The sequence below is a fragment of the Platalea leucorodia genome (genome assembly GCF_965183815.1).
Source record: "Platalea leucorodia genome assembly, chromosome: 2".
NCBI lineage: Eukaryota > Metazoa > Chordata > Aves > Pelecaniformes > Threskiornithidae > Platalea > Platalea leucorodia.
In genome coordinates, this window is record NC_138824.1 from 68,232,498 (window position 1) to 68,376,676 (window position 144,179).

Consider the following 144,179-nt stretch of genomic DNA (forward strand, 5'->3'; position numbering starts at 1 on the left):
CAGAAGCACACACGTCATCACCACCAAACACGAAATTCTCTCATGGTCAAAGTACTACTGATTTTTCTTTCTGTAACTATGAAAAAAACCCTCAGTCTCAGGAGAATACAAAATATAGTAGGAGCAATTACGTATTCAGTGTTCAAGCATACTCTCAGAGACACTCAAGCTCTGGATACAGTGACTCCCTAGTTGTTCCATGTGCCATGTTTACTCATCCTGGCTCCTTTACCTTGATTGCATATGTATTGACCAGAAAGGGTTGACCAGAAAGGTTTGACCAGAAAGTGATCCCTACCAGTACCTGTGACACTTTGCAGGTTTACACATCTTCTCTGGCTTTTTTTTCCTATTGCTGAGAAAGTAAGGTACATATTATTAAACTCCTTGGTTTTTTGTTTGTCTATAGTCCTTCCTTCACTGAATTTCCCATCTTTGGAATTAGTGTAGTTTGAAGAACTGTCATGTACTAATCCAGTACCAACTTCTGCTCTTGTGAATTGTCTTTCTGTACTTCAAATAGAGGTAGTTGACAATGATCCTATGAACACAAGCCAGCATAATTTCTAGAGGGGAGGGTTAAATTACAGTGAGGTTGATGATCTGAAAGACTTCCTCTGGGAAGAAAAAAAGGATTTTAGTTTTAAATATTTGGGTTGTAAAAAAGAAACACTTTCAGGGCTTGTTTTCCCTAGAGTCTCCATGGAGAGCTAGAGAAATGGCAGGGCTATAATATGACACATACCAAGGAACTCAGAGCGATCAGGCAAAGAAAATGAGCCCATTCTTCACTGTTTGAAACACCTCAGTGGTGCAATTTGTTGTTGTCTGATTAGAGTTAGTTTACATTCATTTAACTAAACTAAATACTGTCTGTGTGAATCACTCAACACTTCAGCTCTTTTAACTAAATGCTGAATAAATTTTTCGGCAATGGTATAAGAGACAAGATTTCTGTTCCTGATATTTCCAACATTAGAAAGTGAAGCAGGAAAAAAGTCCGGGAAGTGCTGCTCATTCTCCAAACATGAGGCCTTTTATGGTTCTGCACTTTGTTCTCTTGGTTTTATTAAAGAGAGCTGATAAACATTATTCTTCTTTGCATATCACCTGTAGTGAAATAGTAGGTACATGCTGACTTGCTGACCCAAAGCCAGCTGAATCTGGACCGAGACCAGAGTGCTACATTATTTTCTCTCTGTACAGCCACAGAGGAGAGTATTTGGCATGCCAAGACTCAGAGCCACATGCCAATTTTGTTGATTAACCTTTCCAAAGTAATTGATACATCAAGTCTTTCCAGCCATTTGATAAAAAAGTTTTACTGTGTCCTGGTCAAGTTAAAGCCACGGGGTTTTAAAAGTTACTTAGTTCCCTTATTCTTGAACATGTTTCATCTCTGTGACACTGAATAAGTGTGAGTAAAGGAAATATCGGGAGTTTTCGCTGGGGATCAGGCTTATTGGCTCTTCTTTGCCACCTGTTAATACTCTGCAAAGCACCTACACAAGTAACGGCCTCTGTTTGCAAATACATTCAATGAATATGCAGGGAAACTAAATGTTGATACTGCTGGTCCTCCAGTTCCAAGCCCTGTATTACTGGGCTTGTACTTCTTTGCTGTATTTCTCCTGTGTTCTGCATTTTTCATTTATTTCTGTTCCATCTCCGTGACACCATCAGAGAATACAGATTGCCAGCAGCTGACATCAATCTTCTGGTAAGCTGTGGTATGGTACCAGTAAAATACATCAAGAGGGAAAAATATACTTACAATGACATTTTTCTGTTTAGCAGCCAAAAAAAAAGAGGCAAAGAGGCAGGGAAGTCAGCTCACTGCACTACAAAGCACTTGCTGGTTGGCAGACTGAATTCCTTAATGACATTCTTATTAAGTTCTTGCTGCCAAATGCTGTTTGCTTTTGCCGTCAGAACTGTCTGCATTAATAATGAGTAACTGCTTGGAAGTTACTTACATAAAGCATTGTTTCCATGTCACTGCCACAGACAGCACCTCTGGGCAGATGAGAGAGCACCTTGTGAATGAGTTCATTGAACAGTCCTTTCTAAAGCACTCAGGCTGGGACACATTTCTATGGACGCGGTCACATGGGTCTGGACTACAGCATCTCGAGGGTGAAGACCTCTAGACCTAACGTACGTACTCTTCATCTGAGTGCTCGGATATCGTACTTTCACTATGTTTACAACTGAGTTAACTCTGCTGTGAAGACAGGCTATTAGCAGTAGTTATGAGAGCAGTGAGCTGAGGAAGTCGTGGGAGATCCTCCAGACAGACGAATGTAAACACACTGAGCAAGCCAATGCCCTAGTGTAATATGGTCCCAGAGGGTAGAAGCCTCTTGGCAGATGGGGAAGGGTTGCAACACATAAGTGAGCTTTCTGGGTAGTCTTGTAAAATCTTGCAAAAATTACACTGTTTTCAGAACAAATAAACCCAAGGAAGACGTCTCTTTCCTTTCACACACTGCAGTTTCTATCTTTCTGCTTTTGTCTCAAATGTATTGATGCTTTTATTTCCCCCTGGTCGACACCAGCTCTGTATGCAGAACACATAAAGAATACATAACTTAAAGTGAATGTCTGACAGCAAAATTTCTACCGCAGAGCTGATTTGCTTGCAGTAATTTGTTACTGTGATGATGTGGTCTGTGTGAGTTCTGGATATTGCTGGGAAGTTGCTATCAGTAAAATGTTCTCTTTGTGAATAATCTTGTGTGTAAGTGTAATCCAGTAACTGTTGATGGATCACTAATATGTCTTTTCCAGATAAGGTCAGGTGCAGATTTAGTCCTAGGTGGCTAAATTGTTTTTGAAAACAGCAATCTACGCTTTTAAGAGTGAGCAGTACATAGGCATGTGTTATAGTCCTTCTCAGCTGTAACAAGGTATTACCAAGAACAAGTTTTAAAGGGTGGAAAAAACATGTAGTGGTAATGAGAAAGGGGAGAAAAGCTATAGGAGAAACCTACAAACCTCTAAAAGGTGAAAATGTCAATCCCAACGTGCAGTAGTCAAGGTCATACAGAAGTTGTGCAAAAAGGTAGAAAAGAGCCTTGCTGGTTGAAGTAAAGCCAGAATTATTTACTGATCCCCAGATACGTAACCCACATTTGCTCCCCCTGGCACATTGGCTCCCATGTGATTGTATCACCTGCTTGTTAGGTAGAGGTATTCATGGAGCGCAAAGACAAGCATGACTGAAAACTGCTTAGAGAGAGAGAGAGAAGAAGAGATCCTGCATGTGCCTCCAAACATCCTTGCACGGTGTATATAGGACAAACTTTCACACCTCCCAGGATTTGACTTTACTGGAAAGGAACACAATAACATTGCTTTGGTAACTCAAATAGCAGCAAAACTACACCAAAATTACAAATTGGACCCTAACGTACATTTAAAGTTTTACCACTTTTAACTATGGTGGAGAGAGGGCATATGATTTTTTTGCCAGCTTAGTTACAGGTGCCATGTGTTTCATGCAGTCCAGAATACATCCCTCAGCTTTTCATAATAAGCCAAATAGTAACATCACTGTACCACTGTGAGGATACCTCAGTGGGTGGGTGACCAGGGGAGATAGCAACTTTATTTCTGGCACAATTACAAAAGGAAAAATTGTCAGGTATAGACAAGGTCTTAGCATGACTATTCTTTATCCTGCGAGGGGGCCCTCTTCACCTCTCAAACAGCTTTTCTCCCTTCAGGCAGTCGTTGCACAGTATGATACCCAGGCTACTGCTAACAAACCGTGCCTGATGCCATGAATCTCCCTGTTAGGGACCAGCAAGGTCCAGCTGCTCCATAAGGAAAAGGCAGCAGGGAGCCAAGCATGATGAAGCATCTGGCAGACAGAGGGGACATGCCAGCAAGGACCAAGTCCCACAGTACCTGAGTGAGGTGACCAGAGAAGGTCCAGTGACAGCAGTCAGCTTAGGCTGAGAGTCCAGATCACCAGGCAAGACCATAGAGACAAAGCAGGACTGAGATCAAGCCATGGAGTCAAGCCAATGAGTCAGGATCAGGGTCTGGATCAACAGTGCCCATGGCTGGGGATGGGCATGACTGTGGCACAACTGCAAGGTACCTCAGGTGGGGATGAGGGCGAGAGGCACAGCTTAAAAGCAACTCTGAAGGGAAGGAGTGGGGACCCTTAGGCAAGGCATCTTCCAGGTCTTTCTTCACAAGAGCTCTTCTCAATGAGCTGGCCTTGAACGCAGCCAGCTAAGCTCTTGGCTCTAAGGCCAGGCAAGCAAACTCCCAGGAGGGGAGGGAGGATGTGCTGATACCCTCTGGACTTCCAACATCAGGACTCCACACAATGATGATGGTGATGAGCTCTTGGAAGAAATGAGAACAGAGCTGTACTTACAAGGGGAATTATGTATTTTCAGGAAGGCTGTAATACACTTTAAGAGCAATGACGAATATGAGTGTTTTCTTTGCTCTATGGTCAAAAAAGGCATGTAGCTGTAAGGAGTCTTGTAAACCACATAGGATACTCCATCTAAGAAAAATGGGAAAATAAACTGCCATCTGGTTGTGTTTAAAAATGGATAGAGATTGTTGCAGTTTAGGTGACATCCATCCTATTTCTCAGTGACAGATGGAAAGAGAATATCCATTCACATAATCAAAACCAGACAAGCCTTTATTCTTGGTGTTGAAACCAAACAGACTCCTTGTCAATGAAAAACGTTGAATGCGAGATACAGCTAGCTAGTGAGCTAGATATGCTTTGCGGAAATACAGAATAACAGCTGAACTACCAAATTAATTTAGATAGAAAAATTAGTGAAAGACCGAGATAAGAGCCTTGTTATGAAGTTCTTTATAAAATCTCTATGAACCTATAAAGTAGTCGTTCCTCCAAGCTTACAGAGACCACCTTTGTTATTTAAATAATGTAATACTGATTTTGCTAGCTATTCTGCAACCGCTCCAACCTGCAACCCCAGGGTATTTTAGGTTGCTCCACTGTTTTCCTCTTTTTCATTAAACAAGGAGGAAAATAGTTTTGATCTAGTCCCATGATGATAACTGGTGCAAGAGAGGGAAGGGCCAGCCAGAATGAAGGACGTTCAGAAAAGAACAAGGTCCTCTGGGAATCCGGCAGGCATTTTGAGCTAGAGCTGATAAAGGACTTAATCTCCTAAAAACTGAAACCCAGAGCATCTAATACTTAGACGTCTGACCCCGAAGTTGAAGCTATACCCCTGTGCTTTGAGTTCTTTACATAATATATGAGGAGAATCAGCTAGCTCAGGGTAAAACCCATCTGAACAATGAACTATAAAGTGTCTCCTGTGGTCCTGGCATCAGGTAAGTCATGTTCCCAGTAGATTCAGAACTTTCAAGGGGTCTCCCTATATCATACTAACTGTTTTGCTATAATGCTGTAGGGTGGGTGAAGATTCCGCTCACATTTTTGAACTTATTATATGCCACTTCATCCTGCAACACAAACAGTTATAGCTAAAGTGGGGTCACAGAGAATAGAACACGATTTTTAAGATGCGCTTACATATGAATTGCAGATACAGCTTTTAGCAAATAGGATACAACTAGCCTTCAGCAAATGTATTTTTCAGTGGAAAGTGCAGAAGACTAGGGGTTTCTGGAATTCATGTTTGGTAGTGGGATTAGTGTCTGGAATTAGTGTTTTAATGTTTATTTTAAACAATAGGAAAAGGTCTGCACAGAAGTGATGAAGTTTCCATTAGAACAGCCAGACAAGATTCTGCTTCAGCACCATGGAGCCTTCATTCTCAACCCCCAATCCAGTTTAGTTTGGGACCCACACCAGTTCATCTGATCATTAAACATGTGGCTTAACACTGTGTTTATAACAAATCACTCTTAGTGATTCACTCTTTTGAAATTTACTTTCCTTACTTTCCTTGCTTTAAACCTGTACCTTAAGGAATTCACCTGATTTCTTGTAGGAAGTTCTTTACTGACTTGTCAGTGACCCACATTCATAAAAGGCACGTTTTGTATGTGCAGTTCCCATTAAATTCAGAGGGAGTAGAAAGACTGTTAAGAAGCGTATTATGGAAGAGGGGCAACGTATTAAATATTGAAATGTCTGACTGAATAGTAACCCCTTAGCTCCTGTCTTCCCTCTCCCTGAGTTACCTTGCTCCTGCAGGACTGGAGTGAGACAGTGCTAACATAAATAAAAAGTTATTTCTCTATCCAAATGAAGTAGTGAGTAGGTAGATTTATAAATAGACCTTTCTTAATTTTATCAGATTGAAGTAGAATTATATAAACTATACGATCACTTCTGCTGATGGAAGAGATTTTAAATAACATTTCTCTGGGTCTTATTTGGAAAACTGGATGGCCAGATGATAATTACCCTATTTCCATTTCTAAGTTATTGCCAGAGGAGGCTCAGCTATTGCAATCTAGCAGAGATCAACACCTCATCAGGCTCAAGAGGCAATTAAACTACTGAAGTCTAAAAAAAATGCAGGCATGAACACTTTTTCAGTGACTTGCATTAATTGTTCTAAAGGCTTTACTTACCTTCTTGAAATTCTCTGATCTGTAAACTGGGAAGATCTTCTTTTGCATGATGCTAATGGAAGTACTATATACATCAAAAGGATGAAAAAATTCCCCTAACTGCCTCACCTCTAGTGATTGATTTCAAATAATAAACCTGAGCAGGTTCAAGGCAAAGTATTTCAAAGGGTAAATCGAAGTTCTGAGCTGTAGAGTGAGTGCTTTGCTCTGGATTTACTGCAGGGATGCATAAATTCTGCACTGGTTACTTCACTATATTCAGAGCTCTACCTTTCCACGCTGTCCAGGGGTATAAAAAGGAAAGGCGTTTGAGGAAGGAAATGTCTGTGTGTTTGGGGGAAAATTAACTCTTGAAAAGCTGAAGAGTAAAAAAATAAAAATCATCTCAAGCAGAAGCAATACCCAGGGACAGGCTCAAAAGAAAACTCTATCATTCCATGATCACTATGCCCAAGACAGCCTCCAGCTGTCACATCACCCCCCAGTCCTTCCCTGTTCGCAAACAAGAGGTCCAGCGGGGCGCCTTCCCTGGTTGGGTCCCTCACCAGCTGTGTCAGGAAGTTATCCTCCACACACTCCAGGAGCCTCCTAGACTGTTTCCTCTCTGCTGTATTGTATTTCCAGCAGACATCTGGTAAGTTGAAGAGAACAAGGGCTAGCACTTGTGAGACTTCTCCCAGCTGCTTACAGAATATTTCATCTGCCTCTTCATCTTGGTTGGGTGGTCTATGACAGACTCCCACCATGATATCTGCCTTGTTGGCCTTTCCCCTAATTCTTACCCATAAACACTCGAACCTATCGTCACCATTGTTAAGCTCTAGACAATCAAAACAGTCCCTAACATACAAGGCTACCCCACCACCTCTCCTTCTTTGCCTATCCCTTCTGAAGAGTTTATAGCTGTCCATTGCAGCACTCCAGTTGTGCGAGTCATCCCACCATGTTTCTGTGATGGCAACTATGTCAGAGTTTTCCTGTTGCACAATGGCTTCCAGCTCCTCCAGTTTGTTGCCCATGCTGCATGCATTGGCATAGATGCACTTCAGCTGGGCCACTGTTCCTGCCACCTTTTTGGGGGGAGAAGCCCTAGTTTCTACGTGAACATTCTCAGGCACTTCTGTGGTTTCTAACACATCCATAACCCTTGCGTCTTTGCTGCTGCATGGCTCTTTATCCCGTGCCTCCACTGAGATGGCAGACTGAAGGACCTTGCTAGCATATCGTCCCTCAAATATTGGTGTGCTGCACCCAGGCTCATCCCTAGCAAGCCTGGTTTTATCACTTTTCCCCTTCAAATCTAGTTTAAAGCTCTTTCAATGAGCCCTGCTAACTCCTGTGCTAGGATCCTTTTCCCCCTTTGAGAGAGGTGTACCCCATCTGTTGCCACCAGGCCTGGTGTTGTGTAAACTGACCCATGATCAAAAAACTCAAAATCTTGCTGCAGACACCAGGCTCGGCGCCAGGTATTGATCTTCTGGCTCTTCCTGTGTCTTCCCTCATCCTTCCCTGCAACTGGAAGGATAGAGGAGAACAGTACTTGTGCTCCTGACCCCTTAACCAGTCGTCCCAAGGCCCTGAAGTCTCTCTTGCACTTGGCAGCCCCCAGCTGGAGCTGTGAGTTCTTGAACACATAGAAAGTCATCAAGACTGGCAGTGGGACACACTAGATGGCACGTGAAAGCTGGGAAATACAAAGATTTTTGTGCTGTTCTACCAGCTGTTGCACTCTGATGATGCTTTTGTGTGTGGTCTCAGACCTAAACAGTAAGGAACATCAGGAATTTGGTATTAGGGTGTCCTTCAGCTCCCTGTGAAGGACAACGGTCCTATAGATAGCATCTTAACTAATTGCAGGATGCAATATAGACAGCAACTACTGCTAAAAAGAGAGGTTTCTTTGTCCCTGGTAGTAAATTATAACTATTTCCGAAAGTGCACGACCATGTTGAAGAGCATCATTTAGAGGTTCTTAATAGCTGAGGTTTTAATACAGTTTTTGTTCAGCCATAGCTATTTCTATTTAGCAACCACACAAAATACCTTAGCCCACAAACGTATGAGCATAGCCTTTACTAAAGTTAGATGAAAATGAAGGGTGCCACCTGTAAGAGTATTACAGATTTTACAGACTCACAAGATTAATCTAGGTGCTACAAACCCTAAGTCTACATGGCTGTAAACACTGAAATAAATACTAAAGGCAGTCAGGAATTTCTTGTTGGAATTTCTGTAGAAGAGCACACTAATCTCTAGACAAAGCCTGCTGATGTAGTCTTTCAGTATGGTCATTTTCTTTGAAAATGAAAATGGAAAATAATGCCTTTCAAATGCATTTTCTTTTGAAATGTCCATTGACATGTGACAAAACCATACAGAAGACAAATGACTGGCCTGACAGATGGAGCACAAAACTGGTTTTACTTGCACTTGCTCTCCAGTTGGCTGGATTTAGTAAATGAAGGCTGCATGGCATGCATGAGTAATCGGAGTCTCTGCAGCCAAGTTCATTTGGGGTGAGAGTGGGTGGGCTGAGCCAAAGTGCACCACCAAAGTGCCGTTCACGTGGATGACACCCTTCCTTCTTCTCTCCTCATACAAACAACCTCTTCTTTTTGTAAATGCTATGGAGTACTGGGTGTGGGGAGAAAAAGGGTTCAGAAACCTACTTTAGATCTTTATCACCTGGCATTGTTCTCAAACTTTTTTGAGAGAAACATGGATAATTAAAGCTTCTGCTTCAAGATTTTGTGCACAGCTTCTTAGTTTCAACAGACTGCTTTCTTTTCCTTTCCCCTTTCCACATTACTCTCCATCTTCTCCTGTAGATTTCTCTCCTTCTGGAGCCACATTCATTTCTCCCAGGAAGCTGGCACTGTGGGTTTTGCTCTCAAGTTTTGCTACAACAACAACTCCAGGAACAGAAGAGCTAATGAAACCTAGTTTCCAAGGAATTTGTGTCTTGTGGTTGGACTGTTTTATATTTAATAAACTCTGAGCTCTGACTGAAATTCTCATAGTCACAGTGTTCATATGTCTTTCTCATGCATGGGCTTTTTGCTGCTCAATAAGACTTAAGCATAACCTGTACCTTTTCCATCTGCCTACCACCAATAAATGTAGAGAGAAATTAACATCTCTGAGACCGGTGATATTTCAAATGAAACAAGCTGGTGATTAAAAAATTACTGAGGGACCAGAGAGACAGAAGAGCAGGGAAAGAGACACAGAGAGACACAGGAATGTGTACATACATTTATACAGGTATGTACCCAGGCTAAAAAAATCAGAGCCATCACCAGCACAGACATTGGGGCAAAATGTCTAGTAACAACTGATCTTACTGCTATTGCTTGATTCTTTTCAGGGTACTAGTTTAAGCTATCCTAGCAAGAGACTAATTTTTCCAATATAATCTATGTGGGCACATTTGTGCTATCTGGAAGTGAATCCAGCACATGGGAAATGCTTCTGTATGTACAGTAGACAAGATCCTGAGCCACATATTCATTGAAATTACCAATAACTTGAATCAACATAATGATTTTCCTTTTCACAGGCAGTAGAGTTTGAGATCCTGTTCCTACCTAGTCAGCCTATCACATGTGCACAGAAGAAAGGTTCCCAAACCTTTTTGATCTCCTCTAGACTTCAGATGTAAGTCTCCTGATAATAGGATTACTTTTTTTTCAGAACCTTTTGCAGAATGCTTCAAAGTAGTCCATGTGTTGAAACTTCGGGATCTAGGAATACTTCCCAGATGTAGTTCAGTTCCAGCTTTGTCTTCATTGCATTCCTTCCTCACTTCACCATTCACCTTGCAGTATTGTTTCCATAGCTAAGAGGAGAAGGTTGCATGAGCCAGTAAGGTCATATGATATTGTCCAGGCCTGGCCTAATCAACTTAGCTTAACTGCCTAGTGTGAAGCTCATGATATACGTACACTTGCTCATTTATAAAAACTTCCCATGGAAGCACCGGCATAACATGAGAAGATAAATTTCTGATAATTATTTTTGATCTAATAATGCAAATGGTGTATGCATTAGACCTTCACTGTCTTTTGTTGGTTGCTTTTAATAACCACTGCAACAATAAGCCGTCAGTGTCAATGAGAGGCACAAGGTAAAAGTGTGCACATAAGAATTGTCACTTTTTTTTCTACGGGTAAGTTTCATACTCAAGAGTTCACATTGCTTTTACATGATTTGGAAACCTATGGGGTATTGCTTTCACCAGCAGTGAATTTATACTCTGTATAACAAGAAAATTCAAGGGTTCTTTTGTTAGGTTTGGTTGGCTGCTTGTTGGGCTGCAACACAATTTCCACATTCATTTAACAGGTATTCACCGGGGGAATTTACTGTTTATGTAAGACCATAATTTAACTTTGGAAGGCAGCAATGAAAGTTTATTTGGTTAAATCTCATTAGCTACTGGAAAACTTATCTGGAAATTCTTAATCCTCCTTACTTCAAAACAGAAATTTGATACTGTAAATTACCTCCACCATAGGCTATAATTCTAAAGCCTGTAATTGCAAAAGAGAGTAAGGTTACACAGAAGGCTGTTCATTAGTGTCTTTACTTACATGAATATTTCTATTGAGGTAACTAAAGCCAATTTATACAAAGGTACTTGCACTCGCCTGGTTTTGTATCTATTCAGCTATATCCAGGAAAAGAACAAAAGCCCACATCTAAGTAAAATATGTGGATGTGTGCTTTTGTTTGCTTTGTAAACACAGAATCACAGAATGGTTGAGGTTGGCAGGCACCTCTGGAGGTCATCTGGTCCGACCCTCCTGCTCAAGCAGGGCCACCTAGAGCCAGTTGCCCAGAACCATGTCCAGGCAGCTTTTGAACATCTCCAGGGAAGGAGACTCCACAACCTCCTTGGGCAACCTGTGCCAGTGCTGGGTCACCCTCACAGTAAAAATGTTTTTCCTGATGTTCAGAGGGATCTTCCTGTGTTTCAGGTTGTGCCCACTGCCGCTGGTCCGGTCACTGGGCACCACTGAAAAAAGGCTGGCTCCATCTTCTTCACAGCCCCTCTTCAAGTATTTATACACATGGATGAGATCCGTCCTGAAACTTCTCTTCTCCAGGCTGAACAGTCCCAGCTCTTCCAGCCTGTCCTCATAGGAGAGATGCTCCAGTCCCTTCATCATCTCAGCAGCCATTCACTGTACTCTCTGCAGTGTGTCCATGTCTCTCTTGTACTGGGGAGCCCAGAACTGGACCCAGCCCTCCAGGTGTGGCCTCACCAGTGCTGACTAGAGTGGAAGAATCACCTCCCTTGACCTGCTGGCAGCACTCTTCCTAATACAGCCCAAGATACCATTAGCTTTCTTTGCCACAAGGGTGCATGGCTGGCTTTTGTTCAGCTTGGTGTCCAGGACCTCCAAGTCCTTCCCAGCTGGTTGGCACCCAGTATGTACTGGTGCCCGGGGCTGTTCCTCCCCAGGTGCAGTGCTTTGCTCTTCTCCTTGTTGAACTTCATGAGGTTCCTGTCAGCCCATTTCTCCAGCCTGTCAAGGTCCCTCTGGATGGCAGCACAGCCCTCTGGCGTATCAGCCACTCCTCCCAGTTTTGCGTCACCTGCAAACCTGCTGAGGGTACCCTCTGCCCCATCATTCAGATGAGCCTGCTACATGAGGCTCTTCTGTTTGCAGCTGTCCCTCTTCCTAAGGCCATGGACCATCATAGCTAAGGACCACATAAACTAATTAATGCTTCTATGTTACACTTCCAGAAATGTGCGAGTGTATGTGTTCTCTCTGTCATTCATCTAACCTCTCTGACACTACAGCTAAGGAAATTTGTGGAAGAGGAATAATATCAAACATAAGTTGTGCACTCCGAATACATTTCAACTGGGCCGTGATACAGACTCTTCTCAGCAGTGTCTTTCTATAAATTCAACCGTACAATTTCTCTAACACCTTTAATTACCTTGTTTACTTTCTGCTTTATTGACAGTATTAGAGTAGTTGAACAGCACTAAGAATCTCTTCTGCCTCAGAGAAAAAAACACCAATAGATATATCTACACTGCAGAGCAGATGTGCTCTCCAGCACCTTGCAGTCCTGCTCCTCCAGTTACTCAGAGCATCAGTCCCTCATTGGCAATTAAGCTGATAATCCTCACATTGGTGTAACACAGAAACGCTATCACTGAGGTGGCTTGTAAACCATCTGCCTGAGGCTTGCATTAGGAAAGGAGAAGCAGACCTTTCATACAGCATACCGCTAAGATGGCTGAAGTCACATGCAGCTAGCACTACTGCAGAAGAAAAACAACTTCCCTGTTCCTAGTGCTGCAGTGGCCAGCACAGACTTCCAGCATAAGCCCCAGGTGGGTTTTCTTAACAAAGAACCGTCCTCAGCCACGACATCACATGCATATTACATGCACATACATCCTTGGCCCACCCCAAGATAGGTTTATTCTTGTTCACTTTCTGGGGCAGTGCTGTACTGGGAAACAGAGGCATATAGTTACAACTGCTCTGTACCATCATACGAAGAAGCCATGGGCTTCTTTGGTACTAATTGCAGCATGATCTGGACTGAATCCAACCCAAAATAAATCCATTAAAAGTCACTACTTCCCAAGTGCTGTAGGGTAGAACAATGCCAATTAAAAAGCTCCAAAGGGCTTGGGGAAATTATGAAATGTAAAACAGCAGTGAACAAATAACTTACTTGCTGACCTAGCCTAATAAAGTAGCTTCTTTGATGGATGATGAAAGAACTTTGAGGAATAGTGGTTTTAACTGCTCACAAGTTTTTACAATAATCAGTAATTTAGCCACTATCTCTGCTATTTCATTCTGACCCAATTACCAGAGAATCTTGCACATGGCCTTCTGCACTTTCAGAATAGATATAGCACCTTAAAATCTTTGAAAATGTACAGGGCTGTCTTCAGTTACCTCAGGGGAAAAATGCGTCATGAAGAACAAGCACTTTATGTAGGTAATGCTGCCAGTCAATTTAGGAATGTTGTTTGACTTTTTTTTAATCTAGTCAGTACATCAATTTCAAGCCTGGAGCCTGAAGCAACTTTTCTGAGTAGTGCTGTGTGTTGGGTTTCTACATGCTTGATGTAAAAAGGAGCCTCAGCTTTTACAGAATGAAATCTTGGGACTACTCCCACATGACACCTAATGAAACTGGTTAACAAAATAGATGGACTGCACTGTAGTTTGAAACACAATTATTTCCTTATATGTTATAATTTGTTCTTTGCAAATAGCTGTCTAAATCATTAAATGATTCACCTAATTTCTGCAAATCTGTATTTAAGTAGTCATTTTCATATTATGCTTTGACACCTGCTTGTTTGTTTGTTTGCTTGTATTCACTGAATGATCTGTCTCTTAATTCGTATGTTTTCAAGCTCTGGGATTGTCTCAATTCTGCATTCATGTAATACTTAGGACAGTTATGATCCAGTTGTATTTGAAACTGTTTATTGCCATCACCATCCAACTAATAAATAATAACTGTCTGAAGCATTTAGCAGCTTTCTTTTTCTTTTGAGATGTTAATATTAAAAGCATTGACTCGGTTCCCAGAACTGCGTGTTCTCTTTTCATTAGTCTTATAAAAAGCACACAAACCCTCAAACTTCTAACTTTCCCTGAAAAGAGACGCTGCTAGTTTTAACTCTTTTTTTTTGGTCTGAGTTCCCGTCCCCACTATGATCTGCTGTCAAAAGTAGAGTTCACTGAAAAAAAGATGCACGTTCCAGTCTTTTTTGAAAAAACCTATTTTCACATTTTTACTATCTGCACATACATGAATGCCATTAGTTTTTCAAGATTATCTAGGGCTTTGTACGACTGAGTCGGTGCGCCTATGCAGTACAACAGTGTTACTCCACAGAATCATCTCTAGATTTATTAGTGGAGGATTGAGGCACCAGAACGATTCCTCCCCGGTAGGTACCACTAGCTGTAGGTTGCAGCTGAATGGTGAGGAAGGACGCATGTAGCTGTGCAACTCAGTGTTACTTTCTTGGCTACGTTCAGCCTTAACTAACTTAGAGACCAAAGTTACAAGAGACGATAGTAGTGTGGTGGTAATGGCTTGGTTTTATTTTTGCATTTTTTCAGTGCTTTGCAACTCATTTCCTTATCTCATACACACCAGTTCTCTCTGCTCAGGTCTCAGTGCCCAGGGTCCACTTCTGTCTCCCAGATCATACGGTGGAATGTCATCTCTTGCAGAAACATGACTGGGACAGAAAGACAAGATCTTCCCTGGATTTCTACATGGCAGAAGAGTCTCCCTCGCGCGGCATCATGTGGAAATCATGCAAATTGTGGCAGTTGCTTTTTTTTTTCCTGATTCTGGAACAATAGCTGGGTAATTGGACAGTTCTGATCTGGAATCAAGGAAAAGTACATTGCTGTGAATTCTAAGTTCATACTGGTCATTCAGGTAGATACACCTGCTCATTCACATTTTTAATCATTAAAAAAAAGTCATTAAAAAGAATTCCATCATTTAAAAACCCCCATAATATTACAGGCTGTGGTTTAGTGAAAAAAAAAAATTAAAATGCTCTCATAAAGCACTTTGAGAAGTAATGCTGAAAATTGCAGTACGAGAGACAGAGTGTATTGCCTGCAAACCAGCCCAGAGAGGATCGCCCTTAGCTGAGGTCACGTTATCAGCCTGATTAAGACAATGACCTAAAGGCAGATGGATGCCTGCTTCCTGATCTATAGTGCACTCCTAAGGGTCAGCACTCAAAACTGCATCATCCCCGAGTCTTTCTCTTGGCACATTTAGCAGCCACTATATACCAGAACCTCTGCTATTGGTGGCAGTCCTTGGCACAAGGTTGTGAATGTGACCAGCTGTATCCTGAAATAAGTGTACCTGCTGTTGGCTATCACGTGCCTGGAGAACTTCATAGTACTTATACGGTACATGCATATAGCTATAGCTGAGATATGACAGACTTACGCTCACCCTCCTGCAGTTAAGTTAGACATGCTCTGGCTCACCTGGAGAATGACATGGACACAGCTGGCCCTGGTGTCACGCGTGACAAACAGCTGGGCCTGTAGAGAGCACGGTCAGGCTGCCTCCCACGGGGTTCAAGTCTCCTCCACCATGAAGTTCCATAAATCACCCTGCTCCTTTGCTCTCCTTTTCCGATCCTCACGGATTGCAGCCTGCCTTAACATGTTTCTGCAGCAAAAATTAGCCTGAACACTGAGTGTGGTGCCAAGCAAGGTGCCGTACGCAGGCAGCTTGATCGAGTCACGGATTGTGCGGCTTAGCTTAGGGCAGGCCAACTGTTAAAAGCGTCTTGCCTACCCCTGAAGGCTTGTGGAATCAGTATCGTGCATGTGGATACCACTATGGAAAATCCTGGCTGAAAACAATGGGAGTTGGAGGTGCAGGGAGGGAATAATACTCCTGTAATATTCTCTAGCTTTCATGCAGCACTGTTCAACTATAGCTTTTTGATGGCCAAATTTACTCCTGGTATAAAACTGTTACTATTTGAGTGATTACGCCGCAGACAAATTTAGTGCTAGATTGTGTTTTAAATGGTGATATTTTTATTCCTTTTTCTCCACATAGCTACAAGCAGTGGAATTAACAGGCAAGTAAAGTATATCAAATACAAATCAAAGGAAACAAAAGTCAAGAGGAAAGGAGTGGCCTTATAATCAAAGCACAAAGTTAGGAATTAGGAAATTTCAATTCTCAAGGCTTCCTGAATAAAGTCATTTCGGCTCTCCAGGCCGCAGGGGGATATTCTTAAGCACTCTGAACAGCATCTTACTGCACTTACCCTTCGGAGACTCACACATTTGATGGACTTTACTCCTCGTAATAAGGAGGGGTTAACTCTTGCTAACTGTGTGGGTCTCTGTTTGACTGAGGTCATAGTTTCTCTGGTCTAAACTAGCTCTATTTCTATACTGAGATTAAATGATCGAATCTAGTAATTTAATTCAAGAACACTTGTTCTCGCAGTCTTCCCCTGTGGGAGACGAGTGTGAGAAAAATAATCCCTCAGAAATTGTGTGAAGGCCAGACTAGGGGAAGGTTGGGTTGTGGAGGGAGATTTCTCTTCAGATTAAGTGGGTGTATTTTACTGGCAGGAGAACATGTTTCGACACGTGAGGAAGGTGCCTGCCGCTCCAGGCACTTTGCAACACGCCACCAGGACTTTTGATGGAAGCCGCAGTTGAAACGTAAACCATTTTAAAGTTACTGCAATCTCGTTATCCTAAACAGAGGCAAATTCATCAACTATTACTTTAGGGGGAAAAAAAAAATCCCCAAATTTTTCCTTTTCCATGGCAAAGAGATGCGTGCAGATATGGAAGGCACACTTGGGATGAGGCAAATTTTGAAGTATTTTGAAAAATACCGGGCACTGAAGGAGACAGCGTGACACACGTTCTGTCTATGTGTCTGCCCGTGCCCGTCCGTCTGTCTGTCCCGGCAGGTCACCGCCCAAGGGCCACCACGGCGGGAGGCGACAGCTGACCAAGGCCGCCGACACTGGAGCACGCTGAAAGACCAGGCCAGGGGCACGGAGAGGCGGCGGGCGCCCCTCCTCTCCTCAGGCGCGCTCTGGGGGAGGCGGGCCCCCTCCAGGCAGCCGCCAACCAACACCCCGCCGCTTGTTACGAAGGAAGGACGGACAGACGGACGCACGGGCCGCGCAGCAACACCACCGGGCGCGGGCGGGGGGAGGGACCTGCGCATGCGCCGCCCCCGCTCCGGCCGGCGGCCGCATCCACAGCGGGGGAAGGGGCGGGAGAGCCAGCGGGCGCCGCTGCGCCTGCGCGGGCGGTTCCGGGCGGGGGGAGCCGAGCCCAGCCGAGCCGAGCGGTGGGTGGCCGCGCGCGCGGGAGCCCGCTGGCGTGGCCGGCCGTGCAGGCGCCCGGCGCTGCGTGCCGCCGCCGCTGGGCATGGTGAGCAAGGGGCCGCTGCTGCGCCTGCTGACCGCCATCAACCGGAGGAGGATGAAGCTGCTCATGGGGCTCGCCTTCGTCGCCTATGTCGCCTGTGAGTGAGCGGGGGTGGGGGCGGGTCTGGCCCGGCCATTCATTGCCCGCTGGCCGGGCGCCCCCGGCCCCCCGTGCTCTCCGCCGCCCCGGGGGCAGGAGGAGGTGGCGGCTCCTCCCGCGCCCCGTTGCGCTGCCTGGTTGCGCGGCGCCGCAGCGCGGCTGCTCCGGCCCCGGCGGGGAGGGGGCGTCCCCGCGGCCCCCCGCGTCTCCGGGCGGCGGGGCTGAGCGCTTCCTCCCTTCCCTCGGCCCCCCCCCGCCCCGCTGAAACTTCCCCAAGTCCGGCGGGCAGCCGGCCGGGCCGTGGCGGAGGGCGCCCGGGGGTCCCCGTCAGGCATCTTCCCCCTGCCCCGTCCCGAGGGCCTGCGCCGGGAGGAGCCCCCCGCGCCCCCTCGGCGGCCGTCGGGGGCGACGGCCGCGGGTGGCGTTGGCACGGCGGGCGGCTCCCTCCGGGGGCGGGCGGCCTCGGTGCCCCGCGGGAGGGGGCCCTGCCGTGCGGCAGGCAGCCGGCCGGCCTTCGGGCCGAGCCCCAGCCGTGAGGTGAGGTGGGGCGGGCGGGCGGGCGGGCGTGCTGCGGGGCGGGCTGGGCTGGGCTGGGCTGGGCTGGGCTGCCCGGGCTGAGAGGGAGCGGTGCGAGCGGGACGTGGCTGAAGGAGTAAGTATTTCCGCAGCCGCTCCTCAGACCGCGCTTTGTTGGTCTGCACCTGGTCTGGGAGCGGTGTGAGGTGAGGCTGCCAGGAAGTTTTCCAGGGCAGGCCTCGTGTCTGGTTTTTGTAAAATCCTCCGATGTCCTTTGGGGGGGCTAAATAAATGTTTGTTTGTTTGTTAGCTCGGCACGTAGCTGGAGCCTTAAGAGCCTGAAGAGAGGCACAAAGGTATTTAGGAAAATCTTAGAATAAACACTGACAGGGTATTTATGACTTCAGTTATTAGGCGTGACTCAGATAGTCTCAGATTTATAACGCTGTCCTGTCAGCTCTCTTCCCTTTCTTGTTCTGTTGCATGCTTTGTATTCAGTTTATTTGACGTTAGCCTGTTCTGTTTTTAGAGTTAGGTAGATTTTTGTAGATGGAACACCATGAGAAAGGATCTTGGAGTCTTGTCAGCTTAGCTAGGGACGAGTGATTCTCTTGATGCTCCAGAACACACATAGGTGAACTACCTTCAGGGATGGGTGTGTGCATCAGATTTAGGATCCTCCCTTTGCATTTGGGAGGGTGGAGAGGTACCACTCAAGTATTTTGGCAGAAGTGGTGTTTCCTACCCCAGAAACACAACATTGGAATTCCCTTTACTACCATATGTTACTGTGTTTGCAGGACCTCATTATTTAGATACTGCTGCAACCGTAGAAGTTATGTGCCAGCGCTGACTCTTAGGACAGTTTGTTTGTCCAAGTGACTTCAGGTTCCATGCATACTGAAGCAGGGACAGCTTAATGCCTGTTCTTATTTGGAAAGGGCTTGGTGTTTTGCCAAAAATGATACTTATTTTTGAAAACAAAGTTACTAGGCTGCTGTTAAAATACTGGAATTGAGTGGCAATTGACATGGTCATTGGGACCTGGCTATTGATTGGATTCTATGGACAGTAGTTGGTGTTTGCTGTCTAGCTCTGTGGGTAAAAGTCAGCCTTAAGGAAGGGAAAAAATGCCATGTGATTTTTGCTATCTGGGCTGTAAGTCACATAAATCTTCTCACTGCTTTTTCTGGTCGTTCTTTGGGATTCAGAAAAAATGGAGGAGCAGAGGGACTGGCGATCAATGTGGCAAAAAGTAGCTTAAAAAGGGAATAGGTTGGTGTCTGATGGGAATATGTTTTGAATCTAATGTGTCAGGTTGCTATGCTTTTCAGTCTTTTGACTAGTTGTCAAAAGTAGTGGAATCATTAGTTATGGCTCTGGTGTCTTCAATATAGTGTGATATGCTAGCAGATGCCACTGGTCTAATAGATTCTAGAGAGACTATTTTTTGTTTTATTTTCTATGGAAGTGGTTATGATCCCATCCCCCTATCTTAAAAGTGCACTCCTTGCAATATTACTGAATCATCACTGTGCTCTGGTTGCAGTCAGATAATGCCAGACTAAAATAGCATAGAATCTGAGAAAACTGATCTGCTGGTGTAGGTGTATGTGCTGGCACTTCTTACATTCCTTCTTTCTCAAGTGCTCTCCAAATGACTAAGTGTTTTCAGGCCGTGCACCTCCTTTCCATGAATTTCCATTCAGTGTTAGTACACAGGGAATCAGATTTGGAGCACATTATGTTACAGGGAATGAAATACTTGGCAAGTACATTATTTTTTTATGAACTAGGAGATGGGACTTTTTTGATAGTGCCATTTCGTCAGTTTGTGTGTGAAACCCTGAGAGAATGTTTAGGGAGTATCTTTTCTAAAAGTGTCTTATTTCATAAAAAGCTTCTGCCTTTGAATGCAAATTTGTTACAAACATGCCTGAAGAACTTCTTTATGAGAGTTTGCAAACTAGAGGAAGAGCTTATTGCAGGCGGTTGAAAGGCTCTCAGCTATCTTGCCCTGAAGAGTCATTGAGTGGCTCTCTTGGTAGTTTCACAGTGCAAGGTGTTGGATGGCTAGGCTGGCTTAGGTATCCCTGCTCCACATCTCCCATTTCCCACCAGCACCCACCACGTACAAGAACTTAAGTTTCTGTGCTGTGCACCAGGTAAAGGAACTGGGCTGGACTAAGGTCACCTTTTCAGGCTACAACCATTTGGCAGCGGGGGTATTCAGACTGCTCTTTTGGCCCAACTGAGGAGGTTGTGCAGTGCTGACATGGGCAGCTGGGAGTGCTGTGGGTGGCATTGCCATCACACGCTTTGCAGGTCTATAGTTAGTGTCTCACCTAAGGAGTCTTGTTGACATCGGTTAAAGTACCACCGTGACAGGAGGTGCACAGTCAGGCTCACATTAAAAGATACTTAGAACTCTTTTTATGGACTTCACTGGTTTCTCTAGTGGCAGTTAGAGTAAGAAGGATCCTTACTTTACATCTGGGTTTGAATTAAAGTAATATTTGATGTCTCGTTTCTGTAAGTCTAATTTCTATTGATTTAAAAAAAATAGTTATTCACTTGAAACAGTGTGCTATGCATAGTTTGTGTATATAAGAATAGAACCCCAAAGGAGCATTTCTATGCAGCAGGCAATTAAAAGCTGTTGTAACTTAAGCAACTGTTCCCTGGCAAAACTGAAGTGAACAGAGTTTAACTAACAGTTACATTTACCTTATCTGTAGGCCCTAGGTGAAAGGGGTGATTTTGTTCCCCATCGCCCAAGTGATGAATCTGGAGATAGTGCAGCTAGTGAGCTGTCAAAATCACTCTGTAATCTGGTAGAATGCTACTCAATGGGCTTAGTTGACTGACTCACTTGCAGTGCTATCTCCTTCTGTGATCACCGCATGGCTATTCTGTGCTACATATAATGGGAAGCCTTGCCCAAAGGATGAATTTTCATTGCCCTTTCAAAGGGACAAAGTCATCTGCTACAGCTTTTCTCTGATTTAACCCCCAGCAAGATACTGTGGGAGTGCTAGTGCTAACCAAAGTGGGGCGGGGGGCATGTGGAGGTGGACCCAAACAAATCCTTTCAGCCATGGGCTGCACTTGTATCATCTTGAAGCTGTTGTGAAACCACAGCTTAAGTACATGAGGTGATTATAAACACAAGTGAAGTGGATTTAATTGTTTTTTGTTGTCTGTAGTGAGAAATGTAGATGGATCATAAAAGAGCAACCAATTAAATAGATATTGTTAAAAAAAACCAAAACAGTATCACTACAATATGAGTAACTTACATGCAGGCCGAGAGTTCTGTTTTGTTTTGAAAAAGCCCACCTGTTTGTGGGTTGGCGTGTCAATACATAGACACTTTAAACTCATTCCCTTTGAAGTTTTAAATGCTTATGCAGCTTTATATGGACATACTGAGATGCTACAGTGAGGCTGTATTTGTAGAATCAGGACCTTATTTAAGTTGTTGGAAATATACTGTAAAATCTTGTAGCCAGGATTTAAAACCCAGAGCTCGTCCATCTGCATGGTTTGCTTTAATCTTGATGCTACAGTAAATAATCCACTGATGTCTTATTATAACAAGGGAATTGCATGTTCTTAATGAAAATAAAGTTAAGAGCTCTGTTTCTGGTAAAGTAGAGCAGTTGTCTTTGCTTATTTGTAGATCAAATAGTTCTCAGGAAGTATGTCAGTAGCCTTGTTCCTTTTCCAAGGGAAAAAAGAAGGAACAGTAGACTGCTGTCAGGAGATCCAAGCTTCAGACCTCGTTACCTTTATAGGATAAATTATAGCACAGCTACTGAAACAACTTAAAAACAAAATGTCAAAATAATGTGAGGGAAGTACATCCTGCAGTGTAGTGGCTTGACTTTTCCCAGCATTGTTAGTTTCCATGGTTGTCATCCTTTGTTTTACAAGGTTAGCCATTTGTTTTTGTCAGATTTCCATCAGCTAGGACGAGGGTAATGTGCTCTTCTCAGGATAACAAGGTGTGAGTAAACTTTTTGGTTTGAATCTTACCAGCCCCTTGCGTGTTGCTTGTCTTGCCTGTGTTCAAAACAAAGGTTAAATGCTACTTAATGTTGTGTTCTGATAAGCTTTTACTTTCACTTTTCATAATAGAAAAGTAGCTGTGAATTTGGTCCTGTCCTGTTGCTTCAGGCTAGCTGTCTGAAAGTTATTCAGCACTGCTTTGGAGAATACCAGAAATCTTCCTTCTCCAGCTGTGTTGCAACTAGACAGCAGGATTGACTGGCCATGGAAGAGTTAGAAATGGTCTGATGTGGCATCAGGCTCGCCTGTTTTTTGAGACAGCATGCCATGGATTCTCCACCAGAAAACCAAACCAAAAACATTTGCTTGCTGGCTTCATGTCCTGCAGAGCTGCCTTTCATCTGTGGGTTTATGCAAATAAGTTTACTGTCTTCAACAGCTTCCAGTTCCCTGCTCATCAGGCTTCCAACTAGCTGTAGCCACGTAGCGTATGAAAATATGTTCACGCTTCAGTTGGGTTTGTCAGGAATGGATGGACTCCAACTCTGCTTTGCTAGCTGTGATGCTTTAAACCAATTTTTTGGCATCCTGGACAAATTCACCCATACAGTTCCCAGCTTATCTCCATTTAATATTTGTCTTCAGTATTTGTCTTTAATATTTTATCTCCACTTAGTATTTGTCTTTTCTGTGTGCAGGAGGTGGTGCTGTCATCATTCTACTCAAGGACAAACACTCTTAGAGCTTTCATCTTCTTTCCTCTCTGTGTTTTTTCAAAGGGGAAATGTTTCCCTGTCATTTGTATTGCTTGTTTCTTTTCTGTAAGGTTGGTTGACCAAAGCAGAGTTTAGTTGAAACTGGTAGTTTTCAACTTCTCGTTCGTGGACCCTAGGGAAGGAGAGGTGGGGGTTACTGCACAAACTTGCCTGAAGGGGTTTGTAAAAGATAACTGGGAAAAGTGACTTTGTTTCAGTTACAGTGCTGACCATTGGAGCATGCTGTGAGTCTGCTGAAAACAATTGTAGCAGTCAACAAACTTAAAATAAAATGCTGAAAATAATCAATTTGAGTCATGACTCCTCATTTGATTGCCACCCTGATTTGAGTCATGTTACCTTGGGTGGCTGCTCAGTTTCTGGGGTTTGATGTGCATGCTGATGTATCATTGTTATCTTGGGAGTGTGGAATATTTTCTGCCTCTTTGAGTTTCTTGAAAAATGTCCCACAGTTCTGCTAGCCGTGTCTGGGAAACAAAGAGAAGGTCAAGGGCTAAATTAAAGAAGACAGTACCCCTCCCCCCACTTTTTTTTAAGGCATTTGAAAAATGAGGGCTGCTGTCTAGATTGAGGAAAGCATGATTTGTGTAAAACTGCATATGATATATGCCAGTTGTTGAGATAATAGTTCTGCTGCTTTCTCTTTCCTTCACTTGAAACAGGGAGATGTGTGGCCCTAACAGCAGCATGTACTGGTCTGTTGGCTTAGAAGGTTTCTGTTGGTTCCTTTAATCTGCTGTGTTGCTTTAAAGCAAAGGGAGAAAATGCTTTTCTCAACAAATTTCATGCATTTGAATTGTGCAGATCAGATTTATCTGGAGACAGATGTTATTTCATAGTTTTTTCATCACCTGCTGCTGTTTAAGGAAAGACATGTAGGGTTTTCAGTTCTTTCTCTATTTTTAAGTGAAAAGGGGACACAGGGATGTTAGCAATTTAGATTGCTTAGCTTTCACATTGCCAAAATAATTTTGGCCTGATTCAGAATGTAATTATTACATAGTACTCCAGTTAGGTATAGGTCAAAGTCCTTCTGTTGTCTCCCTTGGGAATTCAAACCTTTTGTAGGTAGTCAACGTATTTGCAAAACACTTTGTTTTTTCAAGCCAGTAAATTCAAAGCTAGAAAGTTTTATGATGTCCAGGCACACTCAAGTATATGTGGGGATGAAAATCGAAGATCCTATTCGGAACTTCATAACTGTGGTGAGTTATATGCATTATGGCTTTTTGTTGTAAATATTCGATTTTTTTTTTACTGTTTGTAGTAACTAATAATTGGAGTGCATTACCTTACTTGTGGCAAAATACAAAGGGTAGACAAAAATGAATGAGTAAAGAATGATATTCTAAAGATATGAGGTAGGAAGGAGTAGAAACACTGACGAGAGAACTGGAAAAAAGACTTAACAGAAGAGTTGGAAAGAATTTGCCATCTGGGAAATGAAGAAGAGAATTCAGTCATAAAGTGATGATGCTAACTGAAGTGTTAGAATAAGTATTCATGGTTAGCTTCCTATCCAGTATGAAGCTCCATTAACCCTTGTAAAGAAAGAAAATTTGCATAATGTTCTATCTCACAGCTGTAGGAGTGTATCAGTTTGCCAAAGCTTAAGTATTTGTTCTTAAGAGAAGGTACAAAAACTTTGTCCTGGTGGCTATGTTGCCTTTGTTTTGCTAGGTGATGACTAGCTGAGGGATTGACATAGAGGGGTGGTGTTATCCAAGTTGAAGAGAGAGCATCTTCCCCTTCAGAAAACCTTATATCCTGCTGTCTAGGGTACTTCCCATGTGAGAAAAGCTACAGTTCCTATCTGCTGTCTTTGATTTCGGGCAGGAACTTCACTGTTGAACAAGATGTCAGTTCAGGAATTGTAACAAGAAGAACTACTTGCTGTACAGAAATCTGTATAGACATACCAGAGGAGTAGATTTTTTAAATTTTTTTTTAATATTCAAATTATTGTACGTTCCCCAAAGGAATAATCTTAAACTTCACCCAGGAAAGTGACATTCTGTGATACAAAGTTATGGTTAGCAATTGTATATTGTTATCTCCACTAATATTGCAACATACTCTCATCAGTATAATAATTTTCTAAAGCAAATTAACAAACTATTGGAATTAGGATACAATTGAGGGGTTTTTTGTTGTTATGGAATCTAGACTATAAAATGCAGTTTGAAATGCATTGGCCAAATCATAGAATGGTTTGTGTTGGAAGGGACCTTTAAAGATCATCTAGTCCAGCCCCCCTGCCATGAGCAGGGACATCTTTCACTAGACCAGGTTGCTCAGAGCCCTGTCCAACCTGACCTTGAACACTTCCAGGGATGGGGCATCCACAACTTCTCTGTGCAATCTGTTCCAGTGTCTCACCACCCTCACAGTAAAGAATTGCTTCTGTGTATCAAACTTACTCTCAGGTTAACACCATTGCCCCTTGTCCTGTTACAAGGGGCCCTGGTAAAAAGTTTCTCTTCATCATTGTTATAAGCCCCCTTTAAGTACTGAAAGGCTGCAATAAGGTCTCCCTGCAGCCTTCTTTTCTCCAGGCTGAACAACTCCAACTCTCTCAGCCTTTCTTCATAGGAGAGGTGCTCTGATCATTTTTGTGGCCCTCCTCTGGACCCGCTCCAGCAGGTCTGTGTCTTTCCTGCGCTGAGGGCCCCAGAGCTGGACGCAGCACTCCAGGTGGGGTCTCACCAGAGCAGAGTAGAGGGGCAGAATCACCTCCCTCTACCTGCTGGCCACCCTGCTTTTGATGCAGCCCAGGATACAGTTGGCTTTCTGGGCTGCAAGCACACATTGCTGGCTCATGTCCAATTTTTCCTCCACCAGTACCCCCAAGTCTTTCTCAGCAGGGCTGCTATTGACCCTGTCATCCCCCAGCGTGTATTGATACTGGTGATTGCCCCGACCCATGTGCAGGACTTTGCACTTGGCCTAGTTGAACATGATGAGGTTCATATTTGCCCACTCCTTAAGCCTGTCAGGGTCCTTCTGGATGGCCTCCCTTCCCTCGGTGGCACTACTCAGCTCGGTATCATCTGCAAACTCCCTGAGCGCGCGCTCAATCCCACTGTCTGTGTCATTAATAAAGATACTGAACAGTACCTGTCACAATACAGACGGCTGAGGGACACCGCTTGTTACTGATCTCCCTTTGGACATTGAGCCATTGACTGCAACTCTTCGGATGTGGCCACCCAGCCAATTCCTTATCCATTGAGTAGTCCATCCGTCAAACCTGCATCTCTCCATTTTAGCTACAAGGGTGTTGTGTGGGAAATAATAGTTTCCTAAAGGAAATAATAGTTTTCTTTACATTATTACATATCTAATTGAGATCTGCAAAAGAATTAAATCAAGACTTTAATGCATCTGTAATAATAAGCATTTTATGAGCAAGCCTGCTTTTCCTTTTTGTCAAGTTTTCCTCTGGAGACAAAAAGCTCATTCCTACCAGGAGACTGCACCTGCTGAGTGACTATGAAGAGACAGATTGAAGGAAAAAAACCCTCTTTTGAATACATTGCATCTCTCTGAAATAGAAAGTTTGGCTGAAGCAATTCACTCTGGACATTCAGAGCTTATGATTTTGCTCTAGAAATTCAGGTTACAACCATATATCAATTCATATTGTTCCTGCATGCTGTTTCTGTTGATAGTGAGCTCTGTTTGAAATGAACATCATCTTGTACTCTTTTTATTCTGAGGAGTCAAGGTTGTAAGGAGGGTGATACAGGGAAAAATTCCTGTGTTTTCAGGTAAATCTACTTAGACAAAAGTTTGTGTAAAAGTTTCTTTAACTGAGTGTCTTGAAAATGCAAACAACAAAGCCATTGGGCAAGAAAATGGTTTTAAAAGAGATTGCATCTTTTTTGGTACAGTTGGATCTCTATGGGCATCATGGTCTCGCTTTTTCAAACATCTGTTTTAAAATGTATGTGAAACTGATATTGTCACTAATAACTTCAGATCATGAGTGTTTATTACTGTCGGTGCATTGTGGTAGTCTATGACTTGATTTTAATATCATTCAAAGAGACTCAGAGAAGAGGGATCGTCCTGGGGCAAGGGCACAGGCTTCCTTTGAGATTCTGTTTTTTCCCACCTTCAGGTTGTGATAGTGTTATTTTTCTGGTTCTCCAGCCTATTGCGAATGAGTTAAGGCATGCGAGGCGCTCAGAGTAATAATCTGTGTTTTATAGAAACCTATCCGGTAAGTATTATTGCAGATGACAGACTCAAAGGACATTCAGGTGAAGACATACATCCTGTTCCTATATTCTGAGGCTCTAGAAGAATAACTCCTGCTTGCTACAAAGTCCGGCTGGTCAGAGCTAAAAGTCTGACTGATAGATAGGGAAGTGTCCTTTTAATAGTGGATGCTCAATAGCAAATTGCCTGTACTTTTTTGAGTGTGACTTAACAGAGTTTGTGTGTGTTTTTTTTTTTTTTTTTACTTCATGCAGGCAGAGTTGGCTCGTATCCAAAGGATAGCTTTTGGAATATTCCCTTGCTGAAAGAAGCCCAGTCATCCTACAGCTCTGCATCTGGCATAATTTCAGACAGGGTCTTCTCTAGAAAAAATAAACAAACCTTTAAATTTACAGGAATATAAATGCATTCAGTAGAAAGAAAACCATACTTTACTCCTCTGTGACTGATTGGCTTTCATTTAAGGTAGTTTTGAGAAGTCTTGGAAATCTACAATGATTTTACCATATGGCTGTGCTTGCCAAATAGTTATAGCTTTATCTCTCAGAGGCCGGGGCGGGGGGGGGAACGAACAACAAACCAAACAAAAAAGAGGGTCAGGGTTTTCTGAAAACCATGAGTGATTAATGTTTAGTTGGCAGAAATGTAAATACCTCTTTAATAACAATACTGTGATTAAGGCTTTAAGAAACAAATCTCTCTTCTAAAAGTACAGCTCTTTATCACTTCATCTAAGGCATGTCATCCTTCTTCTCTGGAAGCTGTCACTTTAAAGTGTAGCGCCTGTGGGAGTGATTAATGCCTCTGATGTATTTTTAATCTTCATGGCACTTAAAATTAATCCTTGCAAAAACGCTACAATAAAAATTATTGTTCTCATTATTTTATGGAAGGGATGTAGAGGGGAAAAAACATCCCAGAACAGGTAGAGTCAAAATAGGACTACACCTTTCTCCTACAGGCCATTAAACCAGGCTTTCATGTGCCTCAGAACAATCCAGATATTCTAATTTCTTCCCTAGTGGTAACTTATTATTACCGTAATCAGTCATTGGGTGAGCCTTACAAATAGTCTTTGAGACAATAAGCAGAACCTGTATTTCTTCTCTCTTGTAGGTGAGCATCTCAGTTTGGTTACAAGCCATGCTTCTGTCTGTCTAGTCCAATTCATCATGAATTCTTCCCTTGCACAGAGTTTCAGTAGATGGCAGGAAGAGTCTCTGTCCATGAATGCTCTTTAGCTGGATGAATAGGAAGTTCTTTGTAGAGTACTACTGTGTGTGGCTGTGGGGGGTGAGCGTGTTAAATCTCAAAGGTTTAAGAATTGGCATAGGAATATTATCCTGAAAGAATACCTCTTGGCTTAAAAGATTTGGCTTTAGAGTTAGGATTTTTTTTAGTTGAATTTTTTTAAGACTGGCTTTTACAGTGAGGTGCTCAGCTATGTTAGTGTTTGCTCAAATTGGGTCCATTAGGAGTATGATGCTTTTGAAAACTGGGTTGTAGTGCCTGATTCATGACCTTGCTGGTATGGAAGCTTTTTTAACTATCTGCATTTCTGCAGCTTTTGGTGCCTGAACTTGGTGCACCTGTCGGGGGGCTTTGGTACCTGTGAGGGTTTTTGTCTTGGATTTAGGCTTGCAATTCTGCATCATTCTCTGGATTTGGGCCCACTTGCCTTAATATGTTTCCATCATTCTTGCCCGAATGTCAGACTGGCCTTGGCATAACCTTTAGGGCAAGGAAGGGACAAGTCAAGTAAATCCCCTGTAAGCCATAGTCATACTGCTGGTTCTGGAGCTGTGTAAGCCATTCTATAAACAATTGTGGTGTGCATTTAGAAAAAAACCAACAGAACCTTAATTCCACTGTAGTGCAAAACCTTACCTCTGATCCCTGCAACCTTGATGTAAGCTGTATGTGAACATGGAGTAGCCAAAGAGGAGATCCTTAGCATTGTGCATTCAGAATCCTTTCTGAGGGCAGTATGTTCAAGCAAGTTTCTGCAGCACCTCTCTGCATGCGAGAGAGACTTCAGGGTTCTTCAGATCCCTGCATATGGTATTTCCTATGTGGTTCGTTTTACAGTTTCATTCTCTTTTTGCAATGGTACAAAAATACGCTTCCTAGAAGTTTAATGGCAGGTCGTGTACTCCTCCAGAACTGGAATATCGAGCATAGTGTTTCTGGAAGTACACGAATGCCTTTCTGAGCTCCCCTTCCCTGCTGTGGACACTGAGCACACACAATTAATGTGTTTGCTTTAGGAAGCCAGTTTCTTGTATGCAATGTAGCTGCACTGTCTTTGCAACAGAACTGGCAGGGTGGTATTTGTGGTGCAGCTGGCGACTCACTTTTTTCATCAATTCCTGCTTCACCAACTGAGCCCAGATGTTTCCTGCCACTGCGTAAACAATACATTACGTTATTTGTGCAGGTTTCTGTAGCTCAGAAAATTATCTGATTGTAAGTATAGCTGAGTAATGTATAACTTGAGAATTCTGTACCTATAGTTCCCAGATGGTCATCATTCACTGCAAAAAAAAAAAAAAAAAAAAAAAAGTTTTTCCATTAATGTTATCATAAATAATTCTAAAATCCTAGCCAGACGGTAAATAACTTGAATTTAACTTAGTGCTCGACACTGTATCCCTTTTTCCCACAGAGATTTTATTTTGTCTAATTAACATAAAATCCACAGTGGTTTTTAAGTTCAGTTGGATTTTATTGATCATCTGTTCTAATATAAAGCTTCCTTACTTTTCCCCAGGAGACGACAGAGGTTTTATGATACCACCACAGATATCACAGTGCCCTCCTGCAGTTTGTTTGATAGTCTGTCATGGATTCATTTGAGTTACTCTGAGTTACTCAGCAGCGCTCAGTAGTGAAAAACAGTTCAGTAGCGTTGTCCTCGCCTAAAGGGTGGAACAGCGAGTGCATTACTGCATCCTCACTCGTGTCCTCCCCGCTCCTCTTTCCTGGGTGTGTTTCCTTTCTTCTCTTGCCTAGAAAGTGCCTGTGACTGTAGCAGCACTTTTTGTTTCCTTGTTTCTGTAACACCTCATCGTCTGCTTGAGATCAATAAGTAATAATCATGAAAATGGATGTGCAAAGCCTGAATCTAGGCAAAATACTTCATTAGCTGCTAGGTGAGACCTGAAGTGCAAAAACTTACAAAACTGAGGACAGCTTACAAAAACTGAGGAGACTTCAGAAGCTTTCTATACGTATGTTAATACTGTATATAGGCTACTCCTCATTCTTGAGACGTAGTGTAATTTGGATCCTTAGGTTGTGCCTTGTCTCTTAAAGAGCAATTGCAGGATGATTTTCTGGTGATATTCTGGGTATATTTCCGGTGTTGCTTATCGTTGCAGCGTCCCTTGCGTAACTGTCCCGTATTAACCTTGTGTGTCTTGACGATCTGAAATTGTCAACTCTGTGGTGTAGCCTGGTTTATGGCTTCTCATTTTTTCACTTTAAACTACATTCTGTGTCTTAGTTGAAAGTTAAAATGAAAATCAGTGTTCTGATAGTCTTTGTGTAATCACTTATCTTCTGAAACTGTTCAGGGTTTTTTTTTCCTAGTAGAAAATAAATGGGGCAGATGACTCTTTTGTGAACACAGAGAAACAGCTGATACATGTTTGCTGTGCTGTTTCATATTGCGGTTTGTCTTCCTTAAAACATTTTTCCATACAAAGAGTGTAATAAATGATCTTTGTTTGCTTAGTGAGGCATTTGGTTACGTTGCTTAGGTACCTTTTGTGTCTGCATCGCAATATATGCATATCAAGAGAGAGAATTTACATGCACACAAGCACCTGCTACCTTTAATGCAGGACTCTTGTGACACCCCTTTGGACTGGTTCAGCTATCGCCTGTAGTGGCCAGTCTTTTTACTCTTGTCAGTCTGCAGTTTCTAGTTCATGTGGTTCAGGTCTACAGGACTCCTTTCTTGCTCTTGCCATTTTTTTCAATATCCCTAATAAACAAGTCCAGAGCTCTGGTTTGTTTAATCTGTGTGCAGTGTCAAATTATAGTTCAGAGAATTCTTGTATATTTAGTTTATGTAATATAATGTGGGTATAATGATCAGGTAAATATATCTGCTGATATACTGGTCAGATAATTCCAGGTGTACACTGGAATAGTCTAGTCCTTTTTTATTGAATTACTGTATTTTTCTACTTTTTTTTTTATAGTCTCATGTAATTTCATCAGAATTCCTCCCATACTCTTAAACTGTGTTCTAGTCACTTGGGGAGGGGGGGTGTATATTATGTAACTTATTTAGATAATTTGTGATTAACATACTTAATATTGTTTTAAATTCCTTCTGAAGATGATAAAGAAAAATGATCTCATGTACTGTTACATGACAATAATGTTCTCTCTTGTCTTATTTTTCAGCTGTATGGGGAAACTTTGTCAATATGAGGTAACGTATATAATTTTTGTATTGAATGCCCTTATCTGAAATAAAATTAACTTACCTTTCCTATCAACATGTCTCACTGTATATCAAGTAGGGAGAAAATAGAACAGCAGCTCACACTGTTGTTTAGATGGTTGCTAAGCAGCTGATACCATTTTTTAAGTACAAGGTAGAATAGAACAGAATCATTTAGGTTGGAAAAGACCTTTAAGATCATCAAGTCCAACCGTTAACCTAGCACTGCCAAGTCCACCACTAAACCATATCCTTAAGCACCACATCTACATGTCTTTTAAATACCTCCAGGGATGGGGACTCAGCCACTTCCCTGGGCAGTCAGGCGTTGAGTCTCAAACAGGGTTGTATGTCTGCTGCAAATCTCACTCAGGATCTTACTCTCACTTCAACATCTGCCTTTTTTTTTTTTTTTTTTTTTACACAAATTCATCTACTGATTTTGGAGATGTTTTCAGGCAAGTTGGTTGGCATAGCTGGGCACATAAGCTTGGATTCTGCTTTTCCTCAGCACAGATCTGACCATATCTTAGCGACAATACAGGCTTAAACATTGAAGAGCAGCAGATCCTTCACTGCTTGCCATAATTATGTTTCCATACCTAGAATTACAAATATGGTTTTGAGGGTTTTTTCTCCTTCACAATTAATTGGGAGAGAATCTGATGGTTTAACTGCTGAAAAGCAAAAAAATCCTGCACTGTCCCCCAGAATTTTTGCCCTTAGAAATAGGAAGGCGTAGCATACGCATGCAAAACACACAGATTTTCACAACATTTCTGGTTGCATGTGAGTGTTTGTCCTCTGGGAAAATTCCCCAGGAAGACACAACTGAAGAAGAAGAGAATATGGGGCAGTCTGTTCCCTACAACAAAGTCTTTGTGCATAGAGGACAAAATATTTCACCACGTTGTTTTGCTAGTAAAGGGGTTTGGTACTCTGTTGCTATGCTTAGCAGCGCAGAGTAAAGAAAGTTTGAGTCAAAGTAAGAAAATTAATGAATTTTCTGTGGGCTCTGGTTCACCCAGGGCAGCTTACCCTGGGATCTGTTCCTGTCCCAAGCTGTCCACTTTTCTTCTCTTGGAGTTTCCCACCCTTGCTGCAAAGTGTTCAGCTGTTAGGCAAACAGCTGCTGAGCTGCTGCGGCTTGCAGGTGGAGACATCATTTAGATTACCATGTTATCGTGACCAGCACACTATGGTAGCTTAGCAGCTGTTACATGAGCAGCTGAGCATTTCCAAAGGAAGGACAAGAACCTCAGAGAGGGATTCGAGGAGGGTAGGTGGGCGTGGGATCCAGTGTGTTCATTCCCTGATAAGCTGTCCTTACAAATTCTACCATTAGCTGCATCTGACTTCTTATCTGAGGTGTCCATTATAGAGCTGTCGAGGGGGAGAACTTTATTTCTGAAAGTCTGATGTTGGTCCTCAGCCAATAAGATTGTCTTTGTTAGGAGAAAGAGCTCATTAAAAAACTAAACTGCAGAGTGCCAGTCCTTAAGTTCCAGGATTTGTGAATAAACAATATTAGGAACAATTTTTGAGGGAACCTTTTTATATTCTGAGAGGTTTTCCAAATTTTCCTCGCTCATTTAGCAGAGACGAAAGGCTATGTATTCCACAGATTGTTTGCATAGCTTTTTGTAGATTTCTGTTATTTGGGAAAACATTTGAAAAATTCACAAGAATTATTTAATATTGCTTCTTTGTAGTAAATTCATACTATGCTAACTGGAGGGTTTTTGTCTGCCACTATTACAATAAATTACAATTTGTTTTGAAAAGATGGTTGAGGGTCTGTGCGTCTTAGTCTAGGAATTTAGTGCACTCTCTACTGCTACAAAAAAAATGAATCTGTTCAGTAAGATTTTTGCCTCGGTAATAGACTGAACTGACTTTTTAGTAAGAGAGTTTTACAGAAAAGAATCACTGCTCTAACTTCTAACAGTGTGGCATATGTATATCTGCTTAACAAAGGACCTTCTGTTTCCCTAGGTGTAATGACTTCATGTCCAAAGTAAAGGAGCTCTGTTTTATTTGAAAGAACTCCATTTTATGTTGGATACCCATGAATCCTCTAGTATGCAAAAACTTACTACTGTAAGATAAATAATTCCCCTTTCAGAAGGTTTAATTGAGAAAAAAAAAAAAGAATTATGCAAACTTAAGGAAAATTGCATAGAGTAGATATAAAAGGTAAAATTTAAAAATACATATTCTACGCTTGTAGAAGTTTACTCAAAGAATGAACACAACTGATTGAGATGCTTTACAGAATTAGATGCTAAATAAGACCACACAGATTTGTGCAAGGCACCAACTTCTTAGACAGTACTCTCTTTTCACAAGTTACCTTGACACCCTTCAGTATATAAGCTTGGCTTCATTTCAAACAAGTAGCATTTGTGTGCTAAGTCAGTGTTGCACATCAGATGGTCACTTACAACAAGTTTTGGTATACCTTTCTTTTTTTTCTCCCTTGTTTCTGTAAAAGTTCAAAGTCAAAGCTAGACATGTTTCCCCTTCTCTCTTTTTGAATGAAATTATGGTTATAGTTGTGGCATTAAAAGGAAATGTTTTGGTAACGTACAGTAAACAGAGACCCTCAAAAAAACATCTTAAGCATTTGCATAGTAAAGCTACACTCAGAAACATTTCTGCTGACCCTACCTTACTGCAGTGATTAGACACTTTTCTACAATGAAGTTAATTTTCTCTGTAAAATGAATGTCATCTTTATTGTTATTACTCTTTCCTGTGGGCTTGGTTCAGTGTCTGCCAAACTTGGTGACAAGACTAGCAGATTTCAATGGGAATTGGACCATCCACTTTCATTTGCTCTGAGTATGTCTTTGAAATAATACTAACTTGGGGTGCTTTGAAGATACTGTTTTAACAGGCAAAGCATGATGCAGGTGCAGTGGAGCAACTATTGCTTAGGTATGGATTATGTTTTTTCTTTTCTTGCCAACAGGTCTCTTCAAGAATATGGAGATCAGAAGGTGGAAAGTAAAATAGAGGAGGTTAGTTTGCTAATAGTTGTAGTCTGTTTTGTTTTGAGGGCTCCATTTCACTCATTTGATATTGAAAAGGTGTATTTAGTTCTCATTTCTCTTTGTTCCACTAAAACCATTCAAAGGATTGGATTTGTGTCTGTACATAAGTTTTTGAACTGTTCTTCACTGTAGTGGAGTTTCCAACATAGATCTGTGACTCTCTATTTTTTTCCTCTAAACCTTTCTTGAAAGTGATAGCTCTGCTGTCTCATTTGCTGCAGAGGCTGTGGTAGAGTCCTCCTGAGAACAGCTTTTTATTACTGAATGAAGGATGTACACAAATTCTTTCCTCTGTTGCCCTTACAAAATGTTAAGTACATATAAGTTTCATTAGAAATTTGAAACCTCCCAAAAATGTTTTTGCTTTGTTCTTAACTAATGAACAAAGGTAGCGGTGTTTTTGGTCAGGGATGGTGTGTAGTACCACAGCTTTAAGCACAAGTCCTGGCAGTTTCTGGAGTAGACACGGGTATTGAACACACCGGTGGTTCTGACCTTCTGTACCAATACCTCTGGATTTCCATTTCAACCTCAGTTTGTTGTGAAATATTAAGAATGTGTGCAACACATCTTTCTCTGGGTGTTTTTAGACTTCCAGTCTAATAGCAATAAAACAAAGAATTTCATAGATACAAAAGTCTTTGAGGTCAATACATCCTACCCCTTGTGTGGGTGTGTGTGACTGTACCAGTGTAGTCTGGTCTGCCTAGTGTCTTGTATTCCAACAGGTTTATATAGCAATTGTTCCTCTGGACACAGCGAGAAGCCCACTGAAATTGCTTAAAATCAATGGAAAGATTGTGTTCTTAGTTTGTCTTTTTCATTCCTCTCTCTCTTTTTTTTTTTTTTTTTTTCTTTTTTTTTAAAGTCCTGGTAAACATTGCAACAAGCATTCTGAAAATCCCAGTTGTTTAAGAATGGTCAAATGCTTGAAATTCAATGGGTAGATCAGAGTTACTGTAAGGTCTAAGAAGTTGAGCAATTCTGGATCTTTTTTTTAAAGATTTACTTATCTGGAACCATCAGAATAAGTATAACTGTTTCAAGAACTATTTGCTGCTCCATGGAGCTAGATATTTAATGCATATAAATGACAATACTGTATCTCCTCTTAACATGAATATGTAGCTTATTTCAGTTCATGAAGTTCCTGAATTGTTTAGCTCTAACCAGCAATATTTGTACAAAACAAATTAATGGTGGTTGGTGATGCGTTGCTATATAGTACCATTTCAAGCGATAACTCTCTGATAGCTTTCAACTTACGTATGGTCCTAGATGGTAAATTTTGTGACAAGGTTTTAGTAAACTTAAAAACAAGAGTTCAGGGACTTCTTGAAATTTGGCAGGACTGTTAGAAATTTGGGTCCTGTAATAAACAACCTGGAACTGATGCTGATTTAAGTGATTCTGTCTTTCAAAGCAGTGAAAATGCAAACAGAAGTCTTGGTAGGTGACCTGTATTTTCTAACAAATTTCCTTTTAATATTTTTTAAAAGCCTAGATATACCCTCAAATCATGATGTAAAACATCTTAGATTTTTAAACATGATGTTTCTTTAAATTTACTTACTATGTTCTGAGAAAATTACAGCCTTTGCACTGGAGCTGATGCTTCTGTGTCTTCGTACTCTTAAGTATTTGTATCTGCTGTCCGTTTAAATAGTTGAGGTTTTACTGACTGTCCTATTGTGCTGTTGCTCAATATAGATTGCCTTTGACAACCTCAGACAAGTCACTTGTGACTTCACTTTGCCAATCAGGAATCATAACATTGGATGTTCTTATCCACAAGGCTATGGTACTCAGAGCCTTGAGGTGTTTTGTTTTCAGTGGTAAGCTAAGGGATTTCACACTGTACTAAGTGGTTTGATTTCTGGAGAAAAAGGTTCAAGGATTTTTTGACATAAAGAATGCTTTAAGGTGCAAGTTTCTTGGAGGGTCTTCAGTGAAGCTCTTAATAGGAGACTGTTTGGCATGATTTATGCTCTAAAGTAACTTCCTACATACAGGTTTTGTGATGTGAATCTTGTTCTAATCTTCAAAGATTAAATAGTATTCCTTTATTTTAGGCTATTGCACCTCTAAGGGAGAAAATCAAAGACCTAGAAAAAAGGTATGTCTCTTTTGCTAAATTTGGGAAGCAGTTAAAAAGCACAGTTTCTGTTCTGTAGCTGTGAATTTTGTAGTTGTAGGCTTGAGATAAATGTTTTGTGTATACCCTCAGTACCTTTGCATTTTTATCATATCTAAGTGAGGATGGGGCCTTGAATGCTGGAAGACATTAATGCTTAATGTATTCAGGTTGATTAATCCCACTGAAGTAAACTAGGAGCGCTGGATTTTTGTAAAGTTCAAATCCTGTGGAGGAATTTGCTGGTTTGAGGCCAGCTGGTGAATGGATTACCATGGTTTAGTAAGTTCAACCCAGGTGTGTGCTAAAATATATTGGTTTCAACTTCAAGATACTGAAAATCTGTTTTACCTCACATTTCCCACACTTGTGATCAGTTACCGTGGTTCAGCTAACGTACAGTGATCTGCTTGTGAATCTTAGTCTGTGCGTGTGCTTTGGATGAGCCCGACTGACTTGCTTCCCTCAGGATTTGTAAGGGAATGTGATATCTTGGATTAAACTGGATGATGCAATTGAGGAAAAGCAGACAAGCTTTTTGATGAGCTGCAGATATTAAATATATGCTGTGGTGCCGCAAGCACCTTAAATTGACATAGTTGTTAAAAAAAAAAAAAAAAATCCAAGCCTGATCCATTTCTTCCTGGCTGCTTGCGTCCACACTGCAATGTCATTTCCTTACTCTTGTGCCAGCAGGACCACTTGAGTGCTGATAGTAAGCTGGATGGGAAAACCAGGCATTTCAGTCTCTCTTTGCAAAATTACTCCCTCGCTCCCCAGCCTGGTTGGCTTTCCACTAGATCAGTTCTTCTGTCTGAGTGCCCTCATGGGCAGATGCTTTTCATCACAAAATAAAGTCTGGAATATGTGTGGGAATTGTCAGCTCTGACCGGGACAGTGCTGCTTTCGACAGTAATACTGTTTCACAGGTGGCACTGTCGATGTCCCAAGCAAACAGCTAGCTGAGAATGCTGCATTATAGCGGGTCAAGTCTGGACTTACCCAAGCAGTACCAGTAAGCCTGGATGGTTATATACGGCATACTGGTGGTTGTGTGCTGTTCCTCTGGAGAGGGGGCAGAATCCCATTGCTCTTGGCCAGAGGTATGCTTGACACCTGCGGTGTTTTGTCAGTTCTATTTTTTTACAATTGATTTGAAAGATTCAGTGACCTGCCACATGCAATTTATTTCAGTGAGAATACTGATCTGATTGCTCATCTCTTAATATAAGTGTGAACTTCATGGATCAAACTAGGCGATGTATTGGCAACATGAAACAAATTGCAGACTGCATCACCTGTAGCAGTTGTATGTGATACTACCATACCAATTATAATGGTCAAATTATAGAGTAAAGATTTTATGTTCAGATGAAATTTTTTATGTCCTGCCTCTGTTCAATGGACTTATTCAATCTTTATTGGTAGCCCAGTATATCTTCAGCTTCAGTTGTTGGCAGTTCAGGTATTTCCTTCTGCCATTCACAGAGGACCTGTGTGGGAGGGTATCCTGATTGGCTCTTTTTTTTTTTTTATAATTGTTATATTTTTTCCAAATGAGCAATGAGTTGTTGGGTGGAGCCATTAAGTTAAAACTTCTCACAGGGGGCATCTAAATGCTCTTTTCTTTTTGAGTAGTGTTTGCAGTGTATTGGTGAGTCTTGTTTCAAATATTTAGCAATGAGGAGAAAGAATCAAAATATGTATTTTACCTCTGTATGAGCCAATCTGGGAATTATACTTTCACAAAATGTGGGCTTATGGGCTCTTATGGCCCATATCAAAATATGGGCTCTTGCAGTTGTTGGGTTTTTCAAATATTGTAGCCATTTACCTCTGCTGGTTCAACTGCATGTGGGTTGTTGCACTTAATAATTTTTTAATTTTATATCTATGTGAAGTGACAGTAAAGAACTACTCACTGTCAGATGCCTGAAGGCTGATCCTGCTTGCAAAGCTTACTCTCTAGTGCCGATGTTTTTTTTTTTTTTACCTCATAAGCTGATAAAACCTGAAAGCAAGCCATCGTCATGCTTTTGGGAAGCAGGAAAGACAAGAATTCCTTAATGCTAGTCTCATGACAAGAGATTGTTTAACTGAAGCTAAAGTTGGAAAGTTTTTGTTACTAATTTGCACAGCAAAAGCATTGCCATGTAGTCATCAAAGCAAGCATTAGGTCAAGATAAACTCAACGTTGTTGCCAAAAGATGAACATTCAGCTGGATCAGTTCCAGACTCCTGCCCACGGCCTGTAAGCTAGTACTGGTGTAATGGAAGGAGGAAAAATTGTTGGGAGGTCCCTTTGGCAGCAGTATTACTCCATGCTGGATTAAAGTGACCTTAAAATAGTGGTCTTAAAAATGGAGGAGACTGACTTTTACCTTGCATCAAGTTATTTGGCACTTCACTTTTTTTTAAACTCCATAAGCCTTTTGTTGTTACTGGGGGATTTGCCTTTCTTTCACAGGAAGGCTGTGTTTTACGTGTCTGTGTTATACTTAAGTACTGCTGTTTCTCATTGCTTCTCAGCTTAAATCAAAGAAATAGCGTTACTGTTAGTGACCCATGTGGTGATATATGGCAAGGGTAGGTAGCTTCTTATTTCAGGCTTCCTGTATGGGTAACATTGGGATATTCCACTGCCATATTTCCCCTATCCAGGAAACTGAAAATGGCTTTCACTCTGGGATGAAAAGTTGACACAAGTACAGAAGCATCTGTGTTTTGCCTCTGAAGAATTCCTGTTGAGCCAGTACTGCAGGTTAGAAGCAGAGGGGATGCTTCAGGATCAGAGGTGTAGGGTCAGGTCAGTTAGAGTGTATTTGTGAGTAGATGAAAATGTAGTCTCAGCGTGAAGTTTTGGCATATATACCTCCTGCGTGGTACATCCAATTGCATCTCTAGCACGTGCACTTACTGGAGGAGAAGAGTAACCATAGTTTGATTTCTGTCCAGCGTCACACTGATATTTAGTTAAGAAAAACCTGAGCTATTAAAATACTGCCAAGACTACAATGCTAATTGCTGAAATAAATCAATAAAAAAATTCACACTTTCTTTCACACCTTCCTTTGGAGGAACTTTTTGCTGTATGCAGAATGCATGCCAGTGGGGGGAGAAAGAAGTGGTATAATTCCATGTCCATGACATCATCTAAGGTTCTGAGCATCAATTTTAAGCTTGAGAGAGACCTAAGATTCGTATGTCACACAGTTTTATTTTAGGATGTTTTAGTTTTGATTAAGTTCCTGTAAAGAAGAAGGTGCAAAAAAAATTAAAGTGGATGTAGCTTGAAGACCATCAAAACAGTGGCAGTCTAGCTATTTCTGAGAAGAAAATTAGAATTAGCTTTCATACTGAATAAGCTCTTTGGTAAATATTGTTGAAGAGTCTTAAAAAGAGTTTCTTCAGCATTCTGATTGTAAACTTTGCATTGATTATTGTGAAACTTTAAGGAGAATTAAAACTTTATATTGTAAACATCACATTGAAACTTCAAGGAGAAATGTTTTAAGTCAATGCGGTAAGTCAAAACAACTTGCTTTCTTTTCCAGAACTTTTAAGAAGGTTGTTTGCTTTTTAAAACTTTTTTTTTTTAAAAAAAGTCCAATTACTCCTTGTGTTTTATTGTTTTATTCTCTTGTGATGCCGTGCCTGACACCGGTTCTGGTCTCAAAAGACAGAAGTCAAGTGATTCATTCTAGAAAATCAGTTAAGCAGAAATATTAAAAGCCTGTTTTGCAGATCAATTTTGATATTTCTTACTGTGCTTTTACAAAGCATAGGCATTTTCTCATGTTGGCCCAGATCCTTCTTTAGAAAAAAGGACTAAGCATACCTGTAGCAGAACTTTAAGAATGGGAGGTTATCAGAGTAGTTTTTCGTATTTCAAAGTCAGATATGTGAAAGAAGAAGCAAGGCTGAAACTTACATATTTTTTCTTCTTTGTTTTGAAATATTCATAGTTTCACGCAGAAATACCCACCAGTGAAATTTTTATCAGAAAAGGATCGTAAAAGAATCCTGGTAAGTTGGTATTTACTATGGGGTTGTTTTGGGGAAATTAAAAAAAAAAAAAAAAAATCTGTGGAATTTAATCAGTCTTGTAGGATTAATTAAAGACATGAGCAGGAATAAAGTAAATTACCTTGTATGTCATATGTGCTGCACAGGGTTTAGAGTAGTACTTCACTTACTCTGTGTTGATGTTCTCAAACTCAACATATGGATAATACACTTGGGCTCTGGTTTGGAGGTTTGACTTGCCAGTTGAGCTGCTGTTCTCTGTAACATCTCAGGACTGCGTTGCCAAAGGGTCTTTCATCTTGTGCTCCCAGATGGCTTAAAATAGCAGAGACTGGGAAACTTTTTAGGCACATCTTGACAGAAAGCTTGTGTGACTGAATTGGACAAAATCTAGTCATAAGGCTAGGAAAGTAGCTGCTCTGCAGCACTGTTAAGAAGGACCAGTTAATTAGACTGAGGGAACATTCATCTCTCTCATCTTCTGTGTCGTTTCTGATATTTTGAAGCATTGCAGGTGTTTTAGGATGGAAGAGGAAAGCAGGTTAAGTCAGGGCAAGTAGTCATCCAAGGCATTCTTAAACTCAGCAAACTATGCTGCAACAGCAGTTTTGTCTACAAACATTTTTGAAGTTAGCTGTGTCCAAATTTTTTTTCTTGTTTGTCTGTCCTGGGGAAAAAAAAACTGTCACCACATTTTGAAGAGGCAGAGAAAATACAGCTACTTAAGATGTGTAAATATAGAAGTATGAATTTCTGCCTTTGTAGTAGAGAGCAGTGTCTGTCCCAGATCCCTGTTAAAGTGCCTAACTTATCTGATGTTCTCCTTTGCTTTGACTTTTCAAAATTTTGAAGAAAAACACTGAAAAGATGCAATTAAAAACAAATTTTGTTTTTACTGCTTTATTAGACAGTAGTCTTTACTGCTATTGCAAAACTTCGTAAAGAATAAGTGTTACCAAATTAGTTTAGTTCTTCAGTGTTATTCTGTCATTTTTATGACAGTCTGAAGGAGATAGACCTGTAGGCTCCCTGTTCCCTTGTTGAATGTGGAAGGTACACTGAGGAAAACATCAGAGAAAGGCTTAATTCTGAAAATTCAGAAGTCTTGCTCATATATCTAAGTGTAATAAAGATACCTTAATGTCATGTTTTTTGTGTAAGTAAGAAGGTACTTTCAAGAAAAGTATCAGTGCAAGCTGTTAATAGGCTATGGAGCTCTTAATATTAACTTTTAAACTTTGCCTCTTAAAGATATTGGATATTTTGAAGTCATCTGTTGCTTCAACAGTGATGGCATGTAGTTGGAATAGGAGTGTTTTCTGGTGACCTGGAGATGAATAGCTTTTTGGTGTCCACATATTTTGTAGAGTTTAAATTACTAAAGAGAAAGCTGGCCAAAAGGATCAATGAGTTGTTCAGTCGTTTATTCTCTTGTGGCTGGGGACTAGTTCAGTGGGAACTCAGATGGGCTTTCACAAGCCTCCTGGCCACGTGGGCAGTTTCGTTCTGTTAGAATGTCGCTGTCATAATCCTACAGGAAAAAATGTTCTGAGCAGCTAAGTCAGCTTATTGAGGACTCGTGTAGACCTTGCATGACACTTGGAAGTTTCACAGGAGTAAACACAAGAATTGGCAAGCCAATTGAACTTTGGTAGACGATTTGCTTCATATTTTGTTGATACTGCACCTTTTCCTGGAATCCATTCTAAATTCTGGTTGTTCTCTGAATGCAGTCTCCACAGAGCTGACCTGATCAGACAACAGTTCTAGCAGTTATTTTTTGTTATACTGCATCTATTTGGAGATGATCGCTAGTAGCGGTGGTATTTCAGCTGAGACTAGATACTCTGGCACTTTCATTCAAAAGACAAGTCTTTGTTCTGTTGTGCAGGATTTATCTACTTGCTCAGCTCTCTGAATTGACTGTGCCACAGGCTTTTGTATGCAAGAGAAGGAGTTCTGTTAATATTGTGGATGATAGTGTTGACATTGGTTCAATCTGTTGTGTGGGGCTTTTTCTGAATTGAATGTGGTAGATCCATTAAAGCATAAAATAAATAAATTAAAAAAAATAATTTCCAGATGGGACATTAGTTGTTTTGAGTCTACAGACAGCAGAAATTAACCCATCTAGCAAATACACAAACTTTTAAGTGCCTCTAGTTGAGGAAATTATCAGTAATATTTGTGCCTTTTGCTGAAGTTACCAAGCATATTGGCACTGCTAAGTAATTAAATATTTTTATTAATGATGTCTTATTAAAGAATGTTTATTTAAGCCCCAGGTGCTGGTGCTTAAATTCTGATGTGGAAGTGATTCACATACACTATATGATTTTGTAGATTAATATGTCATTGTGATTTGCAGGAAGTCATATTTAGAAATGACGTATATTGACCTTGCTTTTATGAGTGATTACAGAAAGGTTATACAGAGAGCTTCAGTGATAAATCATCTTTTCTTTTTTAATGTAGCCTCAAGTAATGATAAAAAAATTAATTTATACAGTTGTTTACTTTTCCAGGGGAAATTCAGCTCCTTTTCCAAGTAGTTCTTTATCTAATACCTATGGAAGTGATATGTTAATAAAACTAACATAGATTTAATAGAAAAACTACTTAGAGATTTAAGGTAATTGGAAACTTCTTTCCAGACAAAATTGGTTTGTGCTTTTTTTTTTTTTTTTTTTGCTTGCATATAGCATAGAAGAGTGCTGTAAGCAGTGCTTGGTTTGGTTTATGTTTTTTCTAAAAGGGAGATGGGGAAGAAGACACCTTTTACTGCATCAAAGGCACATTGTGAGCATTGAGTTTGTCTTCTCTGGAATCCTGGAAATAGAAGTAGCAGCAGGGGATTTCCTTGGGCCTCAGTTGAATGAGTAGGTTCAGGTCGTCTTTTGTCTTGCTCACCACAAAAAGGCAAACCCCTTGGAATATTCAGCAAGGCTGCAGCTCGCTTCCAAGTCAGGATAAGCTTATGGCAGTAGGTTTTCCATGCATATTATTTTTCCCTTGGTAAGTGGTGGCACTTTGCAGTGGGCTGTTCTCCCTCAGTTACTACCCTTCCGTCCTTGTTCACAGCATTCTGCCAGAAGCCTGTTCTTCCCTCTTGTCTGTTCTGGGATAGTGGGAGCCCTGAGATTATTTCTTCTTTTCAAAGAGGGCTTCTTCTAAATCACCTTTCTCCTTCAGATTTGTCAAGGAACTGAATCACATACTGAATCTGCTACAAGGAAGCCCTGATAAACTCAGAAGAATGCTAGATAGACCAACTAAATGATTCTTTTATTAACTGGTATTCACAATGTCTTTGACGCACTGGCCCTGAATTTTTAAGAAAAACAAGTGTGAGAATACAAGAAATGGATATTCAAGTTGTTACAGACGAGAACAGATGTAGTTATCTTTTTTTCCTTTTCAGTTTTTGATAGCTTTCTATTTGCCTTTGTGTCTTTCCTGTTTAAAAAAAAAAAAAAAAATTCTGCCAATCTGGCTTTTTTCAATAGTGGATGGGGAGGGAGTGGGCGGGGTAAATGTTTAGGCTTTGACTAGCCCAAAGGGAAAGAACTTCAGGCATCTACATCCTTCTCCACACAGCGCTTGATCATTGTAACACATCATTCATTCATTAGATTCCTGCTTGACAATTTCACCGTGTCCTTTTGTTGTGTGGTTAGTTGTCACTGCTGCTGAAGAATGGAGATCAACAGCTGAATTACTTTCAAAATGTGAATTTGATCATGCAGTCACATAATACAGCTGATGCCACACAGGGCTTTTACAAGTCCCTTCATTCTTTGAGAATGGTGATCTGTCATACCTTTGTGTGTTCGTGAAAACAGCTTATGAAGTGCAGAGAAAATAATTGTTTCTATAGACATATATGTCTGGATGTGTCACACAGCTTGCAGTTCTACTATTTACTGTGTTGACTGCTTCAATACTGAGTTAGTGATTTGTTTGTTTGTTTACTCTTAAAGACTGAGGTGCAGAAAGGGAAAAAATAAAGAACTTCCTTGCTGCTTCTACATCTGCAATGGAACAAGAGTGCAAGGTTTTTTTATTTCTGCTTATTTCTCTGCAGTAAAACATCATAAAGTTCCAAGCCAGGCAAATGCTGGATGTTGGAGCTAATGGTATGAGAGGCTGAGAACAGAGTGATAGGATGTGGACTATGGATGCATTAAAACAGAAAAGGAATAATTTGGGTTTTAGCAGATATTTTAAATGAGAGGTCTCCAAAGACTTGCTTTTGGTCTAAGAATATGCTTCCTTCCTTCCTTCTATGAAAGGTGAAAGAATTTTTAGTACTTACTTGGAACATCTAACGTCTTCCATTTAAACCAGACAAAAGCTGGATTTGGCATTTCTGATACTAGAAATCTTCCACAAAAATAACCTGGCATTCTGTCATCTCTTTTCTGAGAAATGAGAATCACAGAGAATTACAGAATCGCAGACTTCTCGTCTTACCTTTTGGGGTCTTTTTAGGCTTTGCTGTTGCATAAAAGGGCACAATCCAATTTGAAGTAAAAAAAGAAAAAAATCTAATCTGAAAAAGAGATTTCGTTGATGTGAATAGTTAGCTGAACTTCTAGCCTGACAGTGATGAAACATGTCAATCATCTTTCTTGAAATTTTAAATGCTGTAAATATTGGATAAAAAAAAATAAGCATGGAAATGGAGTTGTTTCCCCTGGAGTAAGCAAAGATCTGAAAGCTACTGTTCTTCTGTCTTCATGTTTGTAGACTTTGTCTGGTGTTTCTGTAAAAAGAAAAAGAAATTTATACCAACTGTCCTAACGCAGATAACTGGAGGAGCAGGGTTTGTGGGTTCTCATCTTACTGACAAACTAATGATGGATGGCCATGAGGTTACAGTTGTGGACAACTTCTTTACGGGCAGGAAAAGAAATGTGGAGCACTGGATTGGTCATGAGAACTTCGAACTGATAAATCACGATGTCGTTGAGCCCCTGTACATTGAAGGTGAGTAATCTCTGCTTCGGTATCTGCACTTTGTGCTTTACCCTCGTGAGTATGTATGTCTGTGAAGAAATAAAATTTATGCACTGACTTCTGGATTGGTCCATCTAATACCTGTATTCTTTATTTATTAATAGCCTAATTTCTTTGACCAGTGTGGGGCAAGAGGTTCAGAGCGCTTTTGTCTTTGAAATGAGTTCTTCCATTCTGAGTGGACAGGAGGAGGGAAATCTTAAAAACTTCCTGATGTTACTGATCTTGTGAGAAGGCAGAGTGGCAATGGGTCAGTCTGTCTGTCCCATCCGTTGTCCCACATGCCTGTGCCTGCACAGGCTTATGCACACAGAGCCTGTGATCATGAACAGAGAAGTTTAATTCAGGGCTGCAGTTACACTAGATGGCATACATCCTGCAACTGTGTACGGTCAGCTGAAAAGAGAATGAGCTCTTTCAAAGGGCAAGTCAGCTCACTGTCCCTAGTTGCCTCATGTGTCATCTGTGGAAAACATTCCTCCTACTTCAGGTACAAGCATTCCACAGCCTGTAGAATAGGAAAATGGCAGCAGTGTATTTCCCCAGTTTTCAACAACAACAACCCAAACCAAAAAAACTAAACAAAGAAAGAAAAAAAAAAAATTACACTTTGAAGAAGCTGAAGTAACTCAATGTCTAAACTATCATAAACATCAAACTATTATGCCAAATTGTAAGACAGCATTAACATATCCATATTTGAGAGATATGCATTTATAAACTTCTTTGGGAGTACATAATGATATAGTGAATCAATGAAAACGTTACTCAAATTACACTGCAGTTCTGGTGGGTTTGCTCCATCCCTTTAAAACTTTGTAGCAATGTAGTTCTTTCATTTTTTTTAAACAAAAGAAAATTAATCTGAGGTTGTATTTTTTTGTTCTTGCTGAATTCTAATGGATGGAATTTCATGGGGAAAATCTCCAGCAATTGCATCTCTTTTATTATTGCTTGTGATGAATTCCTGACAACACTACTGAAACAGTCCTGCAAACACATGCTCCTTCTCTGGACTGACAATGCACTGGTTCAGTTACTGCCTGTTATTTTACTTCAACCTTCTGCTTCCACTGACAGGATAATGGGACTAGGATCTTATTAATTGACTCCAGGTGCTGGTAGCTTATACCTCAGCCAGTTCAGTTTGTCAGCTTTCCTAATCTTTCCCCTGTGCTACCTTCTTTCTGACTGATTATGCTTGAGACCTTCTCAGAGAGTTATCATCATTGCTAATACTGTTGCCCAGTTACTAGGCACTAATGAATGGGAATTCTGAGATCCTTTAGCTGCCTCTCCCATGTTCGATGTAATTAAGTCACCAATTCCCCATTTTGTACTGACAACAAATTACAACACGTCATTCAGTGGGCATTTTATTGAATGTCTTCTCATCCTCCAACTGCATGAATTAAAGCTGGCATGGCTAAATGTTAAAATAAAATTAACTTTGATATACTGGTATGGAAACATGATAAAATTTAATGTCAGTGCAGAGTTTATATTCCAACATAGGAAAGGGGGGGGGAAGATGAGACAATAAGGGGTAGTTATTGTAACAGATTAACAAGTTGATATATGGATTAATACTTGTTTTCTTAGTCCCGGTTTGTCCTTTTTACTTGTAAATAGAAATTGGAATGACTGTGAAGTCATGACAAAAGAAGGTTCATATCTAAAGCATTCGTTTATTTGCTGTCCTGTTTAAACGAGGTCATATAAGGATGTTTGACACAAATTCCAGAGAGAGTAATCAGTACTTTGTTTCTGAAGAAGACCTCATTTCTGATCTAGAAAGAACGTTTGCACTTCTGATATGGAAAGTTAGTTTAGTCTCAAGATGCATAGCTTCATTAAATCTTTTGATGCTTTTTTTTGTGCGTAGGCATCACTGTGAAGCTAAAATCTGCTTTGTCTAAGTCACTATCTTTGAACCATGACATGAAGTGGCACTCAGCTTTCTTGGATCTTGATCTGGATTGGCCAGAAACAGGAATAAATCCCCTAAACACACACATTATTTCTCAGCTCCAGGATACCTATAGTTAACTGTAGTGCTGAATGACTTTCTCCTCCTCCACTAGGATTTCTTTTGCTTTAGAATTTGGAGAAGATGTCAGTAGAAAACTCACAAGAACATAGCTTTCACTTAGGCTTTTTCAAGAAGAAAAGCAAAGGCCCTGAATTCTTTAATGGAATGAAAGCTTAGGAATCTTGAAAGACAGAAAATAGTAAAAAAAAAAAAAAAAAAAAAAAAAGTCTGAAAAGAAAATTTTCAAACTTTGCATAATAGTTCTTTTTATTGTAGTTGAGTTCTGATAAAGAATCTCATACTACTCTTTTCTGTATTAGTGGCAAAAAAGTATAGAAATCCACCTTTGCTTATTTTCTGCCTCTCATCCTCTACATTCTTTAAGATTACAAGCACCCTAAGATGGTTACTTGAGAGCGCTGCGGCTCATGTTCCTGCAAACCTTAGTGTAAAGACACACAGGTATTAGTTGGAGAACAAATGAGAATGAATGCTTGATCTGGTGTTACTGTGATCTACCCCACTTCATGGTAATAGATAGAATTGCATTAAAAACCACCAAATGAAATTTTAGATTAAATAAACATAGGACAGAAGTAATGCACTTAGTTTGCATAGTGACTTGATGATTCATGCTGTCTTGTTTATACCCACCTTTGCATTGGAGTTGACTGTGTGTTTGTGGAAAAAAAATTTTTAAACACTTCTAAGCCACCAAAGTGTATTTATGCTGTGAATTATTGTTATACTTGAATATGAGGTGGGGGAACCAACAAAAACAAACAAACTAAAAAATCCCCTCAAAAACCCCTAAAAAAATCCCAAACCATACGCTCCACCAGAACCCCAAAAAAACACACACAAATATAAACCAATTTCAAGGTGACAGCATAAGATGGCAGTCATACCACAAACTGGATTCCTAAAAAGCAAGTTATACCTCTCAGTTGTGAGGTCTGGTTATCAACTGCGATTAGGTGCACACACCTTCTTGTCCACAGTAGCTACAGCAGTTGAATAAAACTGGAAGAAAATGTCAGACTGGTGTGCACAGTCCCTGTCCTTCTCCCACTGCTGTTTCTTCTTCCTACTTCTTCAGCAACCTGTGGAAGCCTTAAAACAATTTTTTATAAGGCGATATATGCACATTCCCTTTACTCCCAGCCATCTTTTGGATCTGAAAGATGTCGTCCTCATCTGAACTGTTTCCCAGTCTGCATAAAAACATATAGGCTTTTGGTTTCTTTTTGGTTGTTTGTAGGGGTTTTTGGTGGGTTGGGGTTTTTTTGTTTTTACCACTCCTTTCACAAATTTGAAACAAAAGCAGGCCTGAAAATGCCATGAATTTCCAATGCTTTATCAACAGTGATTCAGTTGAACTGATTTCATTTCCCTAATCACAAATGCACAATAGGTTTTGAATGCTTTATCATTATATCAAAAAATGACATAGCTTAAAGATCCCCTTCCCTTGGAAAGAAGTTTGCAGTAGTCCTCAAGGGTTATGCTTTTTAGAGATTTTTCTCTTTCTTTGCAACTTAATTAGATCGCACTGCCCACTTTGGTTTTGAACCGTAGGAGCACAGTTGCAGAGTAGGAATTCTGCTGATGGCCTCCAATGCTTCGCTGCTTAAACAGGAGCTCTTGGTAAAATATTCATACAATACTTCTAAAATCACTGTCTGTGGCAGCTGAAGGTGAAATAGGTTATTTCTTTTTGCAAAGTCAGGGTAGTGAAGAGTAGTTCCATTCTGATGCTCAAAGACAGACTTTTAAAACAAATGCAAGCGTACTGCCTAACTAATGTAATATGAAGTAAGTGAGAAGAAAAGAGTTCATAAGTGGTAGGTAAGAAAGAACTATTTCATCACCTGCTTCCTGAGATGAATTGAAATAAATGATGTGAAGATCTGTTAAATAAAGCTGATTTTTTTTTTAAAATTATTCTTGATACCAGCAATCTGATTCCTAGCAAAACATTTCTTAAATGTTGGTTCTGTTTTCAGTGACTGTTGTGAATGCAAAGGTAGTTTGGGTTCTATATTGGGTTCTTCTGACTTTCATTGAAGAGCTTTCAAAATGATAGAATAAAAACACGTTTTTCAAGTTGAGACAAGTGCTGTAAGCATGTGATGTACATAGTGACAGGGAGATTGGCTTTCAGAGTTTTCAGAAGGTATGAAGTTGTTAGTAACATGCACATAGGAATATAAAATAACAGTATTTATAGAACTTCAATAGATCATTGGCTTGACTGGGACTAAAAATGCTTTTGTTCTTAAGGACTTTGCTGGCTTGTGGGTCTGAGTTGACTTTAAGGCCAAAACCAACAGTCTCACAAAATCGGCCAAAAGAATAGGCTATAGCCTTCTTGTGAATAACAGCCTTCCAGAAGTCAAGATGATAACATTTTACTAAATGCAGCTCTGCCAGAATTGTTCCATCTCCAAGTCATTTCACAAATAACTTAAGGCACATACAAATACAGCTTCTAATTTTTTATGTGAGTGCCTTCAATACATTGCCTTTTTTTTTTTTTTTTCCTTCAGGACTTCCATCTCAGATTTTTCTCCCCTAGTCTTCATTCCATCTTCCAGATACTTAATACATTCAACTTGATGGTTTTAAATTGAACAATTACGGAAAGTCATGACAAGGCAGAAGATAACATATGCTACTTAATTTTGTTTGTCCAGAACCAAGTGCAATGGTGCCTGGGTCTCCGGTGAAGCTCTCCAAAACTGCTCCAGTACGAGCAATGTGCTAAACCTTTATAAAGTTATTCTAGTTTGCCTTAAGTTACAGGCAACATTTTTAACATTAGGAAGATGAATTTGTATTTGTAGTCCTTTTTAGTTCAGTGCAATAGAAATGTCTCGCTTCACTGTGTCAGCTTTTCTGGCCTGACCTACAGTAATGGAATTGGCGTAGCTGTTCTTTACAAGAGAAGTCCATACGTTTAAGCTGTAGATGCTTGTTTGTACGCTTGTGATCAAAGCTTTTCTGCTTAGTGCTTCCTGACTAGCAAGTACAGTGATGGATGCAGGTGCTTAGTAGAGTTAGTGACCCGTTTAGTCCTTTCGAGTACCGTGACACACGGTGAAGGCAGCAATCGAAGATGAAGGTCATTCCTTCAGGGGAAGGAATGTTGTTTCCTGTCCTGGGAAAGCTGGTAGATTCTGCCCTTACTATTCACTCAGGAAGCACGCAGAACACGTGCAGTGATACGGCTGGAAAGTAAAGATAGATGATATGAAGGAAGGTAGTTTTATTGCAATATTTTGTAAACGTCAGTGGTTATATTGATCATACTTGTTTAGCATTAGGGAAAACGCAAGACTAAAAGTTTGTGTCTGGATTTAGGTATTACAGAGTGCATGTATACTACATTATAGGGGTTTTTTTGAGCTTTCCGCATAGAAAAGGGCACAACTGACAAATTTTAGTGGCTGTTGACGTTGCAATATGTTACTAAAACTTTATTTATGTTGATCGTAGATTTCTATATTTGTCACTGGGTACCTGATGGCTTGAATGTTTATGCCAGCTTCTATGTGCTGTTTTGAAATGGATTTAATTTTTTGCCTTTTTTTGGCAAAATTGTAATATGAAAATTTTGTTTAATGTTTCTTTATTTTATCACTGGTCTACCATCCTGTGGTAAACTACTTCTTGCTGCTATGTTCACAGTGGCTTACAGAGTTCTAGCCCCTGATGTGAGTTATGTACAAAGCTTGCAGAACTTGTTATCATTTGTTCTTCTTTTATGGTCCTCACCTATCTACGTAAAGCTTTGCACAACCTTTCACACAGTCATTTTCAATTAATTGCACTATGGCTTAATTGCAAAGCTAGCTCAAGGCTTCTTAGCAGGCATGATTAAATGTTGTAAAACTTGCTTTCTTTACGTCATACAAAAGGAAGATGTGTGGAGGTCAATTGTAAGATGCATTTGTTCCTATCCTCCAGTAGATGCTGTCCCAGTCACCCAAACAGTTCATCCTCTAGGGTAGCTTTCCAGGGTTCTGGCTTGAGGAGAGATTAAGTTGCCTGCTGTATTAAATAACTGCCAACTTTGTGCTAGAGCACACAAGGTTGTCAGCCAAGCTAGGTAGGTGGCTTTGTCTGGCATGTCTGGCTGGTCTGCTGAAATTCTGAGATAAAAAAGTATGTGTTTTTTAGACTTGACAGTTAAAAGAGAGAAGGTGGAAGAAGAAATACTGTACTTGACTCAACATCCTCAGCTTGATGCCTCCAATGTGACCAGTTTGGGGAAGAAACTTGCCTTTCCACCTTTCTGAAATGTCCAACACTCTCTAAATGTTTTTGAAAACGAGCAATGTTTTGAATTGGTCTAAAGCCAATACTCTAAAGATTCCTTCCTAGGGAAGGGGGAAACCTCCTGGAGCTGCCTGGCTGTCTGTCCCTTTGATGTAGAAGATGGTCATCTGACACTTGGCAAATGCCCCATCTTCCATCCGTCTGCTAGTTCTGCTCTTGCTAAACCTTTTCATCATGGGGATCTGTTTTTGCCTTTGTGCATACGGGAGGAAGTATGTTGAGGCAAACCAGACTCAGACAAGGCAAGACCGTGTCTCTGGCAAGGAAAACCTCCTTTGTCTCCCAGCTTCTTCCTTTGTCACCTTTAAAGTAATTGCCAGCTGGGAGACAAAGTGAGGACGAAGGACCAGGGGAAGAAGAGTGCTTTCTCTTTTTTCTTTTCTTTTTTCTTTTTTCTTTTTTTTTTTTTTTAGCACTGTCCATTACACTTAGCTTCTTGTTTAAAAATAAGTAAATAAATTTGAAGACTATAAGGAACCTTTGGGGTTTTGTATTTTGTTTGCATTTGTTTCTAGCTAACAATTACATGGCCACTTGGATAATCACAGGCCTAGCTGTATCCTGACACAGCAAAAGGAAAGGCAGTTTTTGGCCCTGTTATCTGAATTGCCATGTCCTGTTAAAGGAACCATTCCTGTAGGAGCTGCTGGGTGTCAAAAAATTCAGCAGGTATTTAAAAAACAACAAAAATAAAGTGGATGGAGGTGGGGAGGCAGGAAAGTGTTCACTTCTGCTTTGACAGACTAGGATTGGGCAGTAAGTTACTGATGGACCACAATGTTTTTGAAGTGACATTTTCACTCCGCAAAAATTCCACCACAGCCCCTTGAAAACTAGATTTAGAAAGGGCTGTGAAGGAATGAGTAGAGAGAAACAGCATAAAACTGAGGTCAGAGTTCAACTCTGCATTGGCTGCAGGTGGCTTTAGCTATTACTTTGTTCATTTTTCTGAGCCACGGTGCTTGAATTACCTGCTGCCTGCAGGCAGCAGTCAGCGGCTTCTCTGAACGTTTCTTTCGTTGGCTTCCAGTCCACCCCTTTTCTTTGGTTTCATGACAGTACCATGCTGTGGGAAGGGGATGCTTACGTTCAGAGGCATAACTTGAGGCAGTCATGTATTTCATTCATATTCATGGCTCATCTGTAGGAGGCATGTCAAAGTTCAACAGACCAATTAAACTTTACCCCATGCTACATGTTTGCATTATTGCGCCAACACAAGAAATCCTGCAAAATAATTTGATTGAGTTTTATTCATTACTGAAGCTTACAATGTCAACAGTGACCAAAATAAGGAGAAATTATTGCACGTCACACTTCTTCACACAGAACAATTAACTGTTTTCATGTTGCAGACAGAATCCTAAAAGTTTCAGTTGCATTAGCAATGGGGGCAGGGCTTTGAATTGAGTCTGAGCTGGGAGCTCGCTTCCTCCAGCACTCACTGTGTCAGATCATCTTTGGATACTAAATGTTTTGCTACTATACGTTGCCTTTTGTGAAAAGCTCTCTTTTGATACTGCGCTGGAGTTGATAGTGAATGGAAATACCAGTTTCTGTTGATCTGAGAGCAAATAACAGAGCAGTCTGCTACATGAAATTGTATTTCTCTGCACTTTTTTTATGTGAGAATAAATCCTCACCAATGTCAGACATGTGCCAAAATTGTATCTCTAGCTTTTGGGGCTGTTTTGACGTCTTGTAGGTAGCTGGTCATCTCCGCTCTAGAGATTAACCACAGCAGACCAAAGAGAGCATGGCAACATACAAGAAGTAGATATATTTTGTCACATCTGCTTGAGCATACTGACTGCCAAATATCATTACTCTGTCAAGACGGTAAAACTTGAGGGTGATGGAGTCATGCACATTGCCTTAGAAGCTGATCTCATATTTATGCTGATAGTTAATTGTTCTGTGTGATGAGGTTTGACTTTAAATAATTTCTCCTTATTTTGGTCACTATTGACATTGTAAACTTAAGCAGTGAATAAAATTTAATCATAAATTATTTTGCAGGGTTTCTTGTGTTGGGGCAATAATGCAAAGAAGCAGCACAGGGTAAACTTTGACATTCCTCCTACAGATGGGCCAGTATGCACTCACAGGAGCTGTGAGCTTGCCCAGTAGACTTAAAAACAGCAGTTAATCTAGAAAAATGCAACTGTATGTGCAAGTACAATTCACTAAGGACTCAGAAAGTAAGTAGGTTAAATATTTTACCGTGACAATTTTGCCAGTATTTTTAAAGCTTTATTATTATAACACATGCTTATCTTAAAAAGGATGTAATGTTTTAATATGAAGAGATGCTTGTGCTTTGAAGGCTTTTAACTACTTTTAATTTTTCATTGGTTAAAGGATTGTTGAAAAGTAATAGGTACATTCCACATGGATAAATGAAGCCACTTACATACACTGTCACCCTAACCACTCTGCTTTTTTTACATTAGAGAGAGGTCAGGAAGCAAAGGATTGTGTGCTTGCTTTGTCAAATGAGATTTGGGAATCAGGGAAGAAGGGAAGTCTTCAACAGGAAACACATTCCTCTAACATCTCAGTGTTCTCAGCTAGTTGAGAGTAGGTGGTAACTTCATATTTCATATTTTTTTCTTGCTACTTGTACCTCAGATACAGCCTGTGCTGTTTAAGCAAGTATAGTTATAGTCAAATGGAGAAAAAGAAAAATTGGGGCAAGTTTGGATTTTATTTTCTTTTTTTAATATGAAAGTCAAGGATGCTTCTACCCTGGTTTTGGTAGAAGAATTAATTCAAAACTGGAGAAAAAAGTTCATTATGTCACAGATACTGTGAAAGTTAAACCCAACAGAGGGCCAACGGTAATCAAGACATTGTCAAAATACAGCTTTATTTTATATTGCTGTCATTCGCTACTGCTTGTTAATTATAATTAATTAACCTGAGAAAGTAGTTAAAAGAAAAATGTTTGAGTGTACCATTTGACCAATAGTGTTCTGTTCTAGGGCAAGACAGCCTTATACCGTGCAAAATTGTCTACTGTCAGAATAGCAGCTAGCCTTGACTTTTCCAGGTTCTTTCAGGTCTCAGTGCTGAGTCGTCTTAAAAAAACAAACTTTCCTTTTGTAACACAAAGAAGGAATTACTTTCCCTTCTTCCATCCTGCTATTCTAATTCTTACATCACCTTTTGACTACTTTTCTTGGATGGCCTTGGTAAGGGATTTGTTCTTTTTCTTTCTTGAGCATCACTTTCTCTTATTTGATCTTACATTTAATTTTTTTTGGCATTCGCTTATCCATGTTCTTTTTTTTAAGTAGTTTTGTGATTCCTGTTACATTGAAGACAGAAAGACATTTTTATATTTATAATAGTTGTGTTATGAAAGGCTTGCAGGTTGAGCTTTGTTGAATATCAGATACTGCTTGTGAAAATGAGTCTGGTTTTATTGGTTTGTTTTTATTATAATTTACCAAAAAAGTCTTTTTTCCCTGTAGTACCTCCATCTTTTGTATTCTTATCTCATGCAAGGCATTTTGCAACCTTGATTTGCTGAAGCTGGTCTCAAATTAGAATTTGCCTAAGATTTTCATGATTACCAACGTTAATCAACTAATATCTTGGTATTCTTTTAGGTTTTGTATTTAAGACTGATTCTGGTGTACTGCACAGCTTATTGAGGTTTTTTTCAATTCTTTAAATTTGCTGGGGTGAGCAATTTGAATTTCTGAAGTACAGAGATAGGAACTTTCCTGATGGCCTGTTACAAAACCAAAGTTGAGTGAAGTCCTGTGTGCTTCTTTTCCTTGTATCAAATACCATTTATGATACCTACACGTCTTCTGAACTAACTTGATAGAAATGACTGCCATGCTTGTTCTGGAAATAGACCATTTTATGAAAATGAGTAAATAGCTGAAAATAAACAAGTAAGCCTGACTACTGGGTGAACAGACAGCAAAGCACAGTTCATTTAGCTCAAGATAGAAATAAACCAAAGTAGAAGAAGTTGGAGAGAGAGAAGGAAGTCCTGATTGATGATATATTTGGCCTTTGAACTTAAAATCTGTTACAGCCTTTATTCTCTTTTCTCTCTCTGTTCTCTTGTGCTAGGAATAATTGTTAAATTAAAAATCATAGAATGGTTTGCACTGGAAGATATCTTAAAAGACTGTTTAGTTCTAACCTGCCTGCCATGGGCAGGGACACCTTCCACTAGATCAGGTTGCTCAAAGCCCCATCCAACCTGGCCTTGAACACTTCCAGGGAGGGGGCATCCACAGCTTCCTGGGAAACCTCTTCCAGTGTCTCACCACCATCACAGTAAAGAATTGCTTCCTAATATCTAATCTAAATCTACCCTCTTTCAGTTTAAAACCATTACCCCTCGTCCTGTCATTACACTCCTTGATACAGTCCCTCCCCATCTCTCCTGTGGGTCCGCCTTTAAGTACCGGAAGGCTGCTATAATGTCTCCACGCAGCCTTCTCTTCTCTAGGCTAAACAACCCCAGCTCTCTTAGTCTGTTCTCATATGGGAGGTGCTCCAGCCCACTGATCATCTTCGTTGCCCTCCTCTGGACTCGCTCGAGCAGGTCCATGTCTTTCTTATGCCAGGTGGCCCCAGACCTGGACACAGCACTCCAGGTGGGGTCTCACCAGAGTGGAGTAGAGGGAGAGCATCACTTCCCTTGACCTGCTGGCCATGCTTCTTTTGATGCAGCCCAGGATACGGTTGGCTTTTCTGGGCTGCAAGTGCACGTTGCTGGCTCATATTCAGTTTTTCATCCACTGGTACCCCCAAGTCCTTCTCAGCAGGGCTGCTTTCAACCCCTTCATTCCCCGGCCTGTATTGATACCGGGGATTGCCCCGACCCAGGCGCAGGACCTTGCACTTGACCTTGTTGAACTTCATGAGGTTCACACGGTCCCTAGCCTATAATCATGACAGTGGTGTAACTGTTTAGTTTTTCTGTACTAGGCTCTATTTTGCTGTTGTGCAGAATATGTATTTCCTATGGATGATTTGAATCTTTAGGTTTTTTTTACACCGCAATCACAGAAATGCAGCAAATTTAATTAGTTAAGATTGGGACTTGCGTTACCTGGGCGATCTGTTGCCAGTACCCAAGCTACCTTATTTTGAATTAGGTTAGGTATCAGTATACCTTCATTGATTGCAAGGTATGGTCTAGCGTGTTAGTTAACTGTATTTGGTAACTGGGGAGGCTGGAATCTCTGTATTTGGGGGGAGGCATTGTTTGGGTTTTTTTGATAAAGCTAAAATGCTGTATTATCCAAAGTGCAGCATAGAACACCAGTGGAGCAAAGGTGTATATAGGGCAAAAGGACAAAAGTTGCATGCCCATATCTTAGCATATGTATTTAAAATATAAATGTGATACTGATCCCATTAATATTTCATTGTCAAGTGGCTTACAAATAAAAATACAATATTTATTTTTCCCAAAAGGTTCCTCCCGGTATTAAAAAATGTTTTTTCCATCTTTACTTGGGATTCCATTTGAGAAAAATACTCTAAAGCTGGTAGTCGCTTAAAAACTTGAGGGTCATAGAATGTTGCATATACTTTTGCAGCTTCTAAACAGTACTCAAAACTAAAATTTTTACAAGTGAAAAATGTCAACACCCAGCCAGACTTCTGTATCGGTGTGTAGTGTTGATATATGCTATGCTTTAGTTTTTGTTCTACTAAAAAGTAAGTCTTGCTTTGGGTACAACAGGTTTGCATACATATATGTTATCTGTAGGTGGCAACATAGGAAGCGCTGAGTTCCAGTGTTAGGAAATGCAGAAAGAAGTACCTGTTTCTTGACCGTAATGTTTTCTCATTTTAATATGTTACATGGGAAAATAATAATGCTTTCTTTCCCCCCTCTCTGGTTTTCTGTAGTGGACCAGATCTATCATCTAGCATCTCCTGCTTCTCCTCCAAATTACATGTATAATCCTATAAAAACATTAAAGACCAACACTATTGGGACATTAAATATGCTGGGTAAGTGAAAATCTTTTGCCTTACTTAACTTTGTTAGACATAATATAACCTGGACAGAGTTACTGGAGGGAGAGGAGGATGGAGCAGATGAGTTGAACATTTTAAAAAGTTGATTCTTTAAGAAAAATAAGGGGGCGGGGTTTCCCCTCTTTGAAGATGTTTATATTTTTCCTTTAAACATATCTACAGATGAACTCTGGCAACATGCAAGCTCAGCTATTAAAGCACAAGAACTTCATGACTGTAACTTGGCTATGGAGTAGTAACTGTGCAGTATTTATAGAAGTCACAGGAACAATTAAGAGCATGGGATTTTTATAGCAAAGTTGTGTCCATGACTGCACTTCTTACCTTGGTGACTGTGGAACATTCCCACATTTGCCCTGAGTGACTGGTCCTTTCCATCACAGCAGATGTTGAACTGGGTGCGACTGCGTTGGCTCTGGAAACCCTGAACAGCAAGAGCACTGCACCCTCTTGTGCGTGCCTTGGCTAGCAAATTCTGCAAGAACATTTAATGTCTGGCTTCATGCTAGGCAATTACAAGGCAACATTTTCAGCTTTGTCTATTAGTTTTGATGCTGGGAATGGGCCTATGAAAAGAAGGCCTCAAGCTTTCACTGCTTTTTCCTTCCATCTTTGATCCATTTGGCGTATGCTGCAGCTTGAACTGAGTGTCAGTGATCCTAAGAGTTATTAGGAGTCAAAAAAACCACTGGGCATTAGCTCAGCTGAGTTTCTCATTTGAGTGATACTCTCTCTATTGAGTACAATTCAGAGAATTAAGTAATTTAGAAGCTATTGAGGTACCAGACAGTTGTACAGCACAGATGAGAGATTTCTTTGATTGGCCATGCCAACTTGAAGGCTGCAAAGTCATTGAAATGGAGTGCAGAGTAATCTCAAGTGATTTGTAGGATCATCCAGGCTGTTTAAAGGAACACAATAAAGGGAAAATGATTGGTTTTGTCCTATAACATGTTATTCTGTATCAGCTTCTTTATGTAGCTTATCTTTAAGTTTTGGTAATCCTAAAATGGTGTGTTGTTTCAAGATCCTGATTTCGTAACCGGAATGGTTTATGCTTCCTTGACCTTTGTTTAAGGTGTAATATGTTAAGTTCTTGGATCTTGGTTCAGCGTAACTTTTAGTCCCAGAAGCAAACACATCACACATGTGGGTGCTGCTCTGCCATTTCTCAAGTCTTCCAGCTTGGGAGTGGGATCTATGTATGTGATTTACAGCTAGATTTATCTAGTGAGAGAAATCAAAGTCTCTTTAAAAGTATGTAAAATGGGATCACGCTAAAGCAGTTAATGTGACTGAAAGATACTTGAACTTGATCTAATCATGGTTTTTTTTCCCTTCCCAAAATACAGGGTTAGCCAAACGCGTTGGAGCACGGCTGCTGCTGGCCTCTACATCTGAGGTATATGGAGGTAAGAAGGATAAAAGTTTTTAGAGCTCTTGAGATGTGACTGTCTAAGAGGGTATTTACAAACCTTTTGTTGGATGACTGATAGATTTTCATCACTGTCTTAGCTTGATTTCTTTATCAGATGTACTTCTCACAGCTTAAAATGTCGGCGTTTAGTACTTGCTTTAAATCTCTAGTCAGAGTGGCGGAAGGAGGCTCAGACTTTGTCTGTAACTTTCCTATGTAGTAGTTTATGGCTCTTTTTCAAAAGGTTTGTGGGGGAATTTTGAGTGTTGAACTCTGATTAAAATCCATATGCCATAATGAAAACCTGTGAAGGAAGATAATTTCAGTAGCAAATCTGGTTCTGTCTTCTCCAGTTGTATTGTTACAATTTAGCAATTGCCGTAGTGTGTGCCGCACAGTGCAAGAGACAAGGACGTAACCTCCAAGCTAAGAAAATAGTGATTGTGCATGCGTGCCATTGCGGTGTCTCTTCAAATGTAATATTGAGAAATAGTGCCATATCTCTCCTTCCTTTTGCTGTTACTTGGAAGTGAAGTAGCGAGAGAATAACTGATAGAGCTGCTAGCTGGATGCAACAAGAATCTTTAGTACTTTCTTGGGGTGTGTGACAGACCATGTGCCTACTAGAGAAACTTCCTGCTGTTGTGGACTCTTGCCTAATTGATAATAGCAGTGTTGCAAGGTTAATGGAGACATGCAGGCACAGTCACCTGCTCAACGTTAGTAGTTGTGAGAGAGGCTTTAAAAAACAAAGCAGCAAACAAAAATACTCATCTCTGTAACAAGATGCAAAGCTTTGTGAGGAAAAAGTGGGGAAGGACAAAAAATCATATCTCAAGGAGTACACTTTTGGTGGAATAACTTCAGTCAAGAATATTCAAAGCAAATACCCAAGCAAGAGAATCCGGTAAGATTACCGGGCAACCAAATAAGTGGCTTGAGCATGTGCAGCATTCCTACTGCCTCCCTTGCTTTTGATTATCCACGGTCAGGCTCCACAGAGAGAAACGGTAGCCCCAACGACTCTTCTGTAATTGAACAAACTCCCTTCTGGAACAGGGGACCAACAGGCAAAAAAAACCCCCAAGTTTTGGAGCCTTATTGCTCTGCTACAGTCCACCTGCTGAAGTGGAAAACTTGAAACTCCCATTATCAGGCTTTGTTGTGCCAGTAAAGCCAGTGGAGAGAGTCTACTCATATCATACTCTGACTAAACAGACAAAAGTCATTTTGCTGAAAAATAAAGGACAGAAAATAAAGTCAGAAAATATCTGTTAGCTGTCTCCACAGGAATTCTCAAAGGAGTGCTGTATAGAGAGCTTCCAAGTGCTTTGTAAGGCTGCTTCTGCCAGAAGGGAGACAGAAACTGAAGTGGCCTTCCAGATCACAGCACCTTCTGGGACCCTTTTAAGAATGCTATATATGCTTTTGTAATCGTGTAAAACCTCTCTGCATTTGTCATTTCCCTCTGGATCTCATGTAGCAAGAATTCATTTGTAATCATATCAGTGAGCAGCATAAAAACTGGAGAGGTTAATCAGAACTGACCATCAATGTTGTTTCAACAATTAAACTGTAACACTTGAAAGTTTAGTAGTAATGTATGCAAACTTCAAACCCAGTAGGGAGGGTAAGGCAGCACAGATAGCAAAGTGGGGAAATGTAACAAAATGATTGTATTGTTTCAAGCATATGGAGCAAACACATGGACACATACAGAGCTGGGAGATTTTTGGTTGATTGGTTTATTTAGTAATCAAGAGCTTCTGTACTGGATCAAACCAAAGGATTGTCTAACCTGATTGATTGTGCCCAGTGATAGCTAGTAAAAATGCTTAGGACAAAACAGAAGAAACATAGCAAGTACATTGTGGTATATCGCTCTACTCTTTCTTCTTTAAGAAATGCAGTACTTCTCCATTTTGTCCATTTTTCTTTCCTTGTTTCTTATTTTATAAAACCTGAAGACACTTTACTTTCTTTTTTTCCAAATAAGTGCTGCCTACGTAACCTATATTTCCTCTGAATTACATTAGATAAGAGTCTTATTTGTTCCCTTGAGCTAGTCTGTCTTTGCAGAGAGGAGTTGAATTTAACCCTCTGTTCGCACACTCTTTTAGGGGAAAGCAGGCGATGGCTGTTGTTTGCCTGTGCTCAGTTATCATACTAGAGTCTCACATCTTCCATAACTGGCATTTTCGTGGTTCTAGTGAATGCACTTCTAAGGAATGATGTTGAAACTTAGTATCTTTTAAATGCATAGTTCAGAGAGAAGCTGTTAAACTGTGGAACACCAGTGATCTACTGTAAGTTTCATTATATATAGTCACCTTTTTGACAGAAGATCATTTAAGGTGTTTTTTTTACCCCATAGATCCTGAAGTTCACCCTCAAAATGAGGATTACTGGGGCCATGTGAATCCAATAGGTCCAAGAGCCTGCTATGATGAAGGAAAGCGGGTTGCAGAGACCATGTGCTACGCATACATGAAGCAGGTATTAAACTTGTATCAGATTCAATGGATTTTCTGTAAGTATGAGGTCCAAATGTGTGGGAAAACTGGAATATGTGTATTTAGGGGTAGGAGGGCAAAAGAGAATGTCTTGAGTAGGAACGTTCATACTGTAGCTGCAAAATCTGTTTTCTTTAATGCAAAAGTTGTATTACTCCCATCTGTTGTGTTTTTTCGGATGAGCAGTGTTCTTCAAGAAAATGTGCTTTAGTCTTCTTGATAGACGTATTATGTCTTTCAGTGTCATAAATAGTTTTTAGACAGATTAAACTCAGGTGACCTTACTAACTTGGGAGCCAGATAACAGTTATTTTAAGTTGGTCCTGTCCTGAGAAGTGCTTTGCTGAATAGGGCCATTACTGATAAATGTGGAATGTTTAATGAGCATAAATGAAATCAGAATATACATGTAAGGATGAGGAAGTTCTTTAATGAGTACCCATACAGGAGCAATGTATTTTAAATCACTTTAGAAATGTCTTAAAATTATGTAGGTATAAATACATCTCTTAACGAAAGTTACGAATACTTAGCTATGTAATGCACTTTTTCAGACAAATACGGTAACATGAGGTTAAAAATGCAATTTAAAACATGTTTGTGAAATGATACATGCCAGTTTCTGTGGGGTTTATAATCAACAAGTAGAAACTCATCATTAACTAACCCAGCATCAACTCTTTACCTGTATGTGAATCTTATTTACTTGCTGTTCAGCTCGTCTCTGGGGGACTGTTTGATTAGAAAATGTGGCATACTAAAGAAAACCATATCACTGTTTCTTGGTGTTTGCAGCCTTAATATACAAAGGTATAAATCATCAAAGGTAGTATAGTCTGTAGAATTTTAAACATTTAAATGATAAAAAGCTAAGGGCTTTTAAAAACCTTGAAAACAGAATTAAACTTAAGTGGTAAGACTTTAGGGATGGTACTTTAGTACAGAGGTTGTAGTAATTTTCTCTTATTTCTTCTGCCAGACAGAGAAAGCAGAGGTTCGCGTCTCCTTTGTTCTCTTTTAAATCATTTAAGGTACAATATGGAGGTACTGCTCTTGTTCAGGATGATGTCTTCTATACTTCACTGTAGAAAAATATTCCTCATGGATCTGGAAATCTGTTCGCAGTTGAATATTGTAGATTTTATGAGAAATTCTTGTGCTGTAGGATATTGATTTTTTCCAAGTTTGTGGTACACACTGCAGTATTCTTTTAGAAGGGCAAGACTGTAAATCATTTTGAAAATCACGGGCTGTATCTTAAAGCCACAGGATGAGTCATGATACTATCCCATAAATTTTATGCAGGATTTACAAAGGATATTAAAGATTTGTAAGGTGGAACTGTGATGCACACATACATTAAGTGAAAACTCATGATGCAAATGAGCTCTGTGTCCTAGGGGCAGCTCTGTGAGATATTTCTTGTACTTTATTATGGTTAGTGAAGTCTGCCCTAGCTTGTCCTACATTCAGGTATATTCTGAAAGACTGTTGAGCCTTTTTTCCCCCAGAATTTAGATGATACACTGTTATTAGTGGAGGAAACATTATCTTTTGCTAGTGGAAAAATCTGACTACTGCTATGAAAAGAAGTATTGTGCTTTTAAGGAGGTTTTCAGACAGGACTGACCTAGCCCAAAACAATTGGATTTTCAGGATTTCAGGCTAAAATGTTTCCAGAACCTTCTCAGCTTCAATAAAAAGAAGACACAAGCAAACTTATTTCTGCTTTTCTTGATAATTTCTTCCAGAGTTTTCCATCATCATACACATGGTTATGTACCTTATATATCTAATCATGTTTCCAAAAAATATAAGAATTAACTTCTACATTATACTTCCAGACAGGCTGTTTGAATCAGAACAGTTCTTGAATGTAGTCAAAGATTATGACTCTTTATTCACAGTTGTCAGAGTTCCTCAGTAGCCTGTCCTGACCAAGACCTTTTTTGTGTACTCTTTTCTGCTGGCAGCATTGTTTTGTTCTGTTATTTTGACCCTATGAATGAAGCATTTCTTGACTTTATCTCCTGTTTACAGCTGCTGTCTTTAAACAAGCCCAGCAGTACTTCCTTATCAAGGAGTCCAAGGGCAGTAGTAGCATTCTGTAATTTATAAGCATCTGCTTGAAAGGAGAGGTGGAGGGTTCAATATTGCTGGAGAAATGCAGGGCTCACAAATTCAGAGCATGTACACGAGTTTATCTTATCCCACGTGAGGCACCTGAGTGTGTGGTTTGAGAAGATATTTGCTGTAGGCTTCCAGGAGCAGCTCTCCCTCCTTCAGTTCGTGTGGGAGCATAGGTCAGCCATGCTCCTTAGTGTGAGTGGTAGTACCTGCTTCTGGAACTTTTCTCAAGCCACAGGAAGCTGTAGTTCCTTGCCTTGTTCATCTGGGAACTAAGATGCATCTTCTGATTCAGACTTCTTCAGAATTCCTTTCTCTTCATTTCTTTTTCAGTGCTTGCTAGCACTCCCTCCTGGAAAGCCTTTTTCAGTTCACTCACTTGCCTTAACAAGGTGCAAGGCATAGTTTTGAAACTCTCTGATAGTAACAACTGGTCAATCTGTTACCTTTCTCCATTCTCTACTCTTTATTTTTGTCACTATTCTGCCTGTCCTTCCTAGTCCTTCCAGTGCTTTATGCTTTTTCATAAACTTCATATACAGGTGTGTGACTTCAGTTATCATAACTAAATATTAAGTATAACCTTCTTTAAGTGGACCAGTATTATGGTCTGCCTTCTAGAATATTCTGTAACCAGGACTGTGAAGACTCAAGGTGCCAAAAAATTTTAATAGCTAACAGAAGAAAGGGAAGACATCTAGGAATTAAGTTTATTATATTAATGTGGGAGAATAACACATGCAGACTGATGTTGAAATTTGTTAAATATAGGAGTGCATTGCAATTGCAACACTAGGGTGATTTTCTGTTTTATATTGAGTTGTACTTTCCCCCTGATCCTTAATTCACAAATGAATTTGGTTTCAGTAATCATAAAAAGCCTTGATATAAAATGTAGGGGTAATGAAAACTGTTGATTGAATTGCAACTAAAAAGGCATTGAATAGTGAATAACCAAGTAGTCATTGAGTAAGCAGATAGAAAACAGGTACCTATATTGAATTAAAGCAATTTGCTTTAATGTCTTTTGGGAGTTTATCCTGTTTTCTCTAGATCATTGTTTCTTTGATATTCAATATATATTATTTTAAAGCATGCAGCATTCTTTTTTTGATGTTGTCATATTAAGTTTGTTAGCAGTTTGCTTAAGAAAAGATGCAGAATTGTTGCTTTTTGTGGAAGAATGGAATTGAATTTTTTGTGGTTCTGACAGCACAGGGGGAGAAGAGGAAGCATTGCATCTCTTCAGGGCAATAGTCAAAAGCCCAGAGAACAGTCCTTTAATGACACAGATGGTGGTTACTGTTGGAAGTATATCAGACCAAAGCTAAATTGTAGTGGTAAAAGATACTATGGATTCCTTTAGGTTTTTAGAAGCCACGCAGAGGAGTTTCACATCTAGGAATAGTAGTGATGCCAAGGTTGGAGAAGGGAGTCTGTAAGGTGCTACAGGCAGTCAGCCTCCTTGAGCAGTGCTTCTAATGTAGGTAAGAAGAGTTGAGATGCGACAGCCCCTCTCACTGCCGACTGAGAGGGCATTGGCACCGCTGTAGTGCAGAAAGAAAAGAAAAGAATCATCCACAATTCCTTTCCTTTGCAAAGTCTGAGAGGTCACACACTCACAGTTACGTTAATATTCTCAATAAATCTGGCAGTTCCATTGAAAATTTCAAGTACTGTTTGTTCTTAGTTGCTTTTATCTTCCTGATTAACTGGCTCCACTTTGAAAAAGGAAACAGTGCTGCTTTCAGCCATTGGTTCACAAACAGGCTTTTATACTTTGGAAAAGAGAAACCACAGATGAAAATCCTTTCCCATAGTTCAATAAAGTTAAGTCCCGCAAACTGTAATAATATAGAGATTAAATAATGCTAAGCTTTTGAAACTGGCTTGTTCCAGTTACTGTCGTACAGCCCTTCTGATGGTCCTGCCATTTTGTAAAACCTGCTGGTATGTAGCCTCTGTACTGTCAGATTAATGGATCTGCACATTTTCTGATGAGTTGTTAGAGCTGTCTGTAATAATTTTTTTGCTGCGTAGGAGCTCTGCACATGAACCAAAACATTGTGTTTCGTCCTGTGCAAATGTAGAAGTGGAATATAGTTTCCAAAGCTATCTGTTGTTATGGTATAGGGAGGTATATGTACATATATAGGGACATATATATAGGATATGTACATAGGGAGGTATGAAGAGACCTTGAAGAGAAGTTGTAGGTTTTTTAGTCTGGGAGATGTTGAACTATAAGCATGGTAATATTTCAATCACAAGATGAGAGTACTGGGGGTGTGCCTTGGTTGTGTTTGGGGACATGCACTATGCCAAAAGTAGTCAGATGATTGTGGTTGTCCTTCCTAGCTTGTTTAGGAGCTTTACTGTTTATGAAATTCAGATGTCAGCATCACTATTTTTGCAAAACAGTTTTGAAAAGCTGTTAGTAACCAGGAATTAATCTCGTTTTGCTTGTACATATATATAAAATACCTTGGACTAACCCTCAGTGTAGAGTGTTGTGGCTTAAACACGTCACAGATGGATCCTGGTGAACACTGTGCTAGTAATTCTGCTGTGATTACAGTTCAGGGTTTGGGGAACAATTTTGAGAGTTAGTTAATGATCTCTGAAACACATGGGAAAGAATATGAATCAGTAAGAAAGCGACACATAAAGCAAGGGATGCAGGCAACAATCTTAGTAATTTTAGCTGAAACATTGATAAAGACTTGTATCAGGTCACAGTCATATCCATGAAACTGTCTGGGCTTTCCCTGGCAGATATTTTTGGATGCTGGAGAGCAGACAATTGCAGCTTTCCCTTTCCTGATTTTATATGCAGGGAGGTCTAATTCATGCTCGCAGTTTAGATACATCCACAGACTTTACAAAGAAGGAAGCACTGTTAATTAGTAAGAGAAGCTTGCCTGATATCCTTATGAATTACAGCCACAGCATATGTTCAAGCTGCTTCAGTTAAAAGAACCTCTTGACATTTGAGTTGTATTCTGTATTGATCTATTTTCTGAGACAGTCAACACAAGAGATATCTTTTCTTAAAAGGCTAATAAAATTAAAATATGTCTTTTTAAATTAAGATGTTATCATAGCATCCTTGATACTTTCTGGAGCAGGGATTTCTAGAACTAGGTGGTAAAGACTCACACTGAAGACCATGGACAAGTTTGTTTTGCAGGGGAGACTAGATAACTAATGCTACTTTTTGACTGACAGCTATAGAATAAATAGTCTGAGTATTTATTCAGAGGAGGTATCTCTGTAAGCCATAACAATCTTTCTTGCATGTTTTCTGTCTTCCCACTCCATCTGTAGAGGCACAGTCTCTGTGAACGTGTCCATACTGGTAAATAATAGAGTGAGCTGAAGTGTTTTGGTAGCCCACAATGCTGCATTTTATTAGCTTGCTTCCAGACTCTTTTTTGGATCGCTCAAGGAACTTTCTCTTTGATTAATCTGCTATAGGAAGACATAGTCTTAAACCTTGAGGACGGAAGCCAGTTGATCACATTTGATCTCAGCATCAGGGATTAGTCTCAAGCTCTCTTTTGTTTAGCAGTATGAATGTGGGCCAAAGAGGTTTTTCTCCTTTCTCTAGGATATAATAAAATATTGTACATGACTTGCTGCCACAAATCTGGGGAAGTAATTGGCTTTGCTAGTGGGAATACAGTGGAGGTAGTCAGTCAAAATTAACATGTTGTTGTTGATATTCAGAGTAACAGGACATAGGTAGGAGTGTACCATAAGTATTTGTAGTCAGTTAGTACAAAAAGGAGTAGAATTACTCAACGTGCGAAAAGGATCACTTCAAAGGAGATGTTCATGAAAAGGCGAAAGGAGACTTAGGACAATTTGTAAGTTACTGGTTCCAAAATCTCTTTGTCTGTGGAAGAGTTTCTTTTGAGAAGATAGATCCCAGTTTTACAGGCACAAATGAAAATTCAGCTGCATAGAAAATAGATTTTTCGAAGCAGTAGGCTGCAGAGAAGAGCTTTGCTAGATGACACTATAAATAAAAAGTTACTCATTTTAAAAGACAACATTACGGTGGGGGGAGGGGAATAAATGGAAAGGAGAAGAAATACTGGATTCACAGTGGCTATGAGTAAGTGCCTATAGAAAATGTGTTGTTTTTCTTTTCTAGATCCCTTGCTAGTTTCCAGCCAATACTGGAAAACAAGGCTGCTGCTGTAGCTTGTGCAGAATGCAGTACAAGAGAGGCTTTTTGGTCAGCATTGTTTAATGAGTTATTTTTACCTCGAGCACTAGCTTCCAAGTGCCTCGTTTTCTGTACTTGTTATTCATGGCAGTATCTGGAAAGCCCACATGAAATACAATCCTTCCCTGAAGAAGTCAGTGTCCTTTTTAAGATAGAATGCTGGGCAAAACAAAGGAATGAGAAACTCTATCAGAGTATATATTTCCAGTTACAGTGAAGGCATTGGGAATGGCTCTGTAATATGCTGCTGGAAGTATATGTTTGACATGTTACGCTGCCATGCTTTTTTAGCTAACAGGAAATAAAGAATATCTTCCCAACTGATGCATTTTGCATGGGAAGGGACTTCTGCTGTTTCCAGGGTGTCTCAGCAGGGCCACATGGATGTTGTGAGGTTATTTTTTTGGCTCTGTTGTGGATGCAAGCTTCTTGTGTGACAAAGACCCAAGACCGTAGCTTTTCCTATGGCACAATAGTTACCTTCCTGGCTACCGTTAGCTTACAGTTTAGTTGCAAATATAAACAACGCTTGATCATGGTGACCAAAACCATACCTGCAGTTAAACAGAACTGGATGTTGTTTGGCCTTGTCCATACTAGGGAGTGTTGGGCTTTACCTATACTACGTGGTGTTTCCCATTTCTCAACACCAAGTAGTAGCTAAAGTGTTAAATGCACCTTTTGCCTCTCTCAGTCTCTCATCTGTAAAAAGATGATGCTATTGCTTTCACAAAACTTCTTTGAGGATTCATTTGTTTATGAATCACTTGGAGAGCCAAGAAAGATCAGATTTTCTTGCAAGTTTCTCTTGAACATGAAGCTACCTTTATTTCCAAGAAAAATGTGTTTCCAGGTCTCTCCTGAGTGAAGTTATATGTGAGCTGCAGCCTTCAGCCTCAGATGTACCAACAACACACTTCTTCCACACACACTCTTGTCTTCCAAGAAAATGGCAAGCATTGGTCTAAGCCTTAGTAAAAGGCATTGAAAATACAAGATGTTCTGTGTATCCTCTGAAGGAATAACTGAATGTTTGCAACTCCGGAACATTGTGCTTGTGACTTCAGTTGCTTCAGTTGAATCAGCAGCACAAAGTTTGCTTCAGATGAAAAGTGTTTCCTGTGACTGATAGAAGGATGGCTTTTTCTGGAAGGGGGGAGGACCAGGGGGTATGAGGAGGATGGATAGGCCTGGACTGAAGTTGACAGCTTCATTCCTGCCTTGTGGCTATCACTCTCAAGTGGTAGCATCTATCTGTTTACAGCATACCATGCTGCTCTGAACTCATCGGGAGCTAAGTGCATACTTGAGCTCACAAAGGCCAAACATCCTTCTTGTAGGCTTTATCAAGAACTGTGGCTTGTCCAAATGAGTGAGTGTCAATAAACAGAAAATACCTAGAGAGAGACTACTTCAATCTGCAGCTTCCCAGTGTTAAAATGTTTTGTCCAGACAGTTTCCAGTTTCGCATATTTGTTGCATTTTGCTTTGAAGATTCGCAAAATATCCTCCAGAAAGGACTTCTGGGAATGATAGAAATGTTTCTTGGAAAAAACTAAGCCATTGAAGAGACCTGGATTGTAATGCATGCATTTACACAGCCTAATAAGTAGCAGGGAGCTAAGAAACATTGTGGCTATGGTTACAAAGCCACTTACTTTGTAGCATGGGTAAAGATACTTACCTGAAGTGTTCAACTTTTCTGGTCTTTGGAAATGCTACCTTGGTACCATATCTGGTGATTGTGGGACTTCACTTATGTCCAAAAAATATAGATGAGTCCCAGATGAAATAAGTTATTGTTGGAAGGGTACTATTGAAAAATCTTAAAGTTCTTGTTGGAAGAAAATGTGTGTGCTGAAATCATCAGCTATTCTAGCACTGATTTAGAATTTGCATTACAAATACTGAGAACTAGTATACATCACCTTGCTGTATGCACTACGGTTTCCAGTAGGGTTGATGAGGGGTTAGAGGTGTTTCATGGTGAGAAAACAATGCCTGTTAAAGCTGTAAGAGGGATTCTTAAGAAAGCTTTTGGACAGGGGAGAGTTAATTTGCATTTTTAGTAAGAAAGACATTCTTATTAAGGTAATAACAATTTTTTTTTTTGCCTGCAGGAAGGAGTTGAAGTGAGGGTTGCCCGAATATTCAATACCTTTGGTCCTCGAATGCATATGAATGATGGTAGAGTTGTCAGTAATTTTATCCTACAAGCCCTCCAGGGAGAACCACTAACAGTAAGTAATGACCTCTCAGTGATATGAAGAGTTGTTGAGAAAGTGTTTTAGTCATCTGGAACTTTAATCTGTCACAACTCTTCTATGGGGACACAGCATGACAAGGCATACAGAATAATGTTTCGGTACTTCTTCCTGCTGAGGAACTTTCTCTGAATCCTTTTTGGAAGTTAGGCGTCTAAATGTCTTTTTGCAAGCTTGGAGATCAGTCTAAATTTTCCATGTATAACGTAACGTTAAAGGCCTTCAGGCTACACTATGTGTTAGTAAATAAAGCTGTCCAGGACTGTTTTTTCTTATAGTTGACAAACGGGTGTGGCATGACCCACATCTATACAGCTAAATTTTCCTGCCAAAGGAAGTTGCCACATCCAAACTATTTGGTGTGAATGGTCCTTGGCTCTTGATAATGCTTAAGCAATGTCACAACATTGTCTGGGAGAGCAAGAGGCCAATACTCTGCCTATACAGGCCGATACTCTGCCAATACTCTGCCAAAGATGCTGCTGGTAATGTAGCAATACAGACAGTGCCTGACCTATGCCCTGATCCTGTTTTGTTTACTGTTATAAAATAATGAGGATATGTAAAATAAATGAGGAGACATCCTGAAACAGGGAGAAGTAGTTTGGAATCTGAGATCAGTTGTAAGCTCATGGCAATGTTTACAGTTTATGTGACATACAACAGAAATTTCATATAAATATTTGTTAATATTGCCTAGATTAGAAGAGTGAAGTGCCAGGAAATCACTCAACGGCTTCTGCAAAATAACTAAAAATGTTGCTAAGTACTTCCACGGGGCAGCTATCATGAGATTGAGACAGCATTCCTTCTAATGGAGACTGTAAAATCCAGACTTCAGCCAGGAATTCCTCTAGGAAGGAGCAGGCAGTCCAAGGAGAATAGGATGGAAGTTTTGTGACAACTCCCACTACCGTGACTCTTGCGGAGCAAAATCTGAAACTGGACAGAATATTGAAGAGTCTAGACCAGGGAATAAGTCATGCTGAGGCAAGATGAAGCTTGATGTCCTGTGATAGATCTCCACTAACTCTAATCTTTTTCAAAGAATATGCCAAAATATGGCTACCCTGTGCAAAACTTGGGTAGTAGAAACTACCCTACTGACAGGGTGAAATCTAGAACTCTTTATAAAAAATAAAATTAAAAAAGCTCAAATTGTGTATATTCTGCAAAGCAATGCACATCACCTGACTTGAGTACACTGGTAATTTTTGAAACATTGGTCTTCTCTGGAGGTCAGCATTTGCTTGCTTGCTGTTTATCAGCGATTGTTAACTTAGGCAATTTGTTATTATTTTTTGATGTCATCAGTGATGCATCTTGGCTACTCTGTTGTTTCTAACCATTGCTAAATTTCTGGTTTAGGCTTGTGGTTATTTCAGAGTAACAAGCCTGTAGTAATTTGAATGCTGTGTTCACTACACTCCTAAAGATTTGCTTTTTCCCCAGAGATTTACTTTTTTCCTACAAAGCACTGTCAGTGTTCAGAGTATGGTAGCAATTGTGTGATGCTGACTGTGACTTAATGGCCAGTGTTTACTAGGACATATGACATTTAATGTCTCAAATAAGTCAGCGTTAAGACTGCAGATGTCAGGGCTTAGTCTTGAGTAGCTGACAAAACCAGTGAGCCCAGCTTGCCTAGTCTCTACTGATAGGAGTCTCTTCAGCACTGAATAGGGTAATTGCACAACCACATGGGTTCAGTACTTTTTTTCCTTTCAAAACATAAAAAAAAAAAAAAGCACTCAAACTCCTGCAGAAAGAGTTTCATTTTCTTACCCAGGCGTCCCCCTAGAGCTGCAGGTTGAGGCTGCTTCTGTTTGTTGCAAGACACTAAACAAGTAGAAGCTAGCAAGAAGATGGAGCTTCTTGCTTTGACACTTTTGATGCTTGTAGGACTCGCTTGTATCAAAATATGAGTGTAACCATATAGTGGTTTGTCAGTATTGTATGTTCCCAGGATGGCATCCTGGGGCATAAAGTCTGAGCCTCTAAATGCTGTTTAGGAAGCTCATCTAGCCTACAGAGGGTCAGAAGGTACTTCCATTTTTCAAGTTTGTTCTCCAGTGCATGTAGTGAGCTATTGCAATATTTGGTCTCTCAAATGTTTTTTCATTCATGCTTAGTTTCTCAAGTTTTATTGAAAATAGTACTGTAATCTTTTATAACAAGAACAGAATGAGAACACTAACTGGAAGTTTTGTGAAGCCTTACTAAATATGAAGCAGTTATCTTGTTTTAAAACATAAAATCCATGGGATATTTCAGAGCAACAATAAGAGAAGTCTGCAGTCAGCGCTGTTCTGTGGGAGGGAATACTGAAAGCTTTTTTTTTTTTGTAACTGCCATGCTGTCTAGACTTTATCAAGAATGTAACAGAGGATAAAGTAGAACATTTGGCCCAACATCACTGTTCTGTAGGGAGTAACTGTCTGACATTGAAAATCACTGAATATGAGAAAAGAACTAAGGAGAGAGTTGTTTAGCCGACCAGGTCAAATAAGCAGTAGTTGAGACCAAAAAAAATTTCACCCTTGTATCATCACAGAATTTGGCTGACAGGAATACCAAGCGTTCACCTTTTTACAAATTGAATGTGTTCAATCTCTTGGTTCAAAGTTAAATAATCTCTTGAAAAAACAATCTCTTTAATTTGAAGAAATTATAGCCTATGCAAACATGACCATTGTTGCTTTGTATTATTGTAAAGGAAGGGTTTATTAAGAGAAATTGCGAGGTATGAAGAGAAATTGGGAGGAGGAAACTACATTGTATTTTCCAGCCACCACCTGCACATAGGAAAGGTAGCCACATGGATAACTTTGCAGAAATCATGCACAGGTTATTTAGTTCTGTAAAATTTATCCTACAAGTTAAGAAAAAACAAGCAGGGAGCGCTATATACGTACACAAAATCTGCTTCCTGTTTGCTTTGGGAGTCCATCGGGCTGTCAGTGTGCTTTCCTGGTGCATTCCGCTCAGAATCGGTTATTGAATAAACTCTTAAACCCCTGATCTTACCCAGTGCCTACCGAAATGTGAACTCTTTTGGTTCTGAATCGGGCTTAGAGAGCAGCAGGCTTACCAAGTGACAGATGATGGCATGTATACCAATTGTATTGTCTGTCCTGTCCCCTAGGAAAACAAACATGCTTTCTATTCTGTCCTTCCAAAAAGCTTTTCTGTTGTAGCAGGTTGATGGTAAGATGTGTGCATCCCCAGTTAAGTGTTTTCACCACTTAAATATGCCTACTGATAGCTTTCAGAATTTAAGTATTCATGTTCTAGGGACTTTAGTACTACACGCAATTAAACTGTGAAAAAATGTTATCTGACACCATTATGTACACTTTAAGTATACCTTAATGTATGTTTGAATTTAAACACCTTGCTTTCTCCAAAGTGCCAGCACATAACCTGAGAAAACTTTTTTCCCCTCTAAGATATTGATACAAATCTGTACAGGTGACTTTGGGAGTCATATCCTCTAGAAATTTTTCTACCTCCCATTTCCCCAGGCAGTAATATTTAGAGCCACATGACTTTTTTTTTTTTTTGTCCTGATTGCTTTAAACGCTTACGGTGCTATTTTCTTGACAATTTTTTTAGAGACCGCTAACATTTGGTGGTCTCTTTGAAGTTGGCTGTCGTTAATGAGCGAATAAAAATTGCTCGTCATAACCACATCTTAGTAGTTTGAGGTTTGCTTTAAATATTTGACGCTCTTTTCTGGCTGAGTGCATGCTGCAGCCTCTCTCAGTGTTCCAGGAGAGGACAAAGCATCACTCTGTCCTACATCCCTGAGAATGTTTCATACATGCAGAGTTCTGGTTAGCAAAATGCCTAAGGATATGTTTACTGGAGACACGTCCAAGAGGAAGACGACCTTCAAAGAACTGATACTTTGCCAAAGGCTCTGTAAACACATCTTTTTCCATTCCTGTAATATTGAGCTTGTGCCTCAGGTGTTTCTCCTTGGCCCGTTTTTCTAGAATGGTGAGGAAAAGATAATTGGGCTAGAGAGGACTTTTATATTTATGTGACTTTTCTAATGTTCGTCTGTTTTTAGGTCTATGGACCTGGAACTCAGACAAGAGCTTTCCAGTATGTCAGGTAAGCCTTGTTTGTACTCTCTGATATTTACTTCACTTGACGGGTCTTTGAGCTTGTCCAGCTTTGTATGCATGTGCATTTTAGTCAAATAAGTTATGTTCATCCGTAGGTCAGCTTTATTTTCAGAAAGGAGACACTGAAGTTTTTAAAAGTACCAGGAAACAAAACGTTAGTTGGTTTAGAATTTTGGATTCAGATATTAAGGTGTTCTTCCCTTCAAGGGACAGCAAGTGGCTGGTAGGTAAGTTTTAATGCTGAGCAGTTTTCCCGTCCTTGCATTTTAATACAATGCTGCCACCTTGTGCCTGTGGGGTTGCTGTGGTCAGTGCATGTACTGGGGGAAGGAACCGGTTGAGGGGGTATTGCTGTAGCTGGTATTTGCAGTGTAAGCAAGGCCAGAATGTACTTTCACTAAGAAAAAGTGAGTCTGTTCCTCAGCATCTTTTGTTCTGTCCTGCTAGCTGAACTTCTGTGCCAGGCTTCTGGGTTGTTTTAATCATTCTCTGCTTGGAAATGTTTTTTACCTCTGGTGAAAATAACAACAGCAGTGATTGATAGATGCTATGGAAACCCCATCGGTTCAAAGCAGCCACTCCTTTCCTGATTATAAGTCATAATGAAAGGGATCTGGATTTCTATGTCCAGGGATGAGCGGATAAGCTTGTTGCTGATAACCCAAAATAACTTTGGGTTATTTTGGTGGGGGAAAGTAGCACCACAATACTGTTTTTTAACAAACTTGGTTTAAGAATTTCTGAAAGCGAGAAGACAATTCAAACAGCAAATTGCAAAGCAGGTGGTGGTGTCATGTGCCTCTGTCTTACAACTTACTCCGTTCTGTTTGAAATACGTTGGAAATGAGTCTCTAAATATGCTTGGATACTAGAGGGAAGAGGAAGTAGTAATTGTTGTTTAGTAACTTGGTATTTTTTTATATTCTTTCATATGCTCAGATGAACTATAGCCAGTGTATCCCGAAGATAATCACCCTTTCAAACTAACCTCCAGTTCAGTATATCTTACAATAGGGACTATGGAACAAACAGCTGAGAAAATGTGCACCCATCGAAGTATACACTGTAAATCTGATTTCAGCATTCCTCACTCAGCTGCCTCATCTGCTTTACTGGAGCTCTGAGGAGGCAGCTCTCTTTTTAGACAAGAATATTATTTATAGGGAAGTGGAAATTGCCTCAATCTGTTCTTCCCTTTTTACAGTGATCTTGTGAATGGGTTGGTGGCGTTGATGAACAGCAATGTCAGCAGTCCTGTCAACTTGGTGAGTATGACAGGTCCACTCTACTGTGTTTACTGTGCAGTGGCCAACATCACCTCTATTTTCCTCCTTTTCACTGATGCTGATTTTGAGAAGAAATAAATGAAGCAAAAAAGCTCTTTCTGTTATGAATAATGTATTCTTCCATGTATTCTCTTTATAAATAAGATTAAGCCCCTAGATGTTGAGATCTTACAGTTCCAAGAACAGGATGAATTTGCCAGAGTTTTTCATTTGTTTTAGCAAAAAGATTTATGTAATTAGAATATGAAAAAAACCTGAACAAAATATGGGGGGGCGACGCGCAAAATACACCGAGGAAATTATTGAAGACTGATTTTAATGAAAAAAAGCGCTGAAGAAATACTTAGCTCTAAATAATTAGAAATCACTTCATACTAGCCTTGGTAAGAGGAAAATGGGATAGCATTTGATTGTATAATTTTCTAATATTGATTAAGGCTGCTTAGAACTTAACTTTTCTAATAGAATTTTGTTCTGTCCCATTTGTTGTTGCCTTATTCTCAGCAGTGGATATAAGAATAGAAAAAGGATGCATATGCCAGGTCATTTCTGTGTGTGCCAACTTTTGCCAGATCAGGTATTCAACTCTACAGGGCAGTTGTTGACTGACTAGATTTTCCTTTTTTACTGTGGCCATAAATTCAATTCTGTGTTTCTGTCCAAGTGCTGATATTTTTAAACCTCATCGCATGTTTTGTCTCCAGAAAATTCAATGTTTAAATCTATATGTACCTAAATGTTCAGCTTTAGGTCAAATGATGTAATAAGAAGAGTTTTGCAACAAGGAAAGCTAGGGATGAAGGGAATTGAGCCTGGTGAAGGTGGGCTAATGCTAACAGGAAGCTTGCAGCATTTTGTTCTGAAACGTTGATCAGGAGTTCATGTGCAAGTTGGTTAAAACAATGAGAGTTAAGAAAAGGAATATTGTATAGAAAAGCAAGTAACCTTTATACATATTGATATGCAAGATGTAGTAAATGCAGAAGCAATTGTTTGCAGCTAAATTGGTTGGTTTTTGTGATTCTGGATGAACTGAGAATTTAGCATACTTTATTATATCGTCTGTCCTCAACTCAGCAAGGTCCTTGAATCCAGATTTCAAACTGATGATGTGTTTGTGTGGACTGCTGAGTGGTCTATGCCTTTACTGTGATTGAGGTGCATTTGCCCATTCTTTACAGACTAATTTTTCTGGGCACCCCCCTACATACATTGAATTACCAAAGCAAATGTAACAGAGGGCAGTTTTTCTAATGAGTATGGAGCTTGTCGAAGTTACATTTTTTTCATTAAAGTAGGAATAAGGCATAATGTTTAGCTTCTTCAGAGTTTAACATGACCCTGTTAGAATTGTCTCATGTCTGAAAGCTAACATGTCTTAAGGTGTTTAATTGCTATTGTAATGAATGTCCCTTCTATTTCCAGGGAAACCCAGAAGAGCACACTATACTAGAATTTGCACAGTTAATTAAAAAACTTGTTGGTGAGTATGATAAGTAATTCTTAGTAAAGCTTATGAAGTACATATTGTCATTAGATGATTATTACTTGATTAGTGTGTGTAATATATGGATAATTTAATTGGTCTTTGGATTTCTTAATAACTTTTATCAAAGGCATTTAATTGTATCCTGATCATATAATTAAATATTAATAAGATAATCAGAATTCTCTCAATTGTATGCAAAGTATTGCATGAACAGTAGAATGAATACATTCTTTCTGTGTATCTGTGTGTTCTATACCAATTATTTTGTATAATGTTTATGCATTTTTTTTAGCTTTGTTTTGGCACAAGGACAATGCATAAATGAAATGTAAAACACATGAATGAAAATGTCTTGCATAACATCTTAGCTGAAATATGGATACTTCAGCAAGGGGGTTCTTCACAATTATGCAGGCTGTTCTCCTTCAGCTACCATTGAAAACCCCATGGTGTGGTGACAGTCTTTCTCTACTTTTCACTGATATCCCAGTGACTCTTGCAAGGGCTGTCAGCACCTCCCTTGTTTGTGGCTGGGAAGAAAACACTGTGTCTTTCTCTTCATTCTTGCTCTGATACCTGTAGCAAATCAGAGCTCTCAAGAATGGAAGTGAAGGACTGTGCTTAGTCTTCTAGGGCGACTTCCTAATGAGATGAAACATACTGATGCCATTAGCCAAGGGTTTTTAGTCTGCAGATTCCAGCAGTGCTTCTAAGGGATCTGAAAAAGACAAGTTCAAGTACACAGTAGAGAAGCTGATGCATGTGGTGTTTCTAATAGAGGACTCTGTCCCCTCTGGAAAACATCTATGGATCCACAGATCAGGGAAAGAAATCGAAAACCACAGCATCAAACCCATCAGACGCATAGAATAATTGTTACCTCCATTTGTCTGTTTATTCACAAACAGCTTGATCTGTTTCAGTTTGCCCGGAGAGGCAGTTTAGTTCTGCATCCGTAAAATCCCACAGTAACATGGCGTGTAAACTATTTGCTAGATTTGGTTAGAGAAATTGTCCTGTTTCTGTGTATTGTCATGAGGAAAGGTAAGTACTATGTTAGCTATTTAAATCCCACTGGAGAGTATGGGCAAAGAGGAAAAGAAGTCCTTGTACAGTGCGAAAGTGCTAACAGAATCACAGAATGGTTGAGGTTGGCAGGCACCTCTGGAGGTTAGTTAGTCCAACCCTTGTGCTCAGGCAGGGCCACCTACAGCCAGCAGTGGCCCAAGACCGTGTCCAGAAAGCTTTTGAGTATCTCCAAGGATGGAGACTCCACAGCCTCACTGCGCAACCTTTGCCAGTGCTGGGTCACCCTCACAGTAAAATACCATTTCCTGATGTTCAGAGGGAACCTCCTGTGTTTCAGTTTGTGCCCATTGCCTCTGATCCTGTCAATGGGCACCACTGAAAAGAGCCTGGCGCTCTCTTCTTTGCTCCTCCCATCAGGAATTTATACACATGGATAAAATCCCCCTGAGCCTTCTTTTCTCGAGACTGAACAGTCCCAGCTCTCTCAACCTGTCCTCATAGGTTGAGACAGGAGAGATGCTCCAGTCCCTTCATCATCTCAGTAGCCATTCACTGTACTCTCTGCAGTGTGTCCATGTCTCTCTCGTACTGGGGAGCCCAGAACTGGACCCAGTGCTGAGTAGAGGGGGAAGATCATCTCCCTCGACCTGCTGGCAGCACTCCTCCTACTGCAGCCCAGGATACCATTTGCCTTCTTTGGGGCAAGGGCACATTGCTGGCTCATATTCAACTTGGTGTCCACCAGGACACCCAAGTCCTTTCCTGACAAGCTGCTTTCCAGCTCGTTGGCCCCCAGCATGTACTGGTGCCTTGCGTTTGTTCCTCCCAGGTGCAGGACTTTGCACTTCTCCTTGTTCAACTTCATGAGGTTGCTGTCAGCCCTTTTCTCCAGCCTCATTTCTCGAGGTCCCTCTGGATGGCAGCACAGACCTCTGGTGTATCAGCAACTCAGTGTTGACTCAGTATTGACCCCTGGGGTACACCACTAGTTACCAGCTCCAACTAAACTTCGTGTCACTGACCACCACCCTCTGGGCCCGGCCACGCAGCCAGTTTTTAATCCACCTCACTGTCTGCTCATCCAGCCCCCAGTAAGGATGTTATAGGAGACCGTCTCAAAAGCCTCACTGAAGTCAAGGTAGATGATATCCACGGCTCTGCCCTTGGCTACTGAGGCAGTCATTTCATCACAGAAGTTTATTAGACTGGTCAAGCATAACTTCCTTTTTGTGAATCCGTGCTGAAAGCTTTGTGAAATGCTTTGTGAATCCATGTTGCTGTGGGACAGCTGGTTCGCCCAGCTGTTGCATGCAGTGTAGCTGTGTCTGTGGAAAGAGTTTTAGTGGTAGAATTATGAAGCAGAAAGCTGCAGAAAGACTTGATACTCTAATAGATAGGAAAGATGTAAATGCAGAGCATAGTGAATTGCAGATGATAATGCACAGTGTCTTGTTTAATAGGCAGTGGGAGTGAAATCCAGTTTCTCTCAGAAGCACAGGATGACCCTCAGAAACGAAAACCTGACATCAGAAAAGCCAAGTTATTGCTTGGCTGGGAACCTGTGGTACGTACAACTGTATTACTGTTGTTGGGTGCAAAAACACAGGGAGGCAGAGGGGGATAGGGGAGGACCACACGATAACGATATGTTTCAGTTATCAGAACAACTGCTTAACACAGTCTCCAGGACAGTTGTTTAAAAGGCTGTCTCTTGTATGTTGCCCTAGCTCACAATTCAAAAACTGCTGGGTAAGACTATGGCCTGTGCCATGCACAAGAGCATATTAGTATTAGCATTTGTAATAGACTTCAGTAGAAAAAAACATTTTTAGGATAGGCATTCTAACTTTTTCACATGCATATTATGAAGTATCTATACTTTTCTGTAAGCCCGATGAATCCTTTAAAATACATGGTACATAGTTATGGGAGCTAATGAGTTTGATTTTGCTGCAGTCTTCATTCCTGTTTTGCTGTGGTAACATGCAATACGGAAGGAAAAAAATTGCTTTTATTTTATTAAAATATTTTTTTGAAAATCTTTGGAATAAGACTATTTTTAAGATGATCTGTAACATCATTGTAACCGAAAAGTTTGTTTGGATTAATAGGGAGAAATATGAGCACCAGAAAAGTGTTCTGTTTTTTAGAGTTTGTTTAAAGGGAAAAATGTGAAACTCGGGCAAAACAGAAGTTAGCCAGAGAGAGATGGCACTTTTTTTTTATTTTTTTTTTATTTTTTTTTTTATCCTGGTTGTCTGAAGTAAACCAGAATAAGAAGCCCTTATTTTGGACTATGGGTATCATATATAGAGATGTTCAGAGCTTGTTCTGTGTTGATAAGCTCGAAATGTGCTCAGGATTAGTCTAACATCTCGCCACCCACAGTAATGTCTGTCCACCTCTAAAGCTTAGTTATGAGCTGTCTGAGGTGATGTCAAGATTGTGTTTGTTCTACACAGCTAATATGCAAGAAATACAAAATGCCCGTGGTTGCTGTTTTTTCCTTTCTCACCCTTTTTGGTGAAGTTAACTGTGCCAGTGTATAACCAGGCATAGCTGATGATAAGAGCTGGTTGGTTTGGGGAGGTAAGGTCCACTTAATCCCCAGAAAGGGTGTGACTTTCTTAGCCAGCTCCCCATTCTAGCTAGCGCAGTGGTTTGTAGGCTTTTTTAGATTTGCAGACAAAAATCTTTCCAGGAAGCATGTGAATCTATCTAGTAAATATAAGCCTATTAAAAGAAAAAGGTAGCTCCAAACCCTTCTGAAAGGATTCACAGAGGCATTGGATATTCATAGACTACGGCTGAAAGCACAAGCACAATGGCAAGTGTTACAATCACAAAAGGTTTAAAACAGTTAAATTTTGTACTTCTGACCTGTGTTTGGCACAGTCAGTACCAAAACTTACTCTGAAGTAGCAGTACAGTGTTGGTACATCAAGGCAAGTAGTTTTTGTGCTGCTATTTTATCCTCCTGTATTGATGATGGTATCAGCAAGCATGTCAGAGCATATGGCTCCTGAGAAAAGTGGGTAGTATTTCTGTTGTTCCTGTCTGCAAATCATAGTGTTTAAATACAGGCACAGAATACAAAGAATTAACACTTATTTGTATAGGATTTAAGAATATTAAATGAGATACTAAATGATAATTTGTATGCCTTTTTCTGTGTATCAATGGAGCACTGAAGAAATAAAAACTAAAAAAAAAAACAAAAAAAACACCATCTTTATACCTTTCTGTGGTATATACCATTCTGTGAGATTCTGCGAAAGAGGATCTTTGATCACTAAAAACAGAAGGGGCTTTTCTCTTTCAATGTATAATGAAATGCAAATAGAATTATGTAAGTCTGTTTTGACACTAAACAGACCAAACATAGCCCTCTGATAAGATTGAAATTTGTTGGGATTTTTGACTTACTATGTCAGAAAATATATCTGATGTTTAAAAGCTGACATGCATTAGCAGTGCAGAGATGTAACCAGTATGTGGTGCTGTTAATACTTATATTGGCTAAGAATGAGACTTCCTAGCAGTCTTTTGATAACTGTATTAAAAAAGATACCATTGTGAAAAGAGCTGATGTGAACTTAGAGTGATATGATTCTCTCCTCACTTTTGGGAACAGGTCCCATTGGAAGAAGGTTTGAATAAAGCAATTCATTACTTCCGTAAAGAACTTGAGTATCAGGCAAACAATCAGTATATTCCCAAACCAAAACCCGCGAGGATGAAAAAAGGAAGAACAAGACATAACTGAAGACTATTAGTTGGACAGGAAATTCCCTGCTTGGTATTTGATGGATGTAATTTTTTTTTCCTTCTTTTTTTTGAGAGAGACTTTGAAACAGGTATCATGAAGAACAAACTGGAATTTCATTCTGAAGCTTGCTTTAAAGAAGTGGATGTGCCTAAAAATAACAAACAAATATTCCCCTTCCCCTGCAAATCTTGCCTTGCACTTTTTAAATCTGTCTTTTTATGTAAAATAGAGTAGAAGCATCTTTTAGTATCTTCAAGTTTTATATCTTGCTGTGAGATCATTTTGTTGTGACTGTCCTTGACAGTTTTATTTACTGGTTTCTTTGTGAAGCTGAAGATAAACACAAACGGGATGGAAAATGCCAATTTATTTATAAAATGGGTACTATAAAATATGAGATGTTCTACTATGCATAAGAAAAAAGCTAGTGGTATTGTCAGATGACACTGGCATCTAAGTATAGAGGAGTTTAAAAGAATTCTGTATGAGAGCTTTATGTATTCTTTAAAGGAGAGATTTTTTCAAAGGTTTAGTTTTAGTTGTACACTTGAATTTGAGATATTTTCATTGATTACCATGGATAAGGATATTTTGAATCACTACTGTGTTGTGCGTACTCTGGGAATAAAGTTAATGTATTATTGGTTACAGTGGTTGAATATGCTATTTTAATAAAATATTGAAACTTCTATTTACTAGTTTCAGGGTTTCACTGTGGGCACTTCTCTGGCATTACACGTCTGTGCATTTATTGTATATTAATTAGAAAGTAACAGTCTATAAATAATTGGGTCTAAGTTAATAACCTTGGTCTTCCGTTGCTTGTCTCTTAACAGATATATTGGAAGGGCTGCAGGATGTCTGTTGAAATAGATCGGACAAAAACATCGTGATTTATTCCAGGTCAGGTAGTTGATAGTGATGCAGGTTTTCTTTAAACCATAGAGTCTAACTTCAGCCTCCCTAATGGAGGAAATGTTTCTTCTTTAAGCAGTTATTGAATTGCCAGTAAATGCTTTCAACTTTGATAACTATGCCTGTCATCTTAATAAAAAAAAAACAACCAACCAAACAAACAAACAAATCCAATTCCCTTCATTTTTAATAGTTCCCCTTTATTTTTAATACCTAAGACTGGATACCTAGGAGGGGAGATTGGCAGCAAGTTTTTAAAAGGTATTTTGGCTTAGTGCCACTCAAAATTGAAAATCCTAAACCTCGTCAAGCAAAGTGACTTGACTTTATCTCACTAAAGCTTGATATTTCATTAGCTTTCGAGTATCTTTAAGTTGATGGTCAAAGTGGGAGTTACCTGTAGCAATGACTTGCCGCCTGGACCCAGGGAGGACTCCGGGAGCAGGGTGCTGTTTAGGCCCCCTTGTCCAAGCGTGCCATCCGCCAGAGCCTCCCGGTGCTTGCAGGGCTTGGAGTCGCATCCAGTCTGTCTGGTAAAGCTCCCTAGGACTCCGGCAATGACGGGGCTGCTGTGTTCGTTTGTGTGCCCTGCCTGGACTGGGGCTGCAGTGATCCTTTTAAGACAAAACGGTTTCTTCCCTGCTCACGCACACAGGTTTCCTTCCAGTGGAAATCTGCCACGCAGCTAAGATGGGGAGCCAGGGACCATTTTGCTGTCTGGACTCAGAGGTAGAATTTAGGTATTACACATTGCCTCCATCTTTTCACAGCTGAGCAGCTTGAGGTCTGCTGTTTGTTTGACGCCTTTTTCTAGGTACTTGATCTGCGCATTTATTCCTTATTAAATTGCTTGAAAAGTACACTGTGGTGCGCGTGCTCCAAGCGTGCCTGTAACCTGTCATTACTGATAGGCTCACAAAGCAAAATGTCTCTCTATACTTAAAACCATAGTTGGATGTATGTGAAAGTAGTGCCCACTTCTTTAATAGTTCTGTGGTGAGAACTGTTAAGCAGCTCCCAGCATGGTGTTTTTAACCCTTAAGCTTTAGATCCTATTTGGGGAAGGTGCTCTTTTCTCCTTATATTTTACTCCTCATGCAAACTGTGCCATTGGATGCCAAAGCATCTGTAAAGAGGTAGTGCACAAGGGTGCAACCCTAGTCCAGCATTTAGAGCAGCCGTTGAGAATAAACGGGAGCTGTGGGTACCAGCTGTTACTTCCAGGACTGTTTTTCATTTAATCCAATGACATCAGTGCAAAATACGTAAACTATACTGAAACAAGCGTGCTTCTGGAGACTAGCACAAAATATGCATTGTCAAAAAAAAAAAAAAATCCGTCAGGAAGTCTGAACATTTGGATACTACAGATATGAATTTAAAAGCTTTTTAGGTTACTTCACAGCCTGACCTCCTTCATAAAAGGAGAAAATCAGAGAGAGGGCAAATGGCTGGTACCGATACAACCCATCTGTGAGTATGTGGCATGCCTCCCACTGGGCCTGAGTGACAGACTGTATTGATTTGCTGCTTTCCTTGTACTGTTTCTAGCTTTTGTTTCAGGGGTTCCTGGTTCAGTTCCCATATTCTTTCTAAATAGTGTCTTCCATAAACAGCAGCCGAGGCAGCTGTTGCCCTTTGTGTTTGAAGCCGGTGACTGGCCTTCTAGCTGATTCAAAAGACATGAATCGTGGGTGTTAAAACAGAGCCTGCTGGTGCTTAAGACTGAAAGTCTGAGGTAATTTCGAGTTTAGTCTGGTCTGAGCTGAGTCTTCAGGAACACAGATGAGGGTTTGCATGTTGGTGCTCTCTGCTCCCATCTGGCGTTACACATCTCAGGAGGAGAAAGAAGGCGTCAAGTTTGCAGGGAACCACAGGTGAGAAACAGCTGCTGCCTCTCCAAAAGAGCCACTTTTGATGGAGGATGGTGGAATACAGTACTGAAAGCTTGGAAACGTAGGACTCCGGAGTAAATGAAACCAAGCCGTATTCTCATCTCCGTGCCTGAACACAAAGTATTGGTTTGTTTTTTTGTTTTTTTTTTTCCCCCCGGGAAATTTGAGAATTGGGATTTTCTGCTGTCACCTGGTCAGGCAGACAAGGTAAAACTGACACGACCAGGCTTGAGGTGCCTATTCAGTCACAGTGATCTGCATGAACAGGCAGCTCAAGCAGTGTTAGATACAAGTCCTCCTCTCTCAGTAGGGAATATGCAGTGTAGCGGAGGTCTGTGATGAACTGGCCAGCTTGGTGCTGGCAAGTGAGATAAGTCTTCTAGAAGAAGAATCCACTGCTGTAGATTCCTTGAACTTTGCAAGGAGGACCACTCTTGCTGCTGGAAGTTACCACAGTGTGAGGTCCACAGTTGGATTTTTTTTTTTTTTTTTAAACATGATGTACTTTTGCTTTATTTCTATATGTAGGCTGCTTGGAAGCTTTGTAAACCACATTGCTGGTCTACAGACAAGCTACAGTGGGGCTTGCAGACCTAATTTATTTTTAGTTCCACTAATGTATAGTCTAGAGAAGCCTCATTTCTATTTTTAGGTTAGATTTTTTGCTATGTGGGGAAATCATGATCTGAGAGTCTTCCTGTGTCTGGGGTGTTTGCAGTTTCTCTAACCTGTATCGACTCTGGAGAGTTTAACAGCCATTGAACTCACCGCCTCTGGGCATTTATGAATGTCTCTCAGTCGTCTATTTTTTCAAGAAACTTTTAGAAATGTAGTATATTTGAAAAAACTTTCACTTCCGTCAGGTAGGGTTGGAATTGAGTTTCAAAGATGAGAGAAAGAGGCAAGGAGGGGGGAAGACACAAACACAATTGCATAAATTCATTAGCCTTAGAGACAGGCTACAGAGGGTGACACAGGACTTTGATTAGGTGATGGATTGAGCTAGTCCGCAGGCTTGTACTAGTATTGAGTTTAATGCTACTTGAGGCCAAGAAGTCCTTGAAGGTTGTTGGAGGCTGATCAGAGAGGACTTGCCCATAGGACCAAGATGCTTTGCTAATAGCAAGGGAAGTGTGTACTCAACATTGCTGGCCCTAACATCCATACATCCCCTCCCTGAAATCAGGGGGAATGTAGCCACAACAAATCTGTAGTTGCTCTGTTGTGAGCATTTCCCTGCGCGTGGATCACAAGTGGCAGGAGAAGGGAATCCCTTATTTGCAGCTCTGACTCCCTGGAGCTACCAGGAACAGCAGCTATAGGTCTGGACAAAAGCAGGGCTCCTTTTGTATGGCAGAAGGTTTCTCAATATGATTCCGTATCAACAGGGAGGTTTTTCTGAAATAACAATTCATATTTCTTGCAAAAAACAGACTCTTGTTCTCTATTCCTTTTCGCAGTCCCTTTCCTTCTCTCGCTTGTCTATTCCGTAATAGCAAATGTGGCAACAACTATTGTCCACCTTGTTTTGTGGCCATTTACAGCCTGGAACAAGCCACAGCTGGTTCATTCTTGCAATGTTTTCCCGAGTTTCTGACATGCTCTTCAGCAAGGAGGGGATCCTCTGAATGCCTTGGTCCATGCCATGGCTGAAGCAGCTGGAAGGTCCAAAACATGAAGCCACAGGGAACTGTGGGGTGGCCTTAAGTACCACAGTCTGAGCTCTGTCCACCCCACTGCAGAGAAGGCTCTTTTGAGCAAGGAAACCTACATCTTCCATCTGGGAAACAGTCCTGGGGTAAGAGTGCCCAATCCCCCATTCCAACATGTTTGTGTTACAAGTAGGAACTTAAATGGAATGAAGGCCCCCAAAAATAATAAAATAAATATATATTTAAGACTGCTGATGAAGACACTTGATCTGGAGAGAGAGATCTCTGTCTAGACTTGGGGGGGAGTGTATGATAGCGGCTGCGGGGGCACAGCAGCAGTACTTCTGTGCTTTGACGGAAAGGTTACCTTGGGGGCATTATCAGCAAAGGAGGCAGGGCCACCCTGTCAGTCCGACTGACGGACTTGCCTGGCTGACACCCGCAAACTGGGGGATGCGGCAGCATCGGGTCTTGAAACATGAAGTGCTGGGCCATGGCCAAGCTGCTCCTGTTCTGTAGGGAGCCACAATGAACAATGGCTGCTCTTCTGTCTTGGTGGGGAGGTTACGTGATGTCAGCGCCGGGATGGCTGGGGATGATGACGATGCGAAGCGCTCTGTGCTGTCTGCACAGCAGAATGGAAAGGCTGGGAGGGATTGCGCAGTTTTGTCCGTGTTTTGGGACAGAAACAGTCAAGGAAATAATTAACTTTGTGCACGTAGTTAACTTTGAAGCACTCCGTGCATATTTGACAAACAATTTTTTTTTTTTAAAATAGTTTTCCTCCTTTTGCCCAAACCTGTGATGGCTCATATCTGCTTGCTTTCTTTGTAGCTTATTGCATGTACTTTGGCATCATTGCAACTGCTGCACTTCAAGTCAGGTGGACCCCTCTGCAGGAAGGAAGGTGCCCTCCCCGCAGAGCTGTTGCTTTGTGCTGGGTTGACCCCAGCCAGCAGCTAAGTACCCTCCCAGCCGCTCGCTCCCCCCTGCCCCAATGGGACAGGGGAGAAAATAGGAAGAGCAGAAGTGAGCGAACTTGAGGGCTGAGATAAGAGCAGTTTAATAAGTGAAGGAAAGAAGGAAAAAAACCCAGGTGAGGCAAAGGCACTCACCATCTCCCCTAAGCAAGGCTGATGCCCAGCCAGTCGCTGAGCAATGGCTACCCTGGAAGATAAAACGCCCACCCCCTTCTTCCTCTTCCCAGCTTTTATTGCGGAGCAAGACGTTATGTGGTATGGGATATTGGTCAGCAGGGGTCAGCTGTCCCACCTGTGTCCCGTCCCAGCTTCCTACCCGCCCCTAGCCTACCTGCTGAGGGGGTAGCGTGGGCAACAGGGAAGACCTTGATGCTTTGCAAGCGCTGTTCAGCAACAGTGAAAACATCAGTATGTTATCAAAGCTATTTGTTTTTAGTCACAAATCTAAAACACAGCACCATACCTGTTGTTAGGAAGAAAGTTAACTTTGTCCCAGCCAGACCCCAGTACACGGTGGAAAACTTCAGCATGCAGCGCCGTGTAATCAGAAAGATTTACTTTTTTTCTCTTAGAGAATCTACAAGAGAGAGATCGTAAACTTTGTTGTGAGCCTGCAAGGCAGCAAGCTGCTGGCCTGAGTCAGCCTGCAGGAATGGGCACAGCTTTCAAAGGCCTGGGGAGGGATGGTATTTATTTACAGCACTTTTTTTATTCTTTCTTATTCAGCAGGTCTGAATTCCCAGTAGTTGTAAATTCTGGGAAATGTTGGAAATGATCGGCATGGTTCAAACATTGCCAAATTCTGTGCACTTTTTTGATAGGACACAAAATGGAAGTATTCTTCTAGGAATAGGTGTTTTCCAACTGTGCAAAAGAGTGTGTGCTTGACTCAGAATATGATTATTCCGTATTTGGAATAAAGGGTCTTCTACCGAGGAAACACACCAGTTTAAACCAATTAAACTGGCAAGGATTCTGCTAAGAGCGAGCGCTCCAAAACCTAGGGGAAGGCTGAGTTTTTGGAGCATGTTAGGCTAGCGCCTATCTGTGCATGCAGAGGAGAAGTGACTAACATGTTTGTTCAATTTGGCTCCTTCAGCAAAAAGCTGTCTCCCTGGAAGCATTCCTGCAGGGAGCGGGATAGTGCTGGGCTGCCTCTCCTGGACACCAGTCCATCACACAACAGGGGCTTTAAGTGAAAGATCAGGAAATACACCCAGAGTTAAGAAAGAAGTAAGTAAGTGAAGTGTAAAGAATGGTCTTGCCATGATCCATGCTTTGGAAACTTCTTGTAAGCTTGAGATGATGGACAGCTAAAGCATCCATGCCGTCTTTCTTCTCCGACTCTGCTGTACTTTGCAGTACATGTTTCATCTCTCTTTATCCTTATTCTTCAGCTCCAGAAGTCACGGAGCCAGCCAGCCTTCCTCACCTGCCCCTTCCCAGTCCTCTACGCTTGTCAAGTTTCAGCAGTGCTTTCCCCCACCGAGCTCCTCCTGAAGCCCCTGGCAGCTGAGATCTCCCTCCTAGGCTTAGGTCTGCGTCAGGACTTTCTCTACAGTAACAAGAGAGGAGCAGCAAGGTGGCTGATGTTGCTGTGGTAGGAAAGTTGGTTGTATTTCAGCATTCTTAACACACGCAACCCCACCAACCAATCCCCCTTTAATCCACTATACTTTATTAATAAATAACTATACTTTATTAACAAAAATTACTTTATTAACAAATGCCCAGTCTATGATATATTTTGATGCTCAGCCTGATGTTTATAGCTTCCAGTTTAAATTGGGGAGAGAGGCAACTTCATGGTAGGAAATTATGTCTGGGGCCTGTGTTGGATGCTATCTGATACTAACTTCATTTTAAATAGCTTATGTTGTTATTTTATTCCCTGTTTTGACCTAGACTGAAAGCTTGCATTGGAAAGGACACAAAAGGGAGTATTCATCAAAGATAACCTTTGGGTTATCGTGCCTGGGGAGGGTAGGGGCCACTCAGGTTGGATGCTCTGCGTCTCAGCGATTACTTCTGAAGTCAGGTTCCTGCATCGAGCCCTTTCCCTGGAGAATCCTTTCCTTTCACAGGCTCCTCTGCACTGAATTTAGCTTTTGTGAACATCCGTGCCCTTGCCCCGACAGAACTGTTGTGCCGTATCACGCAAGTTTGGAGGGCTGTGCACAGTAGGTATGGAAACAGCAGAGGAGGCAACAAGGCAGCACTTCAATTGAGAGGAATGGTGGTTTTGTTTTCTTTTTCCCCCAAGAATAATTGGATTTATTTGTTGACGCAAATCTGAATGAGCAGGCACATCTGAAATGTATTGGCTTATATTATTAATTCTATATGCCAAACTAGATGATATAATGTAATTTTGCAATTAATTGTAGGAAAGCAAATGAAAAAGCCCTTTAAAAAGGATTCTGTAGTAATACAATTGGAATTAAATTTGCTGTTACAAACTCTACTAAATAATGGCAACCTGTTTATTTTATCAAAAAAGCTTTATTTCTATAACACTTTATATATAGTGTGCTACTAAGTAATGATAATTAAAATAAAAGTCATGTTGCTTTCGTCAAAGTCTGGCTGTTCTTTTACTCTTGCTGTTTTACATGAATAGGAGGAAAGCGGGGTCGTTCTGACTGAGGGAGGACTCAGCCTCGCCCAGTGCAGCCCTGTAGGCGCCAGCTCTAGTGGGGTAAATGGCATCAGTAATCATCATAGTTGACACCTGCTCCGTGCCTGAAGGTGTGCGGATTTCGTGGGCCAAGTGGTGAATCTTCGTCATAGTGGTGTTGGTAGTATCCACCGTAGTATTCATTACGAGCACGCCCTAAGCTTGTCCAGTAGGAGATGTCATCTTCAAATTTCTGCCAAGAAAAGAAAATACTTCCTTTCCAAGCCTGAAACTTTACAACAAAGAGAGTGAAACAGAAGTGGTGCAAGGGGTTCCTTTCGTCTCTTTTCAGAAATTCAGATCCTTTGCGTGTTTGTCAAAACGAAATCTGTAGATGTAAGGGGGTTTGTGACTTGCACCTGCCTTCTCTATGGGATTATCAGGGCCCTGAGTGCAGGACTTGTCCTGCCCAGCCCCACCTGGGACCCCCACAGCCTCTGCCCACTGTAACGTGCTTAAACTGAGAGCGCCTTCAACTGAAACATCCACTGGGCACCTTTAATATTTATATTACCTTTTCAGTGGCGGACTAGAAAACTTTTCAATGTTTTGTACTTAAAAATCTAAAGGTTTGGTTCTCCGTTACCCTGTGCCTTTAGTCACGATGTCCCTGACTGCAAAGTGGATGCAACAGGCTTTCGCTTTATGCCCGTGATCTTTCCACTCCCATTTTGCATGGGTAAAAATGAACGTACAGTGCAGCCTTCTAGCTATGGAAATGCAATAAGCAGTTCAATTCTGCTCACAACAGCAGAGAAAAAAGAGCGTGCAAGGATATCAAATACTTGCCAAGCCAAAGCCTTTCCGTCTGAATGACTCTTTGGAAATATTTTTGGCTGAGACTTGAAAAAAAAGTTTCGCAAAATACACAATGGGTAAGTATGGCCCAAGTCCCTTTGCTGGAACAAACAGTTATTTCATTGTTAAAACTGTGTCTTAATACTCAAGAAAACCTACTAAGTGGATTCATTGTATCCCACAACAGGCCTCATTTCAGCTTTTGAAATGCACACAGGAACTCGGAGGAGAATTCATCTTACCTTCATGGTGTGTCCTTATTACTTACTCCTTGGTATTTGCCCCCAGTCTTCAGTTTCTGGTGCATAAAACCACTTTTCATATTTTTCCTATTCCTATTTGGGGAGGGGGATATACCCATGCTGTTAAAAAGTCGCTTTTATCTGCATAATGTCCAGGAGGACACAAAAAAATGTATCCTTCATTATTTCAGTTCAAGCGAAGGATTATTTTTCTAATTGTTCCAGCTTTGAAAATGAGCGCATTCATCTTCTAAGCAATCCACATAGCAGGAAGGTCCAAAACGTACTCCAGCTTGCCTGTGCCAATGCAGTCTCATTAAACGTATTCATGCAGCTGACAGAAGCCAAGAATTCAACATCTATAACTATTTTTACCTTTTATTAACATAGAAATTATTCTACATGTGGGACTGCAACTAAATGCACATTTTTCAGCCTATTTCAGCATCTGTTTAGTAGAGCTTTGTGCAGAGCCAGGAACTCTTGATTCCACTCCAGTGTTTTTACAAATTAACTATTTTTAAAAAAAATGTACCCTTCTCATTTGAAGGGAGGTTGGCTGCACATTAGCAAATGGTTTTCCTTTCACGTATAGAGTCGAGGCACGGCTGCCAGCGCTCGCAATGGTCAGGAGCTGCCTGCACCATGGAGGCACATGGGTGCCTTAGGTACATAATTTCATTGAGGAATGCCATTCACGACCAGCTTGGTGTGGATTTCTCAGTGTGTTAAAAAGCAAATTGATTAGGTTGAGACTGCCAAATTAATTTCCTGAAATAGGATTGATGGCTTTGGGTCTGGCCACCTATTTCTCAAAGCAAACTTTGTCTGGTTGCAATTTGTTAAGCTTAAGTTCAGTAGCAGGCAAGAACTCCACGCAAGATTTTTAACGTCATTTTTCTCTATTAACAAAACAATGCAGAAATCTGTAGCAAATACAGAGCTTATATTTCTGTGCAATACTTGCTACTTTAAAAAAAGAAACCACGCCGTCTGTGAACAGAAACAGGGCAGCTTCTCCCTGGGTGCCCCCGCGCAGCCGCTCGCTCTGAAGCCCTACCGACTCTGGGAAGCCTTACACTCACCGCCTCATCGAATCCCAGGTACAGGAACTGCTGGTACCACTGCTGTACGTCGGGCTGGCTTCTGTCCCACAGCTGGCGCCTCTGGCGTCTCAGGCTGCTTAGGAACTCCTTGGCCGCCGTTTCTTTCACTGACACCTCAGGCTTCATGGCAACAGGGGCTGAAATTCATTCCCCCCCAAAAGGCAGGCCAGGAAATTTTGAGTCAGCCTGAAGCGTACTGCTTGCAGCAAGTAAGAAAACGCTTCTCGCACCGTGCCGGCGCCTTTGTGCTCGGCCGCGCGACGCGTGTCACAGCGGTAACTAATAAACCCAGGAATCATTGATGTAATAGGATTTCTCAGCTACCCTCATGCTCTTGGCTTTGATAAAAGCTGTTCTGAGCTCAAAGACAGAAGCTAAGTAAGGAATTTAAATTAAACCCAAACTGAAAGAGCATGCACTGTGTTGTGCTTTGAGGAGAGACCAGGAGGCTGGCCTCTCTGTGCTGCTGTTACAGGTACAGCAAAGAAGATAAGAGGTGAAGTTAAAAAGCCTGAAGAAGCTGGAGAAACACTGCTAACTTATTAGGGTGAAGGGAGGCACACATAAAAAGACAGATTTTTGAATCTGTTGTGTAAAAACATAGCTTTTATAATAATGAGTGCTGCTAAATGCGCTGTATGCCTGAAAATAAAAGCCCACCAGGCTTTCATAGCACACTGCTTGGTGGATGCACAGGAATGCCCTCAGCCTGCCAGACCCAGAGGTGCCATCTGGCCTGCCCCGTGCCCAGGAGGCAGGCAGCTTGCTGCAGCTGTACCTCAGAAAGGTACGGGGCTGAGGACTGGGTAGCCCCCTGCCACGCCTGGAAATGGTAAAACGTGGTCTGGTGTTCGGTCTTCCCGTGAAACAAGAAGCATGTGTAGGAGTAGGAGGAATGTCTTGGCTTCAGAGGGTTCATCGCAATGAGGGAGAGACCAGGAACATGGGTGTGGATGGGGATTTTCGGAGGATGCGAGGGAAGAGGCTAGGGCAGAAGGAGAAGTCGGGTAGAGATGTGAAAACCATTGAACCAGGAGCTGGGCAGACTCACAGGGGGAGGCAAAGGACTGCAGCGGGAAGGAGATTCAAGGGGCGAAAACGATAGCTGAGTTGTCGCAGGAAGAGCGGGAAGCAGCAGGCTGCCCTGTGGTGGTGAGCTGGAAACATAACTTGCCACGTGCTCACGCTGGGTGTTACTACTGGGAAGCGGGAGAGGTGAACGAGTGTCAAGTGAGTGAGCCTCGCCCAGGGGACACTGCCAGCAAGGGAACTGGTACTGTGTACGTAGCCTGCTCGCTTAGCGCACAACTGGAGAAGGGGAGTGAGGCTGGAATTAAGGAGCTGCATGTTCCCTCCATCGTCAGTTCTGGGCTTTGCAGTTCTTCCTGGTCTAGGCTGCGTTGCTCAAGAAGCCTCCCCTGGGCGGTCCCTCTCAGGGGGGGACCCGTGCAAACAAGGCGACCGCTGCTGGGGCGCAGGGAGGGCGGCTGTTGCAAGTGGTCACTCCTATCTGCATGCAAGCACAGCAGAACGGTAAGGCAGGGAACCCATGCGCAAGGAAAACAGCCGTGGATGTGGCACACGTTTTAGGACTGGCAAGAGGTGGTGGGTGACGCCAGGAAAAAAACAGCAAGAAGTTAAGCAGGCTTGCAGAAAGTAGGAGTCCTCTCTGTGAGTGGGGTAAATTCTTTGCCTCAGCCATAGAGCAGGCTGAGGGGAGGCAACCAGAACTTCTGGGGTGTTTCAGCCTGGCCCCCATCTGCTACAGTGCTGCTTGTCCCTGGCCAGCTTCATTTCCATCCCTTTCCCTCAACTAGCGAGCCATTCAGTGCATCTGCCCGCTGGGCCCTTGGCCATCATCGCTCCTGTAGAGAGAGCAGTCTTCCAAGAAGGAAGCACACGTGGGGCCAAGAGGACAAAGGGAACAAGTGAAGGCATCGCGAGCAAGCCCGGTTTGCACATCTTCTTTTCTGCACCTGAGCCAGCAGTATTTCCATGCGTTATAATTCCTTGGAAAAGCTTGCAACTTCCCAGAATAGACCAGATAAACGCCACGTCTGCCATGCATACACTGGAAAAGGTAGGCGCTGTACGCCGCACAGAGCGACACGCAGGCGTACTGCCTGAGGCTGGGAACCCTGGTTTTCAGAGAGGGCTGCGATAAGCAAAGCCCCCGGCCTTGCCGGCACCGAGTCCCACACGGACGCGCAGGCGCAGGCTCTGCGGGGCTGGCGCCGTATGCGCGGGAGGTTTTGGTGCAGTACGTAGCGAGAGAGGCTGTGCGCTACCAGCTTTGACCGGAGCGCTCGTACGCTGCCCCTCTGCCTGCCCTCTTTGAGCTGGAGCGGGGGTGACAACGCCTTGGCAGCTTTGACCGACAGCAACCGACTCAAAGGAAAAATAAGGGGAAGCGCTTTGCTGGCTCTTTACTTACCTTCGCGTTTCTGAAGCATCAGTTTAAGCTTATTTCCCCTTGAAACATCTAGACAAGTAAAAATAAAACACACACATTTACTAAAAAGGAAATAACAACAACAACAAAGATCATATCTTGAAAAATACTGGAAGTATTATTTTTGTTGTAGCTCCAAGACCACCAGGCAAAACTCTGCAGCAAGTTCCTACCAGTGCCTCCCTTTGCTCCCGTTTCCATGCTTGAGCGCAACATATGCTACAGGGAAGCTTTTGACACTCCAGCATCCTCTCCCTAGCTCTTCTTGGCAAGAAAACCCCCAAACTGGCCTTCTTTGCCAATTAAATTACAATATTTTGCAGCAGAAGACCACAGCCAGTGCCAGTACTGTGACACAGTGTCCAGGGCGGTCTGATAACCCTGGAAAGCCCTTGTCACTGAGCAAGGGGCACGTTAACAACCAGACCGCTGCAGATTTTTCCCTCGCAGCCTGTCCCGAAGCACGGCCAGTCTGTCGTCCTGCTGAAGCCCGTGGCAACAGGAGATCTGCCAGTGCTCAGCTGCTCCCAAATGCTTTATTCGCTCGAAAACAAGCTCTTTTTAAAAAAGATGCTCAGCTTGCACAAGTTTCGGACCCACCATAAAAGTTCACCCACGCGGCCACGCGTGATGCCAGGGGCAGGCTTTCGCCCGCTTTTTTAGGTTTTCCCTCCCCGCACCCCGTGCCGGGCGCGGGCGCTCACTCACCGGGGGCCGCGCCGAGCAGCGGGAGGAAGAAGAGGAGGAGGAGGAGGAGGAGGAGGGCGGCCCCGGGCAGGGCCCCGCGGGGGCGCGGCGGCGGCGGCATGGTGGCGGGGGGCGGCGGCGGCGCGGAGACCAACCTGGGCGGGAGGAGACCGAGAGGGAGAGGGAGAGGGAGAGGATGAGGACGAGGACGAGGACGAGGATGAAGATGAGGATGAGGATGAGGACGAGGACGAGGACGGAGCGGGAGGGAAGCGGGGAGCGCCCGCCCCCGGCCGCGCCCCGCCCCGCCCCCGGCCGCGCCCCGGCCCGGCCCGTCCGGTCGCGCCGGCCGCGGAGCGCGGTGGGTTTGGGCAGGAGCAGGCGCCCGGCCGTTCGTTTGGCGTGGCGGAGCCTGCCGGTTCCCAGCAGAAGTTCTTTTTTTGAGGTTGCACATCATCCAGTGCAGCGGGTGAAGACCTTTCAGCAATTCGTGCAGGCTTCTCTTGCAGGGGAATTAAAAAAAATTAAATCACCGTAGCATGTCATTTAACGTTTCTCTACCTATAGAGCCAGTTCGTCAGTTGCCTGTAACAGCAGATGGAAATGGAGAGATTGTCTTGGTGGAAAAAGGGATCAGAATCAACCAAAGGTGGCTTAGTTCAGGGGTTTTTTTCTCTCCCTTCTTCCCACTACCACCCCCCACCCAAGTCCACGGAAAACCACAATGCATTTTAACTGAGCAGCTTTAAAAAATAATTTGGAGCTCTTTTTCCACATATAGACAGGTTTAGCTTATAGTAAGAACTCGGGGACCAAAAGACAAACTCACAAACTAAAAGTCCTTGCTCAGCAGGATCATAACTGTAACGGTGCCTAAACTTACACTGCTTTTTCCTAATTCGGGTTTAAGCTCCGCTCAGTGAATTCAGCTTCTCTCAGCTCCTTTCCCCGCAAATGCCAGAAACACCCCAGATGAAGCCTAGTGAAAATCCTTGCCCGTCCTCGGACAGAAACCTCTCTCTTCCCTCGCCGCAGAGACCCACGACACGCGGGAGGCCGCTACGGGCGCCTCGCCTGCTGCTGAGGCTGTGCCAGGGTGCAGCCAGCAGCGCCGCAGGGACTCAGGAGGGGGGGGAGCGAGGGAGAGTCGGGCCTCGGCTCCCTGATCCAAGGATTGGTTCCAGACTGGTAGCAGCTGAAACATGAATATATATACACACACACACACTGTATATACTGTATATATTCTGATCTGAATTCTCTCAGTGCCAGGAGGCACACAAGGCGCGAACATCGTTCTTCCACTTTAATCGGTCTGCGGCTGCGTGCTCTGGAGTCACCCAAGGGCCACAGCGCAGTCTTCTGTTGGTTTTTTCCTCAGGACATGACCGATCCAGCTCCATCTCCTCCTCCTCACTTCATTACTGATTTTCTCCATCTCCGCCATTTCGTTTTTTTTGAAAGTTGATGCTCGTCGTTTCTGCAACTTTTTATTTTTTTTCCGGGAGGAGGTAGTTGGCCTCCTGCCCAACCCCCATGACTTGGAGGGCCAGTGGTTTTTCTGTCAGGGTGGCCTTCCCTTAGGCTGCGTTGGTTCGCGGCACCTTCTTCAGTTTTATCCGGTGCACCCTCCAGAGAGGGATCCCCTATCCACCACCCAGGGGACGTGCCTTCTAGCCATGCAGCCCCAGCCGAAGGTACTGTATATATTGTAATTGTATATAAATACGTATATTGGATACATATGTGTATATATACACATACACGTGTGGATGGCGAGGGAGCCGTGCAGTGGTGTGGCAACTCCCTGTGATGAGATGCGGAGCCCGTTGGTGCTCTTTCAGGCACAGCTAATGGTGGGGGTGGGACAAGACCCCATGGCTGGCTTTGCCACTCGCCATAAAACGCAGCAGCAGCACCGGCACAGGCTGGTCCCTCAGTGGTTCCCCAGACCCAGCCTGAATTGTCGCTTCAGGTGGCTGCCCCTGATTGCCCCACGCATCTTTCCCCTTGTGAAAAGAAGTACTTGGAGCTGCACCCAAAGCCTTTCACCTGCCTCCCTCCGTCCCGCAGCACCCTCAAGCTAACGCTCAGGCCTCTCTGCTCATCCCAGTTGAAACAGCAGCGGCAGCAGCATGAAAAAGTGATGCGGTCGCTCCAGCCAAAGCACCCCGTGCTCTCTGCAGGAGCCGTGGCTTCCCGGGGAGGGAGCAGCACCTTCCAGACCCCTGGGATGGAAGCACTCCCACAGGAGGCCCATGTCCCAGCTCAACTCCCACGCAACTGGGAATGAAAATTAGTTTGTCCTTTGTATCACGGCTTTTGAGTGTTTTTTCCCTATAGCCCCGTGTTTCAGGTGTCAGCAGACTTAACACCGTGTGTTGGAGCAAACGCCCATTCTTCAGAATCAATGTGCTCTTTCATGAGCTTAACATTGACAGCCTCTTGACTAAAACCACCTGAGGTTTTTGGATAGCTTGTTGCAGAATATAGCTAGCAGGGACAGAAGTGAAGAGCACATATGCAAGGCTACATGAAACAGCCGTGTTGTAGATAATTTATAAAACCAGGGCAATAACTCATGAATATTTACAGTCCACTGCTGTTGTTGGTAATGGCAAAGGGTGTTTTGTTCAGCTGGTCGGTTTGTAACAAGCCTGGCGTGGGAGCTGGGGCTCTGCAGAACTTCAGGTACTTGGTGCCTCTGAGCCAAAGGAATACAAAGCACAAAACCTCCTCTGGATACCAAATATATCACAACGACTCAAGAAACTGCCAAGAGAAAATGCTGTCTGGTGAAGCCCAGAGAATGGATTGATTCAAGTGCAAGGTTATTGTAGAAAATCATTGCTCTGGTGGTAGAAGAAATGATTGACAGAACAATATAATGCTCAAGGTTAAACTGAGTGCACTATCTTCCCAGAAGAGGTCACTTTCTCAGTTCAGGGGACAGAAGTTTTTGACATAAAGTAAAAAAAGTTGTGTAAAAATATAACACCACTTCTTTTCAAAGGCAGTGGTGAAAGGTGACTGGTATTTTTCCAGTAGCAATCTTTATTTCTCTCCCAGGTTGTTTTAAGGACTAAGGCAGTGTTGCCCTGGTGTTGTAGTAAGACACATTCTTCTGCTGAGCTTGTGACTACTGCATCATTATCAGAAGTATGTACCTTCACATGAGTATCCATGTTTATCGACATGCCTGCAGTACCCCTTTCTGCTACTTGCCATGTAAAAACACAGCTGTCGCGTGCAACTGATACTGCGGTGTTTTCCTGGGTTCTCTCCATCAGCAGTGACGTCGCTCTCTTTAAAACATCCCTTGCTTCATCACGACGGAGTTGAAGGCTTGCCTTAGGGCTTGGTTTGCCTCTGCTGGCACGCCAGTGCTGGGAGCTCTCTGCCGGCACGGCAGCGCAGCATCCCCAAGGGTAAGCAAGTCTGAGCCAATGACGTCATTCAGTTAAATGTCTGTCATCACCACTGGTGACAATGGTAGACTCTTGGTGTCGAAACTTTGTTGAAAGATGTTAATTAATGTCGACAGCAGGACTGTTCCCCAGACAGCTCTGGGATGAGGAGCGGTGATCAGGGCCCCTTTCACACGCCATCTAAAACTCCATCAAGCCCCTTAGCGTGATGGGGACCGCTGATCGGAGCGATGCCCGCGGCAGGACAGCGGGATGGAGCTGGCGGGTTTCACCGCTTCCCCAGCATGGGGCTGGGCTATGGTCTTGCAAGCCTGTGTGTGGAGGCAGGAATTTGGGTGCAATCCAACAGAAAGCCACTCTGAGCCTGACCTTGAAGAACAACGGGCAGGGCCAGGCGAGGAGCTTGCTGGAGCCAGAGAAATCCCAATCGCTGAGCCTACTGCCGGCCAGCGTTGTTTTCGGAGCCTGCAGAACTTTATGTGTGTGGTTTTGGGGTAAGCAAAGAAGATCCTAGCTGATCGGATAAATAGTTCTGCACCTCGCTGCATGTCTGGTGGCCGCTCGGGCGACCCCGTTTCTCCTGTGTGATCTCTGAGTTTATGCCTAGTGGTTTTAAGCCCAGTGGCTTCTAAAACTACCTGAAGTGGCGTGGGCATGTGTGGTTGTTTAACTGATCTGAGCCAAACAGGGGGAAAAATCTCTGCCTCGAAGCACCACTATTTTTAAGTATTCTAATGTTTTTATTATTATTGTACATTTTGCCTAAAATAAAGTACAGAGAGACACCTCTGCTTTTGCATCTCATCACAGTAACTGTTGAGACAACTGTGTTGTATTCATTAAACTCTAAGAGACAGTATCAGTAATGGCCATTCAAGGATATTCAGAAATAACACCAAAAAAATCGTGTTAAAAAGATCGGTCTTGGTTTCTTTCCTTCTTCCTTTATTAGGCTTCATGTTTTCAAGAGTTTCAACACAATAATGTTTTTAAATATAGTGTAGATTAAATGCTTATATAATCACAGGATTCCCAAAGCTAGATTTTCGAGGAAAAAAACCCACCAAATATAACAAGATTTATGACAAAATACTGAGACCTGGAATCAGCTTACTAACTTAGTAGGCAAATGGGTAAGTTGGAAATTGGCCAGGGATTGCAGGAGATGACACTTCATCTTTTGCAAAGAAGCACCATGAAGATTTTAATGATCCACTAAAACAACACATTCAATCAAGAACATGGCATCACTGAACAGTGTTCCCAACACCCAGAAAATGATTATTTTCTGTTAATGAGGTTTTTACAAAATCTCCCAGCCATATTGGCCTGGTGGCTAGCCTTAGGACAGAGGCACTTGGCACTCCAGATTGTTTTCTGCAGCCTGTTCCAAGAAAACCACAGGAGTCGTGTTTTCCTTCCAAACAGAAGGAAGAACATTTAAGTCATCAGTCAATTCCTTCCAAAACATTTTGAGTTTGATACTATTTGTTCCACTGCTCCAGCATCCTCTTGACAGTGATAGGACCAGCCCCAAACCCCAGGTCAACCAACTTTGCTTTAGGGAGTGTATTAGTCGCTGGCTATGAGTCTTGTTGGCCTTGACGCATGGTCTGGGACACATTTCATCCATTGCATCTCACCTGGTAGCACCATTGCTTTGGTCCATGTTATTAATAAACATTAGTGTTTATATTTTCTATAGAAAATAGCTTAAAATACCATATTTCTTTTTTTTCCCTGTGCTTGGCTACTGCTGATATTTTTTGCAGCTTCTGGCTGACCCTGTCAGATGTGAAATGGTGTCTGTTGGTCTGTCCATCCTCCTCCCTTCACTAACTGACAGTACTTTGCTGCCCTCACTGCAGAATTAACCTTCTTGTTCTCACAATAAGCACAGCGAGAAGCAGGTTAGTTCAGCAACACTATCTGATCACGGCTGCTTCCTTTCCACGGAGTGATAAAAAAATTTCTCTCTCTAAGAAATCCTTCTCCTTTTTCTCTTCCACTGCCTCCAGTATATTTTTGGATAAGCCTGGAAGTATGTGGCAAGTCTGCGCGTCAGGTCTACCAGGAAGGAAGATGGAAAGGGACTGTAGTACATTAAAATGTGTCTTTTTACCACAGCCTGATTTCATTCAAATCACTCTTTCTTTCACTGCTGTCTCTCGGGACTCTTCTTTTTATGCTTCAAAACATTTTTTCGGAACTCTTATTTCTGAGCTATTTTTGACTTGTTTTCATTCCCTTATTTTATTATTCACATCCAGAATGCACGTACACTTTAAAAAAAAAAAAAAGCAACCACCAAAATACCCAACAAATGGGCTGCAACTACTCAAAGATTAGTAAATGCAAAGTCTTAGAAAATCTTAGTTTTAGCAGTCTTGTTTTAGCATCCCTCTTCCTACACGTTATTGCTGTCTTAATGGTTTGTACACATTTTTGTTCTTTCCCCAAAACTCTGGACTTACTCATGGGGTGGGTGGTGCTCATTTAATAAAAAAAAAAAGCTATCTGACCTTGTGCTACATCATGCTGCCAGTGATCACGTGCTGTTCAAGGTGATCAAGCCCTTCCCTGAAGAGCGTCCTGCACCACTGCCAGCTGCCCTGTCCTGGCTGCCACAATTTCCCCATCTTCCCAGGCCCCCAACCAAATCCTCATCATGAGATCATTATTTCCTCCCTTGTGCTACACCAGAAAGCTGGCTGGGGACACAGCATCGTAGTGTCAGCAACTGCAAGACTGGGGGAAGCTGCAACAAGACAAGTTTCTTGCAAGCCCTTCAGACACTTGGGCACCTTCATCACAGCTGGAGGAATATGCCTCTCCTTGCCACCTGCAGCCCTAAAACCCTTTGCAGACCAGCACACATGAGTCTCCTCCTTTGTAAAGACCATCACTAGAGAAGCCAGCCTTTCCAACACACAGTTCAGAAGGATACAATGAATCCGGCACAAACTGGAGGACAGCTGGAAACCACATTGTGCTTCCCGAGGCAGCTGCCTTACCCTTAAAAAGCTTAAGTCAATGATGTGGTGGCTTGCTACCACCAAGATGGGGAAGTCTCTCTGCTGCCTGCTAGCTTGTCACCCCCCTCTCTTACCAGCACTGGCTCTAGTACTTTTTGGAGCCAATTCAGTGTGCTAAACCAGGAGGCCCACTTTTTACCTTTGCTGGGTTAGTTATCTTCAGGACTAGTGAGCTACGATGGGTCAGGCAGGTGGTTTGCAAGAGCTGAGGCCAAGTAAGAAGGCGGTGAAGGGAGCATGGCCACAAGTGGGAATGGGGTGTAACTGATGAAACAGAACTTCTCCTTCTTGCTGGAGGAGGGTATTATGTCCACCCCAAGGAACAGCTGGGGGTCAGGCCCACACAATGTTCAGTAAGCACTGGCCCAGGAACAGGTCGCTGCGGAGAGAGGGGTGATCTGAGTCCACACTGATCCTATCCCGCCTCAGTGCCCTGGTCAAATCACTTTCTCCTCCTGTGTTGTGTTTGAGGCTTCAGCAATGCCTAAAACTGTTCCCTGCAGGCCAAATCAGTGTCTTCATGACTGCTTAGCTATGGCTTGGATGCCTGTTAAATTTGGGCATGCTCCAGAGCAGATGTCTGCCTGGATAGGGAAGTTTACTAGCCGAACAAGTTTACTTGCTGAGGAGCAAAGCGCTTAAGACAGTGACCTTCTACCGAAGGTTTCCTTCCCTGTGCCTCAGTCCCCTCAGCCCCAGCAGCCTGCAGTGATGGATGAGAGCCTGGGTGGCAGGGCAAGCCCTGCGCATCTCCACTGCAACCTCACCAGTGTGGACATAAGCCTCAGAGACCTGCAAGGACACAGCGCATACCTACTGAGCATATGCCTTTAAACTATTTTTTTAATTTGAAATGGGACAAAATGGGTGCATTTTCATGGGGAAGGAAAAGGGGTGCATCCCAGACAGCTGCTGCCACCCTTGCTCAATGCGAAGTCCCTGTTTCAAAGCACAGGAGCTGGAACGTTGCCTCGAGCCTGCCAGGCGCTTTTAGCATAAACAGAACAACCTGCTTTCCCCTGCCTGCCTTCTCAGGCAGGTAGGAATTGCATGCCAGCCTGCCTGAGGCATGCCCCTGGCACAGAAAATGTCTGCCCAAACGGTCAAAATACGGCAAAGTCATCTGCAGTGGAGGGCAGGTGATTGCTCTCTCCTCCAGTTGAACACGAGCCTTTGGGAGCCTTAATAATAGGTGGCGCGTCCCAGCTTGGAGCATGATACTCAGGTTATCGGAGCAGAAACCTCACTTGTCTTCCTGACGTTATCACGTGTGACCTTACACCTCTCTTGATCTGCTTTGTGGCCGCTTTCGCTGGCTCTGCTTTGTATCTGTGCTTTCCAGTTTCACCAATGCCCTGCCTAAGCCCTGCCTGTGAACAAGCCCGTGTCTCTGTTCATTTGATGCTGGATTACCTTTCTGATTTACAGTTCGGTTTGTTTCCAGAAGAGTACACTTTTTGTAGTCTCTCTGTGCTGCTTCTGAGTAAGAGATCATGACATCTTTAATCTTCCCGCGTGAAACCCCACTGCACCCAGCTGTGCTTGGATGCCAGCGACTTCAAAGGGCGCGTGTGCCAACCTGGCAGTACAACGGCCGCAGGGTATGGAAATTTGAGGGGAGATTTTTTTGCCTGTTGCGATCACTTAGGCATCCATCCTGCATGCATTTTTAATCATAAGAGCCCTACAGAATCCCATTTATCTCAGAAAGATTAAATCCCAGTCTGCTGCTGCTATGCCTGGATCTCGCAAAACACCGCTGTACAGAAACGTGGCTCCCCTGGAAAGGCAGGCGTTTCATCCTTTGCTCTTTGCTCTCCTGGGGCTGTGTTTGGTGGGTGGCAGAGGGGAACGCTGCTGGGCTCTGATTGCAAAGCCCGGCACAGGGCCTGACCCAGCTCACAGCAGGGCCCGTTAGCTCTGTCTGTGCTAATAGGGCTGCACAACTTCTGAACTGCAGCTGGCTCTCCTTCGCCCAAGCAGAAGAACGTGCCCACATTTATTCATGTAGACAGGCTTCTGAAGCCCCTGCTAGCTCCTCTAGGCATCGGCATAATTGCTCTTATGCCCTGGAGCTCTTGCCATTGGGGATGGCTGAAGCACAGAGGAACTAATATGCTGCCATCCATCTCTAGCATGTTATTTCCTTGCCATCAAAAATTCCCTGATGGGCAAGACGGCCCTGTTTTGGGCCAGATCACTCAGTTTTGGGCCAGATCAGATATACAGGTTAAGCAGAAAACCAATCTGCTTCCAAAATGGCAATTCTGAGGCTGCAATTCTTCAAGGTGAGGTGAGAAATTTAATCGCTCAGCTACCAAAACCAACACAAGAGTCTTTCTTGCACAAGATCTGCCAATATAAACCTTTGTCTCCTCTTTTTTTTTTTAATGAAGACTGCCTCTTCCATGAAACTGCAGTTGATTTTTGCTTTAAAAACAGTCTTCCTAGTTTAACATCTCTTCACATCCTGCATTGCAGAGCTGTAGTACTCTTCCTAGCAGAGACAGTGACTGCCTTTCTATTAGGTAATGTTACCACCTAATGGCCACAATGGAAAGATGCTTTCACCTGGTAATTATTAGTAATGATGCAGTGACTGTAAGTCTAATACATATTAGCTGAACATTATTTGGATCTGGGGAGGTCCTGAGCAGGGTAATTGCACCGTGATGCTCTGGTGACACGATCTCTTTCTCCCACGTGTGTCCAGGTTAGTGATTAACTATGCAGGAGTGAGTAAACACACAGACAAACCTTCTTGTGCCCTACAGAAACAGCACGAGCACAGTAATAGCTATATGATAGAGCAGAAGAGGCCGCACGGTGGTATAAGATTATTTATTTTCACTCAAGTAATAACTGGGTTAGGAACATCTTCTTAAAGACAGTCATTTAAACTTTCATTTTTCATGCTGATTAATACAGATGCAGGGACAGCATGCGACGTGCAATATAACTCTGTTGTTGATAATCACTTGTTAATCAGAGACAGTAAGATAGGAGGCTTGCTGCCTTTTCTCAGTGAAAAAAGAAAATGGGGGAGCACAGATCATTCATACTTTGGAGCATGCAGTACCTGACATGGGAGCCCATCTGTCAGAGGCCTAGCCTGGCCCGCTGCTGAACAAATTTTAGGCACCAGGACAAGAAGAGTCATGGGCCTGTTGATTCAAATGCAACACTCGTCCTTGGGTTTAGCAAAGTCAACACTTTACCCTTGATCTTTTCATACGAAATCTTTGTTGTGGGACTTGGGTTGGCCATTTCGTGAGAAATAGTGCTACACTAAAGAAAAAAACAAAAAACCCCACCCCAATACCAATATCAGCAAATCTCTGAATCATTACAAAGCCACTAAATATGCCTATGGAAAAGCTTTTCCATAGTAGTGATCTTGCATAACTTTTTAATTTATTTTGTGCTTAAAACAAGACATACTGAAATGTTTGGAGAGGAAGGCGAGAACTACACAGCAGAGCGGGGAGAGAAATACACAGCAGAGAGAGGGCTTTTTCTTTTTATCTGAAAAAAAGGAGCATATGTTGCAAGGTATCCATTTTAGGAAAGAAGCCAAAACCCTCAAATCTCCACTACTGTCACCATTCCTACACAGTTCCCATCAAACCTACGGTCTCAATACATGAAACAATCAATCAGACTCCCCTAGCCAGGGAGAAATCCTGCTGCCCAAGGCACAGATTGATTTTCCTGCAAGTGCACAGACAACTCCAGGCTAGGCTGAAAGAGAAAAAAAGTAAAACAAAGGCTGACAGAATACCTTAATTTTAGTTTCATTATGGACAAATTCCACCTCCTCTTATTTCCTCAGAGGTTTCTATCCCATATTCATCTCCGGTTTCCATTTAAACATCATATATTTTCATTTAAAATAAGCTCTCACACACAGAGAACTAAACTTTTATATGTAAATAAACAATACAAAGCAGGAATATTATTCAAAGATCTAAGCACGTTCTCTGCATAGCAGTATATTGGAAAATGTATTTGCCTTTTCCTATCCCAGACTATGTGAGCATCTTCAGGAATAAATTATCCAAAATGATCGGAGGCTGAGTTCGCAACAAGAACAATTACAGTTATGAAACATGTATATTTTGTTTACTAATATTTGAATTCTGTGCACAGGCGATGCATGTGCAGATAGCAAAGCAGCCTCAACTTCTGGAGCGCTTATAACCTAATTGGACCCGTAATGGGCTCCCAGTCTAACTCCTGAGGAGAAATACCAGATGGGTGTTAACAAGCACGTGGAAGGTATAAGACATTTTTCTTGGACAACACTGGAACAACTTTAGAAAGATTGTCATGGACTATCTTAATCAAGGGGAGATTTTTTTTTCTTGCTAAAAGACAGTTTCTGTCACAAGTACTCTTCTTGATCCTGAAACATGAATTTATACAGGGATGTCAGAGGATCTGAATTATGCAGGTGGTCAGGCCAGAGTGATGTCTTCTGGCCTTAAAACCGATGCATCTCTCTTGGATGTGAAAAGAAGGAAAAGACAGGTGGTAGCGCAGAGCTTGTACATTTACAAATCCCCTATGAAATTGATTGCTCCAAATTTATACAAAAATGTGAGCTGAAGCCAACTTTCTTTCAACCTAATTGTTACCATTTTCCCATCAATTGCACGGCAGTGGCTTAAGGCAATACCTGAAAAAGGATGATGGCTTATGACAGAGCTACAAGGAGCAGAGGGGCTGCAGGTAAGCAGCAGAGCAGGCAAAATGTGGTAGTGTAACAGATCGGAATGACCAAGGGGCAAGAGCAGGACCCAGTTCTGTAAGGCCTTGACAAATTACATTTACTCCCAGAAGTCAGTCAAAGACTTTTGCTTGTGCCTCCTGCTGAGGATGAAATCTGCATGGCCAGTAGTAAGAATATTCTCTACAAGCACAGCCTTCACAAAGCAGAGCAACAAAAAGACGTGCATTTTCCCATCGCTACATTGAGACCCAACCATCAGACTGGCTGACTGCCACAGGGACGGATTGACACAAGGGCTTATCCATCCTATAACTGAAAATCCAGGTTTGATCCACACCCTGTTAACTTTTCAGTTCCAAAGGCTTCAGCATCTTTTCTCAGTAACCACACTTGGCGATCAATATTTTCAAAGGCCGTTGACGGGGCCTTAAAGGCATCCTGTCTGCATCTATCATCGGAGAGCTTCTCATCTCCGTATATCCACATTAGCATTCACAGGGAATGGAGCCGTATTAAAAAAGGCACTGAGTATGAGACCTCTAAATAATACCCGAATGGATTTATTACAGGGTGTCAGCATGTTGCAACATTCAAACGAACATTTAGGAGAAAAGCCCCAGAAAATATCAGATCCCGCAGTTTCTTTCAGACAACCCTTCTGTACATCATTAAGTCTTGCCTATAGTAAGTCAAGCCAAACACAGCATGCAAACATTTCTATATTTCAGCCTGTGCTAAATAAATGTTTTTTCCTATTGTTTTTTAATGACAGATGTTTCCCTTCATGCACTAGTCTTAAAATTCTGCGTGTGTACGTGAATGCATGTGTACATGAATAAACTGCAATGTTCAAACATGCAGACAAGTGAATAGTCCCCTGCATGCCAAATTTTTCTAAAACAGTGTCTGCCCATCACTGTTCCCTGCACTTGTTAAGGGACAATGTTCTTCCACCCTACCCTTATGTTAAGAACTTCCCTAAATCAGTTAGAGTCCTAAAAGTGCCCAGAGTCAGACTTACTGAGGAGTGCTCTCCTCTCTATTAGGCGTTTGTTTGAGGCCAAGAATAGAGCTTGGCCTAAAACAAGACCTTGGCAGGTCTTGGTAAGAGTTCAGTTCAAAGAGTTTAGGAGAAGTCCATGACCAATTTAACCGCGTACCTCCAAAGAGCAAACAGAAAGCATGGCGAGCTACCCGAAGCCCCCCTGCCCAGCCTTCCAGCACAGCATTTTTCTGCACTGCTGCGTTAGTGAGAGATGTGGTGAGTTGTCACTTCTGACCATTTTCATCAGTCCAACCGGAGGGATGTTGCAGCTGGGCTGGGACACGCGTGCCCTGGGGGCACCATGGCTACAACTGCATCGCTGCGCTGGCGGCAAAGTACCTTCTGCAGACCTGGCTTAAGCCCTCAGGCTATCATCTGGGCTATGAGGCAGTAAAAACCAGTCTTGGGCGGGGGGGGTGGGTGGGGGGGTGGTGTGTGCAACCTAGCCTTTACAAACATATTAACTGATGAACAGATTTGAGGATTAAGAGTATACTGCGGCCACTGCCTTCAGCTTGCTTTCAGGAATCACAGCAAAGCCGAGCTACTCAATTGTCAGGCTTGATTTTGTTAAAAATACTTGCCCTTTGTTCCCCAAACATGGCATTCTTAATCGCACCTATAAATTATTTTTTTCGATCCTGCCGTGTAGCAGCATGAAAGGCAAGTCTTGAAACGGAATCTGACAAATCTACAAAAGTGTGTACACCATAATGCATCTGTGCTACAAACTGCAGCTTTCATTAAAGTAGTGATTTTTAGATGTTTCCTCGTCAGTCAGCTGCAATAAAGGAAATATTAAGAAACAAACAATAGCATTACCAGAGACTCTGCTAATATTCCTCTATGTCCACTCACTCTCCTTTACTCTTAATATTTTTAGCCATTTCCTCGGCTATGGAATGTGCATTCACACCCCCATGCGCACACACACACGTGCACAGACGGACAAAGAGCATCCTTCCAGCAAGGAAAATACCCTGCATGAGACTGCTGAAGGCTAAAACATTTCTTTACGACGCCCCGCAGTTGTTGTCAGGGCAGGAGTAAGACGCCACAATATTTTTTTCCTAAAAACCGCTGATATGTTTTTGGTATTCCTCCCCTTCCTCCAGCAAACAAATATTTTATCCGTTTACCTTTAAAATAATATGCTTCCTTTCTCCTTCCCAAATGCCTGGCCAGAAGAAATGACTTTTCCTGCCACAGAACAAGTTTCTCTTTATTTCAGCATGTCTTGCCTCCTGCAAGCGGGGCAAGAAGTGACCAAGGCTGCGAGCGCGGGAGCCACAGGACTGCCGGGGATGCTGGGCGTGAAAGGCGCGTTTATTCTGCCTCTCCTGAATCCCAGCCCCTCGGCTGCAGGCGTCTGCCGAGCGCTCCCTGGTCCAAGTGTGGAGAATCACATTTCTGCTTAATCAGGCCGGCTGCCTGGAGAAAGATGATTGCTAGCAGATGTACCCGTGTTCTCATGTGAAAGGAATTTGGGCTTTTGTGTCGGCTGTACAATGAGCAACAGGCACCCGGGAGTATTTCAGTGCTCTTCAATTTCTTGCAGGTGTTGGGAGCCAGTATCTGCCAGTGCAGCAGAGCTGAGACCCAGCAAGCAGGGGGTGCGTGGAGGAATGGCACCCCTCGGGTCAGCAGGAGGGCCAGAGGCAGAAGGCATGACCTGCAAGCTCACCTTACTGCGGGAAATAAGGCTCCGGCTTGTGAAAACCCATCCTCCCAGTAAATGTCAGCCGTGCTCAAAACCTTGCAAGGCTGCAGCAGCAAAACTATGTTTTACTCCAGGTGCAGTGGTTTTTACATCTTGTTATGGATAATCCAGGAGGAAAAAACACAATGGACATCAGTAATATCAAAATAATTTCTCTGAATCTGTAACTAGTCAGGGACAGTCAACAAGCGTGGCATCTGCGTACTGAAAAGGTCTGGTTTTCAGTGGGACATCCCAGTAACATTGCAAACGGCCTAAGGAAATCACGATCAGTTTAAAGAAACTTTTGATGCAGTTACAGCTGTACTTTGGAGGCACATTATGTATTTTTAGCGCCAGAACAGCTACGACGAGATACATACCCAGGCATTCAGTGGAAATGGATGTACCCATTGGATCATACCTCAGGATGTCTGGCCGCATGGGGGTGAGCATTTGTGGCCATGGCATGTATCTGAACATACAGTGGTGAAGCAGCTGCATGCAGTCCATAAGGGCTCGGATACCCCACATGGGGCTCACCTAAAGCCAAGCAGCCATGCGTCCATATTCATGTAGGCGTACTGAGAAGCAGGGCTGTATTTACTACCACCACTTGGAAGTAATATGATTGTGCACACCTCAAAAATACCACTAGTGCGGCTTGCTGTTTACTGTGCAAAACCCAATCCACCTAGTGTAGACATCTAAACCTAAAGGAACAGGACCTGGATGCCCCCAAAAGCTTTTTTTGTTCTTAATTGACTCCACAGGAAACATCAGAGCTTACTTGAAGAGATCTGCCCTCTTAGAAAACTAAAATATAGGTTCAAGTCTGGTTGCTGAGGCTCCGATGCAGTGAACACCTTCTAACAGCAGAGATGGGTTAAGCGATCCCTGCCCTGCCTCTGCCCACACTGTTGTGTCTGCCCACACAGCTCCTCATACAGCCATGTAGCCATCCAGATCAGGAAAGTGGCTTTGGCTGCAAGTACCCCAAGGGAAAAAAGAGAAACAACCTCCCCATCACTTTACCTGATCTCCTAATCCACCCTGTCACTGAACAAATGAGCCGCAGCACAGCGGACGGGAGGGCACCAGGCAGGGACGAGGACCAAGTTAGATGAGACTGAGCCACCCCGATGGCTCACCACCACGAACACCCTCTCTTCTCCTTTCATCCTTTCTAAGATCTGCTCTCACTGCTTATGCCACCCTGGCTCCAGCAGCATGTCTCTTCACCCAGCCAGTTTAGCTCACTAAGCCAGCAGAAGACACAACGGAGGCGGACCGCTCTCCTAGCTGGCTTCACGAGCTGAGCGCAGTGATGTGCCCAAGAAGTGTATGACATGGGACCAGGGAGGACGTGCAAATGGGCAGCTCAACTTGAGCAACGGGGCTCTCCTTTGCACAGCAGCCAGGGGTGAGGTTGTTCCAGCCGCCTGGCAGAACATTATCCCGAGCAACAGAGGCAACTTAGGAAGCATTGCCTCCCAAGGTGGTGGTGTAGCCACGGCAGCGGCTAAGAACGGTGAAATCAGGCAGACTGAATTTCATCCCTGATTTAATTGTGGGGTAGCAGCAGCCAAACGCTTGGTGATAATGGCTGTTAAAAAACATGGGGAGGCACGATGCTGCTTGCTCGTAGGTATTCCTTAAGAAGCTCTCATGACTCTTCTGCCTGGTTTGCTGGAAAATGAAGAAGCCTCTGCAGACACACCTGCTCAAAAGCCATTTGATGCCAGCCCCTCCAGTATTTTACCCTGCAAGGGCTTTAATATACCTAGCTCTGTCCTGCCCAAAGGTCTTGTCCCTTATGAGTCATTTCCCTGCAGTAGGTGAAGGGCTGCCAACCAGAGCAGTTTCGGGAGAGAAATCCAGTCCTCGGGAGGCTTTTGGGCTGGGAGGAGAGACAAATCTGCCATTGATATCAGTCTTACAGCAACGGGAACAGAAAGGGACTCCAGTGGCTTGGTTGCTTTTTATCATTTTGCTAACTCAGACTTTTGCAACAAGGAGGTAGTGCATTTCTCCAAGCACTAATCTTCATGCAGATTTGTGTCTGGTCTGCACTGCATGTACCTTGCTAGGTCTTTGGAGACTGAAGCACACGCCGAGGGCTTGGTCTCATGGTGCCTTATGGCAGCATGCACAAAGAAGCTCCCCTGTGGCCCTGCAGCTGGGGCTTCATGCAACTCTCCTCTACTATATGGACCCAGCTTGTAGCGCCCTGACCCTTATTGTCCAGGCGCCACAGAGCAGGGGATGCTGAGGGCACCCAGCCCTTTGCCGTAGGCCCTCACAGGGAACTGGTTATGCTGATGTGCCTGAAGACCACTCGTGGGGGAGCTTTGTTGCTCCCTCCTCCAGGCCACCACGTCCCATGGCACTGTCCCCCAGGCAGAAGAGCCCAACGGTGCCTCGGGATGCCACGGCCAGGGGGGCGGTGGGGCGGCTCGCATGGGGCAGCTACATTGGAAAGACACCGCAGTGAAGCTTGCGAGAGAACAATCCCGGTGCATGGCCTGATCCAGGCTCTTTCCGCAGGCTGCTTTTCCCTGCCTGAACATTTGGAACATGGATCATTATCACAAGTTGCATATCAGACAGAAGCCTAATTCCCTGCATAGGTCTAGTGTCCAGGAGAAAAACTCTTAAGCAATATCCCAATTCAGAGGTACAAATCTACAACCAATTGCCCAGATTATTTTTTTTTTTGTAATAACTAAAAAAATAAGGACTACAAAAACAGTCATTAGACAAATCAAGTAAGACTGGGTGAGAATTTTGCCTCGGTAGATATCCTTGTGTTATTAAACTGGTAACTGGAGCAGAAAGCTACTTCTAGACAGATGCAAAGGGAAGAAAAAAGAAATGGGGGCGGGGGGGGGTTGACAAGTTATTAGTCTGAATTACTGGAAAATGGGCAGCAAACTGACAGGTACCTTCCAGCAACCTTTTCATTCCCAATCACTAAGAAAGGCTTAGACATTAGCCTGAGGAAGCTCCGATATTTAGAAATCTGATGATGCAACTGCGATGGGGAAATGTCAGCAGAAGGTGGCTGCTTTTAGCACTGGGGAGATGGACAAGAAGGGAAGGAACACAAATCCTGTTCATGAAGATATTTTCTTTCAGATTTCTTGACCCATATTATTTAAATAGCACGTCAGTCCAAATCAGAGAGACAATTTCTTTTTTTACATTTGTGATTTTGCTTCGTGTTGTCTATAATAGCGGTAAACAAATCCTACAGTTACTGAGATATACAGTAACTAAACCAGCTATTTTGGGGAAATTCTTCCTGTTCTCCTGCAGACTCTGCCTCTTTTGGCTGCTGCCCCTGCCTCCTCACATTCCAGCCATGGCTCTGTTTATACGGCTGTGTTTCACAGCCTGCCTACCAGTAACTCAGACTGCCATGCATTTATACCTCTCTCCCTCTTGCTATGAATGGATCCTTCTGTGAGGACACGGGCAAGCTCTCAGAGCTGAGCAGCATTTTGTTGAAGGCATCAGCACACAGGTACTCTGCTGCCAGCTTTATTCCATAAATAATTACAGCAGCATTTTTGGGGGGGAGGGGGGAACCCACAGCACCCCCCGTCCCAGTTAAATGAGTGAATTCCATCAAAATCCTCCTCCTCCCCTTCAGACTTCAATACTTGTCTCAAGCAGATGGCCCCATAAATAATGCATCCTAGGAAACCCGATCAGCCACCTCTGGGATACGCTTGAGCTCCTGTCTCTCATCATATCATCACTAGATTAGCTCTGGGAATTCTTTTAATTTAATCCTTTTAACAGGTCATGTGCACAAGAAGCGGTGACTGAGAAATTAGACGCACTCGGTTGGGCTAAACCATCGGTAGTCTGGAGCTGGCAGGTCCCTGCTCGCTGCTTTCGGGGGCTTTCGCCACCGCGCTCAACTGCCGACCCCTCCCTGCCCGAGCCCGAGGCAAGGGGACACAGGACTGATGTGGGTGAACATGGGCAGACCGGGAAAGAGGGGCCAGGGGCCAGAGTATCCATCTGAGCAGCACTTTCACACCCGGCCGGGGGGGCTCAGCAGGGAAAACTGTCCTTCGAGCAGTGAGGTGCTTGCTACCTTCTCCGGGAGTGGAATGTCATATTTATTTTAGGGTGTAACACAGAAATCTATAAATTCCATTTTCTTTGTCTTTAGTAGCCTCTGCTTTTTCAAATTACTGGATTTTAACCGGTGCAGAGAAAGGCCCCACAGGATTTATTCTCACCCTCACCCAACCTCACTCCAGGTACCTGGGCAGAAATACCAAATACCAGTAATGAGGTGGGTCCTTCTCTACAGTTACCCCCATGGTGATGCCAGCCTCAGGGCTTTCCATCCTCCTCCTCTCCCCCCCTGCTACAGCCTGAGCTCCACATAAATTGGCAAAATTGGCCAGTCAGGCCAGTCAGGTCCGTTGCAAGCTGAATTTCATCTCCCCAGCCTCCACTCTGCTGGGAAATGTGTTTACAGCACTGCTCTGTGAACAGCTTCACCAAAATGACCCCAACTAAAAAAACAACCCTTCCTCAAAGCAAAGCAAGCAAAGAAAAACCTCCATTTGCTATTGTTAAGCTGGAGCTTCCCAAGGCCTGGGTGCACAGAGCTGCCGCCCAGTTTTATCTGCACAATTCAGGCACCAGCAGCAAACCGTGATGCAGAGGATGGAGGAGTGCAACTCTTCTGAATTATTTCCCTGCCAAGAAAGTGGTATTGTAGACCTACACCCCAACACTGCACACCAGGCACGCAGCTTATGCTTCTAGCAGGGGAACTGCAAAACAGCCCCCTCCCCTCGACTTCCCTTGCCACTTATTCCCTCTCTCCTGGTTCCTCCCAGGCACCAGGGAAGGGATGCAGCAGAAGCCCTGGCTGGGTTTGTGCTACCTTCACTGCGTGCATCCACAAGGATGGATGTGTGGGATAAGGCCGGGGGTCTGTGCGCCCATAGGTACCGGGGAGAGAGGCGAGAACAGGGGCTGCTTTTCATGCCTCCATGTCTGTGGAGCCCTTGCCTGGTCCTGGCGGTCACAGAGGCTGCAGTGGGCAAGCTCAAAGACCCGTTTCCAAAGGGTTTGGAAACCATGCTGCTTCTTTAAAAAATGGGACCGGAAAAGAAAAGCTGAGCTTGAGTCCTTATCTGGAAATGCCTGCAGGGTGCAAATATTTGAAAGTAGCACTGCTAAACCAGCATGGCTTTTAAATCATAACAAATCATATCTTCCATTTCCGTAATGCCTTTCATCCTATGTTCTCTTCACAAACATAAACACACGAAGTTCAACAACACATCTGGCGAAGCATTGTGCTGTGTGGGAGCTTTCACATCCCAGTTCGGTAGCTGAGCAGACACGTGGGGTCGGTAGTGACCCCCTGTCCCATGTCAGACAGGATATCTGCGGCAGCAGTTGGAACGTGACCAAGACCTCCTGACCACCAGCCTTATGCTTGAGTTGGGAGATCTCTTTCCCTGGTAGCCCAGTGGATTTATTTGTCAAGAGACTGGGTCACAGATCCAGAAAATAAAATTTTGAAGGGGGAGACTGCAGGGGACAAAACAAACTCAACTTTTCCAGCCATCTTTTTCGAGCTATTCAGTGTCTATCCAATGCATTGGCAATGTGGAGATGTCACCCCATTTAGGTTTCTGTCTCCTGCATGCCCGGTTGGTATCCTACTGGAAACCGATTATCAAGAGACACATTTACTGTGTGGCGAATCAGAATTTGTTATTATCACCACCCCATTAATTTCCACACACATCTGCTGGAGTACTTGTTTCTGCCTGTGTCTCACATTTATCTTCATCTAATCCACTTTTTACTGCCCTTGTCTTAGTGCCAGCAACTATCATGAGGCACTGTAAACACTTGTTAGTTAACCATTTGCGATCGCCAGCTCTTCAAACTCCACATTACACTAGTCGTTGGAGTTCAGCAAGTTAAGTTCTGCGATATCGTGATTATTTAACGACATAATGAAATAAGTCACAAGCAAGCACCGTGAGCCAGTCCCAGCCCCCCAGGGGCAGGAGGGGAGAGGAAGTTTGGGATTTTCAAAGAGGCCCGGGAACCAAGGAGCCCAGTTCCTCCTGGATGTCAGTGGGGCTGGGCTGTGCTCAGCCCGTGCCAGCTTCTTCTAGAAAGCTCAGCCTAAATCCTTTGATAAGCAAATAAGTCAAGAGGTTTTGCATGTCCTAAGCCTTCTTCAGGTCCAACGCCAGCCTAAACATGCCCTGGCAGCCCCCACCCCAGGGGCTGCTGCCGCCCCTCCAATGCAGCAGGAAGGCGGAGTGCTGCTGGCTGGTATGAAACCTCAGCCTCAGCAGCCTTTCATCTCCTGTCTTTCGGCCACTTTCCAAATAGGACACATCCCCAGCGAAGGGGAAATGTTGCTGTAAAGACAACGCATCCCACTCTCAGACACGCCGGCTTCCTATCTGCACCTACTGCCTACAGGACACCTCAGGTTAAAACGTTTTCTGCTGAATCAAAAAGATTTTCTCCCATACTACTTGACAGCCTCTTTTGCTCTGTCAAATGTAATTAGCTTCCCCTAATTAAAGGGCTGCAGCCAGGCTCAGCAGGAAGCCAGAGGAGCTCAGTCCTCAACCAAGAGCTTTTAATTTCTGCTCAGCATTCAGGCAGCCGAAGGCCAGGAAGCCCACGCTGACCCCCTCCGTGGCACCGCATCGCGTTGGCCGTCTCCTCTTTGGAGACACGAGCAAAGCCCAGGCTCCAGCGGAGAGGAGGCTGTGCTGCTGCCAGGCAGGGGTGGGCAGCAGGAGGCAGCGCGTCCCGGGGCCTGCGGGACACCGTGCTAGCAGGTGGTCTGTGCTCGACATGGTGGACACCAGCAGATGTTACCCAAAGGTTTCTCCTGGTCTAGTTCCATATCTGGCAATGGGCTAAATAAAATGTAAAAGAGGTCTCGATACCATCTTCCAGCACCAAATGATTGCCTTGGTGTGCTGTGATCTGTCCTGTTTGGATTTATTGTGCCCAGTTGGAGTTAAATTTCTTCTTTTTGCCTTCGTCTGAAATACATATCTAGTAGGCATACATTGACAGGACAAAAATATCCCCCCAGAACCCCTCAGGCAACTGCACGAAGCCTGGATGCAGGGAGATTCATTGCACTAATGGCCTTAGCAGCACATGCTAGCGCTACCCAGCCGCAGAGCTCTCCCAAGCCTCTCCGTGGAGCAAGGAGACAACGAGCAGGGGAATCGTCATGTTTTCAGCTGTACAGCCATCCGCAGCAGTGCAAATAACATCCATGTGTCTGTGCCAGTATGTCCTCTGCCCCAGTCTCCCCTCTGCACCTGATCCCCTGTAGCTTGCTCCCTCTTGCCTACTCGCCCCTCCATGACTTTGTACAGATTATGTGCAGTTGATTTTAAGAGAGCAGCATTTTGTAAAGGGCATGTGTTATCATAAACTGACAGAGGTGCCTAGTGTAGTTGTGAATGAAGCCCCCCTCTTCCTCCGTTCAGGCACTCTGACATCCCATTAACTTTAGCAGTGGGAAATTACATCTTGTGTCAAGGTTGAATTCGTCTGACTTCAATTTCTACCCGCCAGATCTTGTTATCCCCTTGTCTGCAACTTTATACCACCCCACCATCCCCTTATCAGATGATAGATTTTTCTGTGTGTAAGAACATAAGTCACTTCTCAGCTTCCTCCTTGGTAAGAAAGCCAGCCTGTCTACCTGAAGTCACACCTGGGAAGGCTTGGTCTCCAGGTTGAGGGTCACTCTGACTGTCCTCCTGTGGACTCTCCCCAGTATTTCTTCATCCTCCATGCAGCATGGACCCCATAACTGGGCATCTCACTCCAGAAGTGGTCTCGCGTATGCTGCATAGAGGCACGGCAACATGCCTGCTTCTGTTTGGTGCCCCTGTCCTTGTGCAGCATTGCCCTGAGAAGTCGTATCAAGGAGGTTATTCATAACCACTCCCACAGCCTTCCTGAGACAGACTCCCTGTCTTACAGGTACTCCTTATATTTTTGAAGCTGCAATTTGCCTCTATTTTAGAAATATTTAAACATGTTTTGGACGGCGATTATTAACCAGGCATTATCCTTTCTCAGTAACCTGTCATTATCGCCGTAGTTTCGTCCACTAACTTTCCCACAGTGCATTTTATTTTACAGCACAGGTTGATCATAACACTTAACAATTTAAATATTAGATGAAATTTTGCTGGTTAAAATTCTGGAATATTTTTTTTCCACAGTTGTTCTTGACTATAGTTAAATATGGGTCTCTTCCTCTTCAAATATGTTTCTGGTGGTGGCTTGGACTATAATGCTGGCTGTCATAATGATACTCCAGGCTCTTCTAGTGTAGAAGACAAGACGACTGTTGATCTCCATGCCAAAAGTAAATCCCAGCAGCTTATTTAGGAGCAATTTAGCTTCTAAAGTTAAAGTTTAATTACTAAAGTACCTGAACATTTACCAGGTTAATTAGACGGGATCAGCAAAATCTCATTCAGATGTAGTGGTTTCCTTATTTCCATTTAGATATAGATCTGTTTCGGCTTCAATGGAGTCTGCTGTGAACCTTCATATCCAAGTCAGCAAAAATGCCTTCAGCCTTTTTTCTCTTCTCACTTGCTTTTTTTTTTCCCTTCCAATTTTTGTCAGTGTTGATTACATAGTGGTACTCTGCTTCACTCCAAATGGGTACTTCTATCTGAAACTCACTGAAGCTGATGAAAGTCCTTCCATTGGTCTCAGAAGGCCCTACCTGAGGCTCATAATCTATGCATTACCTTGGCTGTAAGCATCTGAGGTACATAAAGAATATAATCTCTTTCTATCATGTCTGCTTTTTGTTCCTTTTTTTCAAATATGCCATAAAAGCTGTTAATGGAGCAAATGACATGGAAACATAATCTGTATTCCTGCAGGTTTTGTGGCTGTGCTTGCTGCTTTTTCCTTATCACCCGAAGCGATAAAGCCATGTTGGTGATACCATAAATGAGTTTAGTGGAAGTGTTTTATCAGGTTACTAACAGAGAATGAAAACTTCGGGGGGGGGAACAAGCAGCAGGAGAATATGAACTTTTCAGAAACAAGAATCTTGTTTTTTATGCAAATGGTTGTGTTAATTGAGACCAAGGGAAAAAACCCATAGTCACAACAATTTTGCTTACAGAGCAGATGATAGCTTATCTAAGGAAAAAAGATTTCAAAGTTCTTCCTGAAATGTCACCTGGGTTTCATTATCTCTCTGGTAATGTCTGGTGTGTAGGATCTGTTCTTCACTCCTTGCCATTAACTGATCAGGAATAAGTCTATAATTCTTCATTATGCAGAGAAAACGTGGCAGAGTCTCATACTTGAACACAGGAACAACAAACATACTTTCAGTGTTTCTTTCATGGGAAAGAATAATTTCTCTCAAGACCCAAATCGAAGTCCTAATGGGCTCAAAAGAAAGGCTTCACTGATTTCAACAGAGTTTGAACCAAGCTTTTGTTTAGTTTATTTTCCTATTCTTACTTTTATGAATTATTATCTAATATTTGCATTGTAGGAGCACTCAAAAGCCCCAAACTTGGGGTCCCTTTGTGCTGAGCTCCAGATAAGCATCCATGAAGACATCAGGTTTTGTAAGTGAATATGCACCTAATGGCTGCTGGAGCTTGTGAAATCGCAGGGCCCTGCAGCCATCCTCAGCAGCCTCAGGCCTGGTGGCTTCCACTCTCCTGGGGCCGAGTAGAAAAGTCACGTCTCCTGGCAGGGCCTGCTGCGGCGACCATGACCACCAGCACCTCCTGAGGGTGACACCAACCTGCAGAGGGGGCAGCTGCTCAGCCGTCCAATACCTGTGGCCACGTGTTTGGTTAAACTGCACCTCAGCAGTTAATCAGTGAGCCAACAAGTTTAAAATTAAGCCAGTGCTTCAAAGTGTTGCTGAACACCTTAGGAGGAAGTGCTGAGACCTAGCACCAAGAATTTAGCCATGCTCCAGATTGAGAGCTCATACAGTTTCTGGGCACTGGGGTCTATGCATGCCACTTACCTTCTGAGCTCACCAACTTCTTCACCAAGCCCAAAATAAATCTATTATCACAATAGGTTCAATTTTATTTGGCTGGGGAGCCACTGTTCTGGAGAAATTCTCCCTTTTGTTTAATTCATTGTTTTGTTTTCCTCTCTAAAGGCAGAGGAACTGTGAAGCAGCCCTATCAAGAATTTCTAATTTTGATAAATTAATCGTCTCCCTGTAGAGTGATCGATTACAGGAGACGCTGGGAAACGCACTTGCACGTTTCAGAATGTCTCAAATTCATTAGCTATTCCACTTGAGTTACGACTTAGTGAGCAAGACGAAGAAAATGCCTTTGGAATAACTCTTTGCAGCTCCTGTGTTTTTAAATAGGCAGCTAACAATTTACCATTCCCTCCTTTTCAGTTGTTTGTTTTATTTTTCATATGAAAGAGAATTTAATCAGCTTTTCTATTAAATGAAAAGATGAGGATAAAGTTCCCATTGTTAAATCACGTCTACCAGCATCTCCTTATCTCCACATAACAATTGTGATTTTCTAAATCTTCTATTTCCCATTATCCTGTGTGCATTTAGTTTCTGCTTTTTCTATCAAGGTTTCTGTAAGGCAGGCCTCTAAAATCGCTGTGGCAAGATTTTGCCTCGTATTTTCTTCTATTGTTTGGTAGACAGGGGTGGCTTCCTTGCTTATAACTCATTCCAGAAGCCACGCAGGGCTCATTACCATGGGACCAGCGTGGATCTTTCCATCTCGCCTAGACTCTCCATGGAGCTACCTTGAGAAGCTTGCACCACGGTCCCCTGTGCTCTCCATTTGAGAAAAGTCACCGAGATGCTGAGAGGTGCTGGGGGGTGCAGTGCAGGAGGCACGGCTGGTCTGTCACAGTTAATGCTGCATTCAGGCCCTTTGGCCATGTGAATCCATGATAAAGCCCTGAAGAGCCACTTGGGTACCTCTGCCTCAGCCCCTGCACGTACCCTGATCGTTTGCTCTCCCATTCCCGTGCCAGGATAATGCCTCCTGGCCAGGATGGTAATGCAGCCATGCGGATTCATTAAGCGTCTGTGGGGTGAGCATGCTACTCCCACAGCCTCTACACGTCCACTGTCTGAGAGACTGCATGATCCCACCTGTTGAAAGAGATGTGACAAACAGATGAGCAGGAGCAAGGAGGTGGAGATAAGAAGAACTGTGCAGAGGCCTCCAAAACCTCAGAAGAAAAACAGGTGTGAAGGAGTTATCCCACAAGTTTGGCCAAATTCTGCAGCAAACTGGTACACCAAATAAGGAGGGGACTGGGTCTGCAGGATTGCGGTGGCTGCCAAAAGTCTTTCCTGTTGGTTCTTGAACTATTGTTTCATGATTAAAGCATCCAGAGGCCTCAGGCAAGTTTAGGACTGTGATATGCAAAGAGACTCCATTGTTGCATGGAGAATGAGAAAGCCTTTCTCTAAAAAGGCAAATTCAGAAGAAGAATAAGGGATTCAAAGTCAAAAGGCTTCAAATCAATGAAGGCCGAAGACTTCAGGCAGTAGACTGCTCCCCTTGGCTCCTTCCTCTGGGTAACTCATGACTTTCAGAGCTCATTACAAGAGTCCTACTCCCAACCCAGGCCTGAATGCAAGTAAAGCATTGTCAGGGCAATAGTCCAGATTCTCCTACAAGCTCAGCCTGAACAGCTAGTATCAGTAATGCAACTGGAAGAAACCTGTTGAGTCATTAAATCCAGTCTTTGGCAGTCACAGGCAACCATATAATGGAAGGATCCACACCCCTTCTTTGCTTTACCACAAAACACTTCATTAATCCATGCCAAAGTTACTTAAGATCTTTGGTGCAGAAATAAAGCACACAACAGCCACCTCAAAGGATCACAGAAAGGTAGCAAGAAGGGTCCGAATGTCCTAGAACCATGCCAGAGTAAGTCGTCTGCCAGGAGAAAAAGTCCAGATGATCCTCCAGGGTGGACTGCACCCTGTGTTACCTCGGGAGGCAAAATCCCCTTTGGTTCTTGATTTGATTCTTATTTCTAACCTGGTGATCATCTCAGTTCTGAGTCTGTGGACCAGAGAGATGATCCTACCACTCACGAGGTTGCTCAGTCCTACACAGAGAAGTTTTGCCTCTTGTCCACCTTCTCCCCTCCTGCTGTAGCCAGTCTCTGACCTCCAGAAGGAGGAGAAACACCAAGCATGGCGCCTTGTCCAAACCTTCCATATTCCCCACAGCTAAGTTGAGCATCAAGGGAAGACACAATGTGTCCTGGGTCCTACAAAGGACCATCAGGAGCATGGAACTAATTAATCTTTATCCCAGCTTGGCAGGAGTCACAACAAACGGAGCATTTTGCCAGGGAGTCTGTGGCTGACAATCTAGTTGCATTTTTGTGATTAACTCTGACTTGGAAGTTTAAATGTTGAGCCATTGCTGATCATCTCATATTGAAACATGAAAGCTCTGTGAAGTCATACCTGTCAGCAAGGGACATGGTAGGTAGGAGGCCTATTGCCTGCCAAATCAATTTATTCAGGGAAACACAGTTCAAATAAGAGCTTAAGAAAATAAAAAATAAAAATTAGGTCACCTTTAAAAGTTCCTCAGCTCCTGCTGTTATTTTCCTGCATGATGTCATGTTCTTCTATTTTTGAGATGATAAACAATTCCATAGCAACAATTTTGATATGACAAACAGAAAATAATGATTCCAGGAGAGAGAGAGATGAAGCAGGAGCAGATGACCTCTTTAAAATTAATAATAATAATCCTCTTTTCCTGCAAACACCTCTGGTGACAAACAGCTAGAAGAAGACTAATACAAAAATGAAGTGATATACAAGTCCCAGAACTGCCACTGAAGACTATGGTTTGTTTTAAAGCCTCCAAACAAGACATAAGTGGGTCTTTTACCCTGTAGCTATTGCTGCCCCTAAAAAAGCCAAAACAAAATTAAAATGCTCCTCTTTCTACTGTGGAATTCTGACCAGAACATGGTCTTAAGCACCACATCAGTGCGGTTCCCACAGAAGACAAGGTCAGAGTTTGACCCTTCGCTTTATTTTTAAACAGATTTTTTTGCATTTGAACATGTAAGTAGTAGTAGTTTAAGAAAAAAAAAAAGGTCCAGATGCTTGATGAAATGTCAGCAAGGAATTAGTTGATTCTGCTTCCAGTTGATGCATTTAATGTCCCTACTGCAGTAGCAGACCACCATAGTTTACTTTCAGAGGGATGAGCATACCCCAGCAGATACATTATTTCATTAAGGCGAAATAAATGTCTCAGAAAATGGCAGAAGTCAAAGAAAAGGAAAAAGAAAAACATCAGATTATAAACTAGGGCAAATTTATGATCTGCCTCTCGTCAAGAGAATATTTAAGATAAATCAGGCAAAATCGAAGGATGGTACGTGCAGTTCTGAATGTGGGCAAGAGAAGACTTTCATTGAAGTGCCTTGAAAGAAAAGGAGACTTTGGAAAGAAAAGCTTCTTAAACATCAAAAGATAAAGGACACCAATCAGGCTTAGCAAGTTAGTCTTTGAAATGCGGTACCAACTTCCAAGTCAGCAAAACATGTATAGATTAAAGTATAACAGCACAATGTTCTCTCGTACTTCTGAAAAGAAAAGTTACTTTCACAAATGAGACTGCATGCCTCTATTAACAAAATTTCTTTTTCTGCAGTCTGCATGTCCAAAAATAAACCAGGAAAGCAGAAAAATCCTCATGTTGAGAGAAATCAAGAGGATTGCCTAAGCTGCCTATTTAAAAATCTTTCCCAAAGTTGGATGCATCCACTCGCTTACATATGCTAGCGCACATCTAATCACTGGAGATAACAACCCAACTGCAGTAGGTAATTCAGACACTTTTTTGCAGCCCCGATTGAGTACATCGGGTTGAACACGGAGCACCTTCCCACCATTGCTTTCAGTCGCCTGTTGGAAGGATATTTTAGCACTAAAACGGCAGAGCCCAGTTCGAGGAGCAAGGGGAGGACAGCCACAATGCTGGTTTTCTTGCTCAGCTGCTGAGCACATAGCAACCAAACGGGCAATGCATTTAACCACACCCATCCAGGCACACACACGTCTGTATTATTGGCTTCCATGAGATAAAAGGAGAGATAGAAAGTACGGTTTCATTTCCAGCTTGCAAGAGATGGTTGCGGACAACTTGGAGAACAACAGGACCGCTGAAGTGATGAAGTATGTTTTCCAAAGGTGCTGCAATACAGCCAGCAGAAAGAAAACCACACTGAACTTCGTAAGAGGAGCTGGACACATATATTGTAACATAAGTATATTATTGCATAAATGCAATTTCTGAGGGACTTCCCCCCTTCAGCAGGGAAGATTGCCAGCAGCCCTGTGCTGCGTATGAGGCGGTGAAGAGCGGCGCTTCCTCAAGCTGCCACATGGGATGGGGCAAGCACGGCCGCCTTTCCCTTCTGGAGAGACTTCTCAAGGAAAAACTTCCACAAATCCAAGGGAGAAAGGCAGGGAGGCCCATTCTCTATTTAAAAAAAAAAAATATAATTTTGTTCTGGTACTGCTCAGGAAACCTGAATAAGGGAGAGACAGAAAGAAGATTCTATGATTCTATAAAGATATTTACCTATTAAAAATAAATGATTCAGACATGAATTTTTGAGACTTGCACCATATGGCTGGAAAACTTCTCAGGAAAAAAAAAAATCCTCCTGAGACTGAATTTCCTTTTGATAGGAACTTGAGCAAGGGTGCGCTCACTGGGGGCCTTTAAACACTCCTTGTTAAAGCAGATGCCTGGCTGCTTACCTGTGGCAACGACACATGGCTCTTCCTTTCATCAGCGATTTGGGTTACTTTTGAGCAGTCGGGTTTATAGCTCTTCAAGGACTTTTACACGGCTCTTTCAAGCAAAGACTAGACAGCATGCAAACCACATGCTAAATAATATTTAAACGTGTGTCCCCTTTGGCACCCCCGTTGTTGGGAGGCAGCTCTGTGCCAGGGTGACCTCCCTGAAGTGCTTTGGGAGGAAAGAGGGAAAGAAAGGCTGCAGGCACCACACTGCCGGCACCGCTCAGGCATGGAGGGGGGACCAGGTGAGTGCAGTCATGCACACCTCCGCTGCCCAAACCTAAAACCTGCGCCTGCCCCGAGCCTGAGGTTCCTGGCTGGGAGAGCTGGTGCCTCACTTCAGACTCCAGTCCGAGACCGAACCAAAGGCACTGGGGAGACTGGGAAGGGGTGGGGGGGATTTGAGCTGAGCTTATAGCGTGAGCTTGAGGCTGAAATTCTTACAGTAAAATGCAGGCAGGCCAGGCAGGCTGCATCCCAGCCGCACACCCTTGCCACCACCTTGTGCTCTTTACCTCTGCGTGGGTCGTGCTGGTTCCCCTTCAGCCAGGGTGGATGGTCCAGCTTGCAGATAAGCCCTGAGGCAGGGATGTCCAGCGCTGGATGCAGGCTGCCCTCGCTCACTCCATCCCAGAGGTGATGCTTTCGGGTGCATCTCCATGTGAATGTGAGCACTGCTGCTGCAGGAGCCAGCAGGGTGGTGAGAGAAATGCATTTCCCATTACCTGGGGGCACCCCAGGACCCTGGCGGGAAAGCTGGCTGCCTGAACTTACTACAGGGAACCTTTCTCTTACACAGTATTATCCAGACCAGTTGCAACGTTTGGGCTTTGAGAAGTGTAGGTGAGTGACTGATTTATCCTTCCTATGCTGGTACTGGGCGAAAAATAACTAGGATTCAGGATCAGATAAGAAGATCCTGAACCTTCTCTCTCACCTGCACATTAGGGATCACACAGGACATCATTGACTGCAGGGGGTGCCTTTTACTCCATCCTTTGACTTGCATCTTGGATGTGGAGGGCTGCAGCAGGATGCACTGAGGGAGCTGGGAGGAACAGAAATTCAGACCTGCACAGGGTTTTGGCTTGGACATCACACTGATGTTTTATCAATCAGCTCTGTGATAAGGCAGGCTGCTGGGAGACAAAGGATGAGACCTGTGGAGGAGAGATGGGTTCTGCCACTCACTCCTTGCAAAGAACAGGTTAACAGCATGCTATGGACAATGTCACATATGCTTTTTAATTAACATGTCATTTATTGCTTGAATCCTGAAGTCTCAGGGTCCTGCTCAGGCAAAGGGACTGCAGAGTAACAGAGGGAAAAACATCTTTAGGAGAAGGCTGTAGGACTGAACTGGCCCCAGTGCCAGGGAAGAGGCTACAGCCCCTGTATGTCAGTGATACACGGAGCGGGGGGCACAGGAGCACCCCAGCAGCTGTAACACAGCTGATGCGGGTCTGGCAGTCAATGGAGACACCAGCTACCGTGCAGTAGCTGCTTCGACCTCTGGAGGGGCTGCCCACCTCCTGCGCGGTGCCCTTTGCCCTTCAGGCTGTCATGCCTAGAGAGGCTCATGGAGCTGAGAGCAAGCTAATGATTTTTTGAAGACAGTGAAGCCTGGGGTGAAAGAGGGCAGCATGAAGCCCTCTGGCCACACGATGTGGTTGTGCCCCAATTCTTTAAAAAGCAAAGATAGATGAGAGGTCTTAGCCCAGGTCAAACTATCCTAACACGGTCTCTCGGGGATGGCAATTAATCAGCAATTGGCACACACACAAAAAAAAAGGCCAGAGGAGGAGGGGGATGGGAGAGCATCTCTGTGGACTGAGATCTACCCTTATTTTATGCTCCCTCTCCCCAGATGCAGGACTTGCAACCGTGCCAGATCTCCTGCTGCTGCCCTGAACCCCGGACAAGCTGGGGGCTGCGCTCCCCCGTGCTGGCTGCGCTCACCAGCCTTTTTTTCACAGGAGCAGCTCCCCGCTGCTCCCCTGCTTGCTGCAGGAACCTGGAGGATTTTGGAGCAGCGTTACATCTTTCGGCTGCTTTCCCTGCCCCCAGCCTGCTGCTGTTTTTTAAGGCAGTTTCTGAAAGGAGGGTCCATCCCCAGGATGGCCAGCACATTCCCAGGAGCCCAGGAGAACTGATGTGACTGTTTGGCTGGCGAGCTGCTGCATCCTGGGGGTACAGGCACAACCCCACGGCGTGAGGACATGCGGCGAGTTGTGGGGCCTGGATTTTTTTCTTTTGTTTAGTTTTTTTCCATATCTTATACAAAGCTGTACATACAGCACTATGGCCCTCGCAAGGGTGGACATGTCCTGTCCTGCGATGCTTAGCTCTCTCCTGCTGCCCCAAAAGCCTGATCTTGCTGCTATTTGCAGCAAATGGACAACAGTGCCTTTTGTCTGGGTTTGCTTGGGGCAGCTGGGCCTCTGAAATATGAATGCATATGTTTCCCCCCCTTCCTTCTCCTTCTCCCCTTCTCAACAGGCTTGGACGACGTGCTCACGTAACAGATTGCGCCTCTGGAAGTCGGGCATTTGTGTGCCTTTCTCTGCTTTTCTCCTAAGACAACTTCATTCCTCCCTCTGTACCGAGGTGCCTCTGCTTTGTCGTCACAGAGCTGCAGGCAGAACTGGACTCTCTGAGGCAATGAAATTGCAGGTTATGAAGTAATATCTGCATCGTATCATTGTTTTATTCAACACATGGTGATCGGGTAGCTGTCACCCTCTCTCTCGCTCTCCCTGTGGCAGATGACAGATGTGTCTGTGTCCCCAGTGCTGTCAGGCCCTGCCAGTGCCTGTATCAGCCACTGAGACTCCCTCAGGTGACACTTTCCATTTTCCTCTGCTTCTGTCAGCATAAAAATTAACGCTGCTTTTGCTGCTCCTTCCCTTCACTTGGCTCTGCCTTTCTGCCAGTGTGTATTTGCTGCACAGGACTCCCCTCACGCCCTGAAATGGCAAACTACATGTCAGTACAGATCAGCTGCAAGGAAACCCCAGTGCTGCAGAACCTGTAACAGGGCCTTTTGCACTTACCCGGATTATTACAGGCTATTAGTCAAGTACCTGAATGTATTGGGCTATGCAGAAAGATCATTGCTTCGTTTTCTATTTGCTTTTTCTCTTCTGCAAGCTTTCTGTCACAGCAGTCAGATGCCAAACTCCTACCCATGCACTTAATTTTCAGTATGGATACCTAGCAAGCAAGAAGCTAGATTGGAAACCCTTCTTCACTGCTGCATCTGGTAAACATTATCAGCTAGGGGTCTGCGAGCTTTGATTCAGGTCAGCTGGCATCAAAGGAGACTCAGGAGTGTTTGCTTTCAATTCCAAGGGCGAATGAAATAATCTGCTCTAAAGCTCAGGCCCCCGCCTGCCCTTCATCAGGGGTCACTTTGTGTGGGGGAAACAGGAGAGAGGAGAAATGGTGCGCTGAACAAAAGTCTCCACTTTGTTCTTCTGTGTTACGGCTGGCGTCAGCAGACCTCCGAAAGAGGGAGGTAACCACGCTACCACTTGTTCAAATATTTTGAATAATAAAGGCGTAAGTTTAATAAATCTCCTGGAGGAGGAAGAGTTGCCCTAGTTCAGCATTTTCCCCTTTGAGCCTGGAGTAGCTGCAACTGATGGTTAGTGATCTGAGAGGTGGGGCAAAGGGGAGATGGGGATCCAGATTTAGCTTTTGTAAGAGGTTTCTTTTGGGTTTGCTTTTGGACATGACAGCCACTCCTGCCAGTTCTTCTCCACCTGCTCCCTCCTTAAGTCCGGAGTGGTGATGTACAAAGCTGGAAAAACTTTCACTTCCCCAGCTCAGCCTCCACCTTGCCCCAGCCATTTACCTTCCTGATTAGGCAAATTCTGCATCTGCAAACACTAATCATTTTCAGCACCTTTGCATATTCTTTCCTTCTGGTCATTTCACTACATTTTAAATTTATTTTGTGTAAAAGGAATTATTCCCCTTGATTTCTGAGCATCAGCTGCGTTGTCTCCCAGGCAGAGCTGAACAGGCTGCAACCCTTAATTCCTGGTTCTGATGGAGAGGAAGAAGAAGGGTCTTGCAGGGACAGTGGGCTGCGACTCCGGTGATCCCGATTTGCTTCCTCAGTGTTCTTCTGCCTCACCTGTGGAGAGCAGGGCCAGCAAATCTCCTGCCCTCTCAGAGGTGCAAGAGGAAAAAGTGATCAGAAAAGGGTCAGATCCCAATGTGATCCATGCATCTGTCAACAGTACATTATTATTATTATTATTATTATTATTATTGCTATTATTACTACTACTACTACTACTATTATTATTACTACTATTATTATTGCAATTGCCTTATGTTTGCTCTTTTTTTCTCTAGCCAAGTGACTACTGAAGTGAAGTGAAGCAGCTTCAACAGAAAGGTGTGAGAGACATGCCCCGGCAGCCCAAGGGAGAGAGGAGGAAGCTAACCCGTATCTATCACATCCTGCATTAATGCTGGTGCTTTCTGAGGCGGGGGGTCGCTCTTCTTCTTCCTGCTGTACTTTTTGAGAAAGAGAAACCATGGGAAGCAATGGTCACTTACTCCTGGAAGAATAAAATCTACCCCCATGCAGCCAGCCATTTCCCAGGCTCACAAGAGTTCCTTGGGCTTTCTGAATGTCACCCCAAATACTGTGAGCAGAGAGGACCATCATTTAAAAGCACGTTTTCAGCTTGTTGTGCGAGTGGTGGCCATGTAAGTCCTTCATGCCTCCTGCTGAAAGTGCACTCCAGAAGCTTCCTAACAATTAAATGTAATGCAGCAGGACGGCAGGACCTCTGGGCATACACCTGATTTCTGTACTGAGAATGGGCATCTTGCTCGTTGTGGATATATAGTCCAACAAACTCAGCCTCTTTTCTACTCTAGAAAAAATGTTCCTCAGCTAATTTGGTCCTGTGAGCAGGTTATGATCTTTTGTAAGCTTTTGCGAGCACTGTTAACTGAAATATGTCACAACTATTGGCAAACTCAAATTTCTGGTGTTTCCTCATCTATTTCTCTATACTGCATGACCGCTGACTCAGGTTTGACAATATCATGGCAAGACCAGCTGAAGCCCTCACCCCAGCCTGCCCATTCACACCACCTCAACACCCATTAAAAAAAAATACTCTTTTTAGCTCTTTTTATTTTTTTTTCCCCTAGCTGCTTCTTTCAAGCTCTGACCTGGTGGCTCAGCCCCATCCACAGGGACAGGGGAATTCTATCCTGTAGCACTACTGCAGAATTCACTGCTTCATCAGCTCACAGCCTACTTGTTAATTCACTTAAATCACATGAAAAAGTGTTCCGGCTGTGGTGAAAGGATCGGGAATAAATAATATATTTTGCTCCAAAGTGTTATTTCTACTAAAATGCAGCACATTTCAGTATACAACAGTTTGATAAATAAGCCTTCCATCATTGACCTATCAAGCAAATGATCTGTCAGATATGTGCCAGGGCTGAAGATTTATGGCTTTCCAATACCTTGCCAACGGATTTACCCATGTGTCTGCTCCACCATTCATTGCTCCCCTCAGCACCTTCCCTGTCGCTGTCTCCTACAGCTGGAGAGCCCTTTGGCAACTCCAGCCTCTTCAAACCCTCCCTTAGGCCCTGCTCCTTTTGTGCTGCCTGTTAAACTGCATGACAACAGCCCTGCGGTGGGAACGGCCGTGGCACGGCTTCGGCGTGCTGCGCCAAGGGCAGCTCTTCCACCCTTGGCTCAGCCTGCCTTTCCCTTCTGCTGCTGCCTGCGGATCCACGTATCTCTCTGGCTCTTGGCTCTGAGGAGCCGGAAAGATAAACATGCAGCGAAACAAAGCTTGTCTTTTCTTTTTTAAATTATGACACATGGATTGGTTTTGTTTGTTTTAACAATTTACTCTACCTTTGGGTAGAGAGTTGTGATTTACTGCCAGTGTCACCCAACAGTACAAGCCTTTGTGCAGGTCGTGGCTCTATCAGCTTGGAGTTGTTCATGTCCTTGTAGCCTTCTCTGCTAGATGTGTGAGAATCAGGTCCCGACAGTGTAACTGCATCCATGCCAGAGGGCTGTCCTGATTTAATTGTAACAGATGGAGTTAAAGCACTACCAAAACCATTGAGGTAAGCCCTTGTGCATCAAGTGGAAGTACAGCAGGGCTCTCCCTGCTGAATGAGGATGCTCAGCAGTATTCTATTACTTTCCACCCCGCAATAACCCATGAGTGAGGCTTGGGCATTACCATTTATCAGCACTTGACCTGGTATTCACCTATGGAAATCCTTAATACAGCAATTTTCTTTCATGTCAGTGACTCTTTCCATTTTCCCTCCAACTTTCAGAGACCTCCTCCCGGGCTGGCCTCACACCCTCAAGTTTTCTGAAAAAGCAATTGCACGTGCTGCAGGTTTACCTTGATTTCCATTGCACTAGATTTGATGCTAAAGCTTTGAATTGTTGTTCAGATCAGGGACTCACAGCCTAAGATGCAGCTGGGCTGATCTCAGGAAGCAGGTTTCCTTGTTTTGCTAAGGATCTGAGAAGGTCCCAACACTGTCTCCTTGGCTCTCTTCGTACACGATAATAGGTATTTCCTCACAGCCCCAGAGTTTGAGCCATATTTGGGAATATATGGCATTGCTTGCAGAGGTGCATAAGACTTTGCAATTTGCTTGCACAGGAGAGGAGCTCTCTCGTTGCGGGGGACAGCGTGGAGGAAAGCAGCAGTCTCACTAGCTGGCAGGGGTCACAAGTCATAAGTAGACCTGCTGGGGCTGACAGCGCCTGTCTACCAGCACGCTCCACATCCAAAAGGCCCAAACGGCTCCCTGGCCAAGTTACCTATGGGCGGGCAGGTGATTTTGGCATATGTTCAAGAATGACTCACGAATGTCACGTGCTTTCAGCCCTCCCATGTGAACGTGGTGGCTACTGTTCTGGAGCAGATGGGCGCTGAGGTTTCTGTACGCACCCTGGGGATGGATGCCCCAGACTTCCCAGCATTACAGCACAATAGAGGGAACGGTAAACTCGATCTAGGGGCCCCCAGTTGGACTCCTGTGCCTTGAACATATTGGAACATGTTGTACCAGAAGCTACAGAAAATAATCTCTCCTAACATGGGAAGCCTTTTATTTTATTATTATTATTTTTAAGTTACTTTCCAGCATGGGCACACGGAGTTGAAGAGGGGGAAAAGGAAATTGATTTCAGTATTCAGATGGTGGGGATCCATGGCTTGCTCCAGCTGATGGGTGGGAGACACTATGTGAAAATAAACACGCAGTCTTCCTCTCAGCTCCGTTGGCAGGAACAGCAAGAGCCGGATGTAAAAGAACAGGGAACTGGTTTGATCCTTCTGTTCTGCCCAGCTGGATGCCAAGGGGAAGTCTTCAAGGGGGGGGGGGGGGGAAACGGTGCCTGGCCTGCACCAGAACAGACAGGAAGATACGTGGTGTCCGAGGTCCATGTTACCACCACTTCATCACACAGCTGTACCAGTCCACATGGGTTAATGGACAAATGCACACATTTCACAAGGATGTCATCTGGTCTTCTGTCCTGCCCGTAATTAATCACAGACACAACAGTGCTACCTGGCAGAGGATATTTTTTTTTTTTTTAAATTAGGGAGGAAGAACCATATGTAGCGCTCACAAACACACTAGCAACACATGGCTCTGTTAATAACCTTTAATAGCGCTATGCATAGCTGTGATACTAAAAAATAGTCAAAAGGAACATAGGCCTTAAAAACTAAAAGTGAGTCACTTGATAACTGGTAGAAAGGCTAGAAATTGACAACATCTCAGCACTGGAATAACCTGGTTATCCCTTGAATAGTCCAGTTTAGGATAGGGTTAAAGTTAAAATTCAGTTTACAGTAACATTAATGGTTGGGAACAGGACAAAACCTAAAGCTCCAGTTGGCATTGGACTGCTAAAGCAATGTGTAGGCAGAAAAATAAAAGTATCCCCTGACAACTTTTTCATCTGGGCCACGGATGCAGGCCTTTGGCTGTAGGTAAGCTGAGGTAAGAATCTGGAGTAGGGTTAGGGTTGGGAGAGGAACAGGGAGAGGGCTGGGAGAGGAGCTCCAGTGGCATGGGGCTGCCAAGGGCCTTCCAATGTAAGGAGTAGGCAGTAAAAATGTTTCTCCCCTGACAACTTTTTCATTTAAATGATGGGTGAGGGTCTTGGCCCAGGGTTCATGCCACGCTTAGTGTTAGGGTTAAGGTACAGGTTACCTGAAAGATTGTTCCTCCGACATCTTCATCGAGACCATGGCTGGTTGTCCCTAGCTACAGTTAACTCAAGGTCAGGCTTTTGCTTTAGGAGGGAGAGAAGGCCTAAAGCTTCACTTGATGTTGCATTTCCAACAGGCACTGCCAAAGGAAGGGCGAGGCTGCAAAGACCTTTCTCCCCTCACAACTTCTTTATCTTGGCCATGGCTTGGTCTCTTTGGCAAATGCTCAGCTCACACACAGGGTTTAGGGTTAGGTTTGGGCGAATGTCAAAGCCTAGAGGTCCATGTGGTGTGGAGTTGCCAAGGAGCTCCCTCAGGGGGAGGGACTGGCTTCATTAGGATTTTGCCCTGACAACTTCATCGTTGGTGTGGCTTGTGCTACTTGGTGATAGTCCAGCCAAGGCCAGTGGTTAAGGTTAAGGTTAGGAGATGGAAAATCCTCAAACTCCAGTTGGATTGTGGCTGAATAGGGATGCTGCAAGAATATTTCTCCTCGATAGCTTCTTGATTTCTGCTTGTTGTCCTTGGAAAAGGGCTTAACTTATGCCTAGGGTTAGGGTTTGGGTTGGGAGAGAAACAAAGCTGAGAGCTTCCATCAGCTTGGGGATGCCAAAGGAAAGAACAGGACGCAAAAAGACTTCTCTGGGCACTTCTTCATCTGGGCCCATGACTTAGTGTCCTTGGTTAAGCCTTAGTCAAGTCCATTTGTCAAGGGATGTCAGTAGATATTTTTCTCTCTAAGTCAGTGGGAGTTGGGTCATGCCCATTTGTTGTATTTTTCTCCTCAGGGTTCTAATCAAACATTTTTTAGATGTTACGTAGCAGTCCTTTGAAATAAAACTCCCACCCAGATCTCACAAACTTGGCTGTACCCAATGAATGCTCACAGCGCTCCAAAGGAGGAAAATATCATTGATGTGAGGTAGACACGATAAATAACTCCTTGGGACTGACACTTCTTGGCTGTGCAAACCAGAAGATATGATCTTCAGACAAATCCATCATTTTCTTAAGGTAGACAGAAGTCTACCAGAACTTGCTCATGAGCATATTTTGGTCATAACTTCATACTTGCAAGCCTGTTGACATTTCCACTTAAGTAGCACCAAGTAAGTCCCTCCTGAGGCATGGCCAATTCAATACTGCATTGCAACAACAATTGAGCTCTTCAGTGGGCAGTCATATGTGCAAGAGGTTCAGCTAAACGGGTCACAGTACACATGCTTGGGCAGGTCAAGAAAACGTCTAGCTTTCAATTTTTCTCTTTTGCTCCACAGAATTAGTGGGAGGGTTCACTAGCACTGAAACCTGAACAGTACCTACTAAATGTATTCTTTAACCAGGGAGTGGAAGAAAGCAAAGTCATGGTATACTTTTACAACCTGGCTCTGCTAAGAAGGTGGTGGGGAGGGGCAGGGCTCACTTTGAGGCACTGCAATTTGAGTACAGCAAGAAATCAAAAAAGCACTTGAAGCTAAACAAATTCTTCCTGGCAGAAAAATTTGGATTAAGGAGAAATGGGGGAATAATTGGAAGGGTGAAATTATGAGGAAAGGAATCAGTGGGGAAAGAGAAGGCCAAAGGCTCCTGTTAAGGGGAAAGGGTAGTGATTAGAGCAGGCAGGAGACACAGGAGACCCTTCAGAGCTACTTCCCACCTACATCTGCAGCAGTAAAGGGGCCAAGGAGTAAGACTCTCAAGTTAATGGTCAATGGGTTAGGAGCGTGAGTGGCCTGGTGGGATGAAAAAGGATGCTCGTGTACTGGCACTCATGCCTGGAACTTACCTGTGGCAGGACGAAGACAGAAAAAGACTTGACATCTCACATAGGTTTGCAGGTACTGAAGCCACCAAGTAATACCTGTCCCTAGGTAATGGGAAATGTGATTCATAGGAAACCCTGTGGAAACATGTTCACCCTCCTCTAATGTTTCATGGACCACAGTCCCCAGGACACCACCACCTGCACCTGCCACCAACAACCTGCACAATGTGGATCACCGATGGTGCAAGTGATGCGGGTGGCCTTGCGCGACCAGCCAACCTGTGCTCAGACAACTGCGTTCACAGAGAAACGAGACCCAGGAACAGCCTGCCGTGCTGCCCAGCTGCCACATCAAGCACCCAGCAAAACTGCTCTCATGGATAAAGCCAAAGTGCTGCAGGCAATTCCCAGCAGCTATAGCCAGCTTTGGAGATCAGAGAGAGCAATGTAGGGACTTGTACTTTAATTTGGTATTTCCCGGTTTGCCACCTTGAGCTTAATGCTCTGGAAAGATGTTTGTACTCGCCGCTAACAAAGGCTGGGGCTGGCAGGGGCAGGTGGGCACAGGGGTTGTCTTGTAGTTTGTTTTTCATTGAAAATACAGTTTAGCACACAGTGAGGCATTCTAGTAGGTCCCATCACGTGCTTGCACCTGCACGCAGTTAAACGGCTTGTTGGATCAAGGCCACAAGGAAAACATTTGCTTGGATGGAAAAGAGAGACAAAAAATACAAGATCAAAACAATGCACTTGGCACTAGTATCAAGAACCTGTTTTGGTGCCACAAGGGATTCCAGCTCTTCCCAAAAGCGTACAGGGCTCAGGGAACAACCCGTTTCAGGTCGCGCTGCGGTCTCAGCCGCGTTACAGGTCTGCAAGCGCCAGAGCAAGCGTCAGTTTTTAGAAGCACAGATGCAAAGCTGACATGAACTGGAAGTTGTTTATGCCCTCGCTCAAAAACATGACATTCAAACCCTCTTCAGAATTAGTCCTGCAAAAATCAAGCAAACTTAATAGCTCGTATCAAAGTTGGCCTCACTTCAGGAAAATTTCTGTTGCCTTTGTAAACACAGCTGAGTCTCCATTTTTCTCCTTCCTATTGGCAACGTACTTCACTTGCTAAATAAAGATATCTAAACAATCTCTCTTTGTACAATAATCTTTATGCTTTCCCCATCAGTCTATTTCAGTCAGCTGCCCCTAGTCTGTGCAGTACAGTGCAAAGCAGCATTCAGAGTATGCATTAAAAATGTTTGGGGTTTTAGTCAAGATACTAACAGGAAAAAACAAATTTTTCTGGGTGTAAATGCAGGGTGAGAGAAAGCCCCTCTTTCAGCATGTCTCCCTATGAGACAATGTCCTGCTACTGTTTCCATTATAAAAATCTCATTTTTCTGGACAAAACTAATGGTACAAATTTACTCCAGCATAAAATCTAGTATTCAGAATCTACCAAAAATCTTTTCCATGCATAAAATATTCCATTTCTCTATTTTATATCCTGAAATCACTATTGCTCAAAACCCATTAGTTATTTCTGCAACATAAACGCTTACTTTATAATGAAATTGTCTTTATTTTTGCCTTCCCTTGGAACTCCCTGTAACTAATTCCATTCACCCCCACCCCGAGAGGGGAGTTAACCTGGGCAGAAACATCTGCTCAAGGAGAACTGGAAACCAATAGCTTTTTCTGTCCAGTCATTTTAGATTTTATGCCAATGAGCAGAAATCACTGTTCAGCAGACTACCATTGACTTTAACAGGCTTTTGGGTTGAGGGCAATCCCAGCATACTCAAAAACACCTCACCCAGGCGGTTGTCTGAAGCAACTTGCCAGCTTCTCCAGCGACCCAACAGCCCACAATGGTGCATAACAGAGCAGCAAACCTCTCCCCGCACCTCCAGCTGCAAGCAGCAGCATTGCTGCACCCCCCCTGAATTTCTGCCAGATACTAATCCTAAAAAGTAAGAGCAGCATTAGCTTTGAATGCAGATGGGCTAGGCCAGACTCTGCATGCACTCCAGCCTTAGTCTAGTGATTTCCCATGTGTCAATCCAACCCCAGCTTTTTTCTTCTAAAGATCATCCTTAGATGAGGAGAAACCCCTGTGAAACAAATTGTTATGCTGCTGGTGTAGCCTGGTCCCTATTAAAATAAAATGGGGGGTGATGATGAGAGGGCACACACATTATTAGGTCAAGAGGGAAGAAAACTGTGTGCTTACCAGTGGTGCCATCTGAACAGCAGCGTGGGCTCTGTAACTGATATGTGACATTTTAAGCACGCGTGAGTCCTTCTCACGTGCTGCAGGGAAAAAGTAACTCCCCTGAGACTTGGGAAGAAGGATTTACTTTCCTCCCTATGCCTCAGCTTATGAGTGCGCTCCATTAATTTGGCTTTAAATGACTCTGAAGACAGCGTGCAGTTACCATCTAATCTACTCAAATAAATGATTTGGTTAAAAAAAAAAAAAAAAAAAAGCTGTTGTCTTTTCCATCTGAGAGCGAGTGCTTCTCACTTCACCAGCTGCACAGGCAGACCGTTGTTCAGTCACCCCTACGCGCATTTCCAGCAGCCGGCACAGAGGGACAGATTGTGCCTGGCAGAGAGAGGATGGGTGTGGAGAGCGTCCCACCGGCGTGCCGGCCCGGTGGCTAACCGCGGTCGGGATGAGGGGCAGAGAAACTGTGCCGGTCTGTTCGAGCTGCCAGATTTCTTTAAAGGAGATGGTTTTTCCTTCCCCTCCTCTGGTCTAGACCACGTTTTGGCCCCTTGCGAATATGCCCTGTTGCCAGTCATTACCCAGCTGTTGGCAGGGCTTGTAATTCAGCTCCACGCCTCGATCATCATAAAAGAGGGGAGAGAGAAGAGCTGCGTACAGAGGAACATTGATTTTTAAATGGCATTTTGTTTCGGAGTAATACTCAATTAGAAGAGACTGAAACATCTCCCATTATTCTCCTGGAAAAGAAACCTCCCCCGGGTTTTGATAGCACCAGGCACAGGCGAGGGCCGTTCACTCCGGCGCTGCATCTTGTCCCCGTGCGAGGGGCAGGCCGCACCAGCTCCAGCCTGGGACCGGTGCGAGGTGGGGATCCAGCCCTGCCGCAGGGCTGGGCGCAGACCCTCACGGGAACTGCTCATCCCACAGGCTGCGGCTGGGATGAGCCGTTTCTCAGGGTCCTGCACAGAAGAGACGGCTGTGGTCCGTCTCCAGCCCTGTGCATAGGAGTCTCAATCCATATGCTAGACACGTGCCAGTGTTCCCATGTGTCAACAGAGAAGATGGTGAGCATCAGGATAAAGGAAGATGAAAGGTCTGACTGATTTTTGCATCAGCTTCACCTTCAAATGGGCATCAGAAAGACGTTTTTCCTCCATGAGAAGATAGAACGAGCCTAGAAATAAGCACTGATTATTGGCTCTATCTGCACACATATTCTGGAAATAATTTTGAATTGCAAACGTACTAAGGGCACCTTGTGCTTAGCAGCACTACCCATGGAGTGATTCAAAAGGAAAAAGTTTGGGTTAGCCTCCAACTTGCACTCACTGCTTAAATAGCCTCTCTGTTAGGATCCCAGCTTCCCCCCTGCCCCTTTTCCTTTTTTTTTTTTTAACACAAATGACAGGAAAATGCATAAAATGCACAAGGCTTAAGAATTAAACAACAGGAATTTTTCTCAGCAAACATGTTACTCAAGCCCAGCAGATCCAGAAAGTAGGAAACTTGCTATGAACAGGGGTAAAGAGGCAGGTTTTTATAACCAGCAAGTGATGACAAGGATGGAAGAGCAGCAAAACCACCAAGTTCATTTCAGCCAGCTGCGTAACTAACTTCTGCATCATAAAAGTTCGTGCTTGTACTGAAAACACAATTGCTAACTTTCTCTACTGGCACGAAGGTTTCTTCGGATCAGATCAAAGGTGCTCAAGCGAAATTAAATTGGCAGTTTAATTCTGCTACTGTACAGCGCCTGCTTTATGAACAGACAGCATCTACATCTGGAACTGTCAATCTGAAACCTTTAATTTACTTCAGAACTGAGAGCATAAAATTTTACAAAGAACTAAAAAAAAAAAAGGGGGTGGGGGGGTTGTAAGAATGCCATATGGCAGCAACGCCTCACATTACAAACACATATCTGCAAAATTATAATAAGAATGCCTCAATCACAATGCTGATTTTACACAAAAGTAGAATGGCTCCAGAAATGAAACAGAAAGGCGCCCTTTTTTGGTCTTTTTCTGGCTCTTCTAGTTGCATTAGACATGCTCACTACATGTATTTGCTTTTTCAAAGGAACACATGGGAGACAATGAGGCAATCTCGTCGGTGGCAGGTGCTGGGTGCCTACTTAACACTTTTTACCGAACTTCCCAAGTCAGCCTTTCAGCTGAGCCAGAAGAGAAAACATGGTATCAAGCCCAGGCTCACGAACTTTGGCCGACGCCACCTCGCCAGATGCTCCGTGACACCAGAGCCCCGGCGCTCGCTGCCCACGTCTCCTCTCCGGCAGAGCAGGGATGGTATCGAGTGCCAACAACCGCCTGCTCGGGTGGGAAGCCCTGGAAGTGGGTGGCTGCCGGGAGAGGCAGCTCCGCCAGTTCTTGCCACGCCTGCGGTACAGAAACTCGGGGTGTGCAGAGCGAGATGTGCTTTCGCGGCACCATGAGAAGGGGCTGTTCAGCTGTGGTGTTGGTTAAAGGTTTAAAGACTTCAGAGCAGGATGAGAGACAGAGAGACTGAGGCTGACTTTGCAGCCTGGGGAGGAGCTGGAGTCAGGGAAGAGAGGGAGGAAGATCCCAGACTTCCCAAAGCATCTCAGACCCCAGACTCAAGAAAGACGAGACAACCATCGAAAGGAAATTGATACAAGCACATCAGCCGTTTCTGCCTTAGACTGTATGTTCCGAGTGCTCACCAAGTAATAAAAAAGCGCTGTTTTTAGAAACCCTTCCCAAGTGGCTGGTTAATAACTCAACAAACAACCCTGCGTTCGTGAGGTCACCCCTGGCTGTGCTTGGAGCAGCTCCACGCACGGCTATGAGAAAGCCCCACGCTTTCAGCAAATACGCTCTCAAAGAGGATGCTCTGCCTTGCCTCGCTCACAGAATGACTTAATTCCTGTTATTAGCACTTGACACGATGGACTGGTTTTCTTGACTGCAGCTCAGCGCTCAGGCAATCCCCTAAAGAGCAATCCCAAGGGGTTCCTGCAGCTCAGCCACACCTGGGCAAGCTGGCTCTCACCTCGGGAAGGACCGATACCGATGACTGAAAGATGTACGGGGCTCGCAGCCGCACAAGTACTGTGTAGCATCCCTGACATGAGCCAGCTCCTGAAATTGCTGGAGTTTACCTGCTCACCCATCACTTGCATTACCTTTCTCACTGCTGGGATGATCCAGTTCTAAAAGGCTCCACTGCTGCGTTGTACATCTTCAGTTATATACACAGTGCTCTGCCATAGGAGAAGAGCAATCAAAGTGATTTATTTCTGGGGGAACCGAAAGCATCCCCTTTGTCTCAAAACAGTAATTACCGTGGGCCACATTCCAATGCTAGCCTTAGTCACGGCAGAAGTTACTACAACAGAGATTATTTATGGAGTAAGGTATTTCTCAGCAGGTATCAGGATGTTGGTTTTCAGCCCTAAAGCATCTATGTTAAATACCACATCTTTAATTATTTCAATTTATCTTTAATCAAACGATGTGTAACTGCAGTGCCTCCCTTTCTCTTTGCTGATAGCTGCTCCCATAGATACACAGAAAAGCAATTAATTAGTGCAAATTTTAGAACAGAAATAGCTATGCAGATATCTGTGAAGATGCTAAAAATGTCAGGAGAAAAGCAAGATAAATGTCAATGTTATTAAAAATAAATGTCCACTTAATGCAACATTTACCTAAATGTTTGCCAGGAAAACAAGTAAATACAGAATTTAAATCCTGATGTAGCACAATTACATACAGAAGCTCAAAGGGTAAACTCCACCCCTGCACTGAAAGGCAGCCCGAGATGAAAATCTCATTCCAAGCCTTGATATCATCTGTGCTAGCCCTCTGCACAAAAGTGGATTTTATCCAACATACAGTGACTTTGTAAACAACCCACTTCCTTTTACCAATACTGAGTTCAGGTTTCCAACATTTCCTTCCCCATCCACAACGGTGCCTTATCTGCCCTGGCAGAGTGTCGGGATTTATACTCCCTTTTCCATCCCTCAGGGCCTCTCAGTCGCTGCTCTGCAGGACCGAAGCCTTGGGCCCCCGCAAGACCTGCTGTCCTGAGCTCTAAATACAAGTCCCTGTACCGGGCAAATAATAAATGAGTATTTCTTACATTCTCCCGGTTTATTAAATAACGCAGGTGGCTCTTCCATTGAGCTGACTTATTCATCACCTCAGCAGTCTCCAGTCTGTGTGCACATCTGCAAACACTATCAGTAATGATTTCATGTTTTCTAGCAAGCTACTGGTACAAGTGTTAAATAGCGAAAGGCCAGCAAATGATCCCCGAGGAACCCCGCTATACACACACCAGCTCAGAGATTATTCCCTCCATCCATCTCCATTTGGGGATCCATCAGTGTCAAAACCATTTTCTGTTGGACGTTGTTCATTTTGTCTCTGGATCAAGATGTGAAGGAGGCCCACTCAGAAGACTACTGCATCTTTTATCAGGCAAGCCTGTAATCTCGGTCAAGTGAAATACATCAAGCTGATTTGACAAGATCCGTTTTCCTTAGGCTCAGGTAGATAGACGTTAACAAAGTGGTCCTCCCTTAATTTGCTATTAAAGGAGTCCTATTTCAGTTGTTCCATTATTTTGCTTTGGATCAACATCAAGCTGACAGAACTATACTTACCACCAGCACTCAATTTTCATAGCGTGTTTACAATATGCTTTTTTCCACTCACTGACTAAAAAGCAACATATAGAGGTCAACAGAGCTCCTCTCTCCAGCTCTTTAAAAATTCTCAGATACAAATTTCTTGGATTTAATGATTCTAAAATGTTCAGAGTCAGCAGCTGTCCCGTGTAACCTTCTCTAGCTGCTGTCTCAATGGAAAACATTTCAATTTCATCTTCTGTGATAGAGCTACATCTTCTATTTGCTAGGCCATGCAAAACTGTGCATTAGCACTGGCTCAAACACCAGTCTCAACAGAAACCATCAAAACTGAGCCAGTCTCCAGGTTGAACCTTCAAAGCTTCCACCTGAAAATATCCTGGAAGCCGGTTTCAGCTCTGCACGAGCTCATCCTCTCAGCTCCGCGAGAGTAACTTCTCTTCTAGAACATCTTCAAGCATTTCTGGCTGAGCTATAACAATTTTTTTGATGCTTGCACGATGGACTAGGAGGGAGTACAGAGGGCTTCATGCCAAAGAGAGTTAAACCTCTTCTAAACTAGAATAAAATAAAAGCTTTGTTCTACTTAATGTGGGTTATAAGCAAGACCGTGGATGCCTTCCTGGTTTGACCAGACTGATTCCCCCCGCCCCAAGAAGCCATGCTGGAAGCGATCACCCTAACAGCAGGGTAACGCTCAACTTCATACACATCACAAGGACAGTGACAGCAACCAGCAAATGTCCTCATATGCACTGGCAGCTCCTAAACCTGCAGGGGTTGGACTGCCTGACAGGAGCAAAGCTGGGACCTTGACACTGTTCAGACTAATAAGCACACGCTCGACTAAGATTTGAACAGCAGTTGTAATTGCCATCTGCATTATTTGCCTCTGCTGTGTATGAAGAGTGGCAGGCCCACATTTCTGGAATATTCAAGGAGGAAATTCAAGATGTTAATAAGTGCCTCCCCTCCCAGGCTGGGGGTCAGGGTACACAACTCAAGTTACCTGTTTTTTCCACACACACACCCCCCCACACCCACCCACCCACCCCCCGGATCATGTCTGACAATGTAATGCCGCAGCTTGATCTTCTGTGAAATTTTGAGCAAGCTGTAAAAACTCATCTTCCTCGTGGAGGGCCAAAGGCGATATTTGCAGACCATAAAGATTGCATTTGCATAGCCTAGATATTATCAGCTAATATAGAAACATAATACCTCTTCTTCGTATCCTAGTAATATCTAACCCATCCTAATTTCCTGTTTTTTCTTTCAGGAGACGGCACCTCAGAACGGCTGTGGCAGCAAATACAGCCTTCGACAAGCCGGAGCTGCTGCAGGGAGTGCTCCTGCGCTCGCGTCACAGGAGTTTCCGTGCAATGGCCCCCATGCGATGCCCGTTAGCACTCCCCCCCTTTCCATGACTTCTGCTGACTACAGCTGCTCGATCCACAAGAACAGCAACTTGGCCAGACTTGAGTGAACACCGCAGTTCTGCTTACGGAGAAGTTTGCGTCGTCAGAGATACAGCTCTTCATCCCTCTCAGAGGGGAGGCTTCCAACGACAGAAACCACGCTGCCAGCATGAAAGATGAAACTGTAACATAATGAAGAAGGAATGCCCACTTTTGTGCAAAAAATGCAATCCTAGAAAGCTACAAAAACATTCGGAAACAACAGCTCTTTTATTTGGCCATAACGCTGCCCTCGTGTTCAATCCAGTTCACCAAATAAGACAAGCCCGTGTCGCTAAAGATGATCTCATCGAAAAGCAGCTCCTAGGAAGTTTTCTTGCATGGGAGGCTTTAACCGCCAGCCCTGATGCAGCCTGACTAGCAGCGGTGTTTGCTCAGCACATTCTGGTGGTTTCGAAGACAAAGCCAGCATTCCCAAGGCTCGAGATAATCAAGCAGATGAAGTCATGCACTCCGGATGCTCCAGAAAGAAAAATGGATTGGGGGCGGGGGACCACATTTAGCATTACTACGTGGAAAAGGAGGGGGAAAAAATGTTCCCCTTTTAATGATTCTATACATGAATGACATGCTGGCATTACCAATTAAACAGTATTTGAAGGGATGGACCATTTAATCCCAGGAGAAGTCAGACTCGCACACAGGCCATCTAAACATGGGCACTACAATGGAGCACCTAGGCCTACGTGCTCTTCACAAGGGACAAAGATCTTCGGTGGCTACAGAGGGAGCCTAAATCGAGCGGCTTCTTATTGTAGGGATCTCAATTAAGTGTCACCTTGTTATCATCCCCATCTCTTTCGAGGAAGGTACTGCTAATACCAGCTGACAACACATAGATATAATAGATGAATCCTGTGCTTACAACAAACCCTTCCATTCTGGAGCCCGCTTAGGGAGCAGGCTGGGGCAGGGGAGGAGCACAGAGTGGCTCTCGGTAGCAATACTTCAAAGGCAGCCCAAGGTTGGGAAGCAGGCCAGGATTAGATATTGATAACCACAAACATTTTTGAAAGCAACTGGGGCTTTAAGAGCCCTTGGGTTTCAGAGTTCAACTCCAACCACTTACGGGAAATAGATTTTCAGCCCTTTCTAGAAAATCC

At 43.0% G+C, this 144,179-nt stretch overlaps 2 protein-coding genes across 5 annotated transcripts; one reads left to right on the top strand and one right to left on the bottom strand.

Moving 5' to 3' along the window:
• Window positions 1-17,445: 17,445 nt before the first annotated feature.
• On the top strand, window positions 17,446-83,183 carry UXS1 (UDP-glucuronate decarboxylase 1). Of its 3 annotated transcripts, XM_082333882.1 has the most exons (15): window positions 17,446-17,607; window positions 31,553-31,580; window positions 34,567-34,615; window positions 36,721-36,764; window positions 40,748-40,808; window positions 45,617-45,797; window positions 58,093-58,197; window positions 59,577-59,636; window positions 62,016-62,137; window positions 70,636-70,755; window positions 74,855-74,898; window positions 76,117-76,177; window positions 77,624-77,681; window positions 80,177-80,280; window positions 82,351-83,183. In XM_082333882.1, the coding sequence occupies exons 1-15, from the start codon at window positions 17,511-17,513 to the stop codon at window positions 82,480-82,482; spliced, it is 1,266 nt and encodes a 421-aa protein (XP_082190008.1). In that variant the 5' UTR covers window positions 17,446-17,510; the 3' UTR covers window positions 82,483-83,183. The 3 variants fall into 3 exon arrangements, with proteins under 3 accessions (XP_082190008.1, XP_082190010.1, XP_082190009.1); XM_082333884.1 differs by lacking the exons at window positions 31,553-31,580; window positions 34,567-34,615; window positions 36,721-36,764; XM_082333883.1 differs by lacking the exons at window positions 17,446-17,607; window positions 31,553-31,580; window positions 34,567-34,615; window positions 36,721-36,764; window positions 45,617-45,797 and having other exon boundaries at window positions 40,766-40,808.
• A 7,237-nt stretch (window positions 83,184-90,420) lies between these two features.
• On the bottom strand, window positions 90,421-109,396 carry ECRG4 (ECRG4 augurin precursor). 2 transcript variants are annotated; one of them, XM_082333801.1, is made up of 5 exons: window positions 109,269-109,396; window positions 95,911-96,044; window positions 95,185-95,232; window positions 92,730-92,887; window positions 90,421-90,797 (listed from the first exon to the last, which is right to left on the bottom strand). In XM_082333801.1, exons 2-5 carry the CDS (start codon window positions 96,008-96,010, stop codon window positions 90,636-90,638), a joined length of 468 nt encoding a protein of 155 aa, XP_082189927.1. In that variant the 5' UTR covers window positions 96,011-96,044; window positions 109,269-109,396; the 3' UTR covers window positions 90,421-90,635. The 2 variants fall into 2 exon arrangements, with proteins under 2 accessions (XP_082189927.1, XP_082189926.1); XM_082333800.1 differs by lacking the exon at window positions 109,269-109,396 and having other exon boundaries at window positions 95,911-96,132.
• Window positions 109,397-144,179: the final 34,783 nt, after the last annotated feature.

Bases quoted from the DNA above. Each gene is read 5' to 3' on its own strand.
- ECRG4 (XM_082333801.1), bottom strand. From the start codon at position 96,010: ATGCCGCCGCCGCCGCGCCCCCGCGGGGCCCTGCCCGGGGCCGCCCTC. The intron at 95,233-95,910 runs GTGAGTGAGCGC...TTACTTGTCTAG, and splicing joins GCTGCTCGGCGCGGCCCCCG to ATGTTTCAAGGGGAAATAAG. The intron at 92,888-95,184 runs GTAAGTAAAGAG...AATGAATTTCAG, and splicing joins GATGCTTCAGAAACGCGAAG to CCCCTGTTGCCATGAAGCCT.
- UXS1 (XM_082333882.1), top strand. From the start codon at position 17,511: ATGGTGAGCAAGGGGCCGCTGCTGCGCCTGCTGACCGCCATCAACCGG. The intron at 36,765-40,747 runs GTATGTCTCTTT...AAATATTCATAG, and splicing joins ATCAAAGACCTAGAAAAAAG to TTTCACGCAGAAATACCCAC. The intron at 74,899-76,116 runs GTAAGCCTTGTT...CCCTTTTTACAG, and splicing joins AGAGCTTTCCAGTATGTCAG to TGATCTTGTGAATGGGTTGG.